The sequence below is a fragment of the Pinus tabuliformis genome, chromosome 3_1 (assembly GCF_031772625.1).
Source record: "Pinus tabuliformis cultivar Carrire ecotype Pingquan chromosome 3_1, CPIR1, whole genome shotgun sequence".
Lineage (NCBI taxonomy): Eukaryota > Viridiplantae > Streptophyta > Pinopsida > Pinales > Pinaceae > Pinus > Pinus tabuliformis.
Genome location: NC_142301.1, coordinates 279,605,116 through 279,749,294, shown reverse-complemented (window position 1 = coordinate 279,749,294; position 144,179 = coordinate 279,605,116).

Below are 144,179 nucleotides of genomic sequence, written 5' to 3'. Positions count from 1 at the left end.
GAAGAAGATCTCGTGGATTTCTGTATATATGTAGCGATCTAACCACCTCTTCTCGGTGATCTGAAAATGGGGCTCTTAGGCTTCTTGTCTAACTTACAAGAACCTCTCCCACTTCCAAAGCTTATATATTCCCAAGTCACAAATGATTAACCAATGCGGAAGTAAATATGCTTGAAAAATAGGTGTATGCTTGTGTTTATTTTAAACTGTTTATGAGCTGTAAGATGATTTTGCTTAAACTAATATAAAACATATAACAATGAAACAATGCAGCAAATAACACACACACATAAGACAACAAGTTTAATATGGAGTTTACCCAAAACTCTTGGGCTACATCTCCTTGAGCTCTAGTCAACTCAACTAGGCTCTCTGAGATTATGGTCTGAGTTATTTTACAAGCTCCACGCTCAACTCCACTGGTTTACACAGAACTCAGTGGGCTTAGAACACCATCTTCTCCCTGGCTCTGAAGCTCTCGGCCTTCTGGCCCTAACTCTACCTCTGGCTTTGGCTCTGGCTCTCAGCTCTGGCTTTGGCTCTGACTCTGACTCTAGCTCTTGGCTCTGGCTCGTGGCTCTGGCTCTAAGCTCTAGCTCTCGCTCTGGCTCTGGCTATCTTTCTACAACCTTCAGCTCTCTGGCTTTTCACTTGAACTCTAAGTGACTCCAAAGGCTCCCTCAGCTGCTCTGCGCAATAGCTTTTTGGCTCTCTTTGCTTTTGCCTTCTACTTTGCCTTTCGACTTCCTCTGCTCAATTGAGCTCTTTGGGCTCCTTTGAGGCATTTTCCCGACTTTTCAGCTTCCCCAGTTGTTTCCCTGCATTCAATCATTCCCCTACAGCTCTGTGGCTTCTCTGTGCTGTCTGTTCGACTGGCCATCTGGCTCTACGGCTCTGTGGCTTTCAAATGCCTCATCATCTGCCAAAAATTCCCACTTGTAGTGTGGAATGATGATTAGGAGCTGTTACAAGGGATCGGGGCCGTTTTCTAGGCAATAAGCCAAAAATAGAGAAAATTCCATTACACGGAGATTTCTAGCAAAATACACTACTGGGCGCGATTTTCAGACTTGAAATCCCATTCAATCGCCCCTAAAATCGCTATCGGGTCTGCCATTAGGCGTTATATTGCATCTCATAGGTATATTGGGAAAAATCCCAAATACACAGGAAAACATTGAAAAACCCGACAAAATCCTTTTATCGGACTTGACATCTTATCATATCCATCCTATAATCGTATCGGGTTCACCTTTGGCTACTATTGCACTCTCCACTGTCAATCTACGGGATCTCTAATCCGAGAGTCGTTATGCAATTTCGGGTGGCTTAACGGTACGAAGGTTACTGTTATAGACATATTTGGGCACTTCAACCCCAAACTTATATGTCAATAAACTAGGGCTCATCAACCCCTAAAAGAGTTGTTTCACACCCTAAAATAACATGGTCATCTGATTACATCATTCCCCAAAAGTTCCACCTGAGAAACCATCCAGAAATGGCCTAAACTGAACCATACTGACTGCTACACTGGCCAGGTGAAATGCATACTGAGTGGTACACTGCTTAGGTGCGATGCATACTGATTAGGCCTTCTATAGGGTGCGATGGGCGAGGATGGACAAATGTCTGAGATAGTTTTCTAGGTGGTTGCTCATGGAATCTTCTAGAAACTTCTCCTATGACACTTGCCTCTATGAGTTCGCCCATAGATGAGTAAGAGATCCAAGAAATCTCCAAGTGGAACCAATTGTAACAAGTGGAATGACACTAATCAAAACCCCAGAGATGACTCACACCCTTGCACACATCTATAAATGGATCCCTCATCTAAGAGATCTAGAGGCAGGAATGTTGTGAATTGCAAGGAAGTGTTGATAGTTTGTAATTGAGGAAAGATCATTGTATTGTTGGTGTGATATTTCTATTTCATGAGGTGAAGAGGGATTGATGCTGGATCAGACAACTGGGTTGTAATTCTACCTTCTATTTAATAAAGTTCTTCAAGTTTTCTTCCATATGATTGTGCAGTTGTGAATGCTATCATTTGTGAATGCTATTGTATGTTCATTATATATCTGATTCTGTAATGTTTATGTTATAATAGATCAAGATGCTTTGACGATTCTCTGTTACTGTGTTTCTATAGGTACTCTCCAAGCGGGTTAAGTACAGGGAGGAGTTGCAAGCTCTATCAAGGGGTAGAGAGATCAAGCAAGGGATTAAGCGTAAGTTCCAGGTTGGTTCCATTTTCTTTCTCTTATCTATTATACATAGAAGAAATCATTGAATTGCTTTAAACTGTTGTTTCTAGGTCGCCCGAACGAACTTCTTTCTCTGCTGCTAATTACAAAACCATATGGGATAGTGAAGACTATCCTCCTTTTCCAATTCTGTTGACTAGAGAAGTTGGAGGTCGTTCGAAAATACACTAGTTTTCCCAGAAACAAATTGGCGACTCCGCTAGGGAATGATTAGATGTTTTTTTTGTTGTTATTGTTTATTTTATAAACTATAGATAAAGCTTGAAGTTAGCCAGATAGCCTTCGAATTTCTCTTGCTTTTCAATTGCATAGTAGATGAATGCTGCTTCAATCAATCTCTAGCTTAGTTTATGAATTAAAATTTTGATTTGCAAGCACATCTAGATGTCCTTTTGGTAGCTTAGTAACCTCTCAAGACATTTCTTCATACTTTGCTCTTTAATGTTCATCAAAACCCACCTTAACTCATTGAAAACAACTCCACATTTAAGCCAAAACCCATTTCAGTTGTGCTCCCTGGACCATCACATTGTCTCCCACTATGACTCAGTATGCATAGCACCTCCCGAGTGCAGTAAGTGTGATGCATCTCAATTTCTATGAAGCCCAGGTGCGATGATTGAGTGAACTCTTTTTCCATTCTAGAAATTGAGGGTTTTTGACCTTGTTTTCAGTTTTGTTTGGTTTTTTTGTTGCTCATGAATAGTGCCTCCTTAATGAAGTCTACTTGCATCACATAGATCAGCCTCCATTAGATTAGGATTAGTAAATGTTTTTATGTATTTGTTCATCATTTACAATCCTTTGTCGAAAAGTTGCTTAAATTGATATGTCGCTTTGGTACAAAAAAGTGTTGTAACTGTCGTTTTGTGTCAAAAAGAGAAGTGTCGTGGATTCTTCCTTCCCTGGATAGTCAATTGAACTTTTCGTCATCTATTTGGTTTGATTTGTTTTTATTCGAAGTGTCAAAAGCATTTTTTTTGTTCAAAATTGAGAAGTGTCGTTCAATCTCCCTTTCTCTTTTCAAGAAGAAATTGTCGAAAATGTCATTTTGAAAGAAATATTTCAGATCTTTGCTGCATTTGCTTTTCCTTTTTTGGAAATTTTCACATTAAGGAGAACGAAAAATAAATACATGCATTTGCATTTGCATTTAGTTTGTGTGTGAAAAATGATTTAGGAAAATGCACTAGTGTGTGCTCTTTTCTGTTTGTTTGAAAGAATTGTAATCTTCTTTCCCTAGCAGCTAAGATTTTCATTGCTCAAAATAAACAAAGATTGCTTATCATTGTAGATTGCATTTTAGGAATCTCAAAATCATCATCATGCGGTGAACCATTGAAAGGCAAACTTTAAACAAGATCAACTCTAAAATAAATTTCAATGAATCTAACAATGCTTTGGAACTTAATGTAACACATCTAGAGGTCTAGGCTAGAGATGTGTTCCGGCGTCGTAACAACTAGTAACTATCATTTTCATCGAAGGTTGGGTGATTCCTCCTCCTTGATACGACAAGTGCTAGCATGGACTTGTGCTCCCCGTACTGTCGCGTATATATCGGGAGACCACAATAGGCTTATATCCTTTATCCATAGGAAGCCAAGTCTGCCGCCTTATTGATCGAAATGCACTGAATACAACATTCGGGAAGATTGACTACCATACATAAGTCCTTGGTAATTTCTCTTTAATTTATCACCAAGGTGTATTTTGCAGTTTTGCGATTGGTTTGGTAATCCCTCTGTCTAGATTTTCTAGAGTAGTCACTTTTGTTCCTTTTCGACTCTTTAAAAGAAAAGGTCCATCTGAGCACTTGTCACTTTAGGCTCATTAAAAATCGAAGGGGACCTTCATTCTATCCACTTGACTGCCATGAGTAGTCTGGTGAATGTAACAAAGCTTGGGGGCATGCACCCTTGTCTATTCTGCGAATGAACCTAGTTGAAAATATAAGTTTCCCTCTAGGTTATGTGATTGGTCTGACACACCATTCATCTTTGTCTATTCTACGAATGAAGCCAAGGAAGTGTTTTGTCTTTTGGAAAAAACCATCCTACCTAACCTCAGTAGTTTCCATATGGTTACAGGAGACTCTCCTTTTCATCATGCTGGGGGCATGCAAACCTTTTTTCTCCCATTTTTAATTTTCATTTTCAATTTTTTGTTTTTCTAGCTTTTTAGTTTTGTCTTTTCTAGCTTTTTAGTTTTGTCGTTTCTAGCTTGTGTAAAAGTGAAACTAAATCCGAGCATAGTTCCCCCACGGTTCAAACTCGTTAAAAAATGAACCCATCTTCAGTAAATAACCTTTGTGATTGCCATTCTATCAGCCTTTTGAGCCTTGGTTGTGTACCTCTCATCACCTCCATTCTTTTGGCTGATCATACACTTCCACTTGGTTGTTTACCCTTTTTTAGGAACAATTGCGATGAGTGGTCTTATTAGCCAACCTCTTCACAGAAATCACCATGTTTTGAGAAGTTCCAAGCTTACTTGGAACCAATTGCTACCCTAGACACCACTCGTTCCTCAAAATCGAGTCTCCTTTAAACCCTTTTCAGACTCGTTAAATATGAAAAGATTGTCGAGCAATTGGCCTTTCCAGCTCGTTAAAGTTCTTGGAAATGTCATCCCTCCTATACATTTTAATCTTTTTCAGACCTGAGGGATTATCTCATGAAAAAGTTTGAGCGCTTGTCTTTTTCAGCTCGTTAAAGTGATCGGAAAAGTTATCCCTTCTGTATTATTTTATCCTTTTTCGGACCTAAGGGATTATTTTACGAAAAAGAAATTTAGGAGTTTTCTTTTCATCCCTTTTCAAACTCTCTAAACATGAAAAGGATCGATTTATCCTTGTCATTAAACTCATTAAAACAATAGCAACAAACTTGTCCATTCTAGACGAGACAGAGTTCCCTTTTCGTCCTTTTTCAAACTCTCTAAATATGAAAAGGACAAAGTTATCCTTGTCATTAAACTCGTTAAAACAAAGCGACAAACTTGTCCATTCTAGACAAGGCCAAGTTTCACTGTCGCTAGACTCGTTAAAACATAGCGACAGGTTTGCCCGAAGGGCAAATTATAGAACAAGCATATGTTATCCTCCTTAAACTTGACAAAAATAAAGAGGTACTGGTCAGCAACAACTGGGGAAAAAGGGAAAAACTTGAAGAACTTATGGTAGCAGGCCATTCTTGAACATGACACTTTCACTCCATCACCAGTATTGAGTCGGGTTGGGTTATTTTGTTCACCAGTCATCTCACCATTGGTCTTCCACACCATCCATATTTTGGGGTTAACACTACCAATCCATCTCAGTGTCACCGACATTTTCAAGAGAAGTCATTCAGTTGAGAAACCACAATCCAGTTAACGCCTCATCCACTACAGTACCTTCAACCTTCATTTTTCATGACTGCCATTCCTGAACTTCGTATCGTCAGATCATTTTCACCTCCAGAAATCATTTGCTTCATTTCATGTCATAGATGTGGGACACATTAAGGCCCTCCTACGACGAGTTGCTTCTTGTCGACATCAGCTCATTATCCAAGAAGTTGACTTAGAAACACCCCTTTCAGTACTTTGAAGCTTGCATGCCTCAATGGCAAGTTTCTCACTTCTCGTGACAGGTTTACATCAATGACCTTCGACCGAAATATTTTGCGTGGTGTTCTACATCGGATCATATATTCACACCACGTGAATTGTACTATAGTACCTTGAGCATCATTATCATTATCGGTGATTCCTCTCGCGCCTGTTAACAGCTCACATTATTGGCTGGTAATCAGGCGATGTCTTTCCATGTTTGACTTCAGAACATCTCTTCACATGGACTGAATTGTACATCGAGCGAATATTGAATGAGTTTGGAGACCCGGATCTAGTTTCATCCATCCAAGCTGCGATATATTTAGGGATATAAAAACATCAAATGTACAAAGGCACTGCACAGATGGTCATCCGAACTAGGGATGATGACTCTACATCTGAAGAATCATCAGTCTGCATCTACAGACAACTATCTGATCTATGTACATGAAATGAATTTATAAAGATGAGCATGGGAATGCATGCCTCAGCTAGATCATGACAATTTAATTATTCTAACTTATGCAGGTCACCTTCCAGTTCGAAACCTCAGATCCTCATGATAAAGCATTTCACCCGACATCAAGATTTACGACTTCATGCTTTAGGAGGCAACTGTTATAGACATATTTGGGCACTTCAACCCAAAACTTATATGTCAATAAACTAGGGCTCATCAACCCCTAAAAGAGTTGTTTCACACCCTAAAAGAACATGGCCATTTGATTACATCATTCCCCAAAAGTTTCGCCTGAGAAACCATACAGAAATGGCCTAAACTGAACCATACTGACTGCTACATTGACCAGGTACGATGCATACTGAGTGGTACACTGTTGAGGTGCGATGCATACTGATTAGGCCTTCTATAGGGTGTGATGGGCAAGGATGGACAAATGTCTGAGATAGTTTGCTAGGTGGTTGCTCATGGAATCTTATAGAAACTTCTCCTATGACACTTGCCTCTCTGAGTTCGCCCAGGGATGAGTAAGAGATTCAAGAAATCTCTAAGTGGAACTAATTGTAACAAGTGGAATGACACTAATCAAGACCCCAGAGATGACTCACACCCTTGCACACATCTATAAATGGATCCCTCATCTAAGAGATCTAGAGGCTGGAATATTGTGAATTGCAAGGAAGTGCTGATAGTTTGTAATTGAGGAAAGAGCATTGTATTATTGGTGTGATCTTGCTATTTCATGAGGTGAAGAGGGATTGATGCTGGGAGGATGATGCTGGATCAAACAAAAGGGTTGTAATTCTCCCTTCTATTTAATAAAGTTCTTCAAGTTTTCTTCCATATGATTGTGCAATTGTGAATGCTATTGTATGTTCATTATATATCTGATTCTATAATGTTTATGTTATAATAGATCAAGATGCTTTGACGGTTCTCTGTTACTGTGTTTCTACAGGTACTCTCCAAGCGAGTTAAGTATGGGGAGGAGTTGCAAGCTCTTTCAAGGGGGAGAGAGATCAAGTAAGGGTTAAGTACGGGGAGGAGTTGCAAGCTCTGTAAAGGGGGAGAGATATCAAGCAAGGGATTAAGCAGGAACTCTTATCTATTATACATAGCAGAAATCATTGAATTGCTTTAAATTGTTGTTTCTAGGGTAGCTAACAAACCTAGAGGGCTAGTCGTTCGAAAAGACACTAGTTTTCCCAGAAACAGTTATCCACCCGAAAAGGCGTTTTTCCCCTCTCCTCTGCCAGCCACATGTTGACCAGTCCGTGGGATCGGGCAGAGCCAACCCAAGACCATTTACCGCTTGAGGCCCACCCGAAATTCGCCTTTACGGAACTCAAATTCTATGCAGTCAAGCTTATAATTCCCCTTCAGGTCCGTTTTACTGCTTCGGGCATCGTTCCTTTGTATTTTGGTTTTTTTACACCAAAAAATGTTAATACAGAGAATTTCCCTTTTACCAGATTTCAAATTTTATGAATTGTGCTTATGAAATCTGTTGGGTTCGGCAATCGCCGATCATCGATTTAATCATGGCCGTCTGGTCCTTTTTCGATTCGACGACTGAGATTGCCCGATGCGATTGCTATCGCATATCGCGTCGCATACAGCCCAGGGGTTTTGTGCATCGTCGATACAGATTCACCAATCCGATCATCGGCAATCAACGTATCGCATGATCGCAACCGCCGAGTCCAGGGTCCCGATATCGCATGCGGGCCTGTCTCCGACCTGATTGATTAGATCGACAGATCGGGGTTTCTTCCACCTCCACTTAAGTCTGGCCTTTGCCTTTTTTCGATGCGATTTCCCTTTTTAAGGGTTTTTTTTCCCATTTTTAGGGGACTTTGCCTCTTTTTCCAAAGAACAAAGGGCATATTCTTTATGCTATAACTTCTGCATCCTAAGTCCATTTTAGCCCATTCAAGTTGCAGTAGATTTAGAAGGAAAAGACCTTTGCAATGGGGCTATTTCCAGGAACTTCCTTGGACTTTCATTTTCCTCTGTGAGGAACACTTAGACTTAGGAGTCTATCCAAAATCCATTTTGGATCATGCCTTCCCACTAAAGAACTTTTGGTCTCCAAAAGACTAATATACTGATCTTAATAGTAAATGAGAGTAAAAAAACCCTCTTCTCTAAGCCTGCACACACTTGCCTTGCATAGTGCCTCTGAACCAAAATCTCTGACCACTTTACTTCCTGGATGTGCTGGTTCTCCTGGGAAGAACTATCTTCCTTCTTGCCTTCATGCAGAACTTCTGCTGAAATTGTCATAGAAGGTAGTTTGAACTTCTCTTCCTCGATCATTGATCCAAGGTGGCTCAAACAAATGTGAAGTACATCTGCTTCACAAGACTTTCATTTGTACCTGTTTGTCAAGCTGCCAACAACAACTGTTAACAACAACAAAAATACAGACAACAACTGGATGGCCTAACTCCTGCTTTCTCAAAAGAAACAGATTTCACATCTTGTGAACACCTCCATGTCTTACATCTGCATACAAATGATGGACTAGATAACAAGCCCACAAAACATGCTTTTAAAAAAGTGACCCTTCAAGACAAGCATGTAGAAAAAGACCATTAGGACTCTTTTTCAAAAGATGAAACACTTCATCATTGTCTCCATTTGGAGACCAAGTTAACTTCTCCAAAGTCAACATGGCATCACATGCATGTCAAAGCAATAAACCCTGCAAGTTAATTACAAATACATGTTCAAATACAATGAAATCACCAACATCCCTGTGTTCATGCATCTCATGCTCATGCATGCATTTCATCCTTCAACTTTCACTTAAGTACACTGTACTTTAGAAGCTGAAATGAAATATAATGTAGATGCATCAATAGACATGCAATCTTAATCAGATAAGAACTCTACCCATTTCTTACCAGTCCATTTCAAAGGTACTACCTTCGTCCACACATCAACAACATCATGAGAATCATCTTGAGACACATCATTCATGGAATCTTCACTTCCATTTCTGCCATCTTCTCTTTCCACTTTCTTCAACTTTTGTGGAAGCATTGCTGGATTCAAGGTCCAACACCTTCAGCAAGATGCCCTTGTTTATGGCAGTAAGTGAACTGCATGTGCATCCTCTTGACAACATGATTTGCCTTGTCCAATGGACCTTTGGCTTCTTGCTTCCTTTCCTTCAAAAGTTTCCTGTATGTGGCCATTCTCCTCCAACATCTAGAAACATTATGGTTATCCAAACCACAAAAGGAACATACAATTCTTTTCCCATATCTGTGTGGAAATTTATCATGCTTTGCACAATCAAACGGAGAATGTTTAGAACCAAATTTATACCTTTCTCTTTCACCTTTATTGCCTTCATGAGGAGATGAATTGAATGAAGAAGTGGCTCCCTTTGGAACGCCATAAATCTCTTCAAGGCTGTCAGAGTCTCCCCAACTCTCTAGTTCAAGTGTGTGCCTCTGAACACTTGCATCCTGCAAATGATGTTTTAAGCTATTGCATTCCTCATGAATACAATATTCATACTATGCAATGCAACCCCTTCTTGGAGTTGTTTCAATGGCCTTCATGGCAGCTTTGGAACTCTTTCCATAAGACTGTCCATAGCCAAGACCCAAATACTTAGGTCTTTCCTCAGCCATTTTTGGTTCAAAAATACCTTGTGCATGCTTTCCCAAGCCCTTTCCTTCATAGCCCATCTTGGACATTAGCTTGGAACCTATGCCTTTGGTATGTTTTTCAAAAGAACCAATATAAGAATTCTTAGAAGAATTTGAAGACAAACTGAAATGGTTTACCGCTTTTTCAAGCTGATACTTGACTAAGGCTTCTTGGGCAACAAAGAGCTATGTCTCCAACTCATGCATCCTTTTCAGGTTCATATTTGTAATATGAAGTTGCCTCTCCATTTCCTTCAATTGGTCAAAAAGAAACTGCTACTCTTCCTTCATGGAATTCAACTGCTCTCTAAGTATGCTGCTCTTCCTTCCATCCTCATACATTTCTCTCACCATATCCATCATGGTGGACAAGTCTTGCTTCATGTCTTCATCAAAGAGTCTTGTGATGAAGAAAGAAGAATTTGAGGACTCACTTGTAGAAGTAGTCATTATACCAATGAACAAAAGAACTTCAAACAATATTAATAAAGAGCTTAACTAAGCAACCTTTTGCAACAAACCTCTTGTGCTTCAAGGATTGCCTTGAGGTCCTTTGGGATAGAAGAATGCCTTCAACCCTTCTCCCTTCTTGTCCTTCCTGCACTGCAAACTAAACCAATAGTTAGTCTGAAAAACAAGCATACAATAAATCTCTGACTGTTTAAACACCTTTCAGACAAGCAATCTTTGCTCTGTTAATCAAGCATTCTGATATAACCTTCTTTAAAGGTATGGTTAATCAGACCTCAGGCTCCGATACCACCTAATTTGAAAATGGGGTACTTAGGTTTCTTGTCTAACTTACAAGAACCTCTCCCACTTCCAAAGCTTATATATTCCCAAGTCACAAATGATTAACCAATGCGGAAGTATATGCTTGTGTTTATTTTAAACTATTTATGTGTTGTAAGATGATTTTCCTTAAACTGATATAAAACATATAACAATGAAATAATGCAGCAAATAACACACACACATAAGAAAACAAGTTCAATATGGAGTTCACCAAAAACTCTTGTTCTACATCTCCTTGAGCTCTAGTCAACTCGACTAGCTCTCTGGGATTATGGTCTGAGTTCTTTTACAAGCTCCATGCTCATTTCCACTGGTTTACACAGAACTCAGTGGGCTAAGAATACCATCTTCTCCCTGGCTCTGAAGCTCTCGGCTTTCTGGCTCTAGCTCTGGCTCTGGCTCTGGCTCTGGCTCTTGGCTCTGGCTCTGGCTCTGGCTCTGACTCTGGCTCTTGGCTCTGGCTCGTGGCTTTGGCTTTGGGCTCTAGCTCTGGCTCTGGCTCTGGCTCTAGCTCTTTGGCTCTAGCTTCTTTGGCTCTAGCTGGCTTTCTGCAACCTTCAGCTCTTTGGCTTTTCACTTGAACTCCAAGTGACTCCAAAGGCTCCCTCAGCTGCTCTATGCAGTAGCATTTTGGCTCTCTCTGCTTCTGCCTTCTGCTCTGCGTTTCAACTTCCTCTGCTCAATTGAGCTCTATGGGCTCCTTTGAGGCATTTTCCTAGATTTTTGGCTTCCCCAGCCATTTCTTTGCGTTTAATCATTCCCCTGTAGCTCTGTGGTTTCTCTACGCTGTCTGTTCGACTAGCCATCTGGCTCTACGACTCTGTGGCTTCTCTACGCTGTCTGTTCGACTAGCCATCTGGATCTGCAGCTCTGTGGCTTCTCTGCACTGTCTATTCGACTAGCCATTTGGCTCTGCGGCTCTGTGGCTTTCAAATGCCTCATCATCTGCCAAAAACACTCGCTTGTAGCATGGATTGATGATTAGGAGATGTTACAAGGGATCGGGGTCGTTTTCCAGGCAATAAGCTGAAAATAGAGAAAATTCCATTACATAGAGATTTATGGCAAAATACACTATCGGGCGTGATTTTTGGACCTGAAATCCCATTCAATCGCCCCTAAAATCCCTATCGGGTCCACGATTAGGTGTTATATCGCATCGCATAGGTATATTGGGCAAAATCCCAAATACATGAGAAAACACTTAAAAACCCAACAAAATCCTTTTATCAGACTTGAAAACTTATCCTATCCATCCTATAATCGTATCGGGTCCACCTTTGGCTGCTATCACACTCTCCACCGTCGATCTACGGGATCTCCGATCCGACGATCGTTATGCGATTTCGGGTGGCTTAAGGGTACGGAGGTTACCTGCGCGAAAAGGTGGTTTTCCTCTCTCCTTCGCCAACCACGTGTTGACCAGTCTGTGGCATCGGGCGGAGCCAGCCCAAGACCATTTACCGCTTGAGACCCGCTTGAAATCCGCCTTTATAGAACTCAAATTCTATGCAATCAGGCTTATAATTCCCCTTCAGGTCTGTTTTACCACTTCGGGCGTCGTTCCTTTGTATTTCAGTTTTTTTTACACCAAAAAACGTTAATACACAGAATTTCCCTTTTATCGGATTTCAAATTTTATGAATTGCGCTTATGAAATCCATCGGGTCTGGCAATCACTGATCGTCGATTTAACCTGGCCATCCATTCCTTTCACATTCTAACGACTAAGGATTCCTCGATGTGATCGCTATCGCATATTGCGTCGCATATGGCCCAGGGGTTTTGTGCATCGCCGATATCGATTCGCCGATCCGATCATCGGCAATCAACGTATCGCATGATCGCAATCGCCGAGTCCAAGGTCCCGATATCGGATATGGGCCTATCTCTGACCCGATTGATCGAATCGGCGGATCGGGGTTTCTTTTGCCTCCACTTAAGTTCAGCCTTTGCCATTTTCTGATGCGATTTCCCTTTTTAAGGGTTTTTTTTGCCATTTTTAGGGGATTTTGCCTCTTTTTTCAAAGAACAAAGGGCATCTTCTTTATGCGATAACTTCTGCATCCTAAGTCCATTTTAGCCCATTCAAGCTGCAGTAGATTTAGAAAGAAAAGATCTTTGCAATGGGGCTATTTCCAAGAACTTCCTTGGACTTTCATTTTCCTATGTGAGGAACACTTAGACTTAGGAGTCTATCCAAAATCCATTTTGGATCACTTGGATATCTGCGCAGTTTTGTTTTCCTGTGTCACGAACTCGTGAAGCTTCTTGACCCACCCACTCTTCAATTTCTTCCTTCGTAGGGTTCTAGTGGCACGACATCAGACATCCCTTGGGCAGATCCCAGTCCCAGCGACAAAACCATTTGTTGGCTTGTTAGGGCCTAACCCAGGTTTAGAAGTTATTTAGACAAACAAATCCCGAAACTACCGACCCTTTCGGCAAGAGTGCGTGGTGCGCGAACTGAGGTCTCACCCGAGGTGGCATGGGAGGGTGCTAGAACTAGGTTTCTGCACCCTAGGGGTGTCTTGATGAGGTCTAGGAAGTTCACGAACCCAACCTGCGCACTTGTACTGCTCCGCGCAGTCGTCTGACCTTCGCAACTTGTGTGACTGCTTCCGCGCAGCTCTGTAAAGAGCATGAAGAGGTGCTATCTAGATCCTTTATCCTTACGATGCTAGTATTATATATCTTGAATTATTTGCGTGTACCCAATTTTCTTATTAACCATTCAACATTCATAACAAGTGCACGCAATCATAAAACTGTAAAGAGATGCATAAATACAACAGAAGTATAAACACACAGGTCTATGAGTAGATGCACAATATTTTAGAATCAACTTATCTTTTATTAATCCTCTGTTCAGATACAATCCCAACTCCGCCTTGTGCACTCAGCTGCAGGGGTCCGCTCACACAGTTGCGGACTCTATCAAGCCTCTGCGCACATAGCTGCATAGCCTCTTCCTACTACTACAACCCAAGGCTCGGACTCACAGACTTAGAGTGAATTCCTCATTCAAAACCCATATTTTACTTCTCAAAGCTAAAAACTACCTTTTACACTTAGAGCCTCGCTCTATTTATACAATCCCATGGTCTGCGGACCTTGGGTAGGCCAACACATTCTATATTAAATTACATTATTTTAGGGCAGACAACCCTACACTCTCACGCTCCACACCTGCATTTTGCGGGGTCTTTACATTACGTTGACCGAAACTCAGGCTTTAAGCCCCAAAAACTGGCTATGGGGGGATCCACTGCCCAACATTGAGACCCTTGTTTTTGTTGACCCACCTCTTCGTGAAGGGGGAGTGGTGAAATATTCCCTCTTCTCCCAATTTTCAAATTTCTGATTGGAGTAGAACCCTTATTTAGCAGATGTCATACCCTCTCAGAAGTCCTTTGCTCCAACTAGAGAGGCTTACTTTTATTTCGATTCTTGGGTTTTAGACTTCTGAATTGTTTCCTCTCTAAAAGTTATGGCTATCCCTTCTTTTACTCCCTCCCAGGTTTCCCCTTCCCCTAGGGACACTCCTCTTCCTTCTTTTCAACTCGTCCCTTCTCAGAAGATCCTTGAATCTGACAATCTCCTTTAGAACAACCTTCTCACATATCCCTATATTCATGGAATCCTTGAGGGCACTTAGAGTTCAAAATACCTCCTACAAGGGCCTTAAATGATCATTATGTCCTTAAAAATTAGGGGAGTCAGGGGCCCTCCCAAATTTTGCGCCCTCTGTAGATTGATTTCTATACAACATCACTCTATCATTTTTCTCCAGGAAACCATAGTTTCTACTCTTAAACCTAGAGAACCTTTGTCAAAAATATGTCTTGATTAACATCTTTGTGCGGTGGACATAGATGGGTATTTGGTTGATATTGCAGTTATTTGGAACCTTACTGAAGTTATTCTTTGAACTTATTCATCTATTGTAGGTATAATTTTTGTTGCATCTTTCAAAGGTTTTAATGGTGATGTTGTTTTGGTGAACTATTATGAACCCTATCAAGACTGCGAGCATTTCTGGCATAAAATTTCTTGTAGTGGGTTGCTCAAAACTTCAAATTCTATTTTCATAGGCAACCTTGATTTTACAATGTCAGTTTTGGAGATACGGGGTCATTCAACTTGTCCTAATCCCTTTTCATATTTTATTTCCTAGAATATTTTGGATGCTAGTCTTATTGATCCTAAACATGTTCCTTTGGGTGTGACTTGGTGTAATGGAAGATATGGTTCTTGTGGGGTAACTAAGAGTCTTGATACGTTTATCATTTCTGAATCTTTGACTTCCAGTATGGGAAAATATCATTCTTGGATTTGTTCAGAGGTTATATTTGATCAGTGTCTCATTTGTCTCCAGCTTGATTTTGGTGGTTTCAGACCTCGACCTCCTTTTAAGTGTTGTCATTCCTGGTTAAATGGGGCTTCCCTCCATGCTTTGGTTAGATTGATTTGGGTTGGTTTCCATCCCCAAACCTCCTTATCTACAATGGATCGTTAACAATTTAAGTTTTATCTTTTAAAGTCACATGTCAAGAGATGGGCTGGCAACCTCCTCCATGAACATAAGCTAAAACTAGAGACTATTGAGGTTGCAATTAATCTTTGTCAATTTGAATTCTTCTCTACAAGTTTTCCTAAAGACCTCAAAAAGAATTTGTTCTCTTTGGATAAAAGGAGGGCTCTTTTAGTAAAGGTGGAAGAGGAAAGGTGGTGTTTTAAAAAGCCGTGCTATTTGGGTTTGTGAAGGTGATGGAAACAACAAGTTTTTTCACAAGTATGCTTCACACAGGTGAAACAAAAATGCTATTTAGGATTTGTAGGATTGCAATGGTACTAGAATATGCTTGCAATAGGACCTTGGGAAGGCTGTTTATGCACATTTCTTTGATGTTTTTAGAGACTGGGGTGAATATTCATTGCTAGAATAACTCAAGGTATTGTATTATATTCTTAGCATTTTCACAGATGAGGACTTGGCTAGGATTGGGGAACCTATTACTATGGAGGAATTGAAGCAAGTCCTCAAGTCTTTTGCTAAAGATAACAGCCCCAGACTAGATAGGTGGCTTGTGGAGTTCTATTTAGATTTTTTTTTTTTTTTTTTTCTTTTTTTATCTCATTGGTCAGGACCATGCTTGAGGTTATTAAAGAAGCTCACACTTCTGGTAAGGTTAATGGGGCTATAAATGCAACTTTTCTTTCTTTAATATTGAAGTGCTCCAAACCATTGTCCTTTGAAGAATTTCATCCTATCTCTCTCTGTAATTTGATCTACAAGGTGATCACTAAAGTTGTGGCTAACAAACTTCAACATGTCCTCTCCATTTTTGTCTCTTTTGAACAATTTGGTTTCCTACCATATAGACTTATTCATGAGGCAGTGGGGGCGGTTCACAAAGCCATTCATACTAAAAAATTAAAAAATCATAGAGCTATGATAGTCAATATGGATTTGATTAAGGCTTATGATCAGGTTAATTGCGATTTCTTGAGGCTTTTACTACTTCACTCAGGTCTTGATTAACAAGTGACAAATTGGATTATGGGTTGTGTCAATTCTATAAACTTTGCAATACTCATCAATGGTACACCCACAAATTTCTTCCATGTATCTCGTGGTCCATGATAGGGGTGTCCCCTGTCCCCTCTTTTATTTCTTTTGATTATTAAGGGATTAAGTAAAATGATTTCAGGGGATAAAACTTGTGGTGATATCAAAGGTATCAAAGTTACAAAGCATAGTTTTTACTCACATTTACTTTTCGTTGACGATGTATTAATCTTTGGGGATGGAACAATAGAGGAATGGAGGGCCTACAAATATTTTTTCTATGTTTTTAATGCGTCTGGTATGTTAATTATCCTGGTCAAATCCTCCTTTTATTAACACAATGTTTCTGTTGATTTGTGTGAGTCCATTACAATGCTCCTTCCTTACAAAGTGGCCTAGTTAGAGTTGGGTTTACCTATCTTGGCTTTCACCTAATGCCCAGTTGCTACTAGGTGGGGATTGGAATTGGATTCTGGATCATATTGAGGCATGTCAATCTTTGGTGCAATTAGTGGCTCTCCATTGGTGGGAGGATGACCTTGGTGAAGTTAGTTTTGGAAGGTATGCTTGTATATTGGTTTTCTCTTTCAAAGGTTGAAAAATATATCTTGAGGAGGATTAGGCAAACTTTTTTAAAATTTTTGTGGGTTGAACAGAAGAAAAATGGCGGGTTCCACCTGGTGAAATGGGAGGTGATTTCAAGGCCTAAAGTTTATGGTGGTTGGGCTTTCAAGAACCTTCATCACTTTGGTCTTGCCCTTGCTAGTAAAAGACTTTAGAGGATATTTAATGGCACTAGTCTATGGAGAAATATCATTATGGATAAATATCTAAAATATAAATATTTGGCTAACTAGTTGTGGTCTAGTAGGTAATCAAACTTTGAGGGAGGGTCCTACTTCTGGAGGGGTCTATTGGGTTCTTTGAAGTGGATCAAGAGATTATATGCTTGGAAAATTGGCTGTGGTGAGGATATTTGTCCAGGGACTGATCCCTTCATTGGTGGGGAATCCTATTTCAAATTATCATTGGACCTCATCACACATTTAAATGCTCGTCAAATTTATAAGTTATTCCATGTTTATGTACGTGATGAACATGATTGACATTTTGGTAGATGGGTGCTCCTCGACTGACTTGGGTCTCCGGGGTACTTTGGCATTCAAATGGGAGGGTTTTGTCCTTAAATTATCTTGTTGTGGTATTTTTCTAGACAATTAGTTGGACATGAATGTTTGGCATGCGAATGTTACTACGAGCCAGGTCATAACTCGGCTGGCTTACAAGTTCATTATTGAGCATACTATTTATTCAGGTGTTAGGTGGTGGATGTAGGTTATTTGGGATTGACCTATACCATCCAAACCTAAGTGTTTCTTATGGTCGGCTGGTTAAATTTGACAATTTATTGTTGTTGATGCAAAGTTTGATCTTATTCATGTCATAGTAATTTTGGTATCTTAGTAGCTTTGTCAAATGCCGACCTTTACAGGTGCTTGAAGATCAATTTATGTTGTATGTACTCCTTTTGTTTTAATATAAAAGGATGATTTTTTCTTCTCGGAAAAAATAGTGTAATATATGGTATTAGATAAATAATAATAATCAATTAAATATATAATATAATAATAAAATTAGCCCAAGTGTTAGCTCAAGTGGTCTAGTGCTAGACTTGAAGTTTTCTGATATTGTTGTTCGACTCTCTTTGATTCCCTTAGAGTAAGACATGTTGATAGTTTACTTGGTTTATTATCCACAAAATGTAGAGAAATACTCCAAAATTTCAAGTATTTTTATTTCAAATTTAATAATAATAATAGATAATAAAAAATTTGTATAATTTTTTTAATTTGTGAAATAATAAAAACTTTATATTTACCTTACAACTACACTATTAATAAATCTAATAAAATCAAATAATAATTATGTTATTAACTTATTGACATAAAATTAAAATATCAATAAATGGATAGAAAATAATGAAAACCACCTTAGCATTACCTTCCTGGCTTGAAAAAGAGTGCTAATAATACAGTTCTGTCACATCAAAATAAAATTCAAATCCACTTGACATTTTATAGGATGCATAGATAATTTTGTCATTCCGTACACACATGGTAGTTAATTTTGTCCCAATAATCATGAACATGATCAAACTAAATAGATATATAAACTATGACACCCTAGGGAGGTGTATTCCTGGACATTTACTTTCTGAGGTGTTTTGAAATGAAATTTATCTATTTTTTTAATGTGCGGCCAGTGTAAATAATTAATTGACTGACTTCTAAATAACACGGAGTTTGACCCCTATGAATGTTGCATTTATGGTATGATATTTTATATTAGATTTTTTTTATGACTTTTAAATATTAACTATGATTTGTATCGTTAGAGGCTACATGGAAATGATTATATTGATATAGACTATAATTTAGAAAGTGCTTTCATTTTTAAATTGTTTTTAAGTATCGATCTTTTGTGTGGGGATATTTATAATTTAACATTACATTTAAAATACATTTTTATTAATAATGTTGCATTTATGGTATGATATTTTATATTAGATTTTTTTTTATGACTTTTAAATATTAACTATGATTTGTATTGTTAGAGGCTACATGGAAATGATTATATTGATATAGACTATAATTTAGAAAGTGATTTCATTTTTAAATTGTTTTTAAGTTTTGATATTTTGTATGGGGGGTATTTATAATTTAATATTACATTTAAAATACATCTTTATTATTATTAAAAAGATAGTTATAATTTTTATGGTTAAAAGTTATACGTTGGTTTTTTTTTTTTTTAATATGTTGGCTTCTGTGGGGCTTTTAATGGTAATTTTGGATTTGTGTGGAGGATCAATGGTTTATATAGTTTTTTTTTGTGGGTTAATAAGTTAAAGGTGGTTGATTTACCTTGCTATTTAATGACTATGATATTAATGAAGTTTTATAGGTATAATATTTTATAGTGGTATTTGAATGAGTAAGTAGATTAGAGAAGTATTCACAAACCAACATATAAAAGAAAGGAGGGAGATCTAGTGGAATCTTTAAACCTTAATTTAATTATAACTATTTAATCATGATGTTGTAAGGGTTATTAAGTTTTGGGTCAAATGTATGGTAGAACGTTATATTGTTGAATTTACAATCTAATTCAACCATTATTTTCCATGAGCAAAAGAACAATTTAATAAAGGAACTCTCAAGAGGATGGTAAATGAATTCATGACCTAGGTAAATATTTCTTTGGTAGAAGAAAACTATATTCCTTTTAACCCATCATCCATGGCAATGTAAGAACTTGCACTTGGGTGTGACTTGGGATGGAATTGGAAGAATGAGCAGTTGAAGGCCAAAGCTACCATGGAGGAGGTACAAGTTCAAGAGAGAATGGAGAAGGCTTTAAAGTGAGATGTAATATCCAAAAAGTGGTAACTAAACAAGATATAGGAGATTCACTAGGAAGTAGAAGCAATGAGTAGATGTGGAAGAGAATGGAAGTGTAGAAGCATGATTGAATAAGTTGGAGAAGTTATGGAAAAAGGGAGAGAAGGTTGGTTAGTGGTTGAGAGAACATGGATTAATGGAAAACAAAATTTTAGGAAGGAAAATATAATAAGAAAGAGCATCTAGTCAAGTAGAGGAAGTGAGACTCGAGGAAGCACAATAGGAATGTGTTAATACTAATGGATTGAAAACATTACAGTGGGAAACTGTGTTTGGAGAAAAATATGATTAGTGGAAAAATGGAAGCATGGTCATCAAGTACCAAGATGGTGGTCCACTTAATGACATGTTTCAACTATGTAAAGAGAAAATGTGGGTAATGTGCATGCTATAGTGTGAAGGTAGTGGATTCAATCCAAAGAAGTCATCACCCCCTACCTAGTTTAAACCACTTGAAGTAACTGTTAGGCTTTCTTTTGATCTTCATTTGGAAGCATTCCCTAATAGTGGTTTAAGAAATAACAATGGTATATAACCTAGTTTATAGGACAGATGGTATTGGAGGAAGTAAAGTTGTGATTGTTAATCTTAATTCAAAGGGTGGAATGAGTTTGATTTTTTATTTTCTCTTTTTCTTTAAAGAAACAAATATTTTATATTATATATAAAGAAGCTAGAATCCAACCCAAAACTGTTACAATTTTTCTAAAAGTGTTGTGAGAGTTCCTTGAGAATGAAATTGAACACACATAATCAATCCAAATCTTTAATCATAAACACCCCAAAGAAAAAATATTGTTCCCATTCCAACTGTATATTTGCCAAAAATCCCCTAATATCCAAATGCATTCGTATCCCATTCTTATATGTTTGTCGTGTTAGTCTTAACTAACTTCTTGGTTTTTTTTGAAGTTGTCTAGTTTCTTATTTTCCTTGGTGAAGTGTTTCTGTCTTTTTTCCTCACTTGAATCCATCTTGTGTTATCTACTATATCTGGAGGCTCGTTTTCCTGCTTGTTATCACTATACTTTTTTTCACCTTCAAGAATTGTTTGCAGTTCGTCCTCTTCTACCTAATTTTCGCAAGATGGATTTTTAATCGTGTTTTATAAAGAGAAAATGAAGTCACCAGAATACTTTGATTTTTCCTTGTTCGAGGGAGCATTTGGGAAATCAAAATTCTTAGGGTTGTCATTGGAACCCTTTATACCTTCCACCATCTCTTGGATTTTTGTTGAGCTTCAATGATGTTGGTGGGAATCATTCTTGGAGTCTTGGATTGCATCTTTACCAATAATTGAGGGGAGATCTTCTTAAAAATCATATAATGTTCAGATTTGGCCCCATCCCATCATCTTGGGTTGCAACTATTTTCCCCAACTTTGATCTTCCCAGCTCTGGGACAATTTTTGAAGGAATGCCCTATTTCATAACAAGCTCTACAGTGGAAGGAAACATTTTCGTAATCCATCTTTTTCACCCATAGGTAATTTGAACCTTTCAAATTGATTTTTGCAGGAAATTATTTGCAAAAGTCCATTTCCATGAAAATGCGATCATATGTGGGTTTTAAGTCTTGTATTGTATAATCACTACATCGAGAAAATTGGCCTTAATTATTTCCAATGGATTTCAAAGAAAGAATATTCCAAAGATGCAAATGAATATTAAGAAGTCTTATCTATACAGGGGCAGTCGAAAGAAAGATGGGGACTAGGGTTGTATAGACAACCCTGCACTTCCCTAGAACCATGGTCAAAGTCAAATATTAGCTCTCGTTCTTATATTTTGTCAAAGACTAAAACGAAGAACCCTCTGGCCAGAGAATAGATATTCAACTCATTAGATATAAGTGACTTCCAATGCTCTGAAATCCATGTATGGAGATCAACTAAACACAACCAACGGCTGTTAAATCTACATATTAGTTTATGATTCAAGAAGAAATTTGCGTCATTGATTGCATTTGCCACAATAGGGATCTCCAACCATGGGGTTTCAAGGACTGGCAACCCAAGAAAATGGTTGTTGGTTTTATATTTCACAATATCATGAAAAGATTGTGAATAAATTGCTTGAGGGAGGAGTGATGCTTTTGTAAACATATTTGATCATACAGGGATTCAATAGACCATACGTCGTGGACGCAGAGGCCAAAGCGACACCCTTAGCAGCGATAAAATCTGACGTTGTGGGAGAGAATGTACCCCTTGTCATGGAGAAAGGTTGATTCATCCCCAAGGAAAAGATCAAAGACATAGATCTAGCCATGAGGAAGGAAAAACTAAGACTTGGGTAGACAATGAGATCAAGGACACTGGGAACTTCGAGATTTTAGGGGCCATGGTAGCCCAAATATCGACCATCTGAAAACACTATGAGGAGGAGGAGCAACTGGTAAGGGTCGAATCATAGGGAGGAAAATTGCATCATTACTCTCGATTTTTTATCTGAACCAGGGGAATGCATTTTATTAACCAACTAAGCTTGTGAGGTTTTATTATGGGGACTGAAGCAACTAGTAGTATTATTAGAGTGGTAGTTAATATGGTGTTGCACTTTCCTGAGTTCTTAATGAAGGATGACAATGATATAGAACATCATTATTTCTTGTCATGATTAAATTTATAGTGCAAGGAGGACCATTATTGTGGAAGCTAAGCTTGTATAGTTAAGGGGAAGTCTCTACAATTTGTATAGATTCATCCCTATGGTGCTATTAAAATTATGGATGAAGTAGAGGTAGGATTTACAATTAATTTTCATAATCTTAACTTGAGCAACCTAGTTACATTGAGGTGAAGGATATTAAATAAATCATTAATCAGGGTGTTTATGAATATGATTAGCAATTATGTAACCTTATTAGTATTTTGACATATTTGATTCATGAAACACCATAAATAATGTTCATCCAAAGTATCTTGTTTTTGACTAGGGGACTACTCATTTACTAAAAATGGGCAACATAAAGACAAGCATTTGCACAACATGAATGAGTACCATAGGACTATCTGAATAAGGGTAGTGGATATTCCACTAGATAATTTGTGACAACAAATTTGATAAAATTATACTAAAAATATGAAAATATATAAAAAGAGGGTTATTTTCCTTAGACTTTAGGGTTTATTAAGTTATTGTTTCATGCATACAATATATAAAATTCGAAAAATAAAGGACATATGAAAATATAGTCACACCTAACCATAATAATGCAAGATATGATCTAGGAAACCATTATAGGGGAAAGCCTAGTTGGAAGATGAGCTTGCTCTGCTCTCTCTTTCTTTGAATGGAAATAGATGGAAGCACAAATGAGTGACACCTATGGCCTGTGGGATGCTAAAATGCATAAGCCCTCTTCCTTTTATCTCTCTATTCTCTCTAAACTACTTTCCTCATTTATTGAACAAAATGCACTCGAATAGAGTGGAACCCCTTTTCCTCTATGTGGCCCCGTTATAACACAACTCGATAGCCTACTAGTGGTTAAGTTAGACTCCTTTAACTCTCAACTAGAGTTACAATATTGATGTTTCTAGAGTTTTCTTCATCATGATCACATGGGTAGTCTCTTTTCTATGAATAATTGGGACTGATGTCACATCCTCTAGAATCATGGTGGTCAAAATAGGAACGTTGATTTTCAAGTTGCATAACTTTTGCATAAAGATTCCCTTTGAGGTCTTTCCTGTGTTGTTGGAAGGATATCAAAGTGTAGAATATCACTAGATTCTTAAATGGAAATTATTTATCCAAAAAAATGTTGTTTAATGCCTCAAACTAATTTTGGAAGGTTTTAGACCCTAATTCATCAAATTGGGCCCCATCAGTAAAAATGGTCTTGTGAGCTAATTCCTCCAATTTTTCCACTCTAAAAACATCAATATGGATGAAAAATAATATAATGACCCAATATACCCATTTTGGGAGGATTTCGGTCTCCAATATCTTTTACTAAATGAGGTGAGGACAATTTTCCTCTAACTTCTCTCAGAATTACCATTTAGTCTTGCTTGGAAGTTGTCCTTTCAACCTAATCCACAAAAGGTCATGCTATCTCTGTCTTATAGTCCTTGAAATATTTTACAAAAATATATCTTCTATCAACTATATTTGAGCATTTGGTGCTAAATCCTCTATAGAAGGTAGGGCATGTTCTTGTTCCTGATCCAACATGGAGGGCTCATATAGTTTTAGATTCTCTACATTCACATTGAGAAAATACATATGTATGCAGGTAGACTAAGTCTATAAGTGTTGTCTCCCACCTTTTCTAGTATCTAAAAGGGACAATATCACAAAGTATTTATTTTATTACCAAGACCCTCTAGCCTCTCCTTGTTCAACTGTAACCATACTCTGTATCTCACCTTTAATCCCTTCTCTATTATGTTTTCATCATGCACGACTTTGCATTTTTCCTATGACTTTTGTAGCATATCCTATACCTATAGATGGATCTTCTTGATCTTTTCAACAATTTTTTCTACCCTTAAGACATCCCCTGTAAGATCCTCCCTCACTTCTCCTTACTATCCATATCCATATCCAAAGCTAAAAGTAGAAAATATACAAAACAAGTTTCAAATGGGGACTTACCTATAGAAGTGTGGATTCCTGCCTTATAAGAGTATTACATACATACTAGATTTTCATACCAAGTATTCAAATGATTTTGATTATCACCCCTCAAAAGCTGCACCAAAGTCATGTTGACTACTATTTTCCCATCTATTTGTAGATGGAATGTTGTAAACCTCTTTAACTTCATGTCCATCTTCTCTTGTAGTCCAAAATGTAAGGAAAAATATCATGTCCCTATCTAAAATAATTCTCGATCCTCAACATGCCATTGTGCACCCATACTTGTATAAAGAATAAGTTCACCTCTTCTTTTGGTAATAATGGTCTTTTTATAGGGCATGAGAATACACATATTGTTGAACCTATTAGCTACCATGAATAGGTATTCATGTCCCTTCCTAGTTGTTGGTAAAACTCCCATAAGTCCATGGAAATGATTTATCAAGGAAGAGTGGGTACAAATAAGGGATGGTATAGATCATGTTTCCTATTATTAGGCTTGTTGGTACAACAAAGCATGCATCCTCTTATGAACCTAGTTACCTCTTCTTGTGTCTTGTGCCTTTACACTTACCTTTATAAGTTTTCCATTGTATTCCCTACACCAAAATTCCCTACAACCTTAGAGGTGTGATCTTATCTAATGAACTTTAGTCTCTCACGTTTAGGAAATAATAAGTTATCTAGATTGTAGAGTAACCATTTTGGAGATCGTAGTCAATTGTGTTATCACCATTTTGTGCATGAATTTGACTCTACAATTGCTAAAAAACCTTCTTGAAGTCCTCATCCTCTTTATTTTCTTATCTGTATGCATCATGAGTGAAAGGATCCATGTGCATTAAATTTACCAAAGCTATGATCTTTGGTGTGGGCGGACTTGAAAGCATGTTGCCAATTTCTTTGTGCTACCCTTCTTGATCACTAAACGAATTTGTTGTAAAAATTCTATGCACTTATAATGCATAGTCTATTGTATCTTACTCTGGGCCTACAGGTACTATAATGGTTGGTGATATGTAACACGCCACCCCACATTTACCTACTTTTACCAGCCCTCTGGGTAAATGTGAACTGACTTGCCACTATGACATGACCCGACCTCCTAGCTCCAGTTAAGGAAGTGGGGCCTACAACTGAGACTTACTGACCTTCCGCATGAACCACAAATCACTCAAAGGATGAACAACCACCCTAGGTGACCAATCCCTGAGCTGAGACCCTTTTTGTCAAACCTAGACCTATAATTGTACCTTTGACACTGCTTGCATAAGGTTGTGAGCCTCCAAACACACTCACAAGCCTTGCTCCATTTGGTTATGACCCCAAATCTCCAACTCCGTGCCCGCAGTCTTGGGATCTGAGCCACTTTTTTAGGCTAGTCCCTAGACCATTTCCAAAAACTTCCTGTAACTTTCCAGAATCATATTTTTCATAACGACAATGTTAATTATTCAAAATTGAAGTTAGAACTTGACCTAGAATGACTAGAACATACTATAAATTTTGTCAAACACATGGTAACCATGTAAGCTACAAGTCATGAATGCATATTTGAGTGTAAATCTTTGTACTTTAGCTAAAAAACACTGATAAGGTATAATTCCATCTCAAGTAGCTACAACAACACTTGTTATCCCATGCATTCATCAACCATTCATTAAATTATCAAAGCATAATAAGAGCCATAGCTAGAGCACATCTTAAACCATGCTTATAACCAACATATAACTAGAATATTAACCATGACAGAACAACCATCAAATCAACATAATAACAAGTACAAATTATCATAAATCAAAATAGGAAAATAAATCTTATTAATATATGCAAAATCCAACCAAGTTAGGGATTTCCATGTACCACAAATTGAGCTAAACCAATTCTTTTTTTAGCAAATCACCCGTGTGCCATATTCCAAGCATGAATGTGGGATGTCATGGGATAAAAAAATACATAAAAAGCCAAGGAATCCAAAGGTTAAACCACCTTGATCCTCCACCCTCAAACTACCGCGATCTTGCCAAAATCAGTCAAGGGATCACAAAACCAGAACAATCTTGGACACCCCATAATTTCTTCACCATACCTTGAGGAATTTTCTTGTCTCCACCCAATTGTCAAGGGATTCCCAGAGAAACCCATCTCCACCCCCAACCCATGGGAATTTTCCTAAGACCACCTCACCTGGATCCAAAACCTTCCAGCAATCCAAAACTTAACTAATAATGAATCCCATCACACCATGGCTATCCAGGAAATGTCAAGGAAAGGCTGAAACCACTGTCAAACACGACAAAAACCATGCCAATGAAAACAAATGAATAAAATAAACAAATGAATGAACCATGCATTCACACCTCAACTAGGAAATCACACATGCAACCTGTTACCTGCAAAATCTTCGTACTTGGAATATGTGTCCCATGACCTTGAACTTATTTTAACTTTATTAAATTTTATTAAATGAAATTCTAACCTAGGGCTATGTTGTGTCACTCAACAACTCCCAATTATTATTAAATAAGTAACTTAGTCAAATAACGGGGACCCTTTTAAATTTTAAATATAGAGTCTTTTAACAAAATGAATAAAAATAAAGTCTCGAAAAATTAAAAAAAAGTATCATACTGACCCTAGGTCTTAAATCCATTAATATTAAAAAGGAATTAAATTGAATGGGTCTCATGTATTTCACATATCGCTAATCACAAGCGAGTAGAGTATCATGCTAAATCAAAGCGCGATGCGAGAAACCCCGACCATGATAAAACTCTTAATTAAGTTTAAGTGAAGAAAATGCCCTCTCACATATCAATAATATTTCATGTCCCATGGTTAGGCCATGTCATCATCGCAAAAACAAATATCGCAAAAGGAATCGGCATTCCCAAATGTTGTTATAAACTCAAATCCTCGATAAGCCTTTTTCCGATATCGCAAAAGTCCATCACACATATCCTTATCATGTCGCATCACAAAGATTTAAAGTGGTCTTCCCTGTAGAAACCCTAATTGTGATAAATCATGCAATAATCTCTCTACCACATATCTTAGCGAATGTGGAAAATCGAATATTGCAAAAGGCTCACTTCACAAAGCTAAACAATGATCATATCAAAAACTTGTGATGTGATATAGTCCAATAGTGCATTGACTTGTCCGAAATACATGTGAAACCCACATTTCTTCATTTATTATCAGTTATAATGGTATTAATGGACCTCAGTTATGTAAATGATTTGATTGATTTCATTAAGAATTTCGAGGTTTTTTGCGTTAAATGCCTATTTTCACGCTATTTTTCCATTCTCGCCATAAGTCTCAAACTCTAAGTATTGCTCCTTATTCTTAGCATATTTTCTTTGTCATAGGCTAGTCCCAAGAAACAGAGCTCAGGTGAAATGTCGAGAGCTCCAAAGAAGAATAAGAAGAATGTGGTTCCACCACAATCGACTCCAACTACTATAGAAGTAACTGAAATGCCTCCCTTATTCTCAGATACTACGTGTACTATAGATGCTGGAAGTTCCTCCTGGGAAGCGATATACAAATTATTCGAGGAAGAAGAACCCAGGGTAGTTATCAGACAGGCTATAGTGGATGATACTACATCTACGTCTAAAACCACTTGGGTAGATGTCGCCAACTCTCATCTCCATCAGATAGCTTCTTAGGCTAAGATAATGCCATATACAGACTTAGTCAAATGGGTGATTGAAGATGTAAATATCGCCAATATGACCTTCATAACTCTGAGAACACAGATGAGAATTGGGTCATTCAGAGTTGATGACCTCAGAAAGATGTACCATCTACCAGAACCCCAGAAGATATACAATGCATAGTTTATTTAGAAGTTCGCAGAGGAGCATCCAGTTCAATTAGAATGAGAAAGGAAGTGGAGGCATGAGCTGAGAAAACACAATCATTACGATAAGGGTATGCATTCCCTAGCCTCTCGTTGGTCTGTATTGTCATATCGCATCCATGATGTGTAGGTTGTTTGGACAACTTAATACACATAAATTCACTATAGAATGGGTTCCCTTAATAGAAGCTATTGTAGATGCCTACATTATGGATTGAGCTACCTTTTTGTCAAATAATTTGGCCACTCAAATCTAAGAATACATAAGTAAATATAATATTTCTACCAGGGAGATTACCCCCTTTTTCATGAGCGATTATATTATGGATACACTATACATCACCTCTGATTTTCCATCCATGGGATGGAAATGGACTTTAGAAGATCCTACCCCCATCCATATATACCACAACATCCTTTGGGAAACCAACTGTCGGCCCCAATTTTACAAAATATGCCATGGGGTAATGCTACCATTGTACCAAGTCATCTTTGATGAAAGACCTCCTAGATTTTCTAAGGAAGCTCTAGATGACCTCACGGCCATGGGAAAATGGTTTGGGGAAAAATACTTTACTTATGTAAGGATTTATGGAAGCCTAGTTGCCCCATATGTCCTCCCTCTCTATGTACCAGACAAACTTTTGGCTAGATAAGTAGCATATCAAATTGTGGGCAATGGATTGACCAAATCTCTTAAGAAATCCAAGTTTGTTTGGCCACCTTTTCCTATTCACTTGGAGTTTTTACTCTGGATAATTTCAGTCATGCAACACTTGAAATTGAGAAAATTGAATGCATGATTTTTCCTACTATCTGACCTCCGTAATATGATCTAGTCAAGAAAGCTGAAAATATCACAACGCAGGTCAAAATGATGCAAATCCAACATGAACCAGATGATTTCGATGACCTTTTTGAGACAACTACAAATTAGATATCATTTTTTGGGATTCAACTGTGTTAAGTAAGTCATTCACGTATGACCATTTCCATGAGAGGTAGTCGTAACTGACTAATTTCTCATGATTTTTGAATAGTTCACTTAGCACACTCATTGCATCGGGTGATGCTGACAGGGGTGAAGAAGTGGGATTGAAACTAGTGAAATGAATCACATAGCGTCAATCATCACTTCCGAGGCTTGCACCCGGTAACAAGTAGATAAATTAGCCAAAGCTTGCCTAAGCGGAGTGGATTTGGATAAATTCAAAGAATATAGGAACAACATTATGGAAAATATCCCCCTCGACACACTAAGTATTTCACAACCAGTTCTACATCAAGAACATGTTACAACTGAAGTCCCAAAAAATCCTGAAGTCGAGAAGGGAAACACTGAAAGTAGATCATCAACCCAACAGACTGATGAATCGCTCTCTATCAGTGATTTGGATAAAGTAGGGGAATAGTTTGAAAAGATTGTCAATACAACCAAACCACAAATACTGTATAAATCCTTAAAACTTTTGAGGTTACCAAGAAAAATCACTCACTATTGGATCTTCTGATAAGGCAGTCAACACTAACGACTTGGAAGTCATCCTGACACACACCACATCTAAAGTTGTACTAAATATTTAAGAAATACCTTCCTTGGATGTATTCTACAGCCCAAAACATAAAGCTATCATGATAAGACAAAAGAAGAGGAAGATAATAGAACGATCCCAGGCCTTAATCCCTGGAAATATACCTTTAGATGTCCTATGGAAGGATTCTCAAATCAGCCTTGCTGATGATATCACAAGACTATCTCAATTCGTAGGGGCATATGCTATAACTACTTTTGATAAAGCCTTAGAAGTACAGGATCTGTTAAGGGAAAAGGATGATAAAATCCTGTAATTAGAATATGCATTATCAAATGAAAACCAAAGTATTGGTGAAGAATGAAAAGTACATATGACACAACTACAGAAGAGATTTGGTGAGATGAAGCTTCAACATGAAGCAGACATCAGAATTAAGGATGATCAACTGCAACAACTTCAACTTAGGATTGATCAACTCAAAGATAATCCTAAGATCGAAGAATTCAAGAAGAAAGCAACAGATCTCAACACTCTCCTTGCTTAACAACATGTTTCATATTCCAAAAGCTAACAACAATCAATGATCTATGTAAGACAAGTTATTCACTGATGAATTAGTTGTCCGATCTGAGGACATACTTCGATGACATTGAAGAAAAGATATCTGACTATATTTCTTGGCAAGATAGCGTAGAAGGTGTTAGCTACCTATACCAATAGGTTTCATATTTCATGATTGACACTGAAAAGGTCTAAATATGCTCTGCTTTGATGATGCAAAGATAACATATTTCCATAAGAATACAATCTGTGCTTATAGCTTGGTATGGACTCAAATTTTGATGGATGGTCCAACAGTCTAATCTGGATCATGTCATGTTTTAAATTTTCAGTTGTAGAATAGAGAAAGAAGTCTGTCCAAACTGTTTAATCTTGGCAGACAAGTAGTTCAGGTAGAGAAGAAAAGGCTCCCAACAGCTTAATCTGGGACCTTGGAAGAAATAAGGGTAGAAGTAGATAGAAAAACAAAAGAAAAAGCCAAAGAAAAGAAAAGGCAAGTAAGGATCTGCAAGCCTAAGTGCACCCTCCAAGAAGAAACAAAAAATGCTAGGCAAAGTAGCTGGGTAAGTAGATGAGGTTGCAGAAGTGGTATTCATTTCAGATTTAACCTTGATGGTCAAGATGAGAAAAGAAAAACAAAGAAGCATGTCTAACTTCCCAATTATCCCTTTTCCCACTCATTACTAACATCCCTTCATCCATGGAGATTGATGAAAAGATCTGAGGTTTCATGGTGGTTCTTATTCATTTAAAAGCCACATTTCTTGTCTAAAACTCTTTTCATTTTGCTCTACTCCCTAAGCTAAGTTATTTTCAAACTAACGTAGTGATTTTCCCCCTCATTCACATATTCCCCCATATTAACTTTAACTCTATTATGTAATTCCCCTATGTTACCCTTTCCCTAGTATTATTAACACCATGGTGTATAAACCCCCAAGCATTCTATAAATATCCTCCTTTTAGCATTATAGCTAAATAGGTTTGTCTAAGGGAGATTTTAGTCCACCTGGGACTATGCTCAACCCTGTCAAGGGATTACTCTAACCCCTGGTTAGGAGTAATAACCTCTCCATAAGCCCAAACCTCACCTCTGCTAAAACCCTCCATAAACCCTTTTTTCACAAATTAACCCAAAAACCCAAAAAATCCCCAAAAAACCTTGCTAAAAACCCCTTTTGTCCCTTTAACCCGCTTCATTGGCAAAAATACTCTAAAAACCCACTTTTTTCTTTTATCCAAAGTCTAAGCACCAGGCGCATTTTTGCAAAAATATTCATAAAAACCCATTTTTATGCTATCCAATGGTTCGGGCGCTATATTGGTTTTATTTGAAAATACATTAAAAAACATCGAAATCCTTCATACCCCAATGGTCTTCCGCTAAGCGCGCATCCCAAAAAATATATTTTTTAAATCCCGCCCCCCTTCCGTATCGCTCGATCACTTCATCAACCCGTCAGCCGTCCGATCGAGCGCCTCTGATCGGACGGCCCTTATGCATATCGGGTTGGTCCCGACGCCCGACAGTTAGCACCCGAGAAACTGACGAAGGGTTACGTCAGTCCTCGGCCACGCGTCACCTTCTCAGTCTCTCGGGTCGGCCTCTGACAAAACCGGGGCCGTATTGTAAGCGGTCCGAGAAAACCGTTACCACTGTTTCACTTACCGCCCGGTTTTGCTGGTCCCATGTCATGCCCACGTCAGAGCCACGTCGCTGCCACCCCGCCGTCGCATCACCTCATTCGTCCGTCCCTTCGCTGACATGTCCGCCACTTCAGCATATCCATGGACCAACCAGGACCTGCCACATCACCCGGTGACGTCATGATGACGTCATCTGACTCCGACCCCACCCGATGACGTCATCCCAAAAAGGCGCCAATATGACAAAAATCCATATATTGGCCAAAATTTCGTGTTTTTTCTACTTTTGCCGAAAGAGACTGTTGTTGTTCCTGCATGTATTTGACGACCATACCAGCGCCAACCTCCACAGTTCGACTATGAAACCGCGGGCGCCTCCGTCGTACCTACATTTGCAACTGTCATTGGCAATCCGCAAGGTATTTCTCGAAATTATTCTCTGCACCTGGTTTTTATCCAAATTTCTACAAACAAACTGTTAAGGGAGTGTTAAAACACTGAATTCACCATCTGGTATCCAGTAACCTGTACTTATTTCCCTCTGGCAAGGCAACAAACAGTCTGTAAAACCTGCATTTGACTAAATCAACCTGAATTCACAGGTAGTTCGCGCAATCGTGAGCTAGAAACCTCCGCTGGCTAAACTCACCATAGAAAAGTTTTGGTCAGCCCTGCTATTGTTTTTATCAATCCGTTAAACAGTATTTCAATTGCTGTTTGCTAAATTCACCCTCTGGTCCTTAAAATTCACACTTCCATTGTAAGGAATCACCTCTGTGTTGTTTTGCTTACTTCAACCAGTTCACCTGCAAGTCAGAAGCTCAGTAGCCATGGAGACACCAATAGCTCTAAACATCCAGCCTCTGAATGCCCCTCAAAAAGAGATAAATTGGAAACCCCTGGGGGACTTGGATTATCAAATGTTAGATTGGTTTCCAATGGGCTCCAAGTATAATATTCATATGATCAATCAAATAAAAGCCCAACACCTTAGTGGGGCTGATATTTTAGGGATTTGGGATTCAAATTTGCCCATTTACAACCTCCCTCAAGTCAATCCCCTTCCAGACTTGATCCACAAGTGCCAGGAATGCTATGATCCGTGCCAGAGAGCTGTTCTTACTCCTACAGGTTCAGTGTTGTTCTACATCACTCCAGAAACCATTAATGAGATGCTCCACTTCCACACTGCAAGACCATTGACACCCCTGTCCATGATGGATTTAGTAAAGAAGGGAACTAATTTGTCACATGCCCAGATTGTCAAGATCAACCAGTTGTTTGTAGATTCAGGTTCTGAAACTGTAAGAACTCCTCCTATACCAGCGCCAACCTCCACAGTTCGACTCTGAAACCGCGGGCGCCTCCGTCGTACCTACATTTGCAACTGTCATTGGCAATCCGCAAGGTATTTCTCGAAATTATTCTCTGCACCTGGTTTTTATCCAAATTTCTACAAACAAACTGTTAAGGGAGTGTTAAAACACTGAATTCACCATCTGGTATCCAGTAACCTGTACCTATTTCCCTCTGGCAAGGCAACAAACAGTCTGTAAAACCTGCATTTGACTAAATCAACCTGAATTCACAGGTAGTTCGCGCAATCGTGAGCTAGAAACCTCTGCTGGCTAAACTCACCATAGAAAAGTTTTGGTCAGCCCTGCTATTGTTTTTATCAATCCGTTAAACAGTATTTCAATTGCTGTTTGCTAAATTCACCCTCTGGTCCTTAAAATTCACACTTCCATTGTAAGGAATCACCTCTGTGTTGTTTTGCTTACTTCAACCAGTTCACCTGCAAGTCAGAAGCTCAGTAGCCATGGAGACACCAATAGCTCTAAACATCCAGCCTCTGAATGCCCCTCAAAAAGAGATAAATTGGAAACCCCTGGGGGACTTGGATTATCAAATGTTAGATTGGTTTCCAATGGGCTCCAAGTATAATATTCATATGATCAATCAAATAAAAGCCCAGCACCTTAGTGGGGCTGATATTTTAGGGATTTGGGATTCAAATTTGCCCATTTACAACCTCCCTCAAGTCAATCCCCTTCCAGACTTGATCCACAAGTGCCAGGAATGCTATGATCCTTGCCAGAGAGCTGTTCTTACTCCTACAGGTTCAGTGTTGTTCTACATCACTCCAGAAACCATTAATGAGATGCTCCACTTCCACACTGCAAGACCATTGACACCCCTGTCCATGATGGATTTAGTAAAGAAGGGAACTAATTTGTCACATGCCCAGATTGTCAAGATCAACCAGTTGTTTGTAGATTCAGGTTCTGAAACTGTAAGAACTCCTCCTATTGGATATGAGTACCTGAATGAATTGGGCAGAATGCTGGTGGACTTGATCAGTTATGTCCTGGGGTATAAGGGAATTGAAGATGTTGATGACACCATAATGGCAATGCTGTCCATATTTTCCCCAGGAATGCCTCCTGCTGTACACTATGACTATGCTACCTATATTGCAGAAAAGATTCATGAGCAGCTAATGAATCTACCAAGGGAAAGAGTGTTCAGATTCACTTCATACATCTACCATCTGTTCTTGTTCTATCAACCAGACAACTTCCCTGTTCCCCTCAAGAAACTAAATGCCCAGGGAGTTCCAAGATCAGTTGTCTTTTGGTCTTCAGTTTTTCATAGTGCTTCTCTCTCACCATACACATACTGTGAGTTCATAGACTTGTTCATTTTCCCAGCAATGACCTTGCTATATGGTGTACCTCCTCCAAGGCTAACTGATGAGATGCAAAGAGTCCTCCACCTCTCTAAAGCCTACAGCATTGGTGATTGGTACTTCTACCAACACCACACAGTGATCAGGATTTATGGCTGTGAATTGGACCCTTTTAGGCTTCCAAGGTATGTCCCCATGAGGCTCTTTGCCCTAGAATACTTCAGACAGTTTGGAAATGCTGACTACATCCATTTCCAAAGTAAAAACAAGAAGGTGCAACTGAAGGTAAGGAGCCAGCTGGGTCCTTTCTTATATAACAAAAGAGAAGAGGGATGGAGGGAGGCAGATAGCATCCTAGAGGGCCTCAGATTTGAAACCAGCTTCAGATGGTTACCTTATGACCGTAATCACTTTATTTCCCTCAGGAGAATAAAACACAAATTAGGCACATATTCACATCTGAAGTTGCCTCATATTGAGAAGTATGCTAATGCCTTGAGCTGGAAAGAAGGCACTCTAGAAGAACCAATTACTAAAGAGCAGATGCTAGAGAATGAAGCTAGAAATCTACAAAAGGAGGCTGACTTGGAAACTTGTGAACAGGTCTCTTCCTCATACCAAAGGCAACTTGGAGAAGCTGCCTCATCTTCAACAACACATCAGCAAGCGGCCATGAAAACTCAGCAAGCATCCAGCAAAGACAAAGGAAAGCATGTGCAGGAGGAACAGTTACCTCCTATGACTCAAGAACAAACAGATAAAGAGATGGAGCAGCAGCAAGAACAACAGCAACAACAGGAAGAACAAAGGCAGGAACAGCCTGTGCAGCCAGAACAAACAGTGGAAGCCCCAAAATCCACTGAGCAACAGCCACAGCAAACTGTGCCTCCAAGGCAAGAAATATCAGTTGGAGCATCAATCCTCCAAACTCCACAAAAGGAGGATGTAAGCAGAAAGAGAGACAGAGAGACTCCCCTAACATCTTCTATAAATCAGGGAGAAAAAAGGCAAAGATTGAATGATTTTTCTGAGGAGGATGTGACAATAAGGCAGGCATTAGGCATGGGCCCACCAAGCAGAGAAGCATCCGCCAGTTCCTTTCAGCAGGAACAAGACAGAACAATAGGAGGAGAAGTCAGCTCCTCTAGCCAGCAGAGAGAGGGAGAACTGAGCATTAAGCAACAGTTCATTGAAATTAAGAAGAGGAGTGAGCCGATAAAAATACAGCTATATAACCATCTGCTGAAAATGGCTCCCACCAATCAGCAGCGCTTAATGTCTGCATTTGATGTTAGCGAGGGCAAGATGATCATGAGCCATTTCTTGCCAACTGTAGCACAGCCCCAATCTCATGCAGATTATATAAGGACCAATCTTGAGGTCCTTGCCAAAGACATCCACCCAATGGATAAGATTGAATTGCACAAGCAGACAGGTGAGATGGTCTATGCTTCCCTGGCAGACCAAACATTGGATAACTACAGGCTACAAAGTAGCCTTAACAATACAGCCTCTCAGCTAGAGTTGGAGAGAGCATCATCCCAGGCAAAGGACAACAGAATAAGGTCCTTAGAGGATATAATTATTGAGATTGGGCATGATCCCAAAGATATCAAGGGAATACAGGAAATATTGAAATTAAGGGATGCTGACATGGCAGCTCTAAGAAGAAAGATCAAACTCCCAGCTACGATTCACCCCCAAACAGATGAAGTAGCTCAACAAAGGCATGATAAAGATGCCACAGCTCTGCTGGTGACTCTCTATAAACAGCTTATCCAGACACAAGAGAAGCTGGGAGAATCAGAGGCTGCACAGGCAGCATTACAGGCAACCTTGAAACAAAGAGAAGAAGGCCAGACCTCTCAGCCTCCTCCTCAAATCATTAATCTTGAGGAAACTGCTCCCATTATTACTCCTCCTCCTCAGCAGACTGATCAAGCAGCACCTTCTACGACAGCTGCACCAACAACAGAGCAGACTCATAGTCTGGATATGCAGAAGCTTCAAAATGAGATTCAAGTCCTGGAAGCTCAAATGTTAGAGCTTAATCAAGCCAAAGAATCTTTGGCTAAAGTAAATGAAAGGTATGATAAGAGCAAACAGAATGTGGCTGAGAAAGAAAGAGATATAAAAGCTCTCAAAAAGAGAATAACTGAGCTTGAGAAAGAGCTCACACTTGATAAGGTGACAACAGAGCTCAAAACAGTCCTATGGGCCAATATTGGCCAGTCCATTACTGATCAGTGGCAATTCATTGAGACCATAGATGAGCAGTCAACACTCATTACAAAGGCAAATAGGGAGATACACAGAGCAAGAGCAAGCCTTGGCAACATGCCTGATGCTGCCAATAGGATGATCAACATATTAAATAATAGGACAAGCTCTCAACTGACCACCATGGGAATTGCTAACAGGACTGAGACAATCTCAATGGTTAAAAGGGTCCTGACATTAAGAAACCTAGTTGGAACATTAGAAAGGAGAAGCCAAGATATGCAGACCGAAATCAACAGGTTCATGGACAAGTTTCAGGTATTACAAAACAGAGGCCTCCCCAGCATACTAAGCAGTGTGGGAAGACTGCTTACCCATGAAAATTATGCTAAAAGGGTCAATGCCTTTGCTGCAAGTCAAATTGCAGGACAGCCCAGCACTTCAGCAGAATCAGGGCCAGCATCAGGGCAGACTCTCTACAATAGGGTGGAAAACCTGTTCTTCATCATGAACGAGATCAATCATCTGTTCGATGTGCCTCCAAATTTCTATAAATATACAGAAGCAGATAAAACCATAGAGGCAATTGTGAAGCACCAATTGCCCACACAGGAAGTCTGGAATAGATTGACACAGCTAATATTATCAAGCCAGAACCTATAATGTTAAGTTTTTTCAAGTTTATAAGTGATCATACACAGGGAAAATTTTGGTAGATAAGCATACAAAGGAAGGATGAAAGGCTGAGCCAACTCAGCAGGGCTATTCGGTCACCACAGCAGCAAGCACAGTCACAGGTGGCAGGGCCGAGAAGATACAGCGCAGCAAACGTAAAGGCACATTTTCCAGCATTAAAGCAAAGCGTTCCAACCGACTCAGTGACCTCCAAAGGTCAAAATATCCTCTGACAGACTTAAAGAGCAGTTATGTTATATTCAAAGCTGTAATAACGTCTTTTCTACTTTTCTGTACGAAGTAATGAAGATATTTCTCTCTCAGATGACTCAATGCCTGAGATATTTTGTATAAACATTTCTATAAAGTCCCCTTCGCATGAGTTTGCAAAGGGTTGTTGTTGATTTCACTTCTATATTTCTGTTGCTGTACAATTCTCAGAGAAATAATACAAAAGGTGGATGGAATTTCCAAAGCTCTGTGTCCCTTGATGCACTGTGGTGGCTGGCTGAATGTTACAGGATTCCTGCGTGTTTCATAGCACAATAAGTCTTCTTTAAAACTCTGCGTTATATGTTTTCTAGTCTTTCATCTTCTTTCATGTTTGTGAGTTTTACACTTAATGGCAAAGTAAAAGAATAGTTCCAGGATTTAATCACAGATTACCCTGAACTCAATCTAAGCTGTTATAAATGTTTTCTTCAGATAGAGTAAATAAGGTGTAATTCTTAATTGCTACACTTTCAAGCTATATCTCTCATTGTGATAAATATTTTCAGGAATTCAAGTTTGCTCCTGAAGCATCTATCTCTTTCCCACACCCCAGCTTAGTGGAAAATTCTTGAATGCTTTTCACTGGTTGTTCACATGTCACCATCATAATCTAACTTTGTTATATGAAGTATTTAAATGGCCCTGTAATTTCAGTAAATCATCTCAAGGTTTCTAAACACTTGTAGCCACAGACTCCATTGCCCAATGAAATAAACTCATTTGCAGATTGCACACTTCAAGTACAGAAAGATATCCCTCAACCAAAGCATAAAACTAAACACCCTCATTTCATATCTAGCCTAAAATCTCCACAGAACAGAGACAAATTATAAAGAGAGAGCCCTCTCTGATTACAGTATGGCTAGGCACTGTAATCCAAAGATTGGTTAGTGGTTACCCCGGCCGTATTCCCTTAGAGTCAAAGGGAACAACCTGGGTGTTAACAGAAGGCATAGCAACCGATCCTCCAAGGATTTAGGACACTCAGAAGGAAATCCTTTTTTGGGATTGGGATATGAGAATGAAATAGGCAGAGGCAACCATATTTAGTGCAAGGGACGTCACAAATAACATCATCGAAACCATTCACGAGAACCTTTTCAATGCTAATTTTATTCAAGAATTCCCCATAGATGCATTTCTTGATGTCAAGATACTAATGAAACATTGGTAGGATTGGTCCAAGACGAAGGCGAATAACATCAAAAAGTTATCTAAGTTAAAATTTGAACACTATTGGCAACACTTAGTTAAACCGCATAGTCAATGGCTTATGTTACGGTGTTTGACAAATTCTATTGCCCACATGTTGCCAACACTCTCTGATGCAATTTATGTGGGACAAATGCAGTTGAGGCCAACTCATCCTCCAGAATTAAAGCCCATGACTGATATTTGTGAACTCAAGCCTCGAAAATGAGAACATTCAGTTTCACATTCAGGATGAATCATTGTAACAAACTCTATTTTTGTCTTTAAGTTTTATTTTAAGGAGGGTTGTTTGAACCTCCTCAACATTTTAAGTATTTGTTATTTTTGTAATTGATATTTTATTTATAAATACCCCTTTCATGTATTTAGAAAGGGGTTATGAATTGTTGTAAGGAGACTTAAGAGACTTGCACTATTGTATCTTTCAAGTATCTTAATAGGAAGGAGGAACCAAGACTGTTTTCTTTCCATGAGCAGGGCATTGATCTATCAGGTACTATTATCCTTATTTTATTGCTGTGTTTATATTTGATAACAGTCACACATTTTTCTTTATTGTTTTGCTGTGTATGATATTATATACTGTTGAATACTTATTCACTATTGAAGAGTATGGAGCTATTATTTTTGAATGCATTGTAGGAACAACGAAATCTTATATGTGATATGTTTTAAAACAATTACTTTGATTAAATATTTAATAAAATTAATTATCTTTCTTGTATTTATTTATTGAAATGCTATATGATCTATATTGTTTAGCATATTAGAGAATATTTAAATGCAGAAAATGATAAGTTTAATCCCAAGAAATAGATAGTTAGATACATATATGTTTGTAGTACTTTTGTCTCTATCCACTACATCCATTTTACTTACGATTACACTAAAACTCCCATCATACATACTTAAAATGAAACTGATCCCTTTATCCCTAGTTGGAGCCACTATTCCAAATGGATATAGAACGGTTTTTAAGTTCTCGACCGGGTGGTTATCCCCGATGTTGAGGCAACGACATTCCAGACTTTCAACATTTTTGGCACTAGAAGGAGGGCCTCAAGTATGAATTGCAAGAAGGTTTGATCCTACATAAAAAGGCCATCTAAAGGGTCACCTCCCCTCAATATCTCCCCCAACTTCTAGAGCTCATTCCAAATCAGCTACTCCTAGACCAGAAGTTGTGAAAACAACCACAAAGTTTCATAGCGCACTACCTAAGTCATCTGATCAAACTAATTCTCAGGAGATACTCGAAGTTCAAACTTTAATTTAGAAATTAGAAGGAATTTCTATTTCCACAGAAAATCCACAACAATCTGAGTTGTCTGGAAGTAGTGTTTCCTCATCTTTTCAATCTACTCACATTTTGACTCATTCCCAAAGTGAGAACCTTGGGGTTACTCCATTTGAGTTTCCTTCACCTTCCGGCTAAAGAAAGGTGAAAAACTTTGAAGCTCAATCATCCACTAGCGAGATTTTATCATCTACTCCACCTCAAACACCTTCATTTCACACTTATTCACCAATTTTCTCTCCTCTGATCAATCCTCCCATTCATTCCCCTCATTCTCAATCAATTGGTGTTGGTTCAACCATCACTAGTTCAGGGGCTACTTCTTCTTCCATGCAATCAACCTCTTATACAACTACAACTTCCTCTACTTAATTTCCTATAATGGCAGCTAGACCATGGACTAACCCAAGTGTTGTTAAAATGGCAGAACCTATCCATCCTCTACCTAAGCATCCTGGAAGATGGTTACCAAAGTTTAACCTTGATGATGGACTTCTTGTCGAAGAACACCTCCATAATTTTATGTTGGTCATTAATCTCAATGGAGTAGTAGAAGAATATTGTGTAGTAATATTATTTCCATATACCCTTGAAGGATCTGTAGGTTTGTGGTACTTCTAGTTACCACCAGCATCTATCACTAGTTGGGATATATTTGAAAAACAATTTTTGACTAAGTTTGGTGATGATCACACAACTTCTACTCTAATCAATGATCTCTCTAATATTAAAGCCAACCCTAATGAAAAAATCAAATATTTCAATTCTAGGTTTAAAACAGTGTTAAATAAAGTCCTAGATATCTCTAAACCTGGTGTTGATGTCCAAATTGAGTGGTATATTTTTGCTCTTCCTTCCAATATTCCAATTTTTTGTAGACAAGGCTAATAAAGCCACTTTAGTTGATGACATGATAAAGTCAATATCTGTAAAAAAAAGGATTCTTGCCTTAGAAAAGAAAACTGCTCAAGAAGAAAGAAAAACTAAGAAAGTTACCTTCAAAGAGGAACCAAAGAAGAAAACTCCTAAAGATCCTTTTGATCTTGAAGGATTACAAAAAGTCCTTAAGTCTATGTCAAATGACATGGTAGATATCAAAAAATAGGTAGCCGAGTCTTCTAAAAAACCATTTCAATCTTTTAGGAGACCCCAGACATCAAACCCTCAGCCTCCTAATGTTATATCAAATGTTGAATCCGATCAAGAGGAGGATGAGGAAGAAACAACATTATCTGCCGATGAATCCCAAGAAGAAGAAACAACCGAACTTCAGGGATTATGGGATTTTATTCTTCCAGATTCGGATGATGAAAATAATATGAGGCTTTTCCAGTTAGTACACGGAGTAAGGGCTCTGTAGATTCATCACATTCAACCCAAAAGTAGAAACCTTCTACTCCTAATACCAAAGACAAAGCTCCACCCAAAAAATCCCCCATTACACCTTTCGTTTCAATCCCATCTTCTTCAAATTCTCCATCCACATCTAAAACTCTGGTTGTTTCTAACACCATAGAGTATAATATAGTTGAGGATATGAAGAAGGTCAAGGCTAATATTTCCTTCTATGAAGTAGCTAAACTAAATAAACAACATAAATATTTACTTAAAGAATTGAATGCAGTTCTTGCATCCCCTTTGCCAATTGTTGTTACTTCTAAAGCTTCTAAAGGAATAAGAAAACCCCCCATTGATCCTTCAGATAAGATTGATCCCACCAATGCCATCCTAATTGGAGATAGGTCAAACTCTCATACTCCTCCTTTCCTTCTAACCTTTGAGATCTTCAATAAGAATGTGCATAATTTCTTAGTAGATTCTGGGGCATCTTCAAATGTATTGCCTTATTCAATTTGTCTTAAACTAAACATTTCACCCCAGAAGTTTGTTGTACATATTGTTCAACTCGATAGAACCAAAGTCAAAGTATTAGGAGAAATCAATTCAGTTCTTATTAGACTTTCTTCTAATGCTAAATTTTGTCAAATCATTGATGTACTTGTTGCTGATATCCCTGACTTTTACAGTTTAATTCTAAGTAGAGATTGGTCAAAGAAGTTACATGGTTATTTCGCTACTGACTGGTCTCATATGTGGCTTCCTTATAATGGAAATCCTAATCAAATTCGCATTGACTGAGAAAAGAACATGAAATATTTAGTAACAGACTTAGACGAAGAAAATGAACCAGTGGTCTTCGCTAATAATATTCTTGGGAACTACTATTTAGATGCATTCTTGGGTAATTTCAATGCACAAGAATCTCCTTTTGAGATAGATTCTGTCACTTCTCAAGTTGAAAATTTTTCACAGACAGACTCATCTAGATGTGTAAATATTTTAGATAAACCAGTAGTTAAATCTTTATTTTGGACTTTATATTTTGATGGTTCTTGATCCAATGATGGTGCGGGAGCAGGATGTATTTTAATAAATCCTGAAGGAGAGAAAAAAATGATAGCATGCAGATTAGAGTTTGAATGCACCAATAACATCGCTGAATACGAAGCTCTAGTTCAGGGTTTGTACAAAGCGATAAGCCTTAATGTCAAATACCTTCAAGTGTTTGGAGACTCTGAAATTGTTATTAAACAGGTGAGAAACATTATCCATTGTGTCTCAAGCCACTTGAAACATTATCAATCGCTCATTCAAACTCTCACTTCTCATTTTCTTGTGTTTAATATCTCTCCTATCCCAAGACTTCAAAATGCTAGTGTTGATCTACTAGCTAATGTTGCATCTAGACTAATCCCATCAGAGGATTATAGTCTAGATATATTTTCCATTGAATTGATTTTTCGCCCCTCAATTCCTGACAATATCACTAATTGGCATGTGTTCAATGATGACGAAGATATTGTAAGTTTCTTAACATCAGAAGGGTCATATATTGATCAAATAATCGATGAAGATGAGCATGACAAACAAATGAAACAATTTGAAGAAAATTCCTTACCAAAGTCTGTAGTCAAGCTCGAATATTTATATGACTTTAAGGATAGATTTAAGAAGGTCACTAACTGCAAACTTCAAAGTTCAACTTTGAAGTTTGAATTGATTAACCTTGGATCTGATCTGAAACCTCAAAATGTTAATTTAGGCCTAGGACTTTCATCAGATGAAATATTGGCCTTTATTCATCTATTAAAGAGATACAAAAAGTTTTCTCTTGGAATTATGATGATTTGAAAACCTATGATTCCTCTATCATCCAACATACTATCCCAATGGTACCTGATGATAAGCATGTTCAGCAAAAGCTAAGGAAAATTCATCCCAATCTTGAAAATCAAATCAAAATCGAACTGAACCAAGATTATATTTCCAGTTATGCACTCCACATGGGTTTCAAACTTGGTACCTGTTAGGAAAAAGAATGGTAATATTCGCATTTGCATTGATTTTAGAAATCTAAATAAAGCCTGTAAGAAAGACAATTTTCCACTTCCACCCATGGAACAAATTTTGTAGTCAGTAGCAGGTTCTGAACTAATGACCTTCCTAGATGGATTCTTAGGGTATAACCAAATCCTTGTGCATCCAAATGACAGGTTGAAAACTACTTTCAGGACTAAATGGGGAACTTATGCATTTCAAAAAATGCCTTTTGGATTAATAAATGTAGGAGCAACCTTCCAACGAGCCATGGACATTGCCTTTAGGGGTCTGATCAACAAAACCGTTGTTGTTTACTTGGATGATATTACTATATATTCCAAGAAAAGGAATAACCATTACTCTGATTTAAAACAGATTCTTGAAAGGTGTCTTAAGTATGGGATTTCATTAAACCCTAAGAAGTCATACTTTGCGCTTAGTGAAGGGAAACTTCTAGGATTTATTGTATCCAAGGAAGGGATTTGTATAGATCCTGATAGGATAAAGGAAATTTCTAAAATTCCTTTGCCTCATAACAAGAAGTCAATGCAATATTTCTTAGGACAGATTAATTTTGTGAAAATATTTGTTTCAGATTTTTCCCAAATTGTTTTACCTATGCAAGTTATGATCAAGAAAAATTCAGTTTTTAAATGGGGACATAACGAAAGAGAATCATTTGAGTTAATAAAACAAGCTATTATTGATGCTCCCTCTTTAATTACTCCCAACTTTTCTGATCAATTCATTTTATATACATTTTCTTCTGAGACATCCTATGCTGCAGTTCTAACACAGATCAATGATAAAAAAAATAGAGGCACCAATCTCCTTTTTTAGCTCAAACCTACAAGGTGCAGAACTCAATTATTCAGAAGTGGAGAAACAAGCCTTTGCAGTCTTTAAGTCCGTTAAACATTTTAGGCCTTTTCTCCTTAAAAATCATACCCAAGTAATTGTCCCATTCTCAGCAGTAAGACAATTGCTTGTTCAGAAAGAATTGGGTGAAAAGAGAGCAAATTGGGTAACTTCTCTGCAAGAATATGACATTGAAGTAAAACCTGCTAAAATTGTAAGAGGTCAAGGTTTTTGCAGACTACTTATAGGAGCTTCTAACATACCAGCTAATGAGGATTCAGGTAACACTATTCAGACATCTGAGGTATGCCTTATTAATACTGAATCTCAATATGTTGATCTCATTTTTTATTTAAAGAATGGATATGCTCCACCCGAACTCAATTACAAGAGAAAAATGGCTTTAAGGCTGAAAGCCAATCAATATGAACTCATTGATGATGTGTTATTTCGGAAAAACTATGATTCTATTTTGTTAAGATGCTTAGAAAAATCTGAAGCACAAAGGGTTTTGCAGGAATTACACAATGGACCAGCTGGTGGACACTTTGGAGGAGACACCACTGCTCATAAAATCCTACATGTTGGATATTACTAGCCAACTCTTTTTAAGGATACACATGCTTATGTTAGAAAGTGCAAAATTTTCCAAACTATTGCAGGAAGGTAGAGAAAACCAGCCTTACCTCTACAACCAGTAAACATTGAAAAACCCTTTGAACAATGGGGATTTGATATATTTGGTGAGATTTTTCCTCACTCTTTTAAGAAACATAACTTTATCCTTACTGCTACAGATTATTTCACAAAATGGGTTGAAGTGATACCACTTAAAGTGGCCAATTCTGCTAATATATAATTCATTGATCAATACATTATCACCAGGTTTGGTCTACCCAATGCACTCATTTTTGATAATGCATCTTATTTTTTGGGAAACGGTATGACTAAGTTTTCTTTAAAAAGAGGATTTAAACTCAAATACTCTGCTAATTATTATCCCCAGGGAAATGGTCTAGCAGAATCAACTAATAAAAACCTCATTAGGATTATTAAGCGAACTGTTGATCAAAGCCAAAAGAATTGGCATAAATATTTGATTTTTTCTCTTTGGGTTGATAGGATAACCAAGAAGGCCTCTATTGGTACTTCTCCTTTTAATCTAGTATATGGGAGGGAGGCAATTCTCCCCCCTAATCTAGTTCTTCCCTCATCATCTCTAGCACAATTTATCGAAGAAAAACCTACTTCTTCTCTGCAACTAAGAATTGTAGAAAATTTATTGCAGGTTAACCTGATAATGTAATATAAATCAAAGCAGACTACTATAACCCACTTCTACTATCAATTTTCAGAAGCTTAAAGATCGAGCTGAACAATATAACTAGAAGAAGAAGAATCAATTGCACAATACACATGAAAATACTTTGGGGAAAGCCTCAGCTAAAAACCCCACTGTTTGTATTATCATACAAGGTGGAAATACATAGGAATTATACAAAGCCTTAGCTCTCACAGCTAGCCAGCTCTTAGTGCAATCCTCATAGATGCTCACAAGCAATCTTGGCTTCTCTTCAACCTTCCTCTTTGCCCTCCAAGCTCCTATTTCCTTACGCTATTCCTCTGGGATGATCTTCCTTCAACCAAGTGGAAAACCTCTTTACCAAGTGGATGATCTCCTTCAAAACTGCGCAATCCTAAAGGATTAAATCCTTGACTACATGCATGAGTTTTCTCTTTGAGAAAACACATGCAACTGATAGTACACTGCCCCTGACTTTAATCTCAACTGGGTATTTCTCAGAGTAGACATGCATGAGTTTCTGATGAGGGAATCTTCAGTTAACTAGAGTAGCACTAGTTGAGTGCATGCATACATCAACTGACTATCAACTCACTTTTAGTTCCTCAAACAGTTTGGAACTAATTTAACTGTACTTAACTCAGTAAACTAAATTAAATAATTACAACTCAATATAACTTAATCTTATCTCCTTAATTTAAGGGATAACTCTTGCATGACTTCAGAAACGCTTCTAACTTGAATTTCTCCAACTAATTAATTCAAAATAAATTAATTAATTATTTCCAAGTAGTTGTTAACACTAAATTCGATTTTAATTCAAATTTAATTCAAGGACAAATTAAATTGGAATATTCTTGTTTCCATATTTCAACACTCCCTCTTAACAAGAAAGGATTTTCCACCCCGATCTTGTTTCTATGGAACTCGAATTTACACTTTGACAATGCCTTTGTCAAAATGTCAACATCTTGCTCCTCTGTCGAAATATACTACAGCAACATGATCCTCCTCGTTACACAGTCTCTGAGATGATGATACCAGATGTTGATGTGCTTGGACCTATCATGAAATACTGGATTCTCAAAGAGTTTGATACAACTTTGATTATCACAATAGATCATAGTTGGATCCATCCTCTCATCAAACAAACCAACTAGGGTTTTCCACATCTAGATGGCCTCACATGCTACCTGACTTGCAACCATGTATTTTGCCTTTGCTAAGCTGAGTGCAACCAACCTTTGTTCCTACTGTACCAAGAAATTGTCGCTGACCCAAGGTTGAAAATCCATCCTAATGTGCTCTTCCGATCTGATGGACTCCTTGACCAATCTGCATCAGTGAAGCCCTGTAGCTTCACTCCCTTTGTCTGTCTGTACCATAATCCATACTCAGATGTGCCTCTGAGGTATCTAAATACATGCTTTTCCGTCTTCCAAAACATCTTGGTAGGCTGAACCAACGCTTGACTCAGTTGGTTCATCGCATAGCACAAATCTGGTCGTGTGTTCACTAAGTACATCAGTGAACCCATAAGATGCATGTACATAGTAGCTTCCACTACTTCTCCTAAAGTAGCATCCTCCTTCCTCTAGTTACTAGCTAGAGGAGTCTACATGGGCTTGCACTTCTCCATGTGGAATCTCCTAAGTATCTCATTGGCATACTTGCCCTGAGACACAAACTACTCCCCATCCTTCTGCCACACTTCCATGCCAAGGAAGTAATGCATGATACCCATGTATTTCATCTCTAATTCTCTTGCAAGGTCTATTGAAAATAAAAATTAACTCAGACAAATAGATAAAGCACACATAAAAACCAGACACAAAATATTGGCGGAAAAAGGTTGAAGCCTCATGCTTCTCTCTCACATTTTCATTCATTTAAAAAAAATGAATATAGTGTTACAAATAAATAGATGAGAGATAGTGTTCTCAAGATAGTGCGTGCTATCTTAGACACTTTTGGTTGAGATAATTTCTCACCAGACATACACCAATATAGGAGTTACCTAAACTAACTCCTATCTTAGAGGAACAACCCAAGAGTTAGGCACAAATTCTTAACTTAGAATATTTAATTAATTAATTTATTTTGGATTTATTATTGTTTTGTGAGAGAGGCTAACATTCCCCCCCTCAATGATAAATCCAAAATAAGAACAAGGAACCATCTTCCAAGTTATCATGTTGATCCTCAAAAACATTGCCTGAAAAAACCGCCAAAAATGGATGCTGGAAAAAACTCAAATCTGAAGAGAACATGAATAAGCTGCATGCCTGATTCATCTCTGAATGTTTCTTGACAACTCCATCACGTGCCAAGCCACAAAAGGATTCAAATGTCCTTTGTTTGAAAACAGCATCCGGTGTACACTGACACAATTTGATGAACACCCACTGGCGTGTTTGCTGATGATGATTGCCCACTGGCTGAAGATGTCGAAAAACAACTCAATGTTGTTTTTGCTATGATGAAAGCTGCTCACTGCTGCTTTGGCTGTTGATCGCCCACTGGCGAATTTGTTGATGCTCACTGCTGATGACAAATGCCCACTGGCTGATGAAGATGCCCACTGGCTACTTCGCTGATGTTGTCGAGACTTTCAGTCTGACAACCACTTGTCAATTTCATTGACATGTCCCCCCTTTGTCAGCTGAAAGGAGAGACAATCTTCTCCAAAATATATTTGAACTCCCCCCCTTCAGGTGTAGGAGAGTTTCACTGTTGTACTCCCTCGTTCAATTGCATGAGAGTACCATCATCGGTTCACTGCTGGTTGCACTATGTGTGATTGTAGTCGGTTGTAGAACTGAGACAATCTTTTGACTGTGGATGACCATTCCCAAGGATCGATCCATTCATAATGTATCTTCAATCTGGCTGATTTTTGTTGGTTGCTACATTTTTCTGAGGAATGATTGGGCTTGCCACAATGGCAACAAGGATGGAGATCAAAACACTGATCTTCCATATGACCGGTTCTTTGACAATGAGAACATTTCAGTTGGACATTAACTTCAGGTTGCATGCAATTCTGTTTGTCTGCAATTTTCTCAGAACCTACTGAGGTAAGTTGTTCAAGAAATCTTGCACTCACAAACTTAATTGGCTTGGAATAATCTGGGATATGTAAGTTGGTGTCATCAGAGACATATCCTAAGCCTCGTCGATTCTTGTTATTTTGAATCTCTTCCCAGGGCTTGATGATGGGTTTGGAAGAAATTTGATCATGAACAACTTCGACACTTGAAGTTGTTTGGATGAGTGATTTGGAATCGACATCTTTATCTTCATCTATATGGTTGAATGACTTGGAAGAAGCACTCTTTTGTTGTAGCTCATCTCTTTGTAGTTGCGACTCTAGTTGAAGAAACTCAATGGTTTCATGTGTTTGTTGGAGATGCCGTGAAATATCAGCAAGAGTTTCTTTGCTGATGTGGACCATGTCTTCATCACTGGAGATGATCAAACTGTGAAGAATGTTTAACAACTGAATATGTTGCGCCATCTGAACTTGCTCACTTGAAATCAGGCTCTCTTGTCATAGATGTCGTGCTTTGAACTGTTGCACTTGATTTTGTTACTTGGATGACAGGCTCGCTTGCTATGGGACTTGAATGGCACGCTCGCTTGATTTGTTGCTTATTGTACTTGCTGAGAACACTTGCTAGAGTTGTAGAACTTTCTTGCTTAAACTCTGGAATTCACGCTCGCTTGATGACGATCGTGTTTGCATGAATGACTTCACGCTCACTTGAATGAATAGCCATGCTCGCTTGATGTCGATCTCAACTTGCTTGATTGGTGTTAGAGTTGAACTTCACTCTGGCTCGCTTGAAGGTTTGAACTTTGTACTGTCTTGATGCAAATTTCTTTAATGAATACTCATGCTCGCTTGCAGGAGATGTGAACTTGTTGCTTGTTTGTGTTAGAGTTAAAATTCATGCATTCACTTGATTCTGCTTAAAGGAACGGTGTCGAACATTGTCGAAAATGCACCCAAAAAATGCTTAATGATTTTAATTACTCACTACAATGAATTCGATTTGACTCAATTCAAGATTTGGGTGTCGGTTTCAACTGAGAATGCACCCTTACAATTCAATGTAATTTGAGTTTGATTACAAGTTCAATAATGTTGATGTAGATTGTGCTCTGAAACATTGAAGTTTACAGATTCATTAACTTGATTGTAGTGATGTAGACTTTGCAGATTTATGAACTTGATTGTATTGAGTGAATTTGTTTGTTGATGTAGAATGCCGATGTTGAAAACTTTGAATATTTGTTGTAGTGACGCAAATGCATGTGTTGAGCTTAATTATCCTTCCTTGAAGCTATTGATCATCACTAGTCAATATGAGATCATCAACATAAAGTACGATGATCAACAACTTACCTTTCACCACGATGTGGTACAGGTTTGCATCTGCTTCACTCTTTCTGAAGCCCAACCTAGTGAAGTAGTTGTCTATCCCGGTGTACCAAGCACGAGGTGCTTGCTTCAGCCCATACAATGCTCTCTTGAGTCAGCACACATGCGACTCACGATCGAAGGTCTCAAAACCTTCCAGCTGCTCTATGTACACTTCTTCCTCAATCTGGCCATTGAGGAATGCAGTCTTCACATCCATCTGATGGATCTTCCAACCCATCTATGCTGATAGTGCCAACATAGATCTGATAGATGAGTACCTTGTGATAGGAGAAAAAGTCTCATCATAGTCAATCCCCTCAACCTGTGAAAAGCCATGGGCAACAAATCTTGCCTTATGCTTCTCCACACTACCATCAACAGCTTGCTTTACCTTGTAAAGCCAACGGGAACTCACAACTAACTTGTTCTCTAGTCTTGGAACCACGTCCCAAACACTGTTACGAACTATGGAGTCATACTCCTCCACCATAGCATCAACCCAAATTGGCTACTGCACTACTTCCTCAAAGGAATATGGCTCGGTCTCAACACATTCCTCAGAACAGGCCATGTATCCAATGTACCTCTCAAGTGACCTCCTCTATCTGCGCTGAGAAGATGGTGCTCCTAGATTTTCTCTCGCATCCTCCAACAATCTGTCAGCTTCTCTTGTGTGCTTCTATCCATCTCTGGAAGACTCTGCTTGAGTGAATGTCTCCACTCCTGGAACCTCTGCATGCGGCTGCTCTACATTAGTCTGAGGTTCCTCCTCCTTAGGAACCAATAGTTCCTCCACAGCCTGTAGTTGGAGCTCCCTCTCAAGGGAAACTCGCATGGCCTTCTGCTCATCAAACTTGAGATCTCTGCGAACCACTATCCTCTGACTGGTAGGAAAATAAACCCGATAGTTGTGAGGTGTATCAGTGTACCCCACAAGTATCCCCAACTTTGTTGTCGGCTCAAGCTTCTTCCGTGCATCCTTTGTCACATGGCAGTATATTGATGAGCCAAAGGTCCTGAAGTGACCCACATCTAGTCTCTTACCGGAGAAAGCTTCCTCTGGTGTCTTCATCCCAAGTATGTGATGCAGGCTTCTATTCTGCAAATAGACTGCTGTGTTGCATGCCTCAGACCACAAGTGAAGTGGTAGGTCTTGGTCATGTAGCATTTCCCGTGCTGCCCCTACAATAGTTATATTCTTCCTCTCGGCCACCCCATTCTGCTGTGGGTTATGAGGTGCCGTCAACTCTCGTTTAATTCCTTCCGCTGCATAGAAGTCCTTAAACTCTTGAGAGACATATTCTCCACCATTGTCGCTTCTCAAGGCCTTGATCTTCATCCCTGACTCTTTTTCGACCAAAGCTTTGAACTCACAAAACTTTGTGAAGGTTTGGTCCTTCTTTTGCATGAAATAAATCCATCATTTATGAGAATAGTCATCAATGAGAATCACATAATACCTTTGCCTCACTATGAATTCCTTTGAGAATGGTCCACACACATCAGTATGAACTCACTCTAAGATATCCTCTGCTCGACTGTCTCGATCATGAAAGGAAGACTTGGTGTACTTTCCCAAGGTAAAACCTTTGCATGTGTCAACTTGCTCAAGTTTATCTTTGGGAAGTCCCGTAGATATTTGCTGCATTATCTTCAAAGTCCCATGATGCAAATGGCCCAACTGCCTGTGCCACAACTCACTAATGTCTTGGCTTTGCACCAATTCTTCTTTCATACTCAATGCTACACAATCATCTACCTCTATTTTATAGAGATTCTTCACCCGAATCCCTATCCTCTTGGTCTGACTCGTGGCTATGTGTCTTAGGAACACCTTTCCTTTACTGAAGACAACATCATAGCCTTTGTCCTCCAACATCGTGACCGATACCAAGTTCTTCGTTAGTCCAGGCAGATACATCACATCTGTCAAGGTGATAGGAGCTCCATGCTCCCTCTGAAAAGCAACCATGCCTACTCCTAAAACACTATACCTTCCGTCGTCACCCATCTCTATGCGCATCTTGAGGTATTTCTCCTCCAAGGCACTGAATAAATTTTTATCACTGGTCATGTGGAATGAGGCTCCACTGTCAAGATACCAGACACAACCCATCATCGATGACACCATGCATGCGATGAGGGTAAAGTCCATTTCGAACTGAGAGGCTAATGCCTCACCTTCCAATCCTTCTGAGGATCCCTTCTTGGAGTTATTTGATAAGCAATTAGTCGCATAATGTCCCATCTCGTGACAATTAAAGCATCTTACTTTAGACATGTCACCTTTCTTCCCTCCATGAGAAGAATTTGATTTGGAATGGGAAACCTTCCCCTTCCCTTTTCTTGCCTTACTTGCTAAGGCCAAATTTTCTTCATCATCATCCTTGGATGAAGAACCATCTCGTGTGCTCCTCCTGATCTCCTCCTGCATAAGATCCGACCACAGTCGTTCCCAATTCGGTATTTTCTCCCTTCCATTCACAGAGTCCTAGTAGCTATTCCAACTCTTTGGAAGGCCAAGGAGAGCGAGGCTCACCATATCATCATCGTCAGTAGTTATTCCCACATTGCCAAGCTCATCTCTGCAGGTGATGAGCTTGTTCAGATATGTGGAAATAGTATCGCCCTTCTCCATCTTGATTCTTCAAAGCTTATCCTTGAGCGCCAATTTCCTCTGATTGCTACTGTTCTAGTAGAGGTCCTTCAATGTCTTCCACATTGAAAATGGAGTATCCTTCCCATGGAGACTCGAGACAATATGGTCTTGAACTCCCTCAAGGATGATCCGTCTCGCCTTCACCACACACTTCTTCCACTCAACCAACTATTGTGCATTAGTTGAAGATGGCTTTGGGATTTCTTGATCAATGAATTCCTTCAAGCCATTGTCTTCTAATACAGCCTCCATTCTATCTTTCCATGCTATGTAATTCGAGCTACCTTCCAAGGCATACTCAAGTCTCAAGCCATAGAACGCCATTGGCCAACCTTGAAGTATGATATGAATTCGATTTGCACCTGCAACCCCGAAATTCAAACTTCAAATTCTCTTCTTGGTATACTATTCACAACTTCAATACCAAGTAGAAAATTTCTACAAATACAACTCTGACACCATGTAGAAAATTTATTGCAGGTTAACCTGATAATGCAATATAAATCAAAGCAGAATACTATAACCCACTTCTACTATCAATTTTCGGAAGCTTAAAGATTGAGCTGAACAATATAGCCAGAAGAAGAAGAATCAATCGCACAATACACATGAAAATACTTTGGGGAAAGCCTCAGCTAAAAACCCCACTATTTGTATTATCATACAAGGTGGAAATACATAGGAATTATACAAAGCCTTAGCTCTCACAGCTAGCCAGCTCTCAGTGTAATCCTCACAGATGCTCACAAGCAATATTTGCTTCTCTTCAGCCTTCCTCTTTGCCCTCCAGGGTCCTATTTCCTTACGCTATTCCTCTGGGATGATCTTCCTTCAACCAAGTGGAAAACCTCTTTACCAAGTGGATGATCTCCTTCAAAAATACGCAATCCTCAAGGATTAAATCCTTGACTGCATGCACGATTTTTCTCTTTGAGAAAACACATGAAACTGATAGTACACTGTCCTTGACTTTAATCTCAACTGGGTCTTTCTCAGAATAGACATGCATGAGTTTCTGATGGGGGAATCTTCAGTTAACTAGAGTAGCACTAGTTGAGTGCATGCATGCATCAACTGACTGTTAACTCATTTTTAGTTCCTCAAACAGTTTGGAACTAATTTAACTAGACTTAACTCAGTAAACCAAGTTAAATAATTAAAACTCAAATATAACTTAATCTTATCTCCTTAATTTAAGGGATAACTCTTGCATGACTTCAGAAAGACTTCTAACTTGAATTTCTCCAACTAATTAATTCAAAATAATTTAATTAATTATTTCCAAGTAGCTGTTAAGACTATTCAATTTTAATTCACAATTTAATTCAAGGACAAATCAAATTGGAATATTCTTGTTGCCATATTTCAACAATAATATCACAAATCCTTAAATTAGAAGAAGAAAGGGAAAAGGAAAAACAAACACATGCTCATCATCAACAACTAGTAAAATCTTCCTTTGATACAAGCTCAATAGATAAGAAAAACTTTCAAATTGGAGACTTGGTCTTGAAGTGGGACAAAGCACATGAAGAAAAAGGAAAACATTCTAAATTTCAAAAATTGTGGCTTGGACCATTTCAAATTGTTGAGAAATTAGGCCCATCAACTTTTATTTTTCAATATTTACAAGGAAAGAGGGATGCTCTTCCTGTTAATGGGCTAATTCTCAAAAAATTATTTTCTTGAAGGAACATGAGTTCTAATGTAAAATATGTAAATATCCATTTAGGTATACTAGTGTTTGTAGTATAAATAAAGTTAAGTAACATACATATGACTTTTCATCATTATCTCTAATCATTCTATGATTTTTGACTTCTCAAAGCATAAAATTTTGAGGAAATAATTACAAATTTGAAGAAGTTGGGTAATTATTATAAAACTCTGAAATATTTTTCCCATTAAATTTGAAGCCTCTTTCGACCAAAAACACTTATAAAAGTCTTCGATCTAGTTATCAGTCAAGAAAAGTTTTCTTTAAAAATTAAAGACTATTTAGAGCTTTAGCATCTTAAAATTGCAAATTGTCATCCGATAATGCTAAGGAGTGAATGAACCTCCCCATCCAATAGTCATACATTTTCAGAGTGTAATTTGAAAATATAATAAATTTAAAAGATAAGAGGTCTCATAACGATCTTACTTACCATGATCATGGGAAAATATTGGGTTGATATTATCACTACTGGCCACCAAACCAAGATAATGGCTTATGATTATATAATTATAAGACAAGTAGTCTCATCATGAGCTAGCTTATTCAATCCTATTACAACTCGTGAATGGCATTGTCATCATCTAGCTACCAAACCAGGACAATGGCTTTTAAAAGAAAAAATAAAAATAAGAAAGGAAGAAAGATTTTAAAATATTACCTCTAAAGATTACAACTAAAGTGGATGGGATCCTAGTTCATTATCAGTTAAAAGGTAACCTAGTCGAGGCTATGGATGCCTACTGGCAACAATGGCTCTCCCTGTGACAAGGAAAGTTTATCTTAAAAGAAAAGCTTCAATAACAACCTACTTTATCTTTATAACTGATTAATGACTGATAAAAATAGTGAAGGTTTTCATCTATAAAAAGTTGCTACAAATTTGCAGTGAAATGATTTTTTTATTCAGAGAAATCTTATTTGCCTGATATTTCAAAATTGTTGTTGTTGTTGTTTTTTTATTTTTATTTTTTTTATTTTTATGATTAAGTTTAAACTTCATCATTTTTCTCAGAGATATCTGGTTCTTCTAGTGAATCACCAATTATTGTGTCACTCAACAACCCCCTCCCATTATTCTTAAATAAGTAACTTAGTCAAATAATGGGGACCCTTTTAAATTTGAAGTAAAAAGTATTTTAATAAAATGAATAAATATAAAGTCTCAAAAAATTAAAATAAAGTATCATCATGACCCTAGGTCTTAAATCCATTAGTATTAAAAAGGACTTAAGTTGAATGGGCCTTGTTAGGTTCCTATACCAATAGGAGTCATAATTTTTTAATGGCTGAGATTAAACCTGTAATATGTACATACCTTTGCTTTCTGCAAATGTTTTCCATATTTAAAAAATTTAAAAATGTAAAGAGGGTATGTCCTAAAAGAATAATCAAAGGACAAAAAGAATAAAAAGGTCAAAACAGATAAAAAAATATAAACCCAAAGAAAAGAAAAAGACCATGAAAGTGAGCAAGTCAAAATGCCACTAATATTTATTTTTTGTGCAAAATAAATGATTTTGTGCAGTTTGTAATCTTTGCCACAATCCATGATAGTCAAAATGTTTAAACTTGGCTATTTCATGTTTCAATTTCAGGTCTATAGATAGAGAATAAAAATCTGACCAAACTGTTTAATCTTAGCAAATAATTAGATAGGTAGAGTAAATAAAAGGAGCTCAACTGTTTAATCTGAGCCTTCGATGTAATAAGATTAGATTTAGTTAGTTTACTATTGTAAAGAAAAAGAAAAATGTTTGATAAGGGTTTGCTAGTTTAAATGCACCCTAATAAAGAAAAGTAAAAATGGTAGGATGAGTAGATGGGTAAGTAGTAGAAAGGTTGCAGAATTTTGATGATTGATTAGACAAAAGCATGTGTATCATCTTTTTCATCTTAAAAGTTCCAAATTTGAATGGGTACTCAAGTATGCAGATCGATATCAAAGTCATTAATTAATTTCCCTCATTCATTTCACCTTTTACTTAACTAATTTCCCACAATGAAGTTCAAAATACTTAAAAACCCTAAGTCAAGGAGGCTCAGAGCATTTCTATGACTTTTGGAAGGATCGGACCCTCGACTCAATGAATTATAGGCTATAAGTACTAAAACCCCCTCATAAACATTCATTCCCCCCTTTAGTTCATTCATTTTCTTAAAATAATACTCCTTCCTAAGGTTAAATTACTTTTACCTAGGAAAAAGTCTTTATTCCCCCACATAAATCATTTTCATATTAAAAACCCGCAAAAACACTATATCCTAAGTTTTATGTTATATATCAGAAAAGCATTAAAAAACATGAAATATCATATACTTAGTGTATTGTGCCCCTTTTTGCTCACTTTATTAGTTACTAATTTATTTATTCAATCCCACACAAAAACCCTTTTCCTGTATATATTTAACTCCCGCGATATTTATTAACCCCACCCTAGTTTAATTATATAAACTATGGTTTTTTTACCTAAACCCCACTAACTAATCAATCCGCGATCAATTTAGTCATAAACCCAGTTAAATCTTGCCGCTAATCACCCCGATACCTTAACCTCGCTTTAATCCTCTTTAAATCAAAAACCACCACGCTTAAACGCCCACTGGGCCCCCCACTACCTTCTGTGCAACTCCATTGCCCGATCGCCACACAATCACTCCCCTCCACATCTGATGGTCCTCATCCATTTTAGAAGGGCCCGACGTCCGAACATTGCCCGCCCAAAAGGAGTTGTTTTCCACTGGGCCCCCGAGGCTACGTGTCGCTCGATGAATGGAATCGGGAGGCCTCCCCACAATACCACCGAGCGCCCAAAAGTGGTGCGAAGGAAACCACTTACCGCCACCTCGCTACACGCCAAAATAGCTATTGTTCACCCCACTACACGACAAATGACCACTGTTCACCCATACCCGCCAATTTTGACTTTCCCGCATAAAGCCAAAAAACCCAAATCATTCATTTTTATCGTTTTTTCAACTGTAAACCTCCATGCACTCACCTGCGAATGTAAAAGTTGTCAACCCATGTACAATTGCACCCTGAAGACACCACAATTCTCCCAGATTGCCTTCCAGTCTGCTCGAAGCCTTTTCGACTGTTCATAATTGCCAGTCACCCAGTTCAGACCCATTTTTCTTCAATTCCAGGTATTTAAGCCATAATTCACTGAAAAACCCTGTTAATTTCAGAACCAGTTGCTGAGTTTTATTAATTAAAATAAAAATGAAACTCTGGTAACACAAACCCACCCGAAATTGAACCACCATTTCCCTAACAGATTGAAAAATTTCCTCCCCATTGTCAAATCCACAAGAACTGAGAATGGCCGCCACAATCTCCATGGATGTCAGATCTATTTCCACTCCTCACTTGGACCTAGACCACCTGCCCCTGGCTGATAAAGATTTCCAACTCAAGGACACCTCTATCCTTGAATCCCCTCTCAAACTATACTACCGATATAGAGATCAATACCTGAACCATGATGATAAAATTGGTCTTTGGGAGTCTAATTTGCCTAAGTAAAAATTCCTTGAAGTTCACACTTTCCCGGAAATTGTACATTACTGGCATGCAAATTATATCCCCAGTAAAAGAGTAGTGATGTCCCCTAACCAAACCATACTTTTCACCATCACTTCTGAATCAATCAATGAGATGCTGCAACTTCAACCTAGCCAAAACCTAACCCCTATCTCAATTGGAGACCTATTAGACCAATTCCCCAAGCTTACCACTGCAAAACTTGCTGAGATGTTCCAAACCTTCATCAGGGAGGAAAAGCATATCCCAAAATATCCTCCTCCATATGTGGCTACCATATTTTCCCCATTTGGTCAGGACATTGTAGCAATGATATCTAGTGTCCTAGGTTACACCACCAGTGAGTATATAGATGAAATCATCCTGGCTTTCATGTCCATCTTCACTCCAGGACAGCCTCCTGCTATCATTTATGATTATGCCAAGTTTATAGTTGATAGGATGCATGACCAATTTCTAAGGATGAGTAATGAGAGAGTCTTTAAGTATTCCTCTGTCTTGTATCACCTTTTTCTATACTACCAAGCAGATAAGTTCCCCTTTACTCTCCAGAAACTTGACACAAAAGGTCACCCTAGATCAATAATTTTCTAGACTCCATTGATCCATAAATGTGATTCTCCATATTCATATACAGACTTCATAGACCTATTTGTACATCCCATTGTGACAATGCTGCTAGGAAGCCCTCCTCCAAGAATCAGTTCAGATATAAGGAGGATCTTGCAACTCTCAAAGCAGCACAAAGTGGGGGATTGGTACTTGTACCAAAACCACACTGAAATTAGGATTTATGGCTGTGAGCTGGCCCCATACAGACTACCCAAATACCTCCCAATGAGGTTATTTTCTTTGGAGTACTACAGGCAGATAATCAATTCAGATGAGGTACACTTTGTCAAAGCCAAAAAGAAGGTCCAGCTCAAGATCAAAGACCAATTAGGAACCTTTATTTGTAATAGCAGAGAAGCTGGAAAGGAGGCAGACCAAAGCCTTCAAATACTAAATCTAAAATAGAGCTTCATGTGGAGATATGATCCCTTGGACTTCATCTGCAACAGAAGATAGAAAAACAAGATGGCTCCCTACATTCACCACCGAATCCCTGAAATAGAAAAATATGCCAATCAATTGGAATGGGTGGAGAATAATTTAGAAGGTAGGGATAGCAATGAAGTTTCTGTGGAAAACACTTTAATTGATCTAGAGAAACAACTTGATGAGGGTTATGTCCTACAGGTGCCAGGGGAATCATAGGTCCAGGAAGAATCATAGGTACAACAAGAGTCAGAAGCACTAGAAGAGTCATAAGAACCAGAGAAATCAAACATACCAGAGCAATCAGAGAAAAAACATAGGCCAGAGGCCACTATGAGTAACCCCCCAGTCTTACAAACTCCTCTAAATGAGGAGAAAAGCCTCAAGAGAAATAGGGAAGGGGCCACTCCCTCAGGAAGAGCAACATCACAGGCCTATGCAGAGACAAGCCAGGCAAAGAGACAAAGAATAAATCCTGTTTCTGAATAGGAATATACAGAGGAGACAACTGATGTTACAAGCACTGAAAGAGAAGGGAGCAGGCATGCCACTCCCTCTGGAGGCATCCTAGAACCTTCCACATCACATACCCAGATATTGGAAAGACAACAAAGTGTGGAGGTATCCTCTTTCAGAATGCCAGCAGACAAAGATCAAGACATCAAAGAGAGATATAAAGAGATAAAGGCCAGAAATGAGAGGCTGAAAGCCCAGACCTATGCACAGTATTTGAAGATGACCCCTACCAATCAGACAAGGCTTATGTCAGCCTATGATGTAAAAGAGGGGAAAATGCAGATGACATTCATGAAGCCCACTACTCAACAACCGAGAACAACAACAGACTTCAAAAAGATAGACTTCGAAGTACTGGAAAAGGACATTCATCCTATTGACCAGATTGAGCTGCACAAGTAGATAGGGGAGATGATTTACTCCACCTTGACAGGGAAAGCCATCGCTGCCCACCAATTGAAAAACTCCCTGAATAATATATCAGCACAGTTCTAGTTGGAGAAGGCCTCTTCACAGGCCAAAGATACCAGAATCAAGTCCTTAGAGGACTTAGTCATTGAGTTGGGACACGATCCCAAAGATGTAAAGGCCATAGAAAAATTAATAAAGAAGAAGAATGATGATATAGCTGCTCTGAAGAAGTAGCTCAAGATTCCCCAGTTGCATCACCCACAAACAGTAGAAGTATTGGAGGCACAAAAAGGACATGAAGAGCTCATGGATTTGGTCCTAAAGCTAAATGACCAACTAAAAGAGATAGAGAAGGAGTTGGACATTTTGATTCAGTCCAAGAAAAGTGACCTAACAACAACTTCCACAACTGCCATTCCCACAATGACAACAATAGTTCCTTCTACATTGGCAGCATCATTAGCACCTACAGCTCCACCTGCCACAACAATGCCAATCACAACTGAATCTACAATAGTAGGCACACCAATAGAGAAAACAACAAAGCTAATAAAAGCCATGGAGGAGATGTCAATCCAAGAAACAGAGCTCAAAAGGCTAAAGGAGAAAGTGGCAAGCTTAGAAATTGACTGTAAGCTTTCCCAAATTCAACAAAGAGAAGAAACACAGAAATCCCTAAGGATGGGTGAGAAAATCAAAGTCTTAGAGAAAGATTTAACACTGCAGAAGTCACTAGGACAGACTAAAGAAATTCTCTAGGCCAATATCATTGACTCTGTCAATGATATTTGGCCATCAATTCAAGTTATATTTGAGCAAACTGAATTGGTGAAGGTAGCCACTGAGGCTATCTAGAAAGTAAGGGAAGAGTTAGGAGACCATCCTGAGGATGCAAATCGACTCATCCACCTCCTAAACAGTAAGAACATGTATGAGCTCCATGAGCTTGGTGTAGAGGATAGGGCTGAATCCATCCTGGAGATTAAAAAGGTTCCTTCCAAAAGAAACCTTATGCTCAACTTCGAAGAAAAGTGCCACAACATGCAGGTGGCCATTGATAGGTTTATGGCCAAATTTCAAATTTTGAGGGACAAAGGCCTTCCTAGTCCTATGGTCATTAATGATAAACTCATTACCTAACTAGACTACAGTGGTAGACTTAGGAAATTGGCTAAGGAACAGGCCAGCTCTTCAGGTGTAAAGGCCTTGCCAACTGGAAAAGTATTGTATGATACTTTGGAAAATCTATTTTTCTCAAAACATGAGGTGAAACATTTGTTTCTCACCAAGACAAATTTTGCAAAGTACACAGAGGGAGCCGAAATTTACAGAAGAATGTTGAAAGTAAAGTTACCTGAGGATGAATGGTGGGAAAAAATGACAGATTTACTATGAAATTTTTTACATCAGGAAGTTACCACAATAAATTTGAAGGCGGCCAGATGAGACAGGTAAAAGACAGATCAACAGGGTCAAAAAGTAATAGAGTCAAAGAGTATCAGTGAAAGATCAAAGTAAAGAAGACTCTAGCATGGAAATACCACAACCATCAACCAACTTAAAGGGCTTAAAACTCAACAGAAATAGCCAGAAACACCACAATAAAAGAGACAACAAGAAGCAGTTTTCCATTTGTCTCTATCTTCATGCTTGAAGATATTTTGATTCCCTAGATTAAATCTCAGATTGTTATGAGATATTTTTTAAATAGTTTTTGTATAAATACGTCACATTTCAAAGTATTTAGGGTGGATTCAATGACATTTCTATAGACTTTTTCTCTCAATTCAAAGTTCTATTGTATCAATGACTGGATTGGCTTGCTGGATCAAGGAATAAAGATAAGATATTTTATAGGGTTCTTGTGTAAAGCGATATACAAATAAGTATTCTCTCATGTTTACTGTTATTTCTCTTATGTGTCTCCATAATCTTGTTTTCTTCTCTTAAATCTTAATGTCTAACATGGAATGATATTTCAGAAATTGCTTTAATGCACTCTGTCTTGACTGTTTTACATTCTGAATGTTTTGTGCTAAACTATCTTAGTTAGGGAATTCTTAATTGCTCCTTAGCTTCCATAGTTTCCCCCTTGGTCTATAGCAAAGGATTCTTAATTTCCCTTTGTTCATGATCACCCTCTGTTCTCCATTCTGATCCCGGTCCAAGGATTCTTCATTGCCCTTTCACCCTGGTTAGAATCATTTCATCCATTAGACCTGAAGATTTGCCTTTTGATTTGCTAGCCTACCCTGTGAACATTCCCTTTAATGATCTGGTCCAGTTATGTTATCCTTTGATTGACTCCATAGCCCAATGGCTTAAAGACCTAGTTCTATCCATTTGTTCCAAGAATTCCACCTCCCAACCTTCAATCAACAATAAAAACCCCATGAACACTAAGAACTAGCCTAAAATCTAATAAAAACAAAGCTAAATCATAAAGAGAGAGCCCTCTCTAGACTTAGGTTGGCTAGAACCTAAGCCTAAAAGATTGGTTTGTGGTTACCTCGGATGATTCCTTCTTTTAATAACTTCTAGGGAAAACTTCTGAGTGATAACATAGTGGCGACCATACTGGGGACTCAAATCCTCAGTCTTAATAAACCTTTGAGAAAATTTGAAATCTTTATTTCAAGCCTCTTGAAGGGATTATTAGAATTTATTTATAAAATTTCATAAAAAGAAAGTAACTAGAAAAGTTTGAAACTCTGGCTTCAAGGAGAAATCACTATACTAGGGCCAATCCAGATCCAAATCCTGCCCTAGTAGTGGATAATCTCAACCTAATTTCGAGAAGATCCAGAAGACAAGAAAGTTCAGTAAGTCCAACACCTTCAATCAAAGTAGATTCATGCACTGATGAGTGGTTTTTTTAGAAGACCTGCCCTTTGATGAGTCATTTGACCTTTCCCTATTCAGAACCAGGTCTGAAAGTGCACTTGATGACATAGTTCTAGATACAGAGTTTATTGCAGATCTTGAAGTCCAAAAGGCAAACCGGTCAATTGATGAGTATATTCTAAATTCCCCTCAACCATCCCTTACTACTGTTAAGATCCCCGAGCTCTCTGAACTAGTGTCAACTACTCTTAGTTCACCATTATTCCCTTCCAGCTCTGAAGTTTATTCCTCACCTCCGTTTATACCTTCACTACCCTACCAACCTATCATTACACATCAACCACCTATTACTCCCGGTTCTCCATCAACTACTGTAGCATCTCCTGGTACCCAAACCCCACTTCTTAGCCCTACCCAACTTAGAGCCATAGCAAATAGATATGCTCCTCTTGTGTTACCTACCCCACTTGGACCCATGCCACAAGATTACCAGAACACAATTGTCCAATTTGATGGCATAGGACTTTAGACAGCACAACATCATGTAAACAAAATGATGGACTACCTTGAATTACATGAAATTAATATTGGAGATGTTTAGATGAGACTTTTTTCTTAGACTCTAGCTGGTGATGTAAAGAGATGGTTTAGAGCTTTACCTGATAATAGCATAGATACTTTAGAAATATTTTATCAGCAATTTTTAAATAGTTGGGAAAAGAAAAAGAACCCTTTGTAGATCCTTTCAGAATATGAAAACATTAGGAGAGGACCAAATGAAACAGTCCAGGATTATTGTACCAGATTTAACAATATATACAATGCAATACCAGTCAATCTTAGACCCCCACCTGGCTTAGCTCTGATAAAGTTTCCTGATGGGTTTGATACTGATATGGCCTTCCAACTTAGAGAGAGAAATCCTCCAACTTTAGAAGATATGCAAAGTGTAGCAGTTAGTGTAGAAGCTAACCTGCTAGCAAAAAGAACTAGAGTTAGGAATGAGAGGAGAGGATGTGCCAAAGATGAAGCCTCATGCTCTGACCTTAAAATAGATGTTATAACCAAGGGTATGGACAAACTGATGGATAGAGTAGAGAACATTGAGAGGAAGCCTCACTGGGATAATCAACAAGCACCTCCTATGAGAAATCCAAACTTTAGAAAGAATAAAAAACAAAACACTGGAAAGAATGGACCTGATCAGAATATTAGGCTTCCTTTTCAAGAAAACTATTCTAAAACATCCCATTCAAAAGACCCTAAACAAGACACACAAATTAACTTAATGGGATTAGATGATGAGGAAACTGTCTTTTTGACCCAAGATGAGCAGGAATTGCATGTGCTGCAGCAATTGCAGACCCAATCTGGAGAGTCATTTTATTATAAGCAAGGTTATGATTTTTCCATTTTTGAAGTACATAAACAATACAATCCAAGGAGTAAAAAGAATTCTGATACTCCTGATCAGGCCAAGTAACCCTCCAGTTTACTAAGACCCTCCAAATCCTCCCTAGACAAAATCAGAACCCTTCTGGTCCCACCATTGTAGATATAACCCATGACCAACCCCCTGATGATCAATCATCCACTTCAATCCCCTCCAAGGAGACAATGGAGAAATCTCCAAACACCATATTAGAAGATCCACAGAAAAAGACTTCAAATGCAGAAAAAGAAGAGCAACCTACTCCAAATCTTGCTATCAAAATTCCAGTCACTCAAACAGAGAAAGCCCCTTTGCCTTTCAATTTGGGAGCAGAGGTAGCTAAACTAAAAGTTTCGGTCCCCTTAATAGAGTTGATTAAAAATGAAACCTACAAGTCTCAAATAAGCAAAACCTTAAACTTTGTTGAGAATGAAGACTCTGTCAACTTGTTTGATGATCAGCCTGAGCTTATATTTAGTCTTGATATTAACGACAAACCATTAGGAGGGATACACCCTTCTATATTAGCCTTAGCATTCATGATAAAATCTTACACAATGCAATGTTAGATTCAGGAGCTTCACACAATTTAATGCCTAAATCAGTTATGGAAAAATTAAACTTGGACATTACTAGACCTTACAAGGACTTATTTTCATTTGATTCAAGTTAAGTAAAGTGTCTAGGGTTAATCAAAGACCTGTGTGTTTCCTTAGTACAATACCCTGTTAAGACTATTCTCATGGATATAGTAGTAGCTGACATCCCACCTAAATATGGCATGCTATTGTCTAGATCATGGGGAACTAAAATCCAAGGATCTTTGCAACTTGACTTGTCATATGCCACAATCTCAGGCTTTAGACAACTTAAAAAGATATATAGAGAGACCCTAATGAAATATGTGGTGAGTAGCTGGGATAGACCTCAAAACTTCCCTATCTACTCCATGCATTCTGACATTGATTCTTTCATTTTGTATAATTCTGAACAAACACAAAAAACCACTTCAAACATTATTATTTCAGAACCAAAAGAAATTGCAGTTACAACTAAAAAAGAAACTGCCCAAACTCAAGATATTTCCATTAAACAAGATGATCAAAACACCTCAAACAAGGAAAACTTTCTTCCCCCCGACAGATAAAATTATGAACATGAGATATTATGGCACCTTGAACTTGATGGATTAGTGAACAAGTTAGAAGCAGGTGCAGGAGTGTGGATATATAGTCTGGAGAATGATCACTGAGAGGCCATGCTTACAGACTAAATTTCAAATGCACTAACAACATGGCTGAGTATGAAGCACTTCTTTTAGGTCTTAAATTAGTTAAAAAGTTAGGAGATATAAGAGTTTCTATTATGGAAGACTCTGAATTAGTGATAAATCAGATTAAAGCTATATATATGACCAAAGACCCTAGATTAAGTTGTTGCAGAGGAACCATTATAGAAATACTAAACACTTTCCTAGAAACCAAAGTTGATGTAATTCCTAGGAAGCATAACATGCAGGCTCATAGTTTAGCAATGTTTGCCAGCACTTGTAAGTTACCATTCCAACCTAACCATTAGTACATTGCTGAGGTCAAGCATAGACCTGCTATCCTAGATAACTTGAAAAACTGGCAATTATTTGCTAATGACCAACAAATAAACGATTTTTTAACCTTAGAGGAGGAATTTGTAAATAGTAATATATACACTAACATAACAATAGATCCTGTATTTAAAGATGAAATAGAAATTAATAAAATAGAAGATGAAGAGATAGATAAATTCCATCCCACTAAATTTACAAAATTAAATGTACAAAACCTAGAGCAAGTTGAAATTGATGAGATAATTAATGAAGATTCTGAAATAATTAATCTCAAAGACAACCTTTTGCCCAAAGGATTAACCCCTTTGGAAGACTTGTTTGATTCAAATGATGTCCCTAGAAAACCAAAGATGGAACCTTTAAAATCTGATATAGAGGAGTGTAATATAGGCACTAAGGAAAACCAAAAATTGATCAAACTTTCAAAGTCCTTACCTCCTACCGAAAAAGTGAAATACATTGAACTATTAAAGGAATTCCAAGATGTTTTTTCTTGGAGTTATGAGGACCTCAAAGCCTATGAAACTAGCATCATACAACACACTATCCCCATAAAAGAAAAACAGAAACCTTTCAGGCAGAAGCTTAGGAGGATTAATCCCATTCTATTGCCTTCTATTGGAAAGGAAATCAGAAGGATGTATGAAGCCAAGATAATAGCACCAATTAGATTCTTTAATTGGGTTTCAAATTTGGTGCCAACAAGGAAGAAAACTGGCGATATCAGACTTTGTGTTGATCTTAGGAATCTTAATAAAGTTTCACTCAAAGAAAATTACCCTCTCCCTAAAATGGATCATATATTACAAAGGGTAGTAGGGTCAACCAGAATCTCATTATTGGATGGGTTTTCTAGTTACAATAAGATTTTAGTTCACCGAGATGACCAGGCTAAAACTGAATTTACTACTCCTTGGGGCACATTCATGTATGTGAAGATGCCTTTTGGATTAAAGAATGCAGGGGCCACTTTCCAAAGAGCCATGGACATAGCTTTTTCTAAGGAAATTCATGACTTCCTAGTGTTATACTTAGATGACATCACTGTATTCTCAAAATCTGATAAACAACACTTAGATCATCTAAAGTAGGTCTTCATCAAATGTAGGAAGTATGGAATTTCTTTGAATCCTAAGAAATATTTATTTGGGTTAGAAGAGGGAAAGTTATTAGGCCATATAATCTCTAAAGATAGTATTCGAATAAATCTTGCAAGAATTGAAGCCATCCTACAGATACAACACCCTAGGAGCATCAGGGAATTACAAGCCTTTTTAGGGAAAATCAACTCTCTTAGGAGATTTATTTCTAACTTAGCATAATTAATTAGGTCATTAAACAATATGTTGAAAAAATATTCGACCATAAAATGGACCATTGAGGCTAAAAAATCCTTTGAAGATATTAAGATAGACTTAACAAAAACACCAGTTTTGATCAGTCCAAAGTTTGATAGGGATTTCATTATATTTCCTTTGCCTCAGAACACACAATTGCTGCAGTCCTACTGCAAAAAAATGATGAGGGTTATGAACAACCTATTCCTTTTTTAGCAAAGCCCTAAGAGATGCCCCTTTAAAATACAATATAATGGAAAAGCAAGCCTTTGCTTTGGTCAAAGCTATCAAAAATTTTAGAGTTTACATTTTATATTCTCATATAATAGCTTATGTCCCCAATTCAGTGGTCAAGGATATCCTAACTCAGGATGGTCCAGATGGAAAGAGAGCAAAATGGATTGCTACTATATTAAAATATGACCTAGAAATCAAGCCAACAAAGTTAATCAATGGCCAAGGTTTAGCCAAGCTCATGGCTGAATCGAACTGTCAGGCTTTAGATATAAATTTGATTGCAAAAATGGATAATGGATAGGAGATGGCGACTCCACCAATCAGCCAGGCCTTTATTGAATCACCATGGTATGCTGACATCATATATGTTTTACAAAATCTACAAGCTCCTCCTGAATTATCCAGGACCAAAAGCAGATTTTTAAAAATGAAATCTTTAAAATTTTGCATAATTGACAATGCTTTGTTTTGGAGGAATCATGAAGGTATCCTTCTTAATTGTTTATTGAAAGAAGAATCTGACAAGGTGTTACAAGAGTTTCATGCAGGTGACTGTGGAGGACATCTTTACTAGAAAACCACTGCTGACAAAATTCTTAGAGCTAGTTTCTATTGGCCTACTTTGTTTTCTGATGTAAAGAAGTTTGTAACCTCATGTCATAAATGTCAAATTTTTGAAGGAAAGAAAAAGCTTTTACCCCTGCCCCTAAAACCAATCTCTGCTGAAGCACCTTTTCAACAATGGGGTCTTGACTTCATTGGTGAAATCCACCCACCTTCCTCTACCCAACACAAATGGATCCTCACTGCTACAAATTATTTTACCAAATGGATAGAATCCATACCATCAAGGAAAGCCACTGACACTATTATAATAACCTTCCTTGAGTCCAACATCCTATCTAGATTTGGGTGCCCAACCAAAATCATCACTGACAATGCAACAACTTTCAAATCTAGAAGAATGATTGATTTTTGTAATAAGTAGCATATAACCTTGGGTCATTCCACAGCTTATTACTATTATAGACATTTTTGTGCCTTGCAGCTCCAAGCATGAAATGTCCATAAACCAAGGGCTCTTAAGTCCCTAAAAGTGTTGTTCTAACCCCTAAAGGAACAAGGTCAACAAATTACAGCTTCTCCCAGAAGTTCTCCACCAGAAACTGCTCAGAATTAGTCAAATCAGGATCATTTCAGTTGCTCCACTGGCTAGCTGCGTTGCATAGCACCTAACCACACTAGCTAGGTGCGTTGCAACGCACCTAAATGCACTATGAGGGTGCGTTGAGCGGGAAATGACAAATGGCAGTTCCATTCCGCGAGGTGGAAAGACAATGGAAGCTTCCAGAATCTTCTCCTATGACACTTGCCTCACTGAATTCGACCAAGGATGAGTAAGAGGCTTTCAGTCTCCAAGTGGAAGCAAGAACTGACAGAGAGAAGACACTAATCAAATCACAGGCTGACTCATCCTCCTTGCATACATTTATATATGGATCCCTCATCCCAGAGATCCGGAGGCTGGAATTTTGCACATTGTAAGGAATTGTTGTTGGTTTTGAGATAAATATCAGAGTATTGGGTGATTTATGCTTTGTTTGAGGTGAAGAGGGGCTTCTTTGCTGGGAGGTTGATGCTGGGTCAGGAATCATCGGTTGTAACTCCTCCTGGATCTTCTTGTATATCAATAAAAACTATTTGAGTTTTTCCTCCATGCTTTTGTATCATTGATGCTTGTTACATTTGTATGGTTAGCTTAAATCTGATCCGAAGCTGTTTATGAATATAGATCCATGTCTTTGTATAGTTTTCTTCTTATGTGATCTTACAGGTACTTGGTGAAGCTGGGCAAGTAAGGGAGCAGATAGCTGGAAGCTGTCAAAGAAGAGAGGGATTGGATCAAAGGATTAGCGCAAGACACAGGTCAGTTCTTTCTATCCCCCTCTATCTTTAATTCATAAAGGAAATACAAAAGTAGTTTTCTGTTTGTTTCTAAGGCAGCTGTCACACCTTAGTGGGATAGAGCAGTTCTAAATAGACACTTTTCCTGGTAACAATTACCCTCAAGGAAATTGAATAGCAGAGTCCTCAAACAAAAGTCTAGTAAATATCATAAAAAAATTGTTAGAAGATAACAAGAAAACATGGAACAAGAAGCTAGTAAATTCCTTATGGGCAGATAGGCTGACCACAAAGAAATCCATTAGTACTAGTCCTTATCAATTAGTTTATGGGATGGAAGCTGTTTTTACCATCTTCCTTGGGAACACTAGTGATGAAGCTACTCTAAGAGCTGCAAGTTGAACCAAATGACATCCAAAGAAGAATCAACAAACCAATTCACTTACATCAAACCAGGGAAGAAGTGTACATCAGATCTCAAGTAGTGCAGGAAAGGGTCAAAAAGACTTTTGATAAAAGGACTCAGGCAGAAGATTTTTACCTAGGGGACAAAGTTCTAAAATGGGATTCAAGGAGATAAGATAAAGGTAAACATGGGAAATTTGATTTCCTATGGAAAGGACCATATATCATTTATGATTTCAGAGGTAATAATGCTTTCTTCCTTAGAGAAATTGATGGCACAGAAGAAGGAGGACCAGTTAATGGTCGAATGCTCAAACACTACGTTGAGCCTAGTTACTGATTTCAATAATCATCTGTACATACTTTACTTTTAAAAATCTTGAGTTGATTGGATGGTAATGTTTGAAGTTGAAGCCCGAAGAGAAGGCCCTAAGCTTCAAAAGTTTTACTGTCATCAATAGCAATAATGCAGAAATATGAAAAGGAAAAGTTGTAGGATAACATCACAACAATTCAGAAGGCCATTGGTCTACAAAGTTCTTGACATTTCACCAAGAAATTTCATCCTCAAGTGGATCCACTGTTAGGTTCCTATACCAATAGGAGTCATAATTTTTGAATGGCTGATTAAACCTGTAATATGTACATACCTTTTCTTTCTGCAAATGTTTTCCATATTAAATTAAAAAATGTAAAGAGGGTATGTCCTAAAAGAATAATCAAAGGAAAAAAAGAATAAAAAGGTCAAAAAAGATAAAAAAATATAAACCCCAAGAAAAGAAAAAGACCATGAAAGTGAGCAAGTCAAAATTCCACTACTATTTATTTTTTGTGCAAAATAAATGATTGTGTGTAGTTTGTAATCTTTGCCACAATCCATGATAGTCAAAATGTTTAAACTTGGCTATTTCATGTTTCAATTTCATGTCTATAGATAGAGAATAAAAATATGACCAAACTGTTTAATCTTGGCAGATAATTAGATAGGTAGAGTAAATAAAAGGAGCTCAACTGTTTAATCTGAGCCCTTAGATGTAATAAGGTTAGATTTAGTTAGTTTACTATTGTAAAGAAAAAGAAAAATGTTTGATAAGGGTTTCTAGCTTAAATTCACCCTAATAAAGAGAAGTAAAAATGGTAGGATGAGTAGATGGGTAAGTAGTAGAAAGGTTGCAGAATTTTGATGATTGATTAGACAAAAGCATGTGTATCATCTTTTTCATCATAAAAGTTCCAAATGTGAATGGGTACTCAAGTATGCAGATGGATATCAAAGTCAATTAATTAATTTCCCTCATTCATTTCACCTTTTACTTAACTAATTTCCCACAATGAAGTTCAAAATACTTAAAAACCCTAAGTCAAAGAGGCTCAAAGCATTTCTCTAACTTTTGGAGGGACCAAAGCCTCAGCTCAATGACTTATAGGCTATAAGTACTAAAACCTGCTCATAAACATTCATTACCCCCTTCAGTTCATTCATTTTCTAAAAATAATACTCTTTCCTAAGGTTAAATTACTTTTACCTAGGAAAAAGTCTTTATTCCCCCACATAAATCATTTTCATATCAAAAACTTGCAAAAACACTATATCTAATTTTTATGTTATATATCGGAAAAGCATTAAAAAACATGAAATATCATATACTTAGTGTATTGTGCCCCTTTCCGCTCACTTTACTAATTACTAATTTATTTATTAAATCCCACACAAAAACCCTTTTCCCATATATATTTAACTCCCACGATATTTATTAACCCTGCCCTAGTTTAATTATATAAACTATGATTTTTCTACCTAAACCCCACTAACTAATTGATCCGCGATTAAGTTAGTCATAAACCCAGTTAAATCCCACCACTAACCACCCCAGTACCTTAACCTTGCTTTAATCCCTCATTAGATAAAAAAGCACCACGCTTAAACGCCCGCTAGGCCCCCCACTACCTTCCGTGCAACTCCACTACCTGATCGCCGCACGATCGCTCCCCTCCACATCTGACGGTCCTCATCCTTTTCGAAAGGGCCCAGAACCTAAACATTACCCGCTTGAAAATAGTTGTTTTCCGTTGGGCCCTCGAGGCTACGTGTCACTCGATGAATGGAATCGGGAGGCCTCCCCCCAATACCACCGAGTGCTCAAAAGTGGTGTGAAGGAAACCACTTACCGCCACCCCGCTACACGCCAAAATAGCTACTGCTCACCCCGCTACATGAAAAATGACCATTGTTCACCCGTACCTACCAATTTTGACTTTCCCACATAAAGCCAAAAAGCCCCAAATCATTCGTTTTTGTCGTTTTTTCAACTGTAAACCTCCATGCACGCACCTGTGAACGTCCAAGCTGTCAACCCATGTACAATTGCACCCTGAAGATGCCAAAAAGCTCCCAGATTGCCTTCCAGCCTACTGGAAGCCTTTTCGATTATTCACAGTTGCCAGTGACCTGGTTCAGACCCATTTTTATTCAATTCCAAGTATTTAAGCCATAATTCACTGAAAAACCCTATCAATTTCATAACTAGTCACTGAGTTTTCTTAATTAAAATAAAAAAGGAACTCTGGTAACACAAACCCACCCAGAATTGAACCACCATTGCCCTAAAAGATTGAAAAATTTCCTCCCCCATTCTCAAATCCACAAGAACTAAGAATGGCTGCCCCAATTGCCATGGATGTCAGACCTATTTCCACTCCTCACCTAGACCTAGATAGCTCCCCCTGGCTGATAAGGATTTCCAAATCAAGGACACCTCTGTCCTTGAATCCCCTCTCAAACTATACTGCCGATATAGAGATCAAAACCTAAACCATGCTAATAAAATTGGTCTTTGGGAGTCCAATTTGCCTAAGTACCAATTCCCTGAAGTTCACATTTTCCCAGAAATTGTCCATTACTACCATGCAAATTATATCCCCAGTCAAAGAGAAGTGATGTCCCCTAACCAAACCATACTTTTCACCATCACTGCTGAATCAATCAATGAGATGTTGCAACTTCAACCTGGCCAAAACCTAACCCCTATCTCAATTGGAGACCTATTAGACTGATTCCCCAAGCTTACCACTGCGAAACTTGTTGAGATGTTCCAAACCTTCATCAGGGAGGAAAAGCATATCCCAAAAGATCCTCCTCCATATGTGGCTACCATATTTTCCCCATTTGGTCAGGACATTGTAGTAATGATATCTAGTGTCCTAGGTTACACCACCAATGAGTATATAGATGAAATCATCCTAGCTTTCACGTCCATCTTCACTCCAGGACAAACTCTTGTTGAGATTTATGATTATGCCAAGTTTATAGCTGATAGGATGCATGACCAATTTCTAAGGATGAGTAATGAGAGTGTCTTTAAGTATTCCTTTGTCTTGTATCACCTTTTTCTATACTACCAAGTAGATAAGTTCCCCTTTACTCTCCAGAAACTTGACACAAAAGGTCACCCTAGATCAGTAATTTTTTGGACTCCATTGATCCATAAATGTGATTCTCCATATTCATATAAAGACTTCATAGACCTATTTGTACATCCCATTGTGACAATGCTGCTAGGAAGCCCTCCTCCAAGAATAAGTTCAGATATAAGGAGGATCCTGCAACTCTCAAAGCAACACAAAGTGGGGGATTGGTACTTGTACCAAAACCACACTGAAATTAGGATTTATGGTTGTGATCCGGCCCCATATAGACTACACAAATACCTCCCAATGAGGTTATTTTCTCTGGAGTACTACAGGCAGATAATCAATTCAGATGAGGTACACTTTGTCAAGCCAAAAAGAAGGCCCAGCTCAGGATCAAAGACAAATTAGGCCCCTTTATTTGTAATAGCAGAGAAGCTGGAAAGGAGGCAGACCAAATCCTTCAAAGACTAAATCTAAAATAGAGCTTCATGTGGAGATATGATCCCTTGGACTTCATCTGCAACAGAAGACAGAAAAACAAGATGGCTCCCTACATTCACCACCGAATCCCTGAAATAGAAAAATATGCCAATCAATTGGAATGGGTGGAGAATACTTTAGAAGACAGGGATAGCACTGAAGTTGCTGTGGAAAACACTTTAATTGATATAGAGAAACAACTTAATGAGGGTTCTTTCCTGTAGGTGCCAGGAGAATCACAGGTTCAGGAAGAATCACAGGTACAGCAAGAGTCAGAAGCACCAGAGAAATCAAACATACCAGAGCAATCAGAGAAAATAGACAGGCCAGAGGCCACTACGAGTAACCCCCTAGTCTTACAAACTCCTCTAAATGAGGAGAAAATCCTCAAGAGAAACAGGGAAGGGGCCACTCCCTCAGGAAGAGCAACATCATAGGCCTATGCAGAGACAAGCCAGGTAAAAGAGACAAAGAATAAATCCTGTTTCTGAATAGGAATATACAGAGGAGACAACTGATGTTACAAGCACTGAAAGAGAAGGGAGCAGGCATGCCACTCCCTCTGGAGGCATCCTAGAACCTTCCACATCACATACCCAGATATTGGAAAGATAGCAAAGTGTGGAGGTATCCTCTTTCAGAATGCCAGCAGACAAAGATGAAGACATCAAAGAGAGATACAAAGAGATAAAGGCCAGAAATGAGAGGCTGAAAGCCCAGACCTATGCACAATATTTGAAGATAATCCTTACCAATCAGACAAGGCTTATGTCAGCAACCGAGAACAACAACAGACTTCAAAAAGGTAGCCTTTGAAGCACTGGCAAAGGACATTCATCCTATTGACTAGATTGAGCTACACAAGTAGACAAGGGAGATGATTTACGCCACCTTGACAGGGAAAGCCATCGCTGCCCACCAATTGTAAAACTCCCTGAATAATATATCATCACAGTTCCAGTTGGAGAAGGCCTCTTCACAGGCCAAAGATACCAAAATCAAGTCCTTAGAGGACTTAGTCATTGAGTTGGGACACGATCCCAAAGATGTAAAGGCCATAGAAAAATTAATAAAGAAGAAGAATGATGATATAGCTGCTCTGAAGAAGCAGCTCAAGATTCCCCAGTTGCATCACCCACAAATAGTAGAAGTCTTGGAGGCACAAAAAGGACATGAAGAGCTCATGGACTTGGTCCTAAAGCTAAATGACCAACTAAAAGAGACAGAGAAGAAGTTGGACATTTTGATTCAGTCCAAGCAAAGTGACTTGGCAACAACTTCCACAACTGCCATTCCCATAGTGACAATAGTAGTTCCTTCTACATTGGCAGCATCATTGGCACCTACAGCTCCACCTGGCACAACACTGCCAATCACAACTAAATCTACAACAGCAGGCACACCAACAGAGAAAACAATAGAGCTACTAAAATTCACGAAGGAGATGTCAATCCAGGCAACAGAGCTCAAAAGGCTAAAGGAGAAAGTGGAAAGCTTAGAAACTGACTGTAAGCTTGCCCAAATTCAATAAAGAGAAGAAACACAGAAAGCCCTAAGGATGGGTGAGAAAATCAAAGTCATAGAGAAAGATTTAACACTGCAGAAGCCAATAGGACATACTAAAGAAATGCTCTGGGCAAATATCATTGACTCTGTCATTGATATTTGGCCATCAATTCAAGTTATATTTGAGCAAACTGAATTGGTGAAGGTAGCCATTGAGGCTATCCAGAAAGTAAGGGAAGAGTTAGGAGACCAACCTGAGGATGCAAATCGACTCATCCACCTCCTAAATAGTAAGAACAGGTATGAGCTCCATGAGCTTGGTGTAGAGGATAGGACTAAAGCCATATTGGAGATTAAAAAGGTTATTTCCAAAAGAAACCTTATGTTCAACTTAGAAGAAAAGTACCACAACATGCAAGTGGCCATTGACAGGTTTATGGCCAAATTTCAAATTTTGAGGGACAAAGGCCTTTCGATTCCTATGGTCATTAATGATAAACTCATGACCCAATTGGACTATAGTGATAGACTTAGGAAATTGGCTAAGGAATAGTCCAACTCTTCAAGTATAAAGGCCCTGCCAACTGGAAAAGTATTGTATGATACTTTGGAAAATCTATTTTTCTTATAACATGAGGTGAAGCATCTGTTTCACACCAAGCCTAATTTTGCAAATTACACAGAGGCAGAATAAATTTACAGAAGAATGTTGAAAGTAAAGTTACCCGAGGATGAATGGTGGGAAAAAATGATAGATTTACTATGAAAAGTTTTACATCAGGAAGTTACCACAATAAATCTGAAGGCAGCCAGATGAAATAGGTAAAAGACAGATCAACAGGGTCAAAGAGTAACAGAGTCAAAGAGTATCAGTGAAAGATCAAAGTAAAGAAGACTCCAACGTGGAAATACCACAACCATCAGCCAGCTTAAAGGGCTTAAAACTCAACGAAACAACTAGCAACACCACAATAAAAGGGACAACAAGAAGCAACTTTCCATCTGTCTCTATCTTCACGCTCGAAGATATTTTGATTCCCTAGATTAAATCTCAGATTGTTATGAGATATTTTGTAAATATTTTTTGTATAAATACTTTACATTTCGAAGTATTTAGGGTGGATTCAATGACATTTCTATAGACTTTTTCTCTCAATTCAAAGTTCTATTGTATCGATGACTAGATTGGCTTGCTGGATCAAGGAATAAAGATCAGATATTTTATAGGATTCTTGTGTAAAGCGATATACAAATAAGTATTCTCTCATGTTTATTGTTATTTCTCTTATGTGTCTCCATAATCTTGTTTGTTTCTCTTAAATCTTAATTTATAACACAGAATGCTATTTCAGAAATTGCTTTAATGCACTTTGTCTTGAATGTTTTACATTCTGAATGTTTTTTGCTAAACTATCTTAGTTAGGGAATTCTTAATTTCTCCTTAGCTTCTGTATTTTTCCCCTTGGTCTATAGAAAAGGATTCTTAATTTCCCTTTGTTCATGATCACCCTCTATTCTCCATTCTGATCCCAGTCCAAGGATTCTTCATTGGCCTTTCACCCTGGTTAGAATCATTTCATCCATTAGACTTGAAGATTTTCCTTTTGCTTTGCTAGCCTACCTTGTGAACATTCCCTTTAATGATCTGGTCTACTTATGCTATCCTTTGATTGACTCCATAGCCCAATGTCTTGATGACCTAGTTCTATCCATTTGTTCTAAGAAGTCCACCTCCCAACCTTCAATCAACAATTAAAACCCCATGAACACTAAGAACTAGCCTAAAATCTAATAAAAACAAAGCTAAATCATAAAGAGAGAGCCCTCTCTAGACTTAGGATGGCTAGAACCTAAGCCTGAAATATTGGTTTGTGGTTAGCTCAGATGATTCCTTCTTTTAATAACTTCTAGGGAAAACTTCTGAGTGATAACAGGTCTCATGTATTTCACATATCGTTAATCGCAAGCGAATAGAGTATCATGCTAAACCAAAGAGCAATGCAAGAAATCTCGACCATGATAAAACTCTTAATTAAGTTTAAGAGAAGGAAAGACCCTCTCACATATGAATAATATTTCATGTCCCACGGTTATGACATGTCATCATCGCAAAAAGAAATATCGCAAAAGGAATCAACATTCCCAAACGTTGTTATAAACTCAAATTATCGATAAGCCTTTTTTGATATTGCAGAATGCCATCACACATATCCTTATCACGTTGCATCATAAATAATTAAAGTGGTCTTCCCTCTAGAAATTCCGATTGCGATAAATCATGCAATAAAATCTCCGCCATATATCTTAGCGAATGTGGCAGATTGCGTATCGCAAAAGGCTCACTTCGCAAAGCTAAACAATGATCATATCAAAAACTTGTGATGTGATATAGTCCAACGGGGCACTGACTTGTCCGAAAGACATGTGAAATCCACGTTTCTTCATTTATGATTAGTTACAATGGTATTAATCAACCTCATTTATGTAAATGATTTGATTGATTTCATTAAGCATTTCGAGATTTTTTGCGTTAAATGCCTATTTTCATGCTATTTTTCCATTCTCACCATAATTCTCAAACTCTAAGTATTGCTCCTCATTCGTAGCATATTTTCTCTGTCATAGGATAGTCCTGAGAAACAGAGCTCAGGAGAAATGTTGAGAGCTCCAAAGAAGAATAAGAAGAATGTGGTTCCACCACAATCGACTGCAACTACTATAGAAGTAACTGAAATTCTTCCCTTATTCTTAGATACTACGTGTACTATAGATGTCGTAAGTTCCTCCTGGGAAGCGATATATAGATTATTAGAGGAAGAAAAGCCTAAGGTAGTTATCAAATATGCTACAGTGGATGATACTACATCTACATTTGAAACCACTTGGGCAGATGTCGCAAACTTTCATCTCCATCAAATAGCTGCTCAGGCTAAGATAATTCCATATACAGACTTAATCAAATGGGTGATTGACGATGTAAATATCATTGACAGGACCTTCATAACTTTGAGGACATAGATGAGAATTGGGTCATTCAGAGCCGAAGACCTCAGAAATATGTACCATCTACCAGAACCCTAGAAGATATACAATGCATATTTTATTCAGAAGTTCACAGAGGAGCATCCAGTTCAATCAGAACCAATAAGGTAGTGGAGGAATGAGCCAAGAAAACACAAGCATGACGATAAGGGTATGTATTCCCTAGCCTCTCTTGCTGGTCCTTATTGTCATATTGTAGCTATGATGTGTAGGTTGTTTGGACAACCTAATACACAAAAATTCACTATAGAATGGGTTTCCCTAATAGAAGCTACCACAGATGCCTACATTATGGATTGGGCTACCATTTTGTCAAATAATTTGGCCACTCAGATCTTAGCATACAGAAGTAAATATAATATGTCTACCAGGGAGATTCCCCCCTTTTTCATGAGCGCTTATATTATGGATGCACTATGCTTCACCTCTGATTTTCCATCCATGGGATGGAAATGGACTTTAGAAGATCCTACCCCCATCCATATATACCACAACATCCTTTGGGAAACCAACTATCAACCCCATTTTTACAAAATCTTCCATGGGGTAATGCTACCATTGTACCAAGTCATCTTTGATGAAAGACCTCCTAGATTTTCTAGGGAATCTCCAGATGACCTCATGGCCATGGGAAAATGGTTTGGGGAAAACATTTTACTTATGTCAGGATTTATGGAAGCCTAGTTGCCCCACATGTCCTCCCTCTCTATGTACCAGACACTTTTGGCCAAAGAAGTAGCATATCAAACTTTGGGCAATGGATTTAACAAATCTCTTAAGGAATCCAAGAAATATGTTTGGCCACCTTTTCCTATTCACTGTGGAGTTTTTACTCTGGATAATTTCAGGCATGCAACACTTGAAATTGAGAAAATTGAATGCATGAAATTTCCCACTATCTGACCTAGGCAATACGACCCAGTCAAGAAAGCTAAAAATGTCACAACGCAGGTCAAAGTGAGGCAATTCTAGCATGAACCAGATAATTTCGATGACCTTTTCGAGACAACCACAAATTATCAACAAGTAGAGAAATTAGCCAAAGCTCACTTGAGCCTAGTTGACCTGGAGAAATTAAAAGAATACAAGAACAATAGGTTGGAAAATATCCACCTCGACATACCAAGTATTTTGCAACCAATTCTACATCAAGAACATGTTACAACACAAGTCCCAAAAGAAATTGAAGTCAAGAAGGGAAACACTGAAAGTTCATCATCAACCCAACAAACCAATGAATCATTGTCTATCAATTATTTGGATAATGTATGGGAAAAATTTGACAAGATTGTCAATACAACCTCACAAGAAACTCAAACCAAAAATCCTATAGAAATCCTTAAAACTCCTAAGGTTACCAAGAAGTTTCCTCTCACTATTGGATCTTTTGATAAGGGAGTCAACACTGATGACTTGGAAGTCATATTGGCACACCCCACATTTGAAGTTGTACTCAATATTGAAGAAATACCTATGTTGGATGTATTCTTCAACCCAAAAGATAAATCTATAATGACAAGGAAAAAGAAGAGGAAGAGGATAGAACAATCCGAGGCCTTAATTCCTAGAAATATACCTTTAGATGTCCTATGGAAGGATTCTCAAATTAACCCTACCAATGATCTCACAAGACTGTCTCAATTCACAGGGGAATATGCTACAAATACTGTCGATAAAGCCTCAAAAGTATTACTTCTTCTCAGGGAAAAGGATGATAAAATCCTGCAATTAGAACAGGCATTATCAAATGCAAAACAGAGTATTGGTGAAGAATGACAGGTATAGATGACACAGTTGCAGAAGAGATTTGATGAGATGAAGCTTCAACATGAAGAAAACGTTACAAGAAAGGATGATCAACTGCAAAAAATTCAGCTTAGGATTGATCAACTGCAAAAAATTCAGCTTAGGATTGATCAACTCAAAGATAATCTTAAGCTCGAAGAATTAAAGAAGGAAGCAGCAAAACTCAACACTCTCCTTGCTCAACAACAAGTTTCATTTTTCCAAATGTTGACAATAGTCAATGATCTATATAATACAAGAAATTCATTGATGAATCAATTGTCCAATCCAGGGACATACTTTGATGACATTGAAGAAAAGATCTCTGGCTATATTTCCTGGCAGGACAATGCAAAAGGCATAGCAGCCGATCCTCCAAGGATTCAGGACACATAGAAGGAAATCCTTTTTCGGGATTGGGATATGAGAATGAAACACACTATGGTAACCATCTTTAGTGCAAGGGATGTCGCAAATAACATCATTGAAACCATTTGTGAGAACCTTTTCAATGCTAATTTGATTCAAGAATGCCCCATAGATGCATTTCCTCATGTCAAAATACTAATGAAACATTGGTAGGATTGGTCCAAGACGAAGGCAGATAACATCAAAAAGTTATCTAAGTTAAACTTTGAACACTATTGGAAACACTTAGTTAAATCGCATATCCAATGGCTTATGTTATGATGTTTGACAAATACTACTGTCCACATGCTGCCATCACTCTCCGATGCGTTTTATGCAGGACAAATGAGGTTGAGGCTTGCTCATCCTCTAGAATTAAAGCCCATGACTGATATTTGTGAACTCAAGCAGTGAAAAGGAGAACAATCAGTTTCACATTCAGGATGAATCATTGCAATAGACTCTATTTTTGTCTTTAAGTTTTATTTTAAGGAGGGTTGTTTGAACCTCCTCAACATTTTAAGTATTTTTTATTTTTGTAAATTATATTTTGTTTATAAATACCCCTTTCATGTATTTAGAAGGGCATTCTGAATTTTTGTAAGGAGACTTAAGAGACTTGCACTATTGTATATTTCAAGTATCTTAATAAGAAGGAGGAACCAAGACTGTTTTCTTTCCATGAGCAGGGCGTTGACTTATCAGGGACTATTATCCTTATTTTATTGTTGTGTTTATATTTGATAACAGTCACACATTTTTCTTCATTGTTTTTTTGTGTATGATCTTATATATTGTTGAATACTTATTCACTATTGAAGAGTATGAAGCTTTTATTTTTGAATGCATTGTAGGAACAATGAAATCTTATATGTGATATGTTTTAAAACAATTGATTTGATTACTATTTAATCAAGTTATGTTTTCTTTATTATATTTATTTCTTGAAATGCTATATGATCAATTTTGTTTAAATTATTAGAGGATCTTTAAATCGCAGAATAAGGATAAGTTTAATCTTGAGAAATAGATAGTTAGATACATATATGTTTGTAATACTTTTGTCTCTATCTACTACATCCATTTTACTTACGATTACACTCAAAACCCCATCATACATACTTAAAGAGAAATTGGTCCCTTTATCCCCAGTTGGAGCCTGTTATGAAACCAACTCACAAAAAGATAGAAAAGAGAGATCCACACCTTAGAATTCAGCCTCTTCGAGGGGGAAACCTCCTTTACATTACATAAATGATTAATTCTTGGATGATACAAATGAAAAGACCTCCTTTCTATATATAGGAGTCTAAGGGGTCATAACATAATCAGAGCCGACATAACAATAATAATGTAAGGGCACAATAATAATAATAGTGGGATTCTATGGGGCACAATAGTAACAATATGGGCACTACATGGGTACATCAATATAATAATTGGGTTATATTAATAACAATAAGGGGTTACACTAGTAGTATAGGGGCCTAACATTCCCCTCTCCTTCAAAAAACGTTGTCCTTAACACTTGAGTAGTTCTTGATGCTTCTGTATAAAATTCTTGTCCTCCCATGTGGAATATTCAACGGGTAAGTTCTTCCACTTGATGAGATACTCTGAAATTGATTGATTTCATAGTTGTCGGGTTCTTGTTTCTGTGACTGCTCCAGGTTCCAATATGATTTTTCCTTCCTCTTCAATTTCTGGCAATATTGTTTGAATTGGGATCTTTTGCAACTTTTGAATAAGTTGCCATACTTCTTCGTCCTTCTTCCATTCATCCCTTGCTTCGTTTATCCAATCTGGTTGGATAATAGAAATAGCACAAAACAATGCTTCCACATCCTCATCCTTGAAGAGTCTTCCCATTCGGTAAGGTCGCCATTTTTTAAGTGCATGTAGTATTGCCAACATTTCCTTCTCATAAATAGCTTGCTTGAGATGTAGCAGCAAAAATACCCAATCACCTACATCAAAACATTTTTCACTACGATGTTGATCTAGTTGTTGTTTCATTTGATTTTGCACCAAAGTGGCGTTATCCTTTAAAATTTGGAGAGCTTGTTGTTGATGCTCGATGTGATCTTTCACTGTTTGAACCTTTTTATTCTTGATATGTCCTTCTATCTCTAGAGTTTGAGGAGTGGGAATTTCGACCAATGAATTACAAGATATGGTTGGATTCATTTCTTCTTTCTCAATGTGATCTTTCTTCTTGCACCTTTTTCTTCTTGATATGTCCTTCTATCTTGAGAGTTTGAAGAGTGGTAATTCTTGCCAATGTTTTACAAGATATGGTCTGATTCATTTCTTCTTTCTCCGGGGTGGGGTCCTGGCGTATATCTTCTTCTTTTGATGTTTCTTGATCCTTTGCTTCCTCCTCTTCATATTCTATGTAAAATAATTTCTTCTCATCACACTTATGACCTTTAGTGCATTTGCTATCACAATTGTAACAAAGCCCTTTTTCTCTTTTTTCTTCCAATTGTTGGGGTGTAACCCTTATAGGTTGTGGAAGGCTAGGAGAAACAACACTTCCATGTTTATAGTTGTGAGGGGTATGCTTCCTAGTTTCCATAATTTTGCTTTCCACTATGTCACAAAGCCCTTTTACTCTTTCCAATTGTTGTGGTGTTGCTCTAAAGAAGGTGTTTCTCTTTGTATCCTCATAATGTGCTATCACTTCCTCCGTGAAAATTGACCACGTAACAAGTTGTTTACGAGAACAAAGCCCTTCATACCATAAAAATTGATCCAGTTCTAAATATGAAGATGCAATACATACCTTTTGTAACAGCGGTACACCATGTAGATCAAAATATTACTCCATCTGAAGTATCCAATTTACCGGATCCTTGCCATCAAACTTCCTCATCTTGCTTTTTCTTGATTTTAGGAGCTCGATCTTGAAACGACTGTAACTCTGTACTTTCAAATCTTTAAGTTCTGAAATTGTGATCTGCAGTATCCCTCTATGTCCTCTTTCCAATGACACCAGTTTGATCCAAATTGGATTCTCCAAGAAAGCGTTATGCACAATCTCCAAAGATGACCTGATTATAGACCTTTCCAGAAGAGCGAACTTGTATGAAGTGCCATGTGTCATTGTTTCGATCTTTGGCTCTGAAAAATATCTACAAGAAACTATAGTCCGTCCTCTTTCTGTACCTTCTTATAAAATTTCAATCTGATGCTCAGAGAAAAAGTTATGACGATTTTACCCAGGTCACCTGTTTGGAATGTAATTCAGGAGTCTGTAAAAAGACTAACTTCCTCAGATCATATCTCCGCAAATATAGCGCGAAAAGCTCTGAAATTCGGATTCGAGATTTAGCGCGATTTCTTATCAAATGGGTTTTTTTTCAGCTTCTGAAACATCATAGAAAAAAAGTTATAGCGAAAATGCCACGATGACATGTTTGGAGCAGTGAAACCCTAGAATCCAAAGCTCTGATACCAAATGTTATGAAACCAGCTCACAAAAAGATAGAAAAGAGAGATCCACGCCTTAGAATTCAGCCTCTTCGAGGGGGCAACCTCCTTTACATTACATAAATGAGAAATTCGTGGATGATACAAATGAAAAGACCTCCTTTCTATATATAGGAGTCTAAGGGGTCATAACATAATCAGAGCCGACATAACAATAATAATGTAAGGGCACAATAATAATAATAGTGGGCTTCTATGGGGCACAATAGTAACAATATGGGCACTACATGGGTACATCAATATAATAAGTGTGTTGTACTAATAACAATAATTTTAATCTCGAGAAATAGATAGTTAGATACATATATGTTTGTATTACTTTTGTCTCTATCCACTACATCCATTTTACTTACGATTACACTCAAAATCCCATCATATATACTTAAAGGGAAATTGGTCCCTTTATCCCCAGTTGGAGCCACTATTCTAAACAGATACAGAATGATTTTTAAGTTCCTGACCAGGTGGTTATTCTTGATGTTGAGGCAACAACATTCCAGGCCTTCAATAGGCTATTACATGATATGTGTGGATTACTGTCTTCTTTCCCATTACATAGTTTTTCTTCTTTTTTCATAGCTTGAAATAGAGCATAAATATCCTTATTATAGCTAGGATATTTAAGAACTTTTCTATGAAATACTTCAGAATGGTAGCATGCATGCATTTCCCCCTACATCACGACCACTCCCATATCATACCCACTTGCATCTATCTCCAATTTGAAGTGTTTCTACAAGTTGAGTAATGCCAAAAATGACACTTGACTGGTTTTCTTCTTTAACTCCTTAAAGGTATTTTTCTGATCCTTTCTCCACTAGAAACTCTTACCAATCATTATTATGGAATGAAGTAGTCCTACTACTACTAGAATTGAGGCTTTTAGTTTCCTCTGGTATTGTGTTACCCCAACGAATCTACTAATCTTAGAAACATTATCTTCCACAATAATGGCCCTCTTTGCACTATAAATTAGCTTGTGAAAAGAAATAATTATGTTCTAGATCATTGTCACCTTTCATTGAGAACTTGGGAAAGTGAAACACCATATTAGCTACCACTCTAATAATACTACTAGTTGCTTCACTCCCCATAATAAAACCTTATAAGCTTATTTGGTTAATCAAACTCATTTCCTTGGTTCAGATTAAAAATGCTTAATGAGAATGCCTATGAATATAATTTGCAATTATGTAACCTTATTAGTAGTTTGACATATTTGATTCTTGAAACAAAACATAAAGAATGTTCATCCAAAGTATATTTTTGTTGACTAGGGTACTACTTATTTACTAAAAATGGGAAACACCAAGGGAAGCATTGGCACAACATGAATGAGTACCATAGTACTATGTTGATAAGGGTTGTGGATATTCCACTGAACAATTTATCACAACAAATTTGATAGAATTATACATAAATTAAGAAAATCTATAATATGAGGGTTATTTTCCTTATAATTTAGGATTTATTAAGTTATTGTTTTCATGCATACAATATATAAAATTTGAAAAATAAAGGATATATGAAAATAAAATCACTCCTAACCATAATAATGCAAGATACGATCTAAGAAACCATTATAGGAGAAAACCTAGCTGGATGGTGAGGTTTCTCTACTCTCTGTTTCTTTGAATGGAAATGGATACAAGTACAAATGAGTGACAATTGTGGCCTTTGTGATGCTACAATTCATAACCCCTCTCCGTTTTATCTCTCTATTCACTCTCAACTACTTTTCTCATTTATTGAACAAAATGCACTCGAATAGAGTGGAACCCCTTTTCCTCCTTGTGGCCCCATTATAACACAACTCGATAACCTACTAGTGGTTAAGTTAGACTCCAACTCTCAAGTAGAGTTACAATATGGATGTTTCTAGAGTTATCTTCATCATGATAACATGGTTATCCCCTTTTCCATGAATAATGGGGTTGATGTGGTATCCTATCGAATCATGGTAATCAAAATAAGAAGGTCGACTTCCAAGTGACATAATGTTTGCACACAGATTCCCTTATAGGTATTTCTTGCATCATTAGAAAGATATCTGAGTGTAGAATAACACTAGATTCTTAAATGGAAATCATTTAACCCAAAAAATGTTGTTTAATTCCTCAAACTGATTTATGAAGGTTTTTGACCGTAATTCGCTAAACTAGGTTCTCTGGGTAAAAATGGTCTTGTGAGATAATTCCTATCATTTTTCCACTTTGAAAGCATAAAGATGGATGAAAAATGATATGATGACCAAATATAGATCATACCTTCCCATGTTGTGAGGCTTTTGATCCTTAATATTTTACTAAATTAGGTGAGGAAATTTTTCCTCCAACTTCTCTTAGGAGTACCATTTAGCCTTACTTGGAAGTTGTCCTTTCAACATAATCCACCAAAGGTCATGCTATCTATGTCTTATAGTCCTCGAACAATTATGCAAAAATGTATCCTCTATCAACTATATCTGAGAATATGGTACTATATTCTCTGTAGAAGGTAGGGTATGTTCTTCTTCCTGATCTAGCACAAAAGGCTCATAGAGCTTTAGAGTCTCTACATTCACAATTGAGAAAATACATATGTATGCAGGTAGACTAACTCTATAAGTGTTATCTCATACCTTTTCTAGTATTTAAAAGGGACCATATCACAAATTTTTGATTTTCTTACTAGGGCCTTGTAGCCTCTCCTTGTTTAATTGTAACCATACTCTATCTCCCACCTTAAATGCCTTCTATGTTATGTTTTCATCATGCATGGATTTGTATTTTTATTATGAATTTTGTAGCATATGCTATACCTATAAATGGATATTCCTGATCTTCTTAATGAATTTTTCTACCCTTAAGACATCCCTTATAAAATCTTTCCTCACTCCTCATTAGTATCCATATCCAATATCTAAAGATAAAAGTGGAAAATATCCAAAACAAATTTCAAATGGGGACTCACCTGTAGATGTGTGGATTCCTCTCTTATAATAGTATTACATATATACTAGATTTTCAGACCAATTCTTTGAATTGTTAAGAATGTCACACCTCAAAAGTTACATGAAATTCTTATTGACTACTTCTATTTTCCCATCTATTTGTGGTTGGAATTTTATAAACCTATTCAACTTCATGTCCATCTTCTCCTCTATTCCAAACAGAAATGAGAAATGTTGAAAAAATGTACCAAGAAAGGCTCAATTTGACTTTAGCCTTAGTGAAATTGAGTAAATCGAATTTCCACATTAGCAGGACAACTTGGAGACAATTAACTAGTGTGACATGGATCTTGTCACTCAGTTAGCTTAGTAAATTTGAGTTAGAAGGATTGGAGTTCAATTATGCATGTGTGATTGCTAAATTTTAGTAATCCAGTTTAGTTATTTTTAGTTGTATTCAATTAACTGATCTCTAATTATTGTTGCAGTCAGTTGAAGGTTAGTGGTGCAGTGGGAACACAATCTAATCTAGAGATACGTTAGTTAAATGATCAATCAACCCAAAATAACTAGTGCATGTAAGGAATTGAAATTTCCCATTTGAAGTGGAGATGACAAGACAATGTAACATCAGCTGTAGACTAGTTCCGAGTGTACAAGTGTTGCATGCAATCAATGATCAATCCTTGGGAATTGAACAATCATTTTGGAGGAAATTCCTAAAGAATATGGGATAATTTACTTAGGAATTGCACAAGGAAATATGAGGTTAGGTGAGAAAAGATTTTTCGAAGTGTTGGCCAGAGTTTGTCATTGAGCAGAGAGATATTTTATTCTTTTGCAAGTTAAGTTCAATGTTGGATCTAGCAAGTGTAATATTTTATCTATTCAATTAATGCAAAAATGCTCGAGGGTTTTTTTCCCAATTGGGTACCTCTAGAAATAATTGTGTATTTGTGGTTTTTCTTATTTTATGTCTATGCATGTTTTCCTAAATTGTGATTTTCATTCCGAAGATTAGTAGAATAGAATTTTGTCTCTTGTTTTTAGGTTGAAATATTGAGTAGTTGCAATTTCTATCAAATTTATATAAGAAATATCATGTCCCTATCTGAAATGATGCTCAATCCTTAGTATCCCATAGTGCACCCATACATGTCTAAAGAACAAGTTCATCACTTCTTTCCTATTAACGGTCTATTTATAGGGCATGAGAATACACATATTATTGAACCTATTATCTACCATGAACAGGTAGTCACGTCCCATAAAGTCCATGGAAATGCTTTCTAAAGGATGAGTGGGTACAAATAAGCGATGGTATAGATCTCGTTTCCTATTATTAAGCTTGATGGTGCAAAAAACCATGTATCCTCGTATGAACGTAGTTACCTCTTCTCGTGTCTTGTGCTAATACAAATACCTTTAAAAGTTCGATAATGCATTCCCTACACCAAAATTCTTGGAAACCTTATAGGTGTGAGCCTATCTAATTAGATTTAGTCTCTCACCTTTAGGAACACATAACTTATCTAGCTTGTAAAGTAACCCATTTTGGAGATGGTATTCAATTTTGCTATCACCATTGTGCACATGAATTTGACCCTACAATTGCTAAAAAATCTTCTTGAAGTCCTCATCCTCTTTATTTTCTTCTCTATATGCATCATGAGTTAAATGATCCATGTGCATTATATTTCCCAAAGCTGTGATCTTTGATGTGGGTGGCCTTAAAAGCATGTTGGCCAATTTGGTTGTGTTGAACTTCTTGATCACTAAATGAAACTATTGTAAAAACCCCATCCACTTATAATGCATGGTCTATTGTATCTTCCTATGGGCCTACAAGTACGATAATGGATGGTGATATGTGTGGATTATTGTATTCTTTCTCATTACATAGCTTTTCTACTTTTTCATAGCTTTCACTAGAGCATAAAGATCCTTATCATAGGTAAGGTAATTTAGAGCTTATCTATGAAATACTTCATAATGGTAGCATGAATTCCTTTCTTCCTACGTCAAGACCACTCCCATGTCATACCCACTCACATTTATCTCCACTTTGAAGTGATGCTGCAAGTTCAGTAATGGAAAAACCAATGCTTGATTGATTTTGGTCTTTAACTCCTCAATGGTCATTTGCCAACCCTTTCTCAACTAGAAACTCTTTCCAATAACTATTATGGCATGAAGTGGTCCTACTTCTACTAAAAAAGAGGCTTTAAGTTTCCTCAAGTATTGTGCCTCCCCAAAGAAACTCATAATCTTAGAAACCTTGGTAGGCATCGACCACTTCATGATGGCCTCGATCTTGGTAGGATCTATATTCAAATCTCCTCAACTTATACCATATCCTAAATACACCAAGAACTATTGTGCAAACTCACACTTTTTGAGATTTTATAGCATTTGATGGTTTTTCAATGTCTCTGGAACTTGCATAAAATGTGAGATTTGTTCCTACCAAGTTGCACTGTCTACCAATATATCATCCAAATAAACAACAATAAATTAATCTATAAAAAGGCATAATATATCATTCATTAACCTCATGAATGTAGCTGGGTTAATTTTTCTCTTGACATGAGCTAGGATTTAGAAATTTTGTAGCTAGGGTTCTCCTCAAGCTATCTTTAATCGAAACTTGCTTCAAAAATTAAGTTAGAGGAAGTGACCTCCCATTTTCCTTATAAACTTTATCCTCTGTGTATAAATTATTGTGTAGATCTGAAACTGCTCATGAAATTTACTAAAACACAAGACTAAAATATGCTCTACTATTCCACAGAAATCAATTAACGATTGAAAACAAAAATCATAAACATCTAAGAAGAATTATCACACATTAACAAATATTTATCTAGGGTAAAGAAACTGATAAAAATCCCTTCCTATATGTATTGCATTAATAAAAGAATATATATGAATACATTTGCTTTCTCCATCTTGAGCATAACCTGCAAGTGTATAGTATATATATATATGCTTGACTAAATGAATCTAGCCAACACTTAACCAATTTTAAAGCCCTCCAAGATCCTATTTCCTTTTGTTTTTCCTTGAGGAAATTAGCCCCTATTACTTAGGAAATTCACTCAATTGAATTGCACAATTCCTCTAGGTTCTTCCTCTTACTGCATACAACACATATATACATTGGAATATTCTACAAATGATATTACATTGCCTTGGAATCTTAATCTCAATTGGGTAACTCAAATTCTTTGCATGCATCAATTATTTTGGTCTGATTGATTAGTTTTAACTGGTTGATCATTGAGTGTGGTTGAAGTTCCACTTCCACAAATTGACTTCCACTAGTTCCTCTAACATTTAGAACTAGCTTAACTGACCATAACTCAATTTAACTGAAATAGATTGCTAAAAATTAGAAATCAATCATACTGAACTGAACTCAATCTTCCCCAACTTGGATTAACTGAGTTAATTGAGTGACAAGTTCCATGTCACCTCAGTTAATTACCTCCAAGATTTTTGTTGAAATATAAATTGAAATTTTCTCTAGTTTGACCAAGGCAAAGTCAAACTGATATTTTCTTGTTCCATTTTCAACACTCCCTCTTAGCAAGAAAAGGATTATCAACCACCTGTATCCTACACTTATGGAACTCAGACTTCCCTCTTGATAAGGACTTTGTCAAAATGTCAGTGTATTGTTCCTCTGTTAGAATGTACAACAACAACATTATCCACCTCTGCACACAATCCCGTAAATGGTAATACCAGATATCAATATGCTTGGATCAATCATGAAAAAAAGGGTTTTCAAAGAGCTTGATATAACTATGGTTATCCCAATAGATCACAGTTGGATCCATCATTTGATTAAACAATCCAACAAGTATCTTTCTCATCGAGATCGCCTCACATGTTGCTTGACTTGCAACCATGTATTCTTCTTCTACTAAGATGAGTGCCACATATATTTGCTTCCTATTGTACCAAGAAACTACTGTGGACCCAGCACTAAAAAATTACACTTGATGTACTCTTTCGGTCTAATGGACTCCCCACAAAATATGCATATGTGAATCCACACAACTTCACTCCCTCTGTTTGTCTGTACCATAGTCCAAACTAGGTAGTGCCTCTGAGGTACTGTAAAACATTCTTAACTACCCTCCAAAATAGTTTGGTTGGCCTAACCATAGCTTGGATCAACTTGTTGACTGCATAACACAAATTTGGTCTTGTGATCACAAGATACATTAGTGAACCCACCAACTTCCTATAAACAATTTCATCCACTTCCTCACCTAAAGTGGCATCCTCTTTCCTCCAGTTGATCACTAGAGGTGTATCCACGGGTTTGCAACTGTCCATGCAGGACCTCTGAAGTATCTCATTGGCTTAATTTCCTTGAGAGACAAACATTTCTCCATCACCTTTCCATACTTCCAATCCTAGGAAGTAGTGCATGAGACCCATGTCCTTCATTTCAAAATCTCTTACAAGGTCCTCCTTGCAAGATATGATCAACTTCTCATCACCATTTAAAATCAGTTCATCAACATATAAGGAAATAATCAACAATTTACCTTCTACCAAGATATGATAGAGGTTTGCATCCACTTCAATTTTGGTGAAGCCCAAACTGGTGAGATAACTATCGATCCTGGTGTACCAAGCATGAGGTGCTTTCTTGAGACCGTACAACACTTGTTTGAGTCTGCACACATGAGACTCTTGATCAAAAGTCTCGAAGCCTTCTGATTTCTCAATATACACCTACTCCTCAATTAATCCTTTGAGGAATGCTATTTTCACATCCATTTGGTGGATCTTCCACCCCAACTGTGCAATCAGAGCAAGGATTGATCTCGTGGATGAGTACCTTGCTATAGGAGCGAAGGTCTCCTCATAGTCAATTCCATCAACCTGAGAGTATCCCTTGGCCACAAATATGGTCTTGTAATTTTATTTTCTTCCATTTGCTGCATACTTCACCTTGAAGATCCATCTCGAATCCACAACTAATTTTTTTGCTGGTCTTGGTACCACTTCCCAAACACTATTGTTTACACTGGATTCATACTCCTCCACCATTGCATCAAATCACACTGGTTTCTCTACTGCTTCCTCGAAAGAGATGACACAGTCTCTAAAATCTCAATCATTAGAGCCATGTAGCCAGTGTACCGATCTAGTGACCTTCTCTGCCTTTGCTGATTTAAAGGAGCACCCACTGTTACACAGCAATTTGTCACTGTCTCCCTGTCAGTCACCCTACTGTGTCAGGAGTTCACAATAATCAAGTTCATGCCTTCTGAACTGGCCAAAAACCCACTTTCCTAAAGTTTTCCTCATCAGCGCATCTGTTTCTAAAATACCCGCGATGACTGGCGCTTCATAACAGACCGTGTGCGCTGCCAGCGCGGAAGCACACGACTTTCCCGCGCTGATCGAATTTCATGACCAACGCAGCCTCTGTTTGTATTTACCCACGCTGACATGGCCCTTTCCATTATGTCTTTGCGACGTCAGCGCGCCAGACCAGTTATGCACCAGCGCTGATCCAGTTTGGGCGAATTTGTTCCAACAGCCAGCCTTCCAGATAACTCCAGACCTGGTTGTTGGCTTTGTGAGTATCGCCTCCCTTCTATGGCATGTTTGTTCGACCCTTTGCAACTACTTCCCTTGAAGATAAGCTCATCCTTCCACCATTCAAGGAGACTCCTTCTCCTATATAAACCTCTACCATTGCCATGAGCAGCTAGTTTTTGGAATAGCTTGGATTGTGTGGAGCTTATAGTGCTCAGATTGCTGCTACTATAGGTAGTTGGTGTGATAAGTGTGGAAGTGCTTGATAGCTTAGGGAAGGTTGTTTTGTGTTGCTTGTGTGAGAGAGAGAGTTTCTTGTCTTGGGAGAATCATTTCCAAAGGTGAATGCTTAAGAGACTTGCTGACTGGCCCCTCCTGAGAAGGATATCGACGTCAGAACATTTGGTTGTACTCTTCTCTGATTTTGATTAATAATAGATGACTACTATTATTGTTCCATTCTCATTTGTCTCTACAATGGTTAATGTGAATTACATCCTTTCTGACTGATGTATAATTGCTTTTATTAGATTTCACGCTCGTGTTTGTCTTCTCTTCGTGTGTGCAGGTATCTATTCGCGGAGGATCGTGACCAGCCAGAGCGAAGGAGCGAAGGTGGCATCTCTTCATCAAACAACAGCGCTGGAATCCAAGTAGGTGCTCTTTGCCTACCTTTTAATTGCAATTAGGAACTTGCATAGTAGCATTGACTGATTGTTGCTAGACCCACTCTGGGCTAGTAGGGATCGCCTCTATCCGTAGAGGGGATTTTCCTCTCCAACAATTTGGCGACTCCACTAGGGAGTTCAGCCTTTTGTCTCTTGTGTCCATTTTTGTGTTTGAATTTGATTGTTCTCTCTTTTCGAGTTTGGGGATTAGTTCTCTGTTTTTAGACTTCCTGGGTCAGTCTGGGAGGTGTATGAATTGTTTAAAGAGTTCTGGCCTTGGTTTGGGAGTTCTTGGCTTGTTTTTTGCCTCTTTTTTAACCTCAGCACGGTTTATATCAAAACAGTTGCACTGACAGCGCTTAGCTGTTTCTTTAAACCTGTTGTCATCACGCTTGTACGTAAAACAGTCGCGACGGTTCTGAAATCGAACCAGCGCGCTTAATCCATGTCCTTCCGCGCTGACAGCGCCAAGTTGCTACGCGTGACCTAGTTTCAGCGCACAGTTGCTGAAGGCTACCCGCGCTGATCCTGTAAAATTGAAATTGTCTCAGTTTTACCTCCTGAACCTGTTGGTTTGGCTATCTCCAACTCTTTCTACTTGGTTTTTGACTTGATATTCATTGTTTGAACTGTTGCACACTTGCTTGCAAAGCCTTGTCGAACGAATTTCATTTTTGCGCCCCGTGACCTAGTGCCATCATCCAGTTTTCACTGGACCAACCTTGTTTTGTTCACTTGTTCACTTGTTCGCAAAAGTTCGTTGCTGCTTGCCTTTGCTACTGCATAAACCTTCCTTTTCGCTTTCTGTGCTTGGTTGTTTAGGTGATTGTCCTCGAACCAGCCCTTCGGTTGTTTCGGCTACAGTGATTTTTGTTTTCTTTACTCGGTGTTGTTGTCTCTCAAAATTCATTGTAAGTGCATTATGTCATTGAAAAGAAAATCGAACTAATATCTTTTGCATTCAATAGTTAATCAAAGAAAGAGCATTTTGTTGATTTGCATTCTCAAAAGGAAAGTCTCATTTCTTTGTCATTAGCTGCATTAGATTGTTTGATTGATTGAGTTCGTTTTGTTTGTTTGAAAGCTCTTAACCTTTTCATAGTTAGAATTCATCGAACAAAATGATGTTCTTTGGCATATAGCTTGCATCTAGGTAATTGTGAGAGACCATACGATAGAGCCTGAAATCGAAACTTAATTTCAAGATCAACCATAAAATGAACTGAATTAACCTAAAAACGCATTGGAACTAAATGCAAATATCTAGAGGTCTAGGTTAGAGACGTGTTCCGGCGTCTTTAAACATAGTCACTATTGTTTCACATTACGGTTGGGTGATTCCTCCTCCTGTGACTCGATAGTGGTCTAACACGGACTGTGCTCCCACGTACCGTCACGTATATAGGGAGACCCCACTAGGCTTTTATCCTTGATCCATAGGAAGCCGAGTCTGCCGCCTTGTGAACCGTAACGCACCGAACACAGCATTCGGGAAGATTGACTGCAGTACGGAAAGTCCTTGGCTCTCATACGATTGCTAAGGTGTATAAGCAGTTTTACGGATCGCTTGGTAAACCCTTTACCTAGAGTCTCCAGAGTAGTCACTTTTGATCCTTTTCGGACTCCCTAAAAGAAAAGGTGCCTGTGAGCGTCTTGTCACTTCGTGCTCATTAAACATTCGAAGGAGACTGGAGTCATCTTTTTGTCCTTTTCTCGACTCTTGAAACGTGAAAAGGTCAAGTTTGGTTCCTGGATCTTAAAAATTTATTCGGCCACGATAATATCACCTGGTTAGATCTTGTGTGCGTTAGCTTGAGTAGGTTTCATTTTCGTTTGCTATGGCAACTTTTCCGGGATTCACTAACCCAGGTTCCCCCTCTGACGGGAATCCAAGACAATTCCCTCCTCTTGGGAATGTTGGTGCTCTGTATATGGCGACGTTGTCCCTACCAGGGTTAACTGTCGGGTTGCCTGTGTGGTTGTTTTCAACCTCTTTGGTCCCTACCGTATCGGCTGTTAGTCCATCAGTACCTCCACCTGAACAACGTCATGTTGATCCTAAGGTGGATCTCTCCCCTTCGACGCCTACTTCTACGTCGTCCTCTTATACTTCGCCTGGTGAAAGTCTCGATTCTCATAACCAGGTGGCTAAGAAGAAGAAGAAGAAGACCAAGAAGAAGAAGTCTCATAAAGGAGAACTTACACACACAGTCCCCCCCCAAGTCCAGCTATCCACTCCAGTACACCTGAAGTCGGGTCACCTTCTGCTCCTCCGCGGAAGGTCAAGTTTCCTTGTCGATTATGCAAGGAGGACCATCTGCTTCGTGATTGTCCTGGCATTCCCAGGGTATTAGAAGTTTGGTCTCACGATCCGGCCCGCCCCTCATCGTCCTCTGGAGCTCACGGCGATGCTACCTTATTAGTTGGGAATGGTAAGGGAAAAGGGAAGATTCGAATCCCTTGTAGACTTTGTGAGGGCAATCATCCCCTTCACCTTTGTCCACTCATGGATAAAGCCTCCAGTGTCTTGGAAAGTCTCCCAACTCCCTCACCCCAACTTCCCGTTGGATATCAACGTCTCTCTGCAGTTGCAGATCATCCGCCTCCCGACAATGAGATTGGTTCACATTCTTCTCTTGTCCAGGCCCCTCTTCCTGAACCCGGCCGTGTCCAGCCTGTTCCAGACCAACCATTGGTCGGAAAGAGTGTCGACTCGAGTCCGCCGCTCGCTCACTCTGTTTCGGAAGAGAATCATGCTCACGTTCTTCTCGTCTCTTCAGATTCTCCGGAGTCCCGAAATGACTCTCCTAACCCAGCTGCTCCCGAAGGTTCTCCTTCGTTCCCTTTAGCACCCGGGGGAAATCATCCGATTCCCCCACCAAGTAGTCTGGTCGCTTCCTTTGATTGGAATCGCCTGATTGCCGGTCGCCTTCCATCCCATGTGCCCTTCCAGATTACAGTACTTGCCTGTGATAAGGCAGTACCTGGCACTGTTCTGGATGAAGGTGCGTCAGTCAGTCTTATGCCATACACTACTTGGCAAGCTTTAGGTTCCCCGCAGCTCGGACCAGTCACGCAGAATCTGTTGGCCTTCGACGGAGGAGCCTGTCCATCTCTAGGAGTTCTCCCAAAGTTTCCTATTACTTTGGGAGGAAAAACCGTCTATATAGACGTCTTGGTTACCCAAGGTGTTTTAGACTTTAGTCTTCTCCTTGGTCGCGACTATGTTTACGCCATGGGGGCACTTGTTTCTTCGCTTTTCCGTGTGGTTTGCTTTCCACACGATGGAAGAATTGTGACTATCGATCAATTGTCGTTCGTTAATCCCCCGATGCCTCCTGCGCAGTTGTCGTCCCCTCCTAGTTTTTATCCACCAGTTGTATCTGCCCCACCGCAGATCAACTACGTGGCCACCTACCCTGTGCCTGTATCCAGTGATGACACCGTCGTGCATAGTGTCCTGGGGGCATTGGGCCCGGACTTCCAAGATGTTTCCCTTCCATCGGGAGTGGTAATCTTGGAAGCCCCGACTTCGTGTTCATTATGATGAAGTTCGGTCGGAGCATAGTTCGTTTCCCTATGTCAAGCTCCCTAAAAAATGAAATTGGGACTGGTTGGAGCATAGTTCCTTTCCGGTGTGAAGCTCCTTAAAAAATGAAACTAGGTGTCCGAGGATAGTTCTGATCTTGTGTCGACCTCGTTAAAAAACGAAACAAGGAGACGAGCATAGTTCCTGATCTTGTGTCAAGCTCATTAAAAAATGAAACAAGGGTTATGAGGATAGTTCTTTTACTGTGTCAACCTCGTTAAAAAATGAAACAACTCCCTTTCCAAATCGAGTCTTTTGATTAAGATCTCGTAAAATACAAGTCGAGTCTTTCATAGATCTCGAGAGTGAACCTTCATTCCATCCACTTTGTTGAATGCAATGAAGCTTGGGGGGCATGTACCTTGATTTGCGTCATTATGCTGGGGGCATGCGAGCTTATAACAAGCATAGTTTTTCGTTTCAAGCTTGTGTAAACATGAAACCGAATCCAAGCAGAGTTCTCCATGGTTCAAGCTTGTGTAAAAATGAACCCATACCCGATTTACATCTCGTGATTGCCATTTTTATCTGCTGAATTCTGCTAGATGAGCCTTGGTTGTTTCATTCCATTGCTACCATCTCTTTGGCCGATCATACACTCTCACTTGGTTGTTTATCCTTTCCTGAGGAACCGCAGCGATGAGTGGTTTTATTAGCCAGCCTCTTGACCATTACATGTTTTGAGCAGTTCCACCATTGCCGGAACCAGTTGCTATCCTTTATACCACTCGTTCCTCTAGGACGAGTCACCTTTAAGCTCTTTTCTGACTCGTAAAATGTGAAAAGATTGCCGAGTATTTTTCCCTTTTTGACTTGTTAAAGAGAATAAAAATGGAGGTCTGCTTTCAGCTCTTTTCTGACCGTTTAAAGATGAAAAGATTGCCGAGTCCCCCTCTCGACTCGTTAAAGAAATGAGAGGCGGTCGCCTTTAAAGCTCTTTTTTCGACCGTTTAAACTAAAAAGATTGTCGGGTGTTTGTCGTTTCGCACTCGTTATTGGCTTTAAAACGACGTGCTTCCGACCGCTTTTTTACTTTTTCGGGTCGAAGCTACTATTTACGAAAAGTACTCCTCGATCGTAATGGTCGGGCGGTTCTTTCGAGCATTGTTTTATACTTTTTCGGGCTCGAGAGACACAACTTTACGAAAAAGGACCCCCCTGGAGTCTCCTTTTCCGCTGTCTTTTCAGACTCTCTAAACAAGAAAAGACGCCGAGTTTTTCCTCTGTCAGGCTCATTAAACACTTGATGACATCGGACATCGTCGAAATGACACTCTTCAAGCATATGCTATCCCCGTCAAGCTTGTCATCCAAAAATAACCGGGGTACCTGCCAGAAATGGTGGGGAAAATGGAACTGAAATTGTCGTGTCGGCAGTATGTCGCTCTTGAACATGGCACTGGTCTGCATTCGTGTCGGGTGGGAGATTCTCATTTTGTTTCACAACTGACCTCTGTGGGTACGGGTTATCCTATTTGACCTCTCATTTGCTCATTGTCGTCGTCATCATACCCTCTGCTCATTTGATGTCAAATACTACCAAATCCACTATCATGCCGCCGATATGTCAAGAGGAGTTGACCTCTGCAATAATACAACCTCATCTGCTATCTCACACAAATCATTTTACCTCTGTCTCGTGTCGATGATGTGGGAAACATTATGGCCCACCTTCGATCAAGGTCACTTCCTGTCGACTTCAGCTCATTATCCAGGAAGGTGACTTAGAGACTCCCTTCAGGTGCCTTAGAGCCTGCATGCCTCAATGGCAGGTTCTTCGTGTTCGACGCGAGGTTTTCATCATTGGCCTCTGATCGAATGATTCTGCGGGTGTTCGACACTAGCTCATTGATTCACACGCCGCGGATTGTACCTATAGTACCTTGAGGACCATTGTCATTATTGGTGGTACCTCTCGCGTCTGTTAGCAGTTTTCATTATTGGCTGGTAATCAGACGATGTTCATGCATGTTCGACTTCAGCTCATGTATTCACATGCTTGGACTTGTACTTTGTTCGGGTCGGGACGGAGCGCAAGACCCTGGATCTCTGTCTGTTACGGTCCAGGCTGCGATTTTGTGGATGATCATTACATGACTCATTAATGGATGGCTGCGCCCATACCTGAGTCTTCATGGATGGCTGCGACCATACCTTATCATTATTCTGGTCTCTTTAGCTGGGTGGCTGTGTCCATTCCACAGACCTTTTCGCATGTCTTTCGGATGGCTGCGCCCATGCCCAGACTGCATGTACTTGATTATCAGAGATATTCGGTCCTTCCTGGTGGTGTTCCAGTTCGGTGAGTTTTGTAAAGCATTTCACCCCTCCCACTCTCTCAGTCTTCATGCTTTAGGGGGCATCTGTTACACAGTAATTTGTCACTGTCTCCCTGTCAGTCACCCTACTGTGTCAGGAGTTCACAATAATCAAGTTCATGCCTTCTGAACTGGCCAAAAACCCACTTTCCTAAAGTTTTCCTCATCAGCGCGTCTGTTTCTAAAATACCCGCGATGACTGGCGCTTCATAACAGACCGCGTGCGCTGCCAGCGCGGAAGCACACGACTTTCCCGCGCTGATCGAATTTCATGACCAGCGCAGCCTCTGTTTGTATTTACCCGCGCTGACATGGCCCTTTCCATTATGTCTTTGCGACGTCAGCGCGCCAGACCAGTTATGCACCCGCGCTGATCCAGTTTGGGCGAATTTGTTCCAACAGCCAGCCTTCCAGATAACTCCAGACCTGGTTGTTGGCTTTGTGAGTATCGCCTCCCTTCTATGGCATGTCTGTTCGACCCTTTGCAACTACTTCCCTTGAAGATAAGCTCATCCTTCCACCATTCAAGGAGACTCCTTCTCCTATATAAACCTCTACCATTGCCATGAGCAGCTAGTTTTTGGAATAGCTTGGATTGTGTGGAGGTTATAGTGCTCAGATTGCTGCTACTATAGGTAGTTGGTGTGATAAGTGTGGAAGTGCTTGATAGCTTAGGGAAGGTTGTTTTGTGGTGCTTGTGTGAGAGAGAGAGTTTCTTGTCTTGGGAGAATCATTTCCAAAGGTGAATGCTTAAGAGACTTGCTGATTGGCCCCTCCTGAGAAGGATATCGACGTCAGAACATTTGGTTGTACTCTTCTCTGATTTTGATTAATAATAGATGACTACTATTATTGTTCCATTCTCATTTGTCTCTACAATGGTTAATGTGAATTACATCCTTTCTGACTGATGTATAATTGCTTTTATTAGATTTCACGCTCGTGTTTGTCTTCTCTTCGTGTGTGCAAGTATCTATTCGCGGAGGATCGTGACCAGCCAGAGTGAAGGGGCGAAGGTGGCATCTCTTCATCAAACAACATCGCTGGAATCCAAGTAGGTGCTCTTTGCCTACCTTTTAATTGCAATTAGGAACTTGCATAGTAGCATTGACTGATTGTTGCTAGACCCACTCTGGGCTAGTAGGGATCGCCTCTATCCGTAGAGGGGATTTGCCTCTCCAACACCCACATTCTCCCCCACATCCTACACAAGTATCTCAATTTCCCTGGTCCTTTTCCTACCTTCTTTGGATGGTTCTCCTTGAGTGGATTTCACTCTCTACTCCTCAATTTGTGGCTGCTCCACAAATTCTTGAGGTTCCTCCTTTGGAACTAAAAGCTCCTCTTTTGGTGGGATTTGAAGCTCCCTCTCAAGAGAAAACTTCATGGTTTTTTCTTCATCAAATTTTCAATCCCTTCACACAACTATCATTATGAGGGATGGTATGTACACATGGCAGTTGTGGGGATTTTATTTGTAACCCACAAATACCCCCAATTTTGTTGTCCACTCTAGCTTCTTCCTCGATTCTTTGGAGACATGGCAGTAAATAGAGGCTCCAAAAATCCTGAAGTGCAAAAAATCCATATTTCTCCCCGAGAAAGCCTCCTCCAATATAATCATGCCCAAAATATAATGAGGACTCTGGTTCTAAAAATACACTATTATGTTGCATGCCACAAACCACAAATGCAAAGATAGGCCCTGATCATGCAACATTTCCCTTGCTGCTCCCACAATTCTATGGTTCTTCCTCCCAGCCACCCCATTGTTTCTTCCTCCAAGCCGCCCCATTCTACTGTAGGTTGTGGGGTGCTATCAACTCTCATCGAATGCCTTCTTTTGGACATAAATTTTTGAAATTATTTCGACATGTACTCACCTCCATTATCGCTCCTGAGAACCTTAACCTTCTTTCCTGTTTATTTCTCAACTAGTGCCTTGAATTCTACAAACTTAGAGAATGTCTCATCCTTCTTCTGCATGAAGAAGATCCAACACTTCCATGAGAAGTCATCAATAAAAATGACAAAATATTTGTGTGTGGCAGTGGAGGCTATCGAGAAAGGCCCACAAACATCAAAGTGGATCCTTTCAAGGAATGCTTGTGCTTTTTTGTCACGATAATGGAAAACGGCTTTTGTGTACTTCCCCAAGGTACACCCTTTGCATGTATCTTGCTGCTCTAGTGCTCCTTTGGGGAGGCCTGTGGTTATCTGCTTTATGATCTTCAAAGTGTCATGATTCAAATGGCTAATTCTTTTATGCCAAAGTTCACTGACATCGCGACTTTGTACCTTCTCCAACGTTTTGCTCAATGCAACACAATCCTCCACGTCTAGCTTGTATAGGTTCTTCACACAAACCTCGATTTGCTTCACCTATCCCATGGCTATGTATCTCAGGAATGCTTTCCCTTTAATGAAGATCACATTATAACCACTATCTTCCAAAATTATAATGGAGACGATATTTTTATTTAGACTTGGAACAAACATCACATCCTTGCTTATGAGAGGGGAGCCCAAATCCCTCTGAAAGGTGACTGTACCAATCTTGGTCACATTGTACCTTCCATCATATCCTATCTCAATGTGCATCTTGAGACATTTCTCCTCCAAATCACTAGAAAATTCTCTATTCCCCGTCATGTGGAACGAGACACCACTATCCAAGTACCACACACTCTCCATAACTGTGCTTTCCATGCACGCGATGAGAGTAAAGTAAAGATTGAACTGTGAAGCCAAGGCTTCACCTGCTAATCCTCCTAAGGTATTATTGTGTGGACACTCCGTGGCATAGTGCCCGAATTCATGACAATGAAAGCACTTGATTCTAGACAAGCATTTCTTATTTCTCCCTTGACTAGATTTTGGTTTGCATTGAGATTTCTTCCCTTTTCCTTTCTTTTCCTTTCCATCCAAGGCATAGTTTTCTTCATCCTTTCCCTTGGATGAAGTCTTGTATCTGGTATTCCTCCTTCTTTCCTCTTGTACCAAATTAGACCATAGTTATGCCCAATTTGGTAGTTTCTCCCTCCCATTCATCGAATCTTGGTAGTTGTACCAACTCTTGGGAAGGCCTAGAAGGGCTAGGATTACCAAATCATCTTCTACAACAGTAAAACCAACTTGAAAAAGTTTATCATGATATTGTGTGAAATTTCTCAGGTAATGCAGAATAGTCTCATTCTTCTGTGTCTTGATATTTCAAAGCTTATCCTTGAGTGCCATCTTCTTGTGGTCACTAATATTATGGAACAAACATGTCAGTGCTTTCCACATTGCATATGGAGTCTCTTTTCCATGGATATTTGAGACAACATGGTATCGTAATCCATCCAATATGATTATCCTCTCCTTCGATAAACACTTCATCGATTCTGTCAGATCCTGAGTATCAATTGTTGGTGGTTTCATGATGTTATTATTAATAAATTCCTTCAATCCATTATCTTCCAACACTACATCCATATGGTCCTTCCAAGAAACATATTTGAGCTTCCCCCAAGGGCATACTCGAGTATTAGTCCATATAAAGCCATCCTTTTAGCTCTAAAGAATTGATCCTGCAAATCTGATCCTCCTAGAATAAAAAAAATTGAAATTTCTGCTTTATTGTGAATCTTGCTCTGATACCTTGTAGAAATTATTGTGTAGATCTGAAACTACTCATCAAATTTACTAAAACACAAGACTCAAATGTACTATACTATTCTACAGAATTCAATTCACCATCGAGAACACAAGTCATAAACATGCAAGAATAATTATCACAGTTGCACACAAATTTATCTAGGGGAAAACAACTGCTCAAAACCCCTTCTTATTTGTATTGTATTAATAAAAGAAAAGAGATGAATACATATGATTTCTCCAGCCTAAGCACAAATTGAAAGTGTATAATATGTCTCTCTGCTTGACTGACTGAATCTGGCCAACACTTAGCCAATTTTCAAGCCCTCCAAGCTCCTATTTCCTTGTGTTGTTCCTTGAGGAAATTAACCCCTATTATTTAGGAAATCCCCTCAATTAGATTGTGCACTTCCTCTATGTTCTTCCTTTGATTACATGCACCACCTGTACACATTGGAATAGTCTATAATTGATATTACACTACCTTAGAATCTCCATGTCAACTAGGTAACTCGAATTCTCTGCATGCATCAATAATTTTAGGCTAATAGATTAGTTAACTTGTTGATCACTAAGTGTGCTTGAAGTTCCAATTCCACAACTTGAGCTCCACTAGTTCCTCTAACATTTAGAAGTATTTTAACTAACCATAACTAAATTGAACTAAAATAGATTGCTACAAACTAGCAATTGATCACACTGAACTGAACTCAAGCTTCCCCAACTCAAATTAACTGAGTGTCAAGTGCCATGTCACCTCAGTTAACTACCTCCAAGATTTTTGTTGAAATAGAAATTTGAATTTTCTTTAGTTTGACCAAGGAAAAGTCAAACTAAGATTTTATTGTTGCATTTTCAAGACTCTAGTGATGCCAAGCCAAGAGACAACACAAATGGAGATGGTGGAAAACAATATTTCAACAATCACTCTGCAAACATTAGCTCTCCTTCTTGTAATTCCACATATCTGCTGGCAGGTCCAAAATGGCAAGCTAGAATAAGGTATTTGTTTTCCAAAAGCAGCCAAAGAACCTAAATTCGAGATAAAACTTTCATGAATACACCACTACACCCAAATCATGCAAAGAAATGCTATGATTTGGAAATTTTGGGTTTCTGGCCCATGAAACATGTTATCATAAATTGGATTCAAAACAAAATGAAGCCTGAAGGAAAAATAATTATGTAATTAGGGACCAAAGGATTATTCGTTGTGATCTTTGCTAATCTAAAGGACCGAGCATCTATATTTGAATGCGGTTGACATTCATTTAATTTTGTAGGACTTTACCTCGATTTCTAGACTTAACAATTTTGCCCAAATAAAGAAAGTTTTATGATGACCCCAGTTTGGACCAAAATATACTCTCTACCAAGCAAATTTTGGAAGGAAGAAACCATAAAGGATATAGGGAACATCCTTGGTCACTTTTTCAAATATTTAGAGGTCACCAAATGAAGAAGATATACATTTTATGCATGGATCAATGTTTACATGGATATCTATCAGCCTCTTCTAACCTCCATTGACCTCTATTTTAGAGATGATATATGGAAATAACTACTGGACTATGAACACATCCCCTTCCACTATCAATGTTTCCATGAATATTGTCATATATTCAAAAAATTCCCTCTTCACATCATGATAATGCAACAACCTAAGAACCAACACAAAAATCCATAAGGATTCACTCAAGTTACAGTACAAGGAAAATGCCTTCTAGAGGAGATCTTTGTGGAAGCCCTTATAAAAATATCCCAAAAATATGTTTGTAGCGGAGGTCACTAGCATGGGTTTCATTATTATTGTAAAATGAAAGAAAATTATTATTATTATTTTTGGAGCATGGGTTTCATGCTTAAGGTCTTTTATTTTATAGGTCAAGCACCCATTGAGTGCTTTTAGGATTTCTCCTAGGTCAAGAAGTCAAAAGAGTCATTGTCATAAGTTGAAGACCCCATCAGGCACATTGTAACTTGTAAAGAAAATTATTTTTTTAATTAAAAGTGTCAAAATACCCTTTATGACCAAGTCAACCTGACAGTTGGGAAGTCGACCTATTTTGAGGAGCCATGTCCACCTTGAGAAACCTATATAAAGGAGGGAACTCAACCTCCTTGAGACACATCCATAACTCACTCATTCAAGAAAAGGAGAAGAGAAAGAAGGCAAGAAAAGAAGGAATATGATGAAGAAATATTTTTTTTTGGCTAATTCTCTCTCACACGTGCAAAGAGAAGCTAAGGTTTGTAGCTTCAAAGTCGAAGTTCTCTATCTGCTGGAAGAGGATCAAATCTAAAGGAAGAAAGGTATACTAGGTCACCTACTAGCCCTAGAGAAGGAATCAAGGAAAGAAAAGTTGTTGGGAGGCCTTGGAAGGATAATTTCACTCACACATGTGGATACAGTAGCAGTTGCAGGGGGCCAAAAATTTCAGACCTACGGTGGAGGCTAAAATTCTGAAGCTGGGGGTCAATGTTGTGTTGCTGGAAGAGATTTGACTGGGTTTGACTTAGAAAAGGGAAGCATATCATTCAAAAAGGTTGGGCTTGGTCTTGGAGGGTATTGGTCTTAGTCTAGAGGTACTGGAATTAGCCAATTGAAGAATCTATAAGAAGAGAAAAGATTTTGCTAGTTTTCCTCTCATGTGGAGAGGTTTTGGCCCTGACTTGCAGCCTACATTCTGTGTTCTTGTATACTATTGTTCTTCTTGTTTTGGTATTTGTTTAATGATATTCGAACAAAATAATAAGTGAAGAAGCTAATAAGTATGAAAAAGTAAAAGGACATCACAAGAAATTATCATAGAAAGAGAAATTATCTTATCTATTACCTTTTATATTTCTCAATAGAGGTGGGTAGGTGAGTGTTTAAGCGGATGTTTTTTAGATGGTGTGTCTACAATATACAAATGAACCGATGATTTACTATCCATACAAGCACCGATGATTCATAGAACATGGTGCACTGTGGAAAATTTATTTTTATAAAATAAAAAAAACACGATGCACTAAATAACACAACGCACCCATGCTTGACTAATCAATAACATAAAAAAAAATTAAATTAAAAAGTGTCGGTGCTATATACACCCACAACACTAGTGCATTTCATGTAGTAACAGGACTCGGTGCATACAAAGAAGGAACACAACTATAGTTTTTAAATTTAAAAAAAAATGCGGTGTTATTTTCCAATAATGCACTCATGGAATAAATGTACTAAAACGCCTCGGGGTGTCTTCTAAAGAGCACCTCTAGGCGGTTTTTAATTTTTTTAAAAAGATCAGTGCTATAGTCAAACAAAGAACTGATGTAGTACCTCTATTCAAATGCCTCAGGACGTCTTACCAAAATCACCGCTAATTTTTTTTTAATTTAAAGAAAATTCGATGTTCTTGGATATCTTCCACACCAGTGCAATTATTGTAACACACCAAACGAGGGTTAAATAAAAAAAACTCTCGGACATAAATTTAATTTTTACCATCTCCAGTGCTGGAGAGCTATGAAGCGCTGGTGTCACTCTTTACTCATGCAAAAGTCCTGACACTAGTGCTTCTCTTTCTGACCATCCTTCAGTATCATGCTCACTACTTGACTTTCCAATTTTTTCAAACCATGGTAAAATTTGTTTTCCTCCATTATGTGTCAAAACTACCTCCCTGAAAACCAAATGTTCAGATAATGTCTATGTTTCTCTCTAATTTAATTTTTTAGCAGATTAGGATTGAAAATTAGCTTAAGATTTCCATTGTTTTTGAATTGTTTTCCTTATGTGGTGTGCTCGATATGTTCGACTCACACCGATAATGACTTTGGTGTGTGAACATAACACACCGTTATTGTTGTGGTGCATTTTGTAAATGAAAGCACAACATGAAATATATAAATTATACGTTGGTGTGTTTATATTTAGCAAACACACTACAAAATTAATATTTAAAATTATAGCTATAGCTTGGTGTGTTCGATAACTTGAACATTCCACATCGGTGAAAAAAAGGTTATATGTGCGCATCTATGCACAATTGTGACACACCGCAATGAAAATTTAAATTTGTGAACCAAAAATGGTGCATCATACATATTTGTGTACCGTTGTAGGCACAAATGTGTTTGACACTGCGCCGTAGTCGATGCATGACTATGTTTTGGGTGCACCGATTTTTATTTTTTATTTTTTATTTTAATTGAAAGTTATGTTTCCATATTTATAAATGCATTTTTCATTTAATAAAAAAAATTGTATTTTATGTATGAGGCTATTGTTTTTATATGTCAATCATGTAGTAGAGACATTAGTAGAGGGAGAAACAATAGGAGAAGGAGAAAATGGCAGACCCATACAATATGGTTCGACCATTGGAGGCCAAAGATAGGGAGAACACCTAATTGTTGTCCTAAAATACACACTCCAGGTGTCTTACCTGAATCTCGGAGGTCCCTGCTACAATCCTCCATGGTGCCATGGATTTCATGCATGGAAATGTGAAAATTTTATACTTTGTTAAATGCTACCGGTTAAAATGGTAAAATAAGAGTGAAATGAGAAGGTAGTGGTACAAATAAATGATATCATATTAGGGTTTCATGGGTCTTATCAGTCACACCAAACACTGTGAAAACTTGCATGTGTGCCATTCACAACACTGTCATATCATACAATTGATGTCCTTCAAACCGACGATGTGATGTCTATGGGTTAGGCTCATGACTTTCAATTACATGATGTATAGGGCTTGGGCTCGTGACCTTCAATGTTCATTCTAGGTAGGATAGATTTTAATAATATATCACATGCAACACTTTATCATGTAGCCTTATCACATATTATTACCAAACTTTTGTATATAATATATTATTGTTAGCATTGTGGTAATACTCATCATAATGATTGAAAAATATTTAAAAAAAATTCAAAATCTAAAAAATCTGATTACACTTTTTATAAATATTCAAATCAATTTAAATTTAATTTTCAACTTGGAATCCTGGAATAATATTATTGTGACACTTACGACGTCCTCCAAATTTGAAAAATATTTTTAATGTTATTGTTAGGCCATGATGGCATCCTCCCAATTTGAAAGAGTTGTTGAATCACATATTCTAATTATTTGTTGATTTATTTCAATGAATTTTGTTTTAAATGCCGTAGGAAATTGTTGAAATTATAACTTTGAAATGTGTAATTTGTATGATTTGAATATTTTAAATGTTGTTAAATATATTTATATATTATAAATAAATAATCAAAATTATAATTTATCCTAATTTATGTTCTCCAAAAACAAAAATATCAAAGAGTCAAGTTGTGCAGATACACAGTTCCAACCTCAAAATGATGCTCAAATGCAATCAAACTAAAACACAATGAGGTCAAATCTTGAGGTAATATAAGATTATAATGTAATTAAAAAACATTTCACTGTGGAAAGGCAAAGCAACAGATGAACATCGATTTCCACAGCGTCAGAGATATACAACGCACCATAAAGTGAGAAAACACAGATGAGCATAGGTAATCCATAAAGAGAGGTGACCATTGAATTTTCCATATATTAGAAATCTAGACGATGAAAACCTTGACAGTTGACTTTGTGAAATCCCCCTTTGATATTCGTATTCAAACTTCATGGTAGTATGTCTTTTCTAGTTATACGTATTTATGGCGCACACACTTTTATTTAGGAAAGAATTATCTAGCCTACCATGTGACAATTAATGCACATGGGTTGTATATGCCTATTGTTGAATTTAAGCAAGTAGATTATCTAATGGTGGGCATAGACATCCCCTATGCATTAACTGCCGCACAACAGGTTGGGTAACTCTTGTCATTTTATTTAGGTTGTCATTCATGTGAAAATTACTCTATCATTCATAATTGGTTTGTAAATTATTAGTAGTCAAAATACCCCATATGTGGAAGTCAAATAAAATTAGAAAGACAATATGTGCTAATAAAACTATTAAGATATTATATGTATTTGTAAAACTTTTAGTATGGTTTTAGTGTCTTTGTGTATTTTAACCCTCATTTTTTTAGTTAAAGAGTATTAAGTTTGAATTCTATAACCTATATATTTTAGATATCAAAGAGGCTTTTCAAAATCTTGAATAATTATTTATTCAAAAACACATTTTTAATCTATCTATCTATCTATCTATCTATCTATCTATCTATATATATATATAATGTATCTTTTATTTTTAAAACTTATAATAATTTAGTTAACAATAAATTTAATATAATATATAGTTTAATGACACAATTTCAAATTCATTACAAATAATTCAAGAGCCCGAATTAGTGTTAGAGTTTCTATTTTCCCTAGCTTCCATTTTTTGTGAGCTAGTTGTGAGTTGTAAGCTCACATAGAAATTTGTATTGGCCGAGTTTTCATATTTATCTTTAACTACCCTCAACCTGAGTCCATCGATATAAAATGGAGGTCTTCTATATGTTTTTGTAGTTGTGAGTAATACATATAGTTTTACATGGTATTGGAGCATTGAGAGTGATACAAATAGTTTTACATTGTATTAGAGCTTGATTGCAACCTCCTTCAGATTTTTTTATAGATTTATTATTATAAACATGATCAAATCAAATTTGATTTGTCTAGGAGGCTGCAATTTTTCTGATCTTTTTTTCCCTTGCATGTTTCTCTATGCTCATGTTTTTTACAACAATATGGAGCACCCTCTCAAAATTCAAATAAATCTCTGATTTGCAGTAAAGCAGGTTAAAATGGAGTACAAATCTTCTTTGGATCCTCCCAAATTTAATTTGTAAATTGGGCATACTCGATCTAGATTTGAAATAACATGATAGGATTTGGAAGTTGTCTAATCATGTAAAAATGGTATGTGTTTACTATGCTAGCCTCACTCTCACATAAAAAAATAAATAAGTCCAAAATATTCAAAATAATTATTGGCTTCAGGGGCTTAGACCAAGGTTTAGAGTTAGCTGCGCTAACCAACAAAACCCTATACCATCGGTCCTTTTGGCAATGACCTCCTTGCGCAGACCATAGTCTCACTCGCAACGATATTGGGGGATGCTAGAACTAGGTTTTGTATCTAGAGGGACTATGTAGCATGATTGTAAGTTTTTATCAGTTTAGGGCTTAATCCGACATTTGAAAACCGCTAGCCTTATTCTTACAGTGTAAAGGGTTTTCCTACTTAACATATTTGGGAACTACGCAAAACTATCTTAACATGCGTTATTCAACATATAAAACAATATATGAACCTTCATGACACAATTGTAGAAGAAATATATAAAACAAGCCATAAACAGGCTAAAACATAGAACTTATGCAAACATGAAAAGATACACAGATTTATCCTCAAATTTCTTCTTTATTAGCCAAGTCTTCTCAAATATAATTATTCCGACCTTGCACACACAACTATAAAGGCCTGCGCACTTAGCTGCAGACTTACCAAGGTCTCTGCACACACAACTAAAGGAGTCTCCCCCTTCGCCTGACTATAGAAATATATTACAAAACAAACTAAAAATTATTTTATCAATTGAATTGTATCCCTTAGACTTTCTAAAACATCCCTTTATATATGCTTTTACCCTTACAATACCATGGTCCACAAACCACAGGCAGAGCTCAAAATCCTCTAGATAATCCCATCCCTTTACAAAAGAAGGGGCTTTGACCTGCCTAAGGCCCCTTTGACTCTTATAACCCTACGCTAATCACGCTCCTCTCCTCAAAATGCAGAGTCTTTACATGACTCAGACAAAATTTAGACCTAGGGTACCCCTACCCAACAGGTCCCCAACACAAAGATGTGACTCTTCCTCAAACCACTCAACTGGTACATCCTTGATCTTTGCTTTTAGGCCTTTGTATGAAGTCGACAATTGATGGAGCGTGGTTGTGCAATGCTTTGCGGCCCGTCGAACTTCATCCACCAACTTTTCTGTACTCAATCCCTTTATGCGAGGCCAATTTTCCTCTGGGTTTGCTGCATACTCTTCAGTTTTCCCTCTACTTCCTATGAGAGGTGGTGGGTCTCATCTCCCCAAGGCTGTGTCAATGCGGAGATGATCTATGCTTGTCTCCAAAGCTCATCGATATTTCCTTACAGAAGTGTGCCTCGCTCGAGACGGGCTAACTTTTGCACAAGTGCTAAGTTCTGTGTTGTAGCTTTAATTTCGTCAAAATGAAGTTGCTTGTCTCTCATCTCTGCTTTGGTATTCTACACATGTGGGTCCCCCTACAGCAAGGCCCACACTTCCCTTGTAGCTTCAAAAATTTGACTACAGTCCTTGACTATAGTTTCTATCTGAACCTTAGTAGTTTTGATGGTAGCTTCATGCTGCTCGCGAACTTTCGGTGGCATTGGAGCCCACAACTTCATCTGAAGCTCTGTAATATTCATCTGTAGTTAAAAGCGAACCTTGCCCACCTCTTCCTTTGTTTCTCTAACTACTGCTACCATTATCTGAATCTTTTCTGTTGAAGTTAACTCAACATGTAGTGACCCTTCTGGAAAATAGACTACTCAAAGGTCTGGGGTAAGCTCGACTGTCAAGGTACCATGCTCGCTTGCTTCATGCTCATTTAACCCACGCTCGCTTGAATCACACTTGTCTAAACTTGCAATTCTTTAAGGCCCTACTAGACCTTTGTCAATACTACCATGTATTTATCCTTGACGTTCCCCCAAATATCCTCCATCGCATCATGGACGATGTCGCCAATTTCATCAAAATCACCCTTAGTGAGGACCAAAGGATCTACGATGGTGGATTTATCGGACTTCTGCTTCTTTCATGCACCACTAGTACTCTACTTGTTCCACTTCTTTATTATGAACAAGGAATCAACGTCCTCTATGTCCACATAGAGGTCTCCACCATGATGTTCCCCTTTGCCAGTCTGTTAATCGACTACAGGCTCGGTAGTCTTTCCCTCGAGGTCAATGGTGACTGTCGGAGGCACTTTCTTGGTATCCTTCTCAGCTGCTGAGTTTTTGGCCTGCGCACCTAAAGTGGTATTACTTGTGTCGACCTTATTTGTCACTTTTATAGTTGTTGGGGTAAGCCAATTACTCGACCACTTACTGATGACCATCAATATGTCATATTCAAACACTAAGTATGGTAGCTCATGTCATACCTTCTCCAAATATTTCTTGGCGCAGATAGAGACACTGTGAAAGTCTACTTTAAAATCAACAATGTCACTATATTGTTGAAATAATGCAGGTGACAACCACAACCTTTGGTTGATGACTATGAGCATGTCCATCTCAAAGAGAACCCAAAATATCTTGTTCTCCATAACTCAGGCCGGTTCCTTAGAGGCCCACAGAGAGGAAAACTTCACAGCCTCACACACATTAGGTTCCACATTAGGTAATTGCAAATCCTCTGGCGTTCGCCATGCTACCAATGCAATTAAAAATAACAACCACGCATAGTGGAATGAATTCCCTTCTTCCTATGCTTTGTGACAGTCATCCAAAAACTCCTGACAGAGATACCTAACCCAATTAAACTGGACCCCCTTACTGCACTGTGCAACCAAGGATACAACTGGGGCTGACACCTCGTTTTCCCAACACTTCCGCATGATCTTACCGGCCAAAATGGAGGCGGAAAAATGCATAGATTCATCATTAATAGAATTAATAGCATAGCCCTGAGACTTCTTGATGATGCCATAGTCATTCTTCATCTGATCGACCAACTTTTTCTCCTAATATTTCCCAACAAATGCATCATTAGGGTTCGCTCCTTGATGAGGTAGCACGGTTATCCTTCAAATTAACATATCATCAATTGGGATTGTCTCTCTGAGCCATAGATGCCCATCATGTACAAATGCCAGTAGCTGACACACACAGATTGTGTTTATGTTTTTGCTCTCAAAATGGGGAACATAAAGCATATTCAACAACTCAATGTGTTGAATCTTGGCTGCCCACTTCATTGGTTCAACCCTTGTCACTCTACTTCTTCATAATAAATAGATTAGAGGTACTTGCTGGGTTCGAATTAGGGATACTTGCTGTGATCATTCAATACCCTATCTTCCACGTGCAGGTGTGGCACCTTGGCCAACAACTCTCCCTCAATTGTAACTTCCTCTAGTAACAAGGGTGAAATACCTTGTATTTGATGGAATATGGGTCCTTCGTTACCTTCACAGTTGGTTTCCTCGGCGACATATAGGGTGGAAACCTAGAAATTGGTTCCACCTCGTCTACACTGATATCCACAAATTTGATAGCTAATTATTCCTCATCCATATCTTGGGTCTCCATTTGTTGTTTCCACGGATCCATTTTCTCCTTACTCCATAGTTCTGTGGGGTTTTACTCAGTGATTGTCTAACCAGGGTCCTTTGGGGCTTCTTCTGCTTCTTGGCCGCTAATGCTGCAGTAGTAGGCTTAGATGTTCTTGGCGATCTAGGTCCAGTAGTATGCACTGGCTATGAGACGTTCATAATGGATTCTAGCCCTTGACTCAAAAAATCCTGTTCAAGCTCCTTCCAACTCCAACCAAACATGCAGCAGAATGCTTGGCTCATACTTAGGTGCAAAATCTGATAGTTAATTCTCAACAAACAAAGTGTTCGAATGTGTAGTGGGGTGCCATATTTATAGCCTTTTTCAAATTCAAATCACTCAATTCCCTCCAGATCTTCCTCATAAATGCAGAGTTGGTGGAATATTTTCCTAGATATGCCTCTTAAATGTTTTTCCCCCACTCCTTTTAACATCAATTTCCCTATCAAATCATCCCCAATGGTCATATTATGGATGAACTGCATTAGAGTCCTCCTTGTAGTGCAATTACCCCCTCTCCATCACAACTTTCTCCACTTGTGCCATCCTTCTCAATGCTGCGCATAACTCCTTCTTTGACAAGGTCTTCCATTGGAAAAGTAATTTATAGTCCCGTGCTTCCTTCCAACTACTTGTAGCACTAAGACTGTCCTCCATTCATATAGTCAGTGCACACTCTTAGAGACAAAGTCATCCCTGTAGAGTTTCAACATACTCCCATTTACTCGCCCAACAAATAATTCTCCATTCAGCTTCGTGAGATGAACTGCACCACCATCGGAGATAGTCCTGATTATGTACATGCCAGCCAATGCATCTTGAAATTACTAGGGAACTACACAAACTTACTATCGTACAACAAAACAAAGTCTCCACTCTTAAAAGTTCATTGCTTAATATGTTGATCGTGCTAGGCCTTTTCCCAAGATTTCTGTACTTGCTGGTGAAATCCTGCAAGGAAGCGATCTTCTTCTAGCGTGAGTAGTTTTTCCAATCTTTGTTCCATAATATCCACCCTGTCATCTTTTTGCAGGTAGTCTTGTATGCCCATAACACTGCAGGTATGCGCACATCCCAATCATTCTTGTTGATGTCGCAAACCTTCGTCAGAGCGTTCTCCAAAATTTTATTAAAATCCTCAACTATGCCATTCACTTGAGGATGATAAGGTGTGCTCTTCTAGTGATGTACCTGAAACAGTTCTTTTAATGCTTCAATCATGCAGTTGAGGAAGTGCATTCCTCTATCACTCATTAGGATCTTTGGGCACACAAACCTCAACAATATGTTTTCAAAGATGAAGTCTGTAGTAGTGTCTGCATCGTAGTACTTTATTAGGTGTGCCTTGGCCCACCTGGTTAGATAATACATCGCGGTAATAATATAGTGTGCACCAATCTTCTTGCCTGGTGGATTGATCAACCCCACAAAATCAATTGCCAACTTATCAAAATACTGCAAAGTAACTTTTTGATTCAGTGGAAATTCACCTCTTCGTGATGGTCTTCCGGTCCTCTGGAAAATGTTTCAAGCATTACAATATTCCTTCGAATCCTTGTGCACCGTGGGCCACCATAGTCTTGCCCTCAAAATTTCCTACGCGGTTGCTTTTCCTGTGTAGTGCCCTCCTGTGACACCACTGTACGCTTCAACCAAAATACTTTGTCTTTCATCCTTAGGGACATATTTGTACAATATTTCATCAAGGCCCATTTTATACAGATGCCCAACAATGAAAGACAAATCCTCCACTTTGACTACTAATTGTTTCTTCTGTTGCATTATATACTCCGTAGGAGCTAGTCCGGTAGTCAAAAAGTAAATAATATATGTGAAATGTTCATCAAAAACTCTTACTATGAAGAGTTTCGCATCAGGAAATCCTTCTTCAATGTTGGTTGGTTCTTCGCCATTCTCAATTCAAGATAGATGATCCGACACAACATTCAGTTGTCCTGGCTTAATGATTAATTCAAAATCATATTCTTGAAACAATAGTAGCAACCTGCAAATCTCCCCCCCAAACACAAGCTTGTTCACCAAGTATTTCAATGCGGAATGGTCTGTGAACATCTTGAAGTGCGCACCCAACAACTAGTGCCTAAACTTCTACAACATGTACACCATAGCAAAGCCTTTACATTCAATCATGGAATAATTCCTCTCCGCCTTAGGCAATTTGCGACTCGCAAATGTAATAGGGTGATCAATATCCCCCTCCCTTGGTTGTGCTAAGACAACTCCCAAAGCTATACATGATGCATCCAAATGAATGTGGAAATCCTTCTTCCAATTTGGAAATGCCAGGATCGGTGCAGTGACCATTTTCTCTTTTAAGACGTCCAGACTCTTTTAACACTCATCATCCCATCAGAAGGTGGCATATTTCTTTAGTAGTTTCTTCATTAGCGTAGTGATCTGTGTGTACAACTTGAATTTCTGATAATATCCAGTGTGTCCAAGAGTTGTGCATAACTTCTTCACATTCTTCGGTGGATCCAAATTAATAATAACAACGATTTTTGCAGGATCTACTATCAACCCTTGCTTACAGACAACATATCCCAGTAAAATTCCATAAGGTACACAAACATTACACTTCTTCGGTTTAATGAGATTTGATACTTTTTGTAGATATCCAACATCAGGTGCAGACTCGAGACATGATTCTTTAATAGCCCAAAGAGTGCCCAATCATCAAAGTATACCTCTAGAAACTTGTGAATGAATTCTTTAAATGTTGCGATGACAACTCTGGAAAATATCGCTAGTGCATTCTTCAACCCAAATGGCATGACTGTATATTGAAAGGATCCCCATTCAGTAGCGAAGGTGGTTTTACTCATATCTTCTGATGATATCTTAATTTGATGATACCCATAAAATCCATCTGTAAAGGAGTAGGCCTCTTATCCTCCTACATTTTCCAAAACTTCGTTTGTGAATGATGTTGGGAATGGGTCATGTACACATGCGTCATTCAACTTCCTTAAATCAACCCAGATCCTTATTTCTCCCTTAGTATTTTTCTCTTGTATTACCATTGGACTCACTTAGTCAGATTCTTCCGCAGGTTCAATTATGCCAGCTGTAATCATCTTCTCAGGTTCCTCCTTTACCTTCTCCTTGTACTTTGGGTTGAGCCTATACGATCGTTGTTTTACAGGCTTTGCATATGGCTTTAAAGTGATTTTCATGATACCTAGGTCTCCCACGATGCCTTTTAACTCCATGAAATTTGTTGGGAACAACTCTTGGTACTCATGTAGTAACTCGGTGACCATTCCTGCTGAATATTCATCCTAGTAATATCCTGTGCGTATGAACTTGGGCTCTGACTCTCAGCCTATGTTGACCTGCCTCATCTTAACAGGTTGTGTTACATCATGTATTTTGACATCTAGTCCTACCACTTTGCTTTGTCCTTCTGACTCAAGAATATTAATGATGCACGGATCTTCCTCACCTTCCTATATGGCCATATTATAACACTCCATTGCGTGATGCAACTGTGCATTCCAGTCGGGTTGTACTCAAGTCATTGGCTCCTTAGGTGTCTGGAAAATTGCTACTCTAATTTATTGGAGGGCATCATCTATACACTGAAAGCCATTCTCAAAGATAAAGATCAATATAAAACTTTCCTTCGTGTCATTCCAATCAACGGTACCAAGGCACAACTCTGTTTCAAGATACCAATTCATTGGTATTACATCCAAAGTGTGAACAAATACATGTACCCATTCTGGTTGTGGTTATTCACCCCATGATCCGAACTTAAATAGAAATGCAACAAATTATAGATATAACCATGAATATATAGAAGCGTCATAAATAACACTTCATTTCATTAATGTCAAATACTGAAATATGATTACAAACATAATGGAAATAAGACTAGCTCGGGCAATGGTAGCTTATCTCTGAGAAGCGATGTGGTAGCTACATGCCTCTAAACTGTGTTACAATGAGGTTTGAAGGCGTACTTATTATTGAAAAATAATGAAAATCCCTAAACATCCAAAACCCTATCCCTAGAAGATGAAGTGCCAAAACTATGGGCCCTGTTTGGGTAAATTGGTACATCATTTTCCTGGGGTCGTAACTTTGGCATATGATCTCCATTTGATGCGCACAATACCTCGTTAGAAATATCTATCCGAGGAATACGACTTCTGGTCGGCCAACACTAATTAATGACCCTTGTTGGCCTCAAGTTTCCCAAAAAACATCGTTTATGGCCTCAAAACAGCTCCAGAAGTTCATGACATGAAAAACTTCCAAAAATAGTAAACTGGAATACAATTAAGGAAACTGAAAAACTGAAAGAGACAATGGTGGGGGTCCCAGTGGAATAGGCAAGTGGCCATCAACATCCACCAGGATCAATCCTCCCCCCTTAGGAAACAATGGTCCCCATTGCATTGAGTGCCTCCATGAGATGGGGAAACATCTACTGAACTTGGTCCCTGGTGAGCCACTTACCTTGGTGCAAGAGTTGGCCAACTTTGACAACCCGATATGGTTGGATCTTCTACTCATGAGTTTTTTTGACCTATGTGTCCATAATCTGATCAGTTGTGGCTTGTCCCATGTAGTCTGGGTTTAACTATGTTGGCGTTACTTGTTCTGCAATGTCTGATGTGTCCAATAGTGGTGGGAATTATGGTCAAAGATGGTCCACATTGAACAATTGGTGTAGGCCAAGGAATGGGGGAATGCTAATCTTAGAAGAATTGTCTCCCACGGCCTTGGTAATGGTGTAAGGGCCATATCAGAGTGGTATGAGCTTCCGATGGGCTCTGGTAAGGCGTTCTTTATGAAAATGCAACCAAACTTTGTCACCCACCTAAAACTTGTGTGACACCCGATGTTGATCATGTTGTTGCTTGTACTTGGCATTTTCCATAATGGAGTGGCACTATATCAACCCATTGGGTAGAGGTGTTCTAGGATTCAGATCGAACGAATTCTTGACCTGATAGTGCAAGGGTACCCCTATTGGTGAGAAGAATATGTCCCTATATTCTTCCACAACTGTATCAACCTACTTCTACTACGTGGATTAACCCTTCCTGGGGGCCATGGATGTGGCTATGATCTTCCCCTTACTTTGTGAGTGAATTGGAAAGAAAATAAATTTACTAGTCTGAGAGATGATCTTATTGCATTTCTTAGCAGAGATCAAAGAGATGGCGGTAGGAAGAGCTACCTCCGGTATCCAGTATAATGTATTACCCAAAGAAATAATAACAGAGTGAGGTCTCAACTCGTATAAAACTTGTTGCTTCCACAAGTATGGTCGTCCTAATAATACATCACAACATCAAGAGGAGTGACATCACATAATACCTCATTTATGAAGGGTTTGATGCTGTAGGGAAGTCGACAGTACTAGCTATCTTGATGATCTCATCCTTGGTGAATCCACTAGATGCTATACGGATGTAGGTGTGGTGTGTTCGGTAGGCCCAACTACTTCTTGACCTCTACTGAAATGAGGTTCTTTTGGCTCCTGTTGTAGTCAATGAACTACAACAGATAAACCTTCATCCACATCTGTGAGTGGAATAGGCGTTCCCCCTCTTCTAGATCTTCAGGCTCAATCTTCTAGATCTTGGTGGTGGCCTTAGTAGAACTGGGCTCTACATCAATGATCTTCTTTCCTTTTTCATTCCCCTTGTTGGGTTCTAACTCAGAGTTGGAACATGCATCAAAATTAAAAGCCTTCAACTCAGCCACCAGTGACTGCTCGGCCCGACACTCACTTGTGTTGTGAGTGGATCTCTTATGGAACTCACACCACTTTCCTGTCTCCTTCTTTGTCTTCATGGTGTTGTTATTTGCTTGTGACTTCGACGAGCTATCCTAGGTCACCCTGCCTTTGCTTTTCCATTTGCTCTACGGTTTGGGGGTGCCTTTCTCTTGTTTCAAATTTGCAGATCCAAAGTCTCGCTTTTACTGTTTAATTTTTTTATCAATCTTAACAGCGTACCGATACACCATGTCGAATGAGGATATGTCCAGGAGTTCCATATAATCCTCAATGTATTTGTGTATGCAACCACGATACTAGAGTACTAAATGTTTCTCAGAATCCTTGATACCCAACTTCGTGCGAAGGGTATGGAAAAAATTAGTAAAATTTGGGATGTCCTGGACTCATCCTTGCACAACGTGGTCCACTTTATGTATTTATCCTCATAGCTCTCGACAAGGTAGTATTGCTCCTTGATGGCATCCCAAAATGAATTCCAAGTGGGTACGACTGAAAACAGTGAGGGTGTACTTTTATCTTTCTTCTCACAATAGGTTTCCCACCAGTCGTTGATGTGGGGGTGGCTTTCAAAAGTGAAAAAGTAATCATTTCCCGGTTGGAAAAAGCATGAACAGAAAAATATCCTTCTCGCAGATTTAACCATTGATCTACGATGTTCGAATCTATCTAACCCTCAAATATGGGAATGTCAAAGTTAACTTCTACTTTAAAGGGTGCGACACTTCCAGAGTAGCTGTTGGAAGTAGATGTGTCACCGTTGGTTAGTTGTTGAAGGCTTTGTGCAAAGTTGTCCATCATCGCGTTCCTCTATCGCTCGGGGGCTTCTTTGAGTAATATTTTGAAAGGATCTGCTACCCTCTCATCCTTCTTTTCTTCTGCCATGGAAGGCTGTCAGGATTTGCGAGGCTAGTCTTGCAAAGGTTCGACCAGTTCGAGCCCTAACTCCTTATATATCGACCTCATTGGGGACATGAAAATAAAAACAGAGAAAGAGAATATTGTTCTGATACCACTGATTTGAACTTAAACATGAACACAAAAAATCATAGATATAGCCATAAATATAGAGATGCAACATAGATAACACTTCATTTCATTAATGTCAAATACTAAAATATGCTTACAAACAGAGTGGAAATAAGACTAGCTTGGGTGATGGTAGCTTATCTCTAAGAAGAGATGCTACATGCATCCGAACTATGTTACGATGAGGCTCAAAGGCCTGAAAAACAATGGAAAACCCTAAACATCCAAAACCCTAACCCTAGGAGATGAAGCACCAAAACTATGGGCTCCGTTTGGGTAAATTGGTACATCAATTTCCCGGGGTCATAAATTTGGCATACTATCTCCATTTGATGTGCACAATACCTCGATAGAAATATCTATCTGAGGACTACAACTTATGACTGGCCAACACCATGCAATAACACTTGATGAACCCGATTTTCCCAAAAAATGTTGTTTAGGGCCTCAAAACGGCTCCAAAAGTTCAAGACTTGAAAAAATGCCAAAAATATTAAATTGTGCTACAATTAAGGAAACTGAAAAATTGAAAGAGATAGTGGCGGGGGTTCGAGCGGAATAGGTGGGTGGTGACCAACATCCACCTGGATCACCCCACTCCTTAGTTCAATGAGACAAATGTTCTCGAGGATCATCTTTGCCATTGTACTTCTCTATGATTCTTATATTTGGAGGACCAAACCTGAGCCTCATCAATCACTAATACTCCTACCAATTTGCTATATTATCCTTGTGTACCCCAGTAGCATGTAGGTGTAGCCCTCAAAGACAAATCCAAGGCCCAGAATCTTTGTTCTTCTAGTACATCCCTTTCAAGTTTATCTAGAAATATGCTGACATCACTTATCCCATCATAATATGGTAAGTTACGTACCTCAGTTGATATGCATCAAAGATATTTCGTCATTCTATTACAACGCAGAGTAGAAACTTTGTGCAACTGGTTCTGCCAGTTCTCCAATTCTTCATCAGAGTCTGAATGAAATGAACTATCCTTCTCCCAACTTATCTATCCATCTGCAGCGGGGTTGATCCAATCCTTGTTGCACATGGTTAACTTATAGATCTGGTCAATATCATCATCACCATATTGTTCGTAGACAAGTTTTGTATATCACGCTCCTTCAGAGGGATCTAAGGGAACAATGACCCTGGTACCATAATTTTCTAATACTATACTACTCCTTTTTAGATTGATATGGCATCCATATCAAAAGCCTAATCGATTCTGAGAAAAGTTGGATGCAGATTACTATCTTCCACAATCTCAATGACTTCGAAGTCTGCCCTTAATCTTTCTCCTTCAATATCCACCATAACGCCTCGCAACTGTCCCATTAGGATAATATTCTATTGATTGGCCACACATAGCTGAATTGGTGACCATTGTAGCTTTGGTTGTCCCATCCGCTCCCAAGTTTGCTTCAGTAAGACATTTACATCTGATCCTAAGTCCAAAATTACTTAATCCATTTCAAATTCACCAATTTGTGCAGTTAATCGCATTTCCCATCCCGTCCTCTTATTATTCTTGTTGACCTTATTTACGCATGTTGTTTAGGTTGTGGCTTCTCTTTACTAGCATAGTTGTCGATCAATTCTCGCAACCCTTCCACTTCTTTATCGTCCCTTAACAACTTCATACACATCTTCAAAAAGGACTTCAAATTAGTCAAATCAAGGTTCTCTATTGCAGTACCTACTTCATTAGCGTTCTTCTTTGGTACTAGTTGCATTTGCGTCTTTGACTTCGAAGCTCCTATGTCCATGAAATTCTTCTTTGCCTCCAAGAAAGTTTCCTTTTTCTTCTACATATCGAACCCATTTCTCTTTTCTCTTGCCTTTCTAACCTAAGTATTTGCCTCAAAATTTTTACCGTTTGCCTTATCTTCTCTAGTAGCCACACCACTTCGTGTCACTATATTAATGTTTGTATCATCCTTGTGTGGTTCAGATCACATCATTTCTATGTTCTGTATAGGCTGTTGATTCTTCTTTTCTTGCATCTTAGCCATTAAACAGGGAAATATTCTATCACATGTTCAAACTATCTACAATACTAACATGAAGGGTGAGTAGTATTCTAACAATATTGTGCATAATGTCCAGCTTCACCATAATTATAGCATATGATCTGACCCCCTCCTTGTCCAACACCTCCTTTGCAAACCGCAAGTGAAGCATTATCTTCGTGTGTGTGGACTTAAACTTGCATCCGATATGTTGGGGGTCGATCTATCATCAATTCATAGCTGCGACAATGGCTCTCATCATGTCCCACTCATCGACAAAACTTACAAAATAATTGTTGCAACGACTGCACATATTTCTGCAGCAAATAGCAGTGATCAATTGGGTGATGTCCTGCAAATTAGAAAATACTACACCATATGCTCGGTCCAGTACTTGGTCCAGTCCTATGCTCTAACTTCAAAGGATTGGGACTGCTGCCAACCAAATAATCAGGGTAGACAAGACACTGGTCCTTATAGTGTCCTTTCTTCTTACACTTTAGGCACCATACTTCTGAATGCATCTTAGATCGAATGTCCTTATCTTTCTTCAAATCTTGTAGCTGTATATGCAAACTTGCCAACGAATATTGTATTTGTTGAACCACTATGTGAGAGTCTTGTACTGACGAAGCTTCTAATTTCATCACGATTTCTAGTGCTTCCGCCTGCGTCCCAATATTTTATTGTGATAGTGGTATTTTGAGGTGTGGAAATAGCACAACTATATACCACTCTTTGTGCAATTCATCAGAGATTTGAAAATTGTCTTGTCCCATTAAAAATTTTAACCTCTAATCTACATCCCAGGCAATTTCATTGACAACTTGCTTAATTTATTTTATTTTTGTAATACACTGTGACTATGACTTGGGCCTCTTAAACTTCGCGTTTAGTGTGTTTTTCGTTGCAGCTAGTGAAGCAGTTGGATTCACCGTACTGTACTCGATTTACCATGGCAACGTTCTGTCCTGCAGTGCTGTGACAAGCTATGCTTTCTTCATATCGTTGTCATTGATCTGTTGCGCTTTCCACACAACTTTTGCGACAAACCAAAATTGATTAGGATCCTCTGATCCTTAACCCTTAAAAATATGTGTCTTCATTACGTTAGCCATGTTGAATAGTGGAGGTGGAGGTGGAGGTGTAGGTGTATTAGGTGGAGGCGAAGGTGGAGGTGTAGGTGTATTAGGTGGAGGCGAAGGTGGAGGTGTAGTGGATGGGTGAGGAATTCCATAAGTGCCTTGAGTTTCTGACTGCGTCACACCTCTAGGTGTACTAGGGTTTCTCCTTTATTCTTCGTTGTCTGATGCACCCAATAATGGGCTGCACTCACCTTCAATATACTTGTCATGTTCGGCTCTAAATATTTTTCTGCTTTGCGTAGATCCAATCTTGCCTCTTTTAAAAATCAATCCATAGGCATAAGACCCCTTTCACATAACAACATATTAATACAAATCTTCAAGGAATTCATATACTTACGTCATGGACCTTTGAAAAATCTGATCTTAGCTTCACTATAGGATACTGTTGTGTCAATTTCAATTTCAGTAATAAATCCTCCGAGGATACTATCAACCTAGTAATCAACAACACTTGTGACCTTATTTTCAGACTCCTTAAGTTGCATAGTCAAATCTAGGATCCACACAATAGGATCGTAGCGTTTCCAACAAGGTTAGTTGTCTGCTAGCTTTGAAAGCCACTCGTGCAACTCGTTAGTGAATGATGCGAAAAATATCTCGTGTTGTTTTGTATGATATATCTCTGTAACCACCTTTCTTCCGAGCGACATGGATCTCTTCATTCATGTGTTGCAAATTCATGCAACTTCTTATCTACCCAATACCACCAGGCGTTTCGGCAATGACCTGCTTGCGCAGACTGCAGTATCACCCAAGGCGATATTGGGGTCTACTAGAACTAGGTTTTTGTAGCCAGAGGGACTATGCTATAAGGTTTTTAACAGTTTAGGGCTTAATTTGAACTTCGCGAACCACTAGCCTTATTCTTACAGTCGTAAAGGGCTTTCTTACTTAACAAATTCGTGAACTGCGTGAAACTATCTTAACATGCATTATTCAACATACAATATAATATCTGAACCTTCACGATGCAATTGTAGAAGAAATATATAAAACAAACCATAAATAGGCTAAAACAAAGAACTTATGTGAACATACAGAGATACACATATTTATCCTCAAATTTATTCTTTATTAGCCAAGTCTTCTCAAATACAATCTTTCTGACCCTGCACACACAACTGCAAGGGCCTGCACACTTAGCTGCAGACTTACCAAGGTCTCTACGTACACATCTACAAGAGCCTTCCCAAAAATTGTCGTTCATGGCCTCAAAACAGCTCCAGAAGTTCATGACAACAAAAATTGCCAAAAATAGTAAACTAGAATACAATTAAGGAAATTGAAAAATTAAAAGAGACAGTGGTGGGGGTCCCAGTGGAATAGGTAGGTGGCCACCAACATCCACCTGGATCAATCCTCCCCCCTTAGGAAACAATGGTCCCAATTGCATTGAGTGCCTCCATGAGATGGGGAAACATCTGTTGAACTTGGTCCCTAGTGAGCCACTTACCTTGGTGCAAGAGCTGGACAGCTTTGACAACCCGGTGTAGTTGGATCTTCGACTCATGTTTTCTTGACCTATGTGTCCAAAATCCAATCAGTTGTGGCTTTTTCAATGTAGTTTGGGTTTAACTATGTTGGTGTGAGTTGTTCTGCAATGTCTGATGTGTCCAGTAGTGGTGGGAAGTATGGTCGAAGATGGTCCACATTGAAAAATTGGTGTAGGCCAAGGAATGGGGGAATGCTAAGTTCAGAAGCATTGTCTCCCATAGACTTGGTAATGGTGTAAGGACCATATAGGAGTGGTATGAGCTTCCGATGGGCTCTGGTAAGGCGTTCTTTATGAAAATACAACCAAACTTTGTCACCCACCTAAAACTTGTGTGACACCCGATGTTGATCATGTCATTTCTTGTACTTGGCATTTTCCATAATGGAGTGGCACTATATCAACCCGTTGGGTAGAGGTGTTTTAGGAGTCAGATCGAATGAATGCTTGACCTGACAGTGCAAGGGTACCCTTGTGGGTGAGGAGAATATGTCCCTATATTCTTCCACAACTTTATCAACCTGCTTCTGCTGCGTGGATTAACCCTTCTCAGGGGCCATGGATGTGTTTATGATCTTCCCCTTACTTTTCAAGTGAATTAGAAAGAAAATAAATTTCCTAGTTTGAGAGATGATTGTCAAATCGTAAAAAGGGTCTTTCTCACCTCTATTTACCTCACATTAACTTGTCAATCCAGGAATGATATGTTATCTCAAAGAGTGTACTCAGTTTGAGGCGGTCATTTGTCAGAGTAATGCTAGTAGTATAGTGCTCACAAAAATAAAAGAGCAACAGATGCTTGAAATAAGATCTACTTACGGCAAAGCACTTTAAGACTTAAATCATGAATTCAAAAGACTAAGTAAATTATCAGTCAAGGGTACAGTAACAATAACTCATCCCTCTGTAAACTGATGTAACTGAAGACAATCAAGGAACAGATCATCAACCTGGGAACTAGACAACGAATGTCAATGCTCACTACAGTTTTAGATCGTTCAACGCAATGGCAATGCAAATAACAAGAAATGGAACAACAACTATACTTGAAACATCAACTAGGAAATGGAACAAAAACTAGTCTTGATAAACAACGAAACCTTACTCTAAAGAAATAAAGGCAGCAATCGTATCCTACAGAAATCAGAGGGCAATCATTACTCTAAGAATAAATCAGACAACGAATGGAAATAGAACAACAACCAATTAGCAATGAAATATAGAAAAACACTTAGAGCCAATTGTGAATGTATAGTAAAATAAAATAAATAACACACATAGCGCACCTTGATATTGAGAGAAATAGTAATTTGACTTCGATACCACAAATATTAATATCAGTTAGAAAAGATAACGATTGCAATTTGTAATGGAACAACAATGTCAATTTAACAACAATCGTAATTAAGTATAAACCATAGATGAATATAGTAATACCAACTTAAGAATGTTACAGCCCGGTTACTCTGTAATTGAAAAACAATAGCATTCTGTAGAGAATAGTAATGTTACATCAATGATTAAAGGAACAACAATGCGTTATAAGTTCAGAATGAACAATACGACATTCCTGTTACAGAGACCGATATTGTAAATATAACAGAGCTGTGATATAAAATAACAAAACACATCATATTACCAAACAAAGATGATAATGAAAACCACACACGAATTAAAGATAATGGTATAGGAGCAAGTGTTCCACCAGGGCCGGGCCCTTAGCCTCTAGGGACACACCGCTTGAGATTATTCCAGGATCAAAGATGGAACAATAACTAGACTTATATTAAGCATCCAAGCAAAGTTACAGTGGGTCACTTCTCAATGAGAGTCAATGATCAAATTTTTCAATACACAGAGAAATTAGATAAGAGTAACAACCGTTCCCCCTGGGCTAGTAGTGATTCCCCTTTTTATAATAGTTGAGCGGAGATATCAATGATGCAAAAATGGTTAAGATTGCGATCCCTCAAGATCAAAGGATCCTGAGGGATTCGCCAAACTGTTAATTCTAGTTATCCCTTTGTTCTCTTGCGCCGATTTGATATCTCCTTTTCCTTTCCTTGGCTGATACACTTCAATTTGGATCGCCTTGTCTGCATATGGTTTCCTGCCACAGGGACAGTAGTTAACTCTGCCCTGTCTTTTTCTTTGGGACGACAATCTTTCGTTTTTCCCTTTTTTTGCATAAGAAAATGGCGATTATTAGTTGTTTTGCGTTACATACAAATCTCATAGATTTTTCCATAATTTCTTATTATTTACCTAGTTTATGATGCAAAGGGATTAAGAGTTTTTAAAGAAAAGATGACAAAATAATCAATAAAACATACCTTCTTCAATACTCCACAGTGATCTTACTGCATTTCTTAGCAGAGATCAAAGAGATGGCGGTAGGAAGAGCTACGTTTGGTATCCAGTATAATGTATTACCCAAAGAAATAATAACAGAGTGAGGTCTCAACTCATACACAACATGTCGCTTCCACAAGTATGGTTGTCATAATAATACATCACAAACATCAAGAGGAGCTACATCACACAATACCTCATCTGTGAAGGGCTTGATGTTGTAGGGAAGTCGACACTACTAGCTGAATCGAAGATCTCGTCCTTGGTGAATCCACCCGATGCTATATGGTTGCAGGTGTGGTGTGGTCAGTAGACCCAGCTGCTTCCTGACCTCTGCTGAAATGAGGTTCTTTTAGCTCTTGCTGTCAACAATGAACTATAGCGAAGAAACCTTCACCCACATATATGAGTGGAATAGGCGTTCCCCCTCTTCTAGATCTTCAGGCTCAAGCTTCTGGATCTTGGTGGTGGCCATAGTAGAACTAGGCTCCACAACAATGATCGGCTTTCCTTTGTCATTCCCCTTGTTGGGTTCTAACTCAGAGTTGGAACATGCGTTGGAATTAGAAGCCTTCAACTCGGCCACTGGTGACTACTTGGCCCGACGCTCACTTGTGTTGTGAGTGGAGCTCTTATGGAACTCACACCACTTTCCTGTCTCCTTCTTTGTCTTCGTGGTGTTGCTCTTTGCTTGTGACTTCAACAAGTTATCCTAGGTCACCCCGCCTTGGATTTTCCCTTTGCTCTACTGTTTGGGGGTGCCTTTCCCTTGTTTCAAATTTTTAGATCTAAAGTCTCTTTTTTTCTGTTTAAAATTTTTATCAATCTGAACAACGTTCCGGTACGCCATGCCGAGTGAGGATATGTCCAGGAGCTCCATATAATCCTCGATGTATTTGTGTATGCAGCCGTGGTACTAGAGTACCAAATATTTCTCAGAATCCTTGATACCCAACTTCGTGCAAGGGTATGGAAAACATTGGTAAAATCTGGGGCGTCCTAGTCTCATCCCTGCATAATGTGGTCCACTTTATGTATTTATCCTCATAGCTCCCGATAGGGTAGTCTTTCTCCTTGATGGCACCCCAAAATGAATTCCAAGTGGGTATGACTGAAAATAGTGAGGGTGTAATTTTATCTTTCTTCTCACAGTAGGTTTCCCACCAGTCCTTGACGTGCGGGGTGGTTTTTAGAAGTGAAAAAGTAATCTTTTCCCAGCTGGAAAACACATGAACAGAAAAATATCCTTTTAGTAGATTTAACCATTGATCTATGACGATCAAATCTATCTGACCCTCAAATATGTGAATGTCAAAGTTAACTTGTAACTTAAAGGGTGTGGCGCTTCTAGAGTAGCTGTTGGAAGTAGATGTGTCGCCGTTGGGTAGCTATTGAAGGATCTGTGAAAAGTTGTCCATCGTCGCGTTCCTTTGTCGCTCAAGGGCTTCTTTGAGCAAGATTTTGAAAGGATCTGCTACCCTCTTGTCTTTCTTTTCTTCTGCCATGGGAGGCTGTCAAGATTTGTGAGGTTGGTCTTGCAATGTTTCGACCAGTTAAAACCCTAACTCATTATATATCGACCTCATTGGGGACATGCAAATAAAAATAGAGAAAGAGAAGACTGCTCTAACACTATTGATCTAAACTTAAACATGAATGAAAAAATTCATAGATATAACCATAAATATAGAGATGCAACATAAATAACACTTCATTTCATTAATGTCAAATATTGAAATATGCTTACAAATAGAATGGAAATAAGACTAGCTCGGGCGATGGTAGCTTATCTCTGAGAAGAGATGATACATGCCTCTGAACTGTGTTACAATGAGGCTCAAAGGCCTATTTATTATTGAAATTCAATGGAAAACCCTAAACATCCAAAACCCTAACCCTAGGAGATGAAGCACCAAAAGTATGGGCCCTCTTTGGGTAAATTGGTACATCAATTTCCCGGGGTTGTAAATTTGGCATACTATCTCCATTTGACATGCACAATACCTTGATAGAAATATCTATCTGAGGACTACAACTTATGACTAGCCAACACCATTCAACAACCCTTGATGACCCCAGTTTTCCCAAAAAAATTTGTTTAGGGCCTCAAAACGACTCCGAAAGTTCAGGACCCTAAAAACTGTCAAAAATAATAAATTGTGCTACAATTAAGGAAACTGAAAAACTGAAACAGATAGTGGTGGGGGTTCTAGTGGAATAGGTGGGTGGTCATCAACATCCACCTGGAGCACCCCATGCCTTAGTCCAATGAGACAAATGTTCGTGAGGATCATCTTTGGCATTCTACTTCTCTATGATTCTTGTATTTGCAGGACCAAACCTGAACCTCATCAATCACCGGTACTCCTACCAATCTCCTATATTATCCTTGTGTACCCCAGCAACACATAGGTTTAGCCCTCAAAGACAAATCCAAGGCCCGGAATCGATGTTCTTCTAGTACATCCCTTTTAAGTTTATTCAGAAATATGCTGACATCACTTATCCCATCATAATATGGTAAGTTACATACCTCGATTGATATGCATCGAAGATATTTCGTCATTCTATTACAGCACAAGGTAGAAACTTCGTGCAACTGGTTCTGCCAGTTCTCCAATTCTTCATCTGAGTCTGAATGACATGAACTATCCTTCTCCCAGCTTATCTATCCATCTGTAGTGGGGTTGATCCAATCCTCATCGCACGCGGTTAACTTATAGATGTGGTCAATATCATCATCACTGTATTTTTCGTAGATGGGTCCTGTATATCGTGCTCCTTCGGAGGGAACTAAGGGAACAACGACCCTGGTACCATAATTTTCTAATACCATACTCCTCCTTTTTAGATTGATTATGGCGTCCATATCAAAAGCCCAATCGATTATGAGAAAAGCTGGATACAGATTATTATTGTCCACAATGTCAATGACTTTGAAGTCTGCCCTTAATATTTCTCCTTTAATATCCACCATAATGCCTTGCAACTGTCCCATCGGGATAATCTTCTATTGATTGGCCATACATAGCTGAATTGGTGACCATTGTAGCTTTGGTTGCCCCATCCACTCCAAAGTCTTCTTAGGTAAGACATTTGCATATGATCCTAAGTCCAGAATTACCTAATCCATTTCAAATTTTCCAATTTGTGCAGTTAATCGCATTTCCAGTCTTGTCCTCTTATTATTCTTGTTGACCTTATTTACTGCACGTTGTTCAGGTTGTGGCTTCTCTTTAATGGCATAGTTGTTGATCAATTCTCATAACCCTTCCACTGCTTTATGGTCCCTTAAAAACTTCATACACGTCTACAGAAAGGACTTCAGAATAGTCAAATCAGGGTTTTCCATAGTAGTACCTACTTCAGGAGTGTTCTTCTTTGGTATTAATTGCATCTGCGTCTTTGACTTCGAAGCTCCTATGCCCATGAAACTCTTCTTTGCCTCCAAGAAAGTTTCCTTTTTCTTCTACATATCGAACCCATTGCTCTTTTCTCTTGCCTTTCTAACCTAAGTATTTGTCTCAATATTTTTACCTTCTGCCTTATCTTCTCTGGTAGCCATAGCACTTCGTGTCACTATATTAATGTTTGTATCATCTTTATGTGATTCAGATCACATCATTTCTATATTCTGTACAGGCTACTGATTCTTCTTTTCCTACATCTTAGCTATTAAACAGGGAAATCTTCTATCCCATGGTCAAACTATCTACAATACTGACATGAAGGGTGAGTGATATTCTGACAATATAGTGCATAATGTCTAGCTTCGCCATAATTATAGCATATGATTTGACCCCCTCCTTGTACAACACCTCCTCCGCGACCATGTCCTCGACCTTGAAATCCTTCGCGAACCGTAGGTGAACCATTATCTTCGTGCGTGCAAACTTCAAATTGCATCCCATATGCTGGGGGTCAATTTATCATCAATTCATAGCTGCGACAATGGCTCCCATCATGTCCCACTAATCGACAAAACTTACAAAACAATTGTTGTGGCGACTGCACATATTTCTACAGCAAATAATAGGGATCATTTCGGTGATGGCTTGCAACTTGAAAAATACTACACCATATGCTCGGTTTGGTACTTGGTCCAGTCCTAGGCTCTGGCTTCAAATAACTGGGACTGCGGCCAACCAAATAATTAGGGTAGACAAGACACTGGTCCTTATAGTGTCCTTTCTTCTTACACTTTAGGCACCACACTTCTAAACACATCTTAGACCGAACGTCCTTTCCTTTCTTCAAATCTTGCAATTGCATATGCAAACTTGCCAACAGATATTGTATCTGCTGAACCCCTATGTGAGTGTCTTGTACTGGCGAAGCTTCTAACTTCATCACGATTTCTAGTGCTTCCCCCTGTGTCCCAATATTTTGTTGTGATAGTGGTAATCTGAGGTGTGGCAATAGCGAAACTATATACCACTCTTTGTGTAATTCATCAGAGATATGAAAGTTGGCTTGTCCCATAAAAATTTTTAACCTCTAATCTACATCCCAGGCAGTTTCATTGATGACTTCCTTAATTTCTTTTATTTTTGTAATACACTATGACTGTGACTTGGGCTTCTTAAACTCCGTGTTTAGTGCATTCTTCGTTGCAGCTAGTGAAGCAGCAGGATTCACCATACTGTACTTGATATACAATGAAAGTGCTCTGTCCTACAGCGCTATGAAAAGTTATGCTTTATTCATATTGTCGTCATTCATCTATTGCGCTTTCCACACAGCTTCTGTGACAAACCAAAATTGATCAAGATCCTTTGTTCCTTGACCCTTACAGATATGTGTCTTCGTTACGTTAGCCATGTTGAATAGTGGAGGTGGAGGTGGAGGTGGAGGTGGAGGTGTATGAGGTGGAGGCGAAGGTGGAGGTGGAGTGGACGGGTGAGGAATCCCATAAGTTCCCTGAGTTTTTGACTGTGTCACACCTCTAGGTGTACTAGGGTTTCTCCTTTATTCTTCATTGTCTGATGCACTGAATAATGTATTGTGCTCACCTTCAATATACTTGTCATGATCGGCTCTGAATATTTTTCTGCTTCACATAGATCTAATCTGGACTCTTTTAAAAATCAATCTATAGGCATAACACTCTTTTCACATAACAACATATTAATACAAAGCTTCAAGGAATTCATATACTTACCTCGTGGACCTTTGAAAAATCTGCGCTCAGCTTCACTATAAGATATTGTTGTGTCATTTGTAATTTCAATAATAAAGCCTCCGAGGATACTATCAACCTAGTGATCAACAACTCTTATGACTTTATTTTCAAACTCCTTAAGTCACTTAATCAACTCTAGGGCCCACACAATAGGATCGTAGTGTTTCTAGCAAGGTTAGTTGTCTGCTAGCTTTGAAAGCCACTCGTGCAACTCGTTAGTGAATAATGAGAAAAAAATCTCGTGTTGTTCTATATGATATATATCTGTAACCACCTTTCTTTTGATTGGTGTGGATCTCTTCATTCCTGTGTTGCAAATTCATGAAACTTCTGATCTACCCAATACCACCAGACCTTTCGGCAACGACCTACTTGTGCAGACCGCAGTCTCACCCAAGGCGATATTGGGGGATACTAGAACTAGGTTTCTATAGGCAGAGGGACTACGCCGTAAGCTTTTTAACATTTTAGGGCTTAATTCGACTTTCACGAACCACTAACCTTATTCTTACAGTCGTAAAGGGTTTTCTTACTTAACAAATTTGTGCCCTGCACGAAACTATCTTAACATGCATTATTCAACATAGAAAATAATATCTGAATCTTCACGATGCAATTGTAGAATAAATATCTAAAACAAACCATAAATAGGTTAAAACACAAAACTTATGTAAACATACAAAGATACACAAATTTATCCTCAAATTTATTCTTTATTAGCCAAGTCTTCTCAAATACAATCTTTCTGATCCTGCACACACAGCTGAAGGGGCCTGCACACTCAGCTGCGGACTTACCAAGGTCTCCACGTACACAGCTACAAGAGCCTTCCCCTTTGCCTAACTACAGAAAGATCTTACAAAACAGTTTCAAAAGTATTTCATCAATTGAATAATATCCATTAGACTTGCTAAAACATCCCTTTATATATGCTTTAACCCTTACAATACCATGGTCTGTGAACCATGGGCATAGCTCAAAATCCTCTAGATAATCCCATCCCTTTACAAAAGAATGGGCTTTGATTTGCCCTAAGGCCACTTTGACTCTTATAACCCTATGCTAATCACAATTCGCTCCTCAAAATGCAGAGTCTTTACATGACTCAGACAAAACTTAGATCTAGGGGACCCCTACCCAACAATAATTACACATGTAAATCTTGGATTAATTCGTATTTATCTATTCTAGAATGTGACTGTTCCTCAAACTTGGGAGTTTGTTTAAGTCTAGCTGATTGAGATATTCTCTCCAACTAATTAGGCTCCTAGATTAGTGTATGGTAGAGATATTTACTCAACCAAATTGATCGAGTGTCCAAGATAAATGCATTATCTTAAAACATACTATTTATGTATTAATATTGTATCATTCTCATTATTTTGATAGAATGTGTCTTTTCATTAGTTTTTAATATCCTTTAATTGGTATCAAAGCATTAGGGAAGAGTTCAGATTGATTCTGTTGGGTGAGACAGCCTCGAGTTTTTTTGGTTTATTTTTCAAATTGGCTGTCTTATTATGGAGCATTGTAGTTTGTGTTTTATTTCTTAACCCTTTCTCTAGAGGAAACAAGCAGCTTACAACAAAGTGGGTTCATGGAATTTTCCACACCAAATTTTGAGAGTCCTGCGCTCCTGGGATATTCCTTATGGTTAGCAGCATTCCAGTGGAGACCAGAAATGAAGGTTGTTTATGCTTGTGGTGAGGAGCGTGCTTGTGATACTGCGTAAGTATGGAGACTTACTGAAGGCGGTGGAATCCCAAGTCTCTCAAGAACCGCATGACAATTTAAATTTTCTTCACTAGATTCAAATTTGTTGACACAATTTTCTGTTGACTTCAATTTAAATTTTCTCAAGACCTGAGGCGTGCCTAGAATCATTTCAAATCATGGAGCATGGAAGTCATAGCGTGGATCTCCAAACAACATTTTAAGTTAGAAGGAGATGCTTGGGATACCTAGCGGAAGTCGCGACGGGAGGCTGCAAATCTTACTCTACAAGAGCCGAGAACACTATAGTTAAAGGCAATAACTTTCCATTCATCTTTGAGCCATTTTCGATTTCCGACGATTCTTCTCGGAAAACTCAGTTCAATACAGGTTTATCTCAGTTGTTCCAAATTTTAATTCAATTTCAAGTCAGTGGCTTTAAAATATGTAGAATCCACATGGCTTAAATTGTACATTCTGACAAAGAAGTCTGCGCACAAAATGCATGAATAAATATATATTAAATTTCAATGTTTGTTGGCATTAACTCTTACTCTTAAGGAAGCAGAGGCACAATAACGACAGTATGCGTTCGGATTCAAACAATGACAATGCCAGAACCATTGAACGGCCAAGGGAGGCAGTAGAGTCTGTGACTACTCCAATTCCACTGCCAGAGGCATCCAAAATTGCCTGTAAGACCAGAGGACCGTCATGAAGACCAGGCATATTACCCACAACTTTGAGAAACTGAAGCTGCTTTGTCGTAGTGGCCATCAAGACATTGATGACAAATTTCTTGGCAGCTTTGATTTCATTTTTTTCAGGGAGCGGAGTGTCAAAAGAGCACCTGCGTAGAGTCTATCATAACTATTATTTCCACGTAGATCAACAATGATAAACAAGGCTAATGATCAACTCAAAAATCATAGTTGCCTTTGCTAGAATACATGCATGTCATGCCTTGATTGTTTTTGGTTCATGAAACCTCAGTGGCTGTGCTGGAAAGTTTGATAATAAACAAATTTTGAATGCGTAAATGTGAATAGCGTTGACCATTCAAGGTATACGGTGAAAAATATTTCGTTAAAGCTAAATTCAATGATTGATATCTCAAAGGAACCTAATGGTGCGTATACCTTTTAAGTTTAAAAGGAAACCTTTAATCACTTTTTATGAAGTGACTTCATAAAGTTCATGACATTATTTTAATGGAAAGTATGTAAAAGCATGATCATAAAGGCTTTTTAAAGCGTAATCATAATTTTTTTTTATTGAGGGATAAGAGTGGTATGCAAAAGTGAGGGCATATTTTGTATTTGGGGTGATAAACAAATTTTCATTTTAAGGGAAGGTCATTATTGTTTTGCTTTGAAAGAGAATAAGTGAAAAATAAATGGAATGTGGTTATAAAATTTTGAAAATTGAAATGTTTTGAGAGTGTGTGGTTAGAGACAAAGTTGAAGTCATTTTTTTATTGGAGTGTTGAGAGTCAAAGTCAATTGAGTCAAAGTAAAGGTTAAGTTAAATTTATTAATTATAACAAAAATGGTGTATTCTCAGGTGAACCCGACACCCACGGTTTAAATTTTATGGTCTAGAGTCAAAAGTCAAATTGATTGAGTCCAAGTCATTTGAACTTGTCATTAAAACATTGTAAAACTCTTTAGGATGCATTTCGGTGGTATCTTACACCCTCATCTTATTGAAACAAAATCAAGCGAGGGTGAAATTCAAACGAGCGAGTTAAGATCAAGCAAGCACCAAGTAAGCGAGTACAAGCGAGCATGTTAAAGACCAAAATAGGTAAAGGAGGAAAACATCTTCAAAGTGTAGAGCAAGAAATTAAAGAATTGAAAGAGTGTAATGATGAATTGCATAACAAAATCAAAGTGCTTCAGTGTAAGTTAAAGCAAAATCAAGACATAATTAATCAGATGACTAGCATATTAGAAGCAACAAAAGATCTTCAAAATGAAATAGATATGAAAGAACAACTCATTAATGCACTCTAGATAAAAGTGAGTGAAAAACACGATCTACTTGATGAAAGATGTACAAAAAATATAGATGCAGACCAAAAAAAGTTATGCAGACCAACAACATAGGGCATTTAAGGAGTTTCAGGTTGGGGAGCATGTGTACTTATGCATCAAGCCCAAGAAGAGCTCTTTGAGGATTGGATCATGTGCCAAGTTTGCACCTCGATATTGTGGGGCTTTCGAGATCCTTGAGAGGATTCGACTAGTGGCCTACAGACTTACACTACCTCTAATAGGGAAAGCCCATGATGTTTTCCACATTTCATTGCTTAAGAGGTATGTAAAATATGTTGATTATGTTATTGATTGGTCTGTATTACAGGTGGAGTGTAACGGCCTTGGTGAAAATTCCGTGTAATAAATGTTAAAAACAATAACCATAGATGATTGGGACACGTATTCCAAGCTGAATGTTGGGCAAGACATCCTAGGGGGTGTTCATTTGATTTTTTATGGCTAAGGAAATTGGCAAAGGCATTAAAAAACATTCTGTCACATTTATTTATTAAAATAATGGAAATTAGGAGAAAAAGAAGGTGAAAGGTCATAGGTTGCATGTGAGGAGGAAAATAATGGAAAATGAAGAAAATAGAAGTCTCATTCATAAAATGGCTTCTAAGGATCAGTTGGAAAGACTTAGTAAGTTTAGTTTTGGAGCTCTCTCATTATTCTCTCTCTCTCTCTCTCTCATACTCTTGGTTATTTAGAGTTTTCTTGGAACACTCTTGGAGGGTGTGGCATACTTGGATTCTTGGAGCAAGAAGGCATTGGCATAAGCAACTACATCAGATTTTCTTGCAGGTATCGAGATGCATGTATGATTTATTCACTAGTTTTGACATGCATGTCACATGCATGTGGTTTATTGGTTGTGATCTATCATTGGCATGGAGGATTGCCTAGATCAACAGTGGATTGCCCAACCTTGCCATTTCCTGGATAGCCATGGTGATAACGGGTTTACTTTCATTGCTTTGTTTTGGTTGGTTCTCATTTTTCCATAGCTTGGGTTGAGTTACTAGTCCCGGAAGGCTTGGTTGAACAAATGCTCTGGAAGCCCTGTAACAGCTTGGGTTGAGTTACTAGTCCTAGAGGCCCTAGTTGGACAAATGCTCTAGAAGCCCTTGGTGGGTTGAGTTACTAGTCCTGGAAGCCTTGGTTGGACAAATGCTCTGGAATGCTTAAATGGTTCAATGATTAATTGCATACAACCTGTTTGATAAAGTGCCCCAATGAGTATGTTGTTTGTGGTTGGGGATAGTATTGATGTGTAATAGTATTTTTGTAGTTGATATATGCTTACCTATATGCAAATAGTTTGCTATATTAGTTTGCATGTAAAGTGTTTGAAGAAATGCTTACATGCAAATGTAATAGTATAGTAGTTGTTTGAAGAAAAATGTAAAATAATGGTAATTGTTTAAAGAAAATGTTATTTTTTTGGATGGGATAGTATTGTAGTATGATAATATGGATGTAGCTAATCTATGCCTATTTGCATGCAAATAATTTGAAGAGTTGCATGTAGGGAATTTGAAAGGTTGCATGCAAGGATTTTGAAAAGTTGCATGCAAGGAAATGGAAAAGTGGCATGTTTTCAGTTATGATGTTACAAGTGGAATAAGTGCAATATTTTTGCCTTAGTCTCATACAAATGTATGAGAAATAAAAATCAATTTATTTTCAAGTATGGTTAAATGTAATAGAGATTTGGAGATCTCATTTCCATAATTGGACATTGGAGATCGGACCATTATTGTAGCTTCCTCCTTCTACCTTAGTGTGGACCATGGATAGTAAGGGGGTATGCTTATAGGTTGTTAGTATTGGTGAATGCTAATTTCAAATTAATAGACATGATGTATTGATTTTTGGAAGATGTAACTGACTGTGTATGAATTATATGTCGCTTACATGTTGATTTCATGATACCTACTTACATCCTTGTATGTTAGGTTACATTTGTGAATATTTTGATTACATGTATTAGTATTGTAGGTTGATTATAAGAATTGATCTCTTATGTTTGACTACATGCGTTTATGCGTAAGTGTAGTTGATTTGGCGTTGCTCATGCATACTGTTGATTGCATGTGGCAATGTGTACAATAGAGTAATGTTTGTTGTCATGCATGAGGTCATGGTTTGTGTAGTTGATATTGTCATGCATTGATGACTAGGCTTCAGCTGGAATGATGTGTATATGGTTTTGTACTCGTTTTTTATGTGTGTATATGTATTTGTTATGCATGTATGGTCTTGGTTATGATTATGCATGTATAGTAGGTCAAATATGTCTTGCGAAGTCATTGTATACAATTTAGGTCATCATGATGCTATTGGTTGTTATGATGCTAATGAGCTAGTTGAGATGGAGCAAGGGATGCAAATCATCATAATGAGGTTGCAACATTAGACTTTGGGATAAGAGCAGATCGTCATATAGGTATTGTATGTTCGACATGCAGGTATGCAAGTTAAGGATTTTATATGCTTTTGGTTTATATACATTAGGTTTATGAGCATGTATTTGATGTTATGGTTACATTCATGATAGATGTTAGATGATTAGTGTGGTTATATGCACGTATTAGATAGTCAAGAATGATAGTAACCTGTAGTTATATGCATTGCTATTGTTGTTTTATATTAGATAACCTGATGATTATGTTGTATGTTGTTGATGAGTATGATATATAGCTTCTTGTTGTTATATGCTATTAACTTAATGATTAGGGTTATTTCATTGAGACATTGATGTTATAATTTGGATTGGTCATATGCATGACGGTTATGTTCATTGCCTTGAAGATCTTGATGTTATATGTATTTTTGTTAACCTGGTTTGATTCTATGCAGACGGTTATGGTTGCGATACTCAGGTATGAGCTGACATATTTTTGATATGGTGTCGTACTAATCTAGATTGATCATACATATGTGATTATTATGCATGGATGAAAAATGCTTATGAGCTTGTAATATGAAGATGTTAGTTATTTACTATTATGGATATCATGATTTATGTTGACATGTAAAGTTATATCCCGCTAACTAGATTGATTATGCAGACAAGATAGCCTCCCCTGAGGTACATTAAGGTATGAGTTTTCTTATGTATTATTCTTGGTGTTTCATAGTTGATTATGTCATCTATTTGGTATTTGAGTGTTCGGTGCCTATTATGACGTCTAATTAATTTATTTAAAATGGTATGTTTGCGAGTTGGTTGAATGTTTGATGAATTGCATAATATGAGTATGTGTTCCAATGATCTTGTTTTAAGATGATTTTACTAAAATATATGGGTTGAGACAGTGATATGTACTTGAATGTAGTTGATAGTTGTAGCATTATGTCTAATGAATATGGATTATGGCATGATCGTTTGTAAAAGTTGATTTCAAATTGATAAATATGATTGTCTTGATATTTGGAACATGTGGTTGACATGTGTGAGCATGACACAGGGAGTTGCATGGCAACAGAGGTTGCCATGAAATCTTGAAGAAGGCTTGGTTTGAGCTTTCTTTGGGAACCATGGGGATTGAGTCATGGTGTTTGTTTTCGGTCTTGTGAGTTTGGTCTTTTGTTATTTACTTGTGCTTAATTTTCTGTTTTGTTATGTCTAGTGTATGGCCATACCACTTTGTTTGCGGAGTCATGTGTTATTGGTTTTTATGGTCTCCTTCCTGTCTGTTTCTTGTCTTGCCTTTTATGTCTTGAGTTTGGGGAACTAGTTGGGAAAGAGGAAAGTTAATGAAGCTCGGGGAGAGCTATGTGGTACTCGATAGGTAATGTAAGACATGGAGGAGCTCGGTGTATGAGTAAGTGCAGCGGAAGGTAAGACTATGACTGTTGGTTGGACTGGCTAGGTCCATTGTGGTAAATGGACCATGGCATTAAAGACATGAGAAAGGTAACTAGAAAAGGTAGAGTAAATGGATCTGAGGTGTCAGATTCCTTGGCTATGTTGGGAACTGTTGTTCTCAATGTTGCACATGTGTTTCATGAATAAAGGAATTTCTCTTAACGTAGACCTTATGTTATCTGGTAATTATTTTATGATCATGATTATGTTGAAGTTTATATATGTATACATGTATGTATGTATGTATGTCGTTGTCTGACAGGATCATGATTGTTTTATGCTAATGTTTATATATGCATGTATATATCCATGTATCTATGTTACTGTCTCAAGGTTTTTAGGGATCATCCTTGTGGAGGAATGATTGCTTATGCAAGAGAACGACATGAAGAGGTTCTGAGGAATCAATTTGGAATAGTAGTCATGAAAAATATACGAGGTCAGTATCATGTGGATATGATTTGATATTATATACTTGTATTATGCCTATGTATATATGTTATAACAGGTAATGTTTAAGGATACATCAACAAAGTGAAAGCAATGTGGTCTGTGGCATGTTAGGATAAGCATGGATGAGATACCGCAAGCAAGATTTCTTGGTAAGGACAATGTGGTTTTGGATGTGTGGTACTATTGTTGATCATACGTTGTATATGTTGTACATGTTGCATCTATGATGTGTGCACTTTTGGTGTTGTGTATACATAGCATGTGTACATGTTATTTATGCAATGTTATGTACAAGATGGTACAAATAGGGTTGTGCGAATATTGCATATGGGGTGTAGTATACATATTGTATTGTCTTCATGATGTATATGCAGTGTGTGTGCATATGGTGCTTTGTGCATGTTGGATATGTAGCACTATGTACGGATGATGCTATGTACATGTTGGATATGCAGTGCTATGTACACGTTGGGTTGCGTGCATGTTGTACATATGGTGTTGTGTGCATGATTGTACAAGTGGTGTTGTGAGCATGTGGTGCTATGTACATGTTGTACATAGGGTTCTATGAGCATGTGGTGCTATGTACATGTCATGCATGTGATGCTATGTACATATGGTGTCGCGTACACATCGTGCATGTGGTATTGTGTACATGTGGTATTGTGTACACATTATACAATGGTGTAACATACATGTGGCATTGTGTACACATTGTGCAGGTGGCACCATGTACATGTGATGTTGTGAACATGTTGTGTAGGTGGTGCAATGTATAGGTGGTACTGTGTACATGTTATACATATGGTACTAGTGTATGTGTGGTATTATGTGCATGTCGTTGATGTTGTGTTATGAGTATGCAGTATTATGTATATGCATCATGTAGTCATGGTATTGCGGCGTGTGTAATCGTTGTGGCGTACTCTTTGTAGGTACATGCACTAGGTGGTATTTCACATCGGGTATACATGGATGCATTATATTGTATACATTGGGTGGAGGTGTATGTGTTGTATGTCTAGTGTAGATGCATGTGTTTCATGGAGTTGCATGTCGTATGTGGTCGTATGCGTGTGATGCACACTATGCGTATGTGCACATGGTTGAGGAGAAGGCACTGGATGTTTGTCGGGTGTGGAAACCAATCCAATGTGTTACAGAAAGAACCAAGGTAGAAGTAAGGATCGATGAAGGATAAGTATCAGTATTGTATTTCGGTTTTAGTATGCATGTGATTTATGATTCTGGCCCATGATGATTACATGTGATCTATGATTTTGATTTATGATGGTTACATGTCATTTATGATTTTGATGGTTATGTTTGAGCTAACCTGATGTGATATTTTTATACATGTTGACTTGGTCAAATATGCTAGTTTGACTTGTTGTGACAGGAAGTGAACATGATTGAAAATGTACCGTATTGACGAGCTACCAATGAGGTATGATGTGAATTTATTTTAATTTATTTTAAAACTGATGGAAGCTATGTGCATGGTACAGGAATCATGAACATGCCCAGTTGGGTAGTTGAAATCAACTACAAGAATTAGCAGCTTGATATGGTGGTTTGGTGGTTGCTTATGGTGGTTTGGTAGTTGCTTTATGATGGTTTAGTATTTGATTTATGTTTGTTTAGTATATGCTTTATGGTTATTGATATATGTTTTATGATGGTTGATATATGCTTTATGTTGGTTGATACATGCTATATGATGTTAGTATATGTTTGATATATGTTTGGTATATGATTTGGCATATGCTTTGGTATATATATTTTGATGATGTTGTTATATGTACACCCGTGTATGGATGTAAATACCGTAATGAGCTATGTTATAAAGCTCCACTATGTGGTATGGGTGTAATGCTATTATGCTATCATGTGGTTATGTTATCACGATGTTATGATGTCATATGGGTTTTAAGTAGGATGAACATTGTAAATACCGTAATGAGCTATGTTATAAAGCTCCACTGTGCAATATGTTGTCATGTTTCATGATGTTATGTCTTGAGCAGATCTTTCATTGTAAATACTGCATTGATCTAGGTTATAAATATCCATTAGCAGTATGTCTTCTTTTAGTAGGGTTCTGAGGTATATGTGTGGTTGAACACTGAGGACGGTGTTCCCCCAAGGGGGAGGGTTCTGTAATAGCCCTGGTGAAAATTCCATGTAATAAATGTCAAAAACAATAACCACGGATGACTGGGACACATATTCCAAGCTGAATGTTGGGCAAGACATCCTAGGGGTTGTTCATTTGATTGTTTATGGCTAAGGAAATTGGCAAAGGCATTGAAAGGTATTTTGGCACATTTATTTATTAAAATAATGAAAATTAGGAGAAAAAGGAGGTGAAAGGTCACAGGTTGCATGTGAGGAGGAAAATGAAGGAAAATAATGGAAAATGAAGAAAATAGAGGCCTCATTCATAAAAAGGCTTCTAAGGATCAGTTGGCAAGACCTGGTCAGTTCAGATTTGGAACTCTCTCATTTCTCTCTCTCTCTCTCTCTCTCATACTCTTGTTTACTTAGAGTTTTCTTGGAGCACTCTTCGAGGGTGTGGCATACTTGGATTCTTGGAGAAAGAAGGTAAAGGAAGAGTAGGAAAGTGCAAGAAGGCATCGACAACAACAACTACATCAGATTTTCTTATAGGTATCGAGTTGCATGTATGATTTATTCACTAGTTTTGACATGCATGGCACATGTATGTGGTTTATTGGTTGTGATATATCATTTGCATGGAGGATTGCTTGGATCGACAGTGGATTTCCTAGCCTTCTCATTTCCTGGATAGCCATGGTGATTTTGGGTTTACTTTCATTGCTTTGTTTTGGTTGGTTCTAATTTTTCCATATCTTGGGTTGAGTTACTAGCCTTGGAAGCCTTGCTTGAACAAACACTCTGGAAGCCCTGTAACAACTTGGGTTGAGTTACTAGTCCTGGAAGACCTGGTTGGACAAACGCTCTAGAAGCCCTTGGTGGGTTGAGTTACTAGTCCTGGAAGCCTTGGTTGGAAAAACGCTCTAGAAACCCCATATAAGCTGTGGGTTGAGTTACTAGTTCTGGAAGCCTTGGTTGGATAAACACTCTGGAAGCCTTGGAAGGCTTGGATTGAGACCAATTTGATGATGGTTTTTGGTGATATCTGACCGTGAGGTGGAATCACTATTTGATGGGTTGAGGTGGGTGGCCTCTGGAAGCCCTGGATGAGTTTTGATTGATGTGTTCTATGAGATCCCACATTCATGCTTGGAATATGGCACGGGGGTGATTGGCTGAAGAGAGACTTGGCTCAGCCAATCTATGGTCGAGTGGAACGTGTTAGTCCCATCTTCGGTTGGTTCATTGCATTTATTAATGAAAAGAAATTCATTCCCTTGATTTTCATGTGCAAATGTACTAATGTATATATGGATTTTGATGGCTGATATGTTTATTGTATTTTTGTTCCTATTATGTTGTTTATATGCACATTTACCCTGGAGGTTGTTACATGGAGCCATAAGGAGAATTCCATCTGGAACCTCAGTGCATTTTGCAGTGGAAACAACTCATGCTTCGGAACAGAGCAATTGAGCAAGTTAAAGTGCATTGGAAGAACTTTGAGCCCGATGAAGCTACATGGGAGATGGTTGATTAGATGCGGGCTATGTATCCTTCATTATTTGTTGGTGGAGGCAAATGAGTTTTTGGTATCTGTACATATTTATGTATGGTTGATATTGTAAATACCACAATGAGCTATGTTGTAAAGCTCCAATAAGAAATATGGTTGTCATGCTGTCATGTTTGTCATGGTGGTTTTTCTTTTGAGCAAGTTTTTCATTATGAATAGTGCAACGAGCTGGCTTATAAAGCTCCATGGAAAGTATGTTTTCCTTTTCAGAGGTATTATTGGTCATAGGTGTCATAG